The sequence below is a fragment of the Muntiacus reevesi genome, chromosome X (assembly GCF_963930625.1).
Source record: "Muntiacus reevesi chromosome X, mMunRee1.1, whole genome shotgun sequence".
NCBI lineage: Eukaryota > Metazoa > Chordata > Mammalia > Artiodactyla > Cervidae > Muntiacus > Muntiacus reevesi.
This window is the reverse complement of record NC_089271.1, coordinates 146,852,995-146,974,890: the sequence shown is the minus strand read 5'-3', so window position 1 is coordinate 146,974,890 and position 121,896 is coordinate 146,852,995. Positions and strand designations below refer to the sequence as shown.

Here is a 121,896-nt window from a genome sequence, read left to right as displayed (position 1 = left end):
GGCCTTTCTTCATCTAGACGCACCTCGCCTTGTTCCACAGAGGATCTGAAGGGATGTGGCTTCCTGTGACCTGCTGTCAGCCTGGCAGTCACAGATGTCATGGTGAATTAGTGCTCTGGCCTTTGAATTTCCCCATCAGTTTGCTAGGTGTGTGTTTTAATATGACTCTGTCTCCCTGAAGCCAGCTACCTCTGGGGATACTCACTGGTAACCCCAGTGCCTTGCCCAGCACACTGGTCAGAAGCTTGCCCTTTCTCCCAGTCACCCGCCCATGCTTGGAGCCAACATCCCAAAGCAGACAACCATTCTCCAGCCAACTGTGAGTGTGATGGATTTCTTGGGGGTCACTTCCCCCCAACATTTTATTTTGAAAAGTTTCAAACCACAGAAAAATTACAAGACTAGTACAATGACCCCTATATCCCCAGTCCCTAGATATTTGCTCCAAGCCTTTGAAAGTAAGTTGCAGATAGCATAATATTTCATAAAATCGAATGCTCATATTCATAATACTGAAGCCTGTAACTTCAAAGGCAGGGACAGCCTTCTGTGTCATCACCCTGTCATCACACCCAGGACACTTGAGCACTGATGACAGAATGCCATCGGTCAGTGCATGTAGATGTTGGGGAGGGGGTTGGTGGTCACAAGCCCCTTCTTCCCACACTTGAACGCATCTTCTCCATAGGCGGGCATCTTCGGCAGGTGTGTAAGTGGGTTAGGAACAGGGAGGCAAAGTGGAACTGAAGCACGTCACAGACTTTGGACCAGAAGTGGCCTGTGAGCTGCTGGAAGAGATGCCACTGCGCGAGCTCATGGTCATAAAGCTTGAGGACCACAAAGCCGAGGCAGGAGAGCACGCCCAGAGCCAAGTAAGTTCCTGAGGAAGTGTCGCCGTGGCACCCCTGGGTGTGCAGGGTCTGGCCCATGGCAGCTGCAATGTGCAGGCCCAGCGCCAACTCAAACCCACGGGGGTGCAGCAGGGCCAGGCTGTAACTGCACAGGGAGAGGCCCTCGACAGCCAGGAAAAGCCAGGGCTTCCAGTCCCTGTCCAGGCAGAGGCACCAGGCCACTGGCCATGCGAAGATAGGTAAGGTGAGCCACTGGTCCAGCACGGCACTGGGCCGTGTCTGCATCCCGATGCACAGTCACTGGACCGGGCCATAGACCAGGGCCATGCCTGCGAAGACATCCTTCAGGTAGCAAGCCCTCTGCCTCTCTGCGAGGCCTCCCGGGGCACAGGCCTGGCTCCGCAGCCAGTACACCCCCAGGAAATCGTAGGCCATGTTAATGAGGGAGTTGAAGGGCATGGCCAGGAAGGCAGGGAGGCTGGTGACCGGGGCTTCTGCGTAGTGCTCATAGCCCACTTGGACAGAGACACATTCAAAAATACCAGTGTGGACGGTGGCCACGCAGAGGCAGCTTGCCAGGGCCACGTGGAAGAGGGCCTGCCCCGACTCAGGCTTCATCTGGAGCCCTAGGTGTGGCCCCAGGATGGAGAGCTTCACAAAGCAGCCGCCTTGGCTGTTATTTCAGAATTCGAATAAACGGTTTCTTTTTTTTTTTCTTTTTTTGCAAAACACTCCTCAGCCTCCCAGCTGAGCCAGCAGGAAGAAGTCCCCGTGATTTCCGACGCAGATGCTGCGACCTTGCCCCAGTGGAGGTAGCGGCCCCGAAGAAGGCAGCGGTTCTGCTGATTGGTTGGCACCAGTGGAGGCCCGTTCTGCCTTCTTCCTTTGTGGTTACAAAAAAGAGTGTGGGTAGAAAGAAAACCATCCAAAAAAGCGCCTCCATCTTCCCAATTCTCAGCCTCAGGCTCTACCAAAGTTTTCTTTTTTTTTTTAGTTCTACCACTTTATTGCTACCAACCCATCTCCCTCCACCCTCGTGCACACATGTTCAGTCATGTAATCCCATGGTCTTCAGCCCGCCAGACTCCTCTGTCCATGGACTTTTCCAGGCAAGAATACTGGAGCGGGTTGCCATTTCCTTCTCCATCCACCAAAGTTTTCATCATGACCCTCTCTCCTGACACCTATGCTGTTCTTTCATCTGCATATTATGAAAAATCCTGCTCCTCATCTCTGTTCCCCTAGAGCCACTGCATTTAGAGACTTAAATCTTCCCTAGGTCTGTTGTTAAAACTCAGGATATGCTTTCTCACCTCTGTGGTACTACAAATGTGGAGTTTTCCAAGCCAGTCCCAAAACACTTTGAACTAAACTCCCAGTTAAATTAGAGACATTAGCTGTGGTCCAGATTCTGGAATCTAAGGCAAGGGAACGGTGGGGCGGGTTGGGGGTGCAGACAGGAAGGAAGGGCTCGGCTGCTTAGTGGGTGTGAGGCCAGGTAGCAGAGGGAGCCATCCCCCCAGGCCTGCCAACCTGGGTCACCCCCTCCCCCACCCTCCCCTGAAGTGCCACACCTTCCAAAATCACCTTCTGTCCTTGGCTCACACGAAAACCTTCCATTTCCTGAAGTCTCAGAAGCAGACAGATAATTTAAAAACAATGTGGACTTTTCATGGACTGTCAACTGTTCTGGGGCCAGCTGTGGCATGAGTGGGCCTCGTTGCCAAGAAATGTATTAATATTAACAAGAGAAGAGGTTCGGTGCCCTGAAGATGACTCAAAGCCAAGCTGGTAGGCAAGCACACGGGTGTGGGGATGAGAACTGTCTGTGGTCAAACCCTGGCTCCCCCACCTACTAACCCTCTGATCTTGGGCCTTAACCCTTCTGGGCCTCAGTTTGCATACCTGTAGAATGGGGATGTACATCCTAGCAGAGTTGTTGTGTGACCTACATGAGTCCTTAGGTATGCAGACCACTGTTTATTTTTGAGGCCCCTTGTCCCCTCCTGCAGTTTCGGCCCTGAAAGGGCAGGGCCTGGTCTGATCCTGGGCCCTCCCTCCCATGCTTAGCAAAGACCTGCTAATTTCGGTTCAAGCACAAAGTTAACACCTCTCCTCTGTCCTCATCCTGTTTGCCATTTCATTGCTCTGATTGGCCCTGGGGCCCACCTATAAGATCCGGGAAGTGGCTGGCTGGGCCTCATGGTGACCCTCTCTCTCCCCTCCCGCCTCCGGGGGGCCTGTTGTTAAGGGGAACAGCATTTCCATGAAGGAACTGAAGCCCTTGTCCTGACCCTCATCTCAGCCCGTGCCACTGTCGTGCACCTCCCCGTTGCAGCCTCCGGTGAAGGAGGAGTCTTTAAGTTGGGGGTCTGTCCTTCCCCCAGGGTTCCCACTTCCAGGCTCGCCACCACTCACGTGGTCTGCACACAGCAGCCCCCAGCAGCCCCCTAGAGGACCGCCCCTGTTTAACACCCTTCAGTGGCTGGCTCTCAGCTCACACGCGATCATGCCCCAGCCTTTTGGCCAGACACCAAAGTGCCATGCTCATACAGTCCTGTGAGTTCCCAGGCATAAGTCTGTCTTCCTGCCCTCCTCTGCCTGGCCTGCTGAAGCCCTCAACTCAGCTCTCACTTCCTCTCCAGCACCAGCACTTCCTTACTCAGCTCCCGAGTCCAGTGGGGATACCAGCTGAGGCCTCACCTGGTGTCTCTAGGTCCTCCCCTGACCCCACCCAGGGTCTGGATCCCTGGTGTGAAGAGCCAGGCTTCTGGGGCCCCAGGCCACCAGCGCTAGCCTGACCCTCCTGTCTACCAGTCAAGCATGGAGGAGAGCTGCGGACAGGCAGTCCAACACTGTCAGCTTGCTAGAGGAGGAGGTCCAGGAAGGGCGTTGAAAGGGACTCCTCTCCGGCCGCTGGGCAGAGGTTGCTTGAGCCCTTGTGCAAGCTGAAAGCGTCATGTTAGCAAACCAACTTCCCAAGTCCACTAGGAAGGCCAGGGCAGGTCTCTTATGGCCTAAGTCCTAAGCTGCTGTGACCCTTGTGACATGACTCTCAAAGTTCTTCCCAGTTTACCCTGCCTGGCACATGAAGGTCCAAGGGCTCACCAGCATCACCCTTTCCCCTGGTCTGGTTCTGGGCTCGCTGCGGTGGGAAGTCCTGCAAAACCCGACAATCCCCGGGCTGAGGGGTTGAGATACGTTCCTTAAACTCCTTTGCTTTCTCAGTCTGTATGCACTTAAGCAAGAGCCACTGTTGCCTGTCACAGTGGTGGCTTCTTTAACCTGTATCCCTTATGACAACTGCCTGTTGTGCCTGTGACTACCCTGACCACCGTTGTTCCCTTTCTGCAGGTAAGGGGATGCCAGTCTGAAGGCTGTACCACGGGACACCAGCAGGAGAGCTCAATCTGAGCCACCTGGATGCCCAAGGAGCTACCATAGTAATTCTTGAACTCTGAGAACAGAATCCTTGCATGTGGGCAAGGCTGCTGGGAACCTGCAGCTCAGTTTCCTTATTTGAGAGGGGAAGGACTTGGCCAGAGAGGTGACGTGAATGGCCAAGGTCACTTAGGGCAGTTGGTGGCACAAAAACACAGGTGAGGGTTCTTGTCCCTTGACTGTGTCACAGGACTCGTTGGCCTGTCCTCAAACAAATGCTTCCAAATCCATAAACTAAAACAGAGAATTACAGCACAAACTTAATATGTTTAAAGATAGTTATTAAAATATTTTTGATAATGTATGATATAGTAATAAACGTGCTTCTTTACTAACATGTTAAATTACAGGATCTGTGGGCAGGTTGAATAACTACAGTAATTTCAAATGAGTTATTCTGTAGTAACTTGCAGTTTAGCTAACTTTCAGGCTATCTAAAAGAAAAGCTATATGATCTCAAATGTTGTCATTTCCCTTGGTGACACAATCACCAGGTTAACGCTCTGTGCTTTGTTACCTACACTTTAGTTGCGGGAAAAGCCAAATTTTGCCTAGAGGCTGATAAATGTAAAGATCAAATAAAAATGAGAGAAACTGGAAAAACCATCTGTTGTCATTCCAAGACCCCGGAAAGCAGCGCATTACAGCCTGCACCGTCTGGGAGTGAGCTTGGGGCGGCGACCAGACTGGCTCCTGCAAGATTTGGAACATCAGGATGGTGTACCCACCTCTCAAGATTGTTGTGAGAACTTACAGTATTGGCGCGAAAAGGCCAGCGATCACCATCCGGGTATTTTGCCTCTCTTGCTTTGCTGGGGGAAATTCAAATCTCAAAAAAGGGCGGACCCTAAAGGCGGTTGTGCGCCTGCGCGCGGGGCGGGGCCCAGGGATCTGGGAAGCAGGCGGGGCGGGGTGACGTGAGGCGACGCGGGGCGACGCGGACCTCTCCCGCGCCCGCCCGCTCGTCTCAAACACAGCCAGCCTGGCCGCCCGCCCGGCAGGCAAAGGGGCGGGGGCCGGCCCGGCGCGCGGTAGCCCGGTTAGTTTTCTTGGGGCGACGGCGGGGTCTCTGCGGCGCCCCCACGTGGGGGCGGGGCGTGAGGCCTGGGAGCCTGGGAGGGCTCCGCCCCCAGCGTCGCGCGCCAGGCCGCGTTATCGCCCACACTCGCCCCGCCCCCGGCTCCCCCCGTGGCGGGCTTCGGGCTGCTTCCCTGGAGCCAGCTGGGTGTGAGGAGGGAAAATGTCCGCTCCCTGATCCGAAGCCTGATTTTAGTGTCTCCCGTCAGGCACTCTCTGCAACCTGTGTCCTGTCCCCACTGCCAGTTAAAACAATTCCTCTGGCGAGTGTCCCTTCAGCGACCCGGGGGGCAGTTCCCAAGGGGGCGGGGCCAACCGCGTCTGAGGCATTCTCATCCGGGCATTCCCCAGATGCCGCAGCCGCCATCTTTGTTTTGTGCTGAAAGTCGCTATTGACGCCCGCGGACGGCCGGGCGAAGGAAGTGGCAAGATGGCGGCTCCCAGAACGGAGGCGTGGAGGCGCGCTTCGGCAGCAACAGAGCTGGGCACGCCTGTGCCTGACCCGAGCGCAGCCTGACCTCAAGCCTAGCGTGCAGCGGTCCCGGTCCCTTGCCGCGAAACAGCGCGGAGTTCTTTTAACGGGCCTTAGCCGGGAGGAGAAGCCTGCGAGGGCAGGGTGGGGTGGGTGAAAAACAGTGACGTCGTCCGACTCCGCCCCCTCGCCCGACCACCGCTGCCGCCATGTTTAGTTGTTACTTCTTCGCACAAGATGGCGGCTCCCAGGGAGGAGGCATGAGCGCCCTGCCGTTACCGCTCCTCCTGCCGTACAGTTGCCACTTCGGGGCCTAACTCTGCCTTTTTGAAGCGGCTCCTGTGGAAAGGAGTCATAAAGAGGAAAGCGAGGATTGGACGCTGCCTTGCGTTTGGTTTGCAGTGGAAGAACTGACCCGGGAGGAAGAGAATAGGGGGGAAGGGGGAGCTAGTTTCAAGATGGCGGCTCCCAGGGCGGCAGGCGCAGCCTGAGCAGCAGAGGCGGACTAAGGGTAGACGCTCGAGACCTCACGAGCCATACGGGGCTAGTATCTGAGCAGCCCTCAAGAACTCAAGCTCGTTTCACTGGCCTCTGGCGCGCCTCTATTCCTTACGAGTGTCGAGGCTGTGAAGGGAGCGGCCTCTACACTAAGCGCTGGGCGGGGAAGCGGGACGGTCTCAAGATGGCGGCTCCCACAATTGTGGTGTGAGCGCCGGCGGGGCTGAGACAACCGCTGCGCTTGTGGCTCCTTTCCACCCGCCCCGGAAGCCGGCCAGTGCAGGGGACTCGGGGGGGTGTGGGAACCGGGCCGGGGCTCCGCCATTTCCGGCAGGGGAGGGCTACGACTGAGGAAGGGAGGAGAGAGAGGCGGCTCAAGATGGCGGCTCCCAGGGCCTCCCGCTCGAGCCTGTAAGTGGGAGCTCCCAGGCAAGTAGTCAGGGCGGCGGGACTCGACGGCCTCCAGCTTCTCGGGTCCAGTCGCTTGACAGTTTCAAGAGGCTCTTGACGAGACGCGGTAAGCGAGAAGAAGGGGAAGAGGAGAAGGGAAGGAGAAAATAGTTAAGATGGCGGCCTCCATGGAGCCGTCCACCGCTGTGTGAGGAGCAGTTTCTCAGTGAGAGCCACCTTAGACGAAAAGGGGTGTGTGTGAGTGGAATTGGGGGGCTCCCTTCCCACTTGGCGACTTTTCTCCACCGCGCCCTTTCCCGGAACTATGGCTTCAGCCGTGTCAGCCGCCAACTCGCCAGCGGTGCTCTTGCAGCCCCGCTGGAAGCGAGTGGTGGGCTGGTCGGGTCCAGTGCCCCGGCCCCGCCACGGCCACCGCGCCGTGGCCATCAAGGAGCTCATCGTGGTGTTTGGCGGCGGCAACGAGGGGATAGTGGACGAGCTGCACGTGTACAACACGGGTGAGTGCAAAGCCCGCTGGGTCCTCGAATCTTTCCCTCCCTCCATCTCCTCCCTCTCCCTCCTTTCCTCTTCTCCCTCCTCCTTCCCTCCTCCCTTTCTCTCTTTCCTTCCTCTCCTCCCTTCCCTGGCTGCCCTCTTTCCCCTCCTCCCATTCCCTTCTCCAGCCGCACGGGACTCCCCTCCGAGACCCTTTGCTCTGCACGGCTTGTCTGTTCTGCCCTGCTCTTGTCCCTATCCTGACACCCCTGCTTCTCCTGCCTTCGAAGGGGGTGTCTTTCAGTATTGGAGAGGAACCCTCTAGGCCAGCTGGTGAGGGAGCGGGGGCGGCGCCCGTGGTGGTGACTTCAGACAAGACACCGTTACCCCCGCCAACTAGGCGGGCGGATGCGTCCCTTTGGCGCAGAGTCCCACCCCCTTCCCCCCCCCCCCCCCAACGCCTGCTAGGCTCTTCCTCATCTCTGGTGCGGTTTGGGGAGCAGTGACAACTTTTCGATGACAGATGAGGTCGCCGTCTCGAGAAAAGGGGCAGAGTTGAGCGGCCTCAATCCTGACCCGGGGGTGGGGTGGGCAGGCGGTGTGCCACGCTGGGGAACTGTCGTCCTGGGGCCCCACAAATCCGACGACGCTGCTGTTCCCCACTTGCAGTGTCGACTCCTGCAGTGTTTCCTTTCCCATGGCCTGTGGTCTGGATCTGGGGCCTTTGGCTGGAAGAGAGGGATTAGTTGCGGTCATCGTGCAGTGGACCGAGGAGGTTACCCTGCCCATTCCCAGGCCGCCCCTAAACCTGAGGCTGGGTTCATTGGGAGGAGTCAGGTGCAGTCAGAGTCGAAGACCGCGGTGTGTCCCTGCCTCCGGGTGTTGCCACCCGGAGGCTGACTTGCCGTGGTTCTGTTGTCTGGTGCCCCTGCTTGGTCTCTAGAGCTTCGCCGCATTCTCGTGCAACCCCTCCCCCATGGTGACCAGTTGGTACACCTGGTGCCTTGGTGGGCCCCAGTTGCCTGTTGAATGGAGGCTGGTCCGGGGAGAGGGACTGAGCGTTCTCACTGGGGGCAGTGGGCCTGGGCGCGTTGCGTTCCGTTCCAGAGCCTGAGAGGCGGAGGCGGGGCTGCTGCAAACCCCCTCCCGGCTCATAGTGTGCTTTTAGCAAGCTCTCCTCCACAGCTCCAGGTTGCTTTGGGGTCAGCCGCGACCAGAGTCTGGCTTCTAACCCATTTACCCCGCGCCAGCTCATCTGTCAAACTACTTTGGGCACCTAGCCGTCCAGTCCCAGGGTTCTGGTGGGCCGGGGTCCTCGGGTCTGGGCACCCCGTGTTCTTCCCACCACCCCCGCTGCCGCCGTCCCCAGCTCCGAGGTTGCTCTGAGCTAGGCTGTTGGTCAGTGCAATGAGGGTTGGATCCAAGCTTTCTCTCTGTTGAGTGCTCCCCGCCTGCGCCTCCCCTGAGGCACAGAGTTCAGTGTGATTGTGTCTTGTAAGTGGTTGACCCTACAAAGTTGACTTTCCGAGGCTGGTGGGTTGCTGGTGGCTCTTCACATTCTGGGTCGGAGCACCTGTTGCCTCCAGGGAGGCTGGGCTGGCTGCTGGAGCTTGGTGCCAGCTTGGACAGCTGCGGTGGCAGCAATTAGCCCAGTAAGGGAAGGCCGAGGGGCAGGGCTGTTTTTAGAGAGGTCGGTGTGCTCAGCAGAACCTCCTCAACCCCTTGGACCACCTTCCTTCTTGTAAGGCCTGGAGCAGGTTCCTTGGCACGGAACGCCAATTTTAGAAAGTAGGCCAGGGGCCTAATTACCATCAGCTCCAAAGGCCACTGCTTCTTGGGGCCTCTGTGTTGACACGCGTGTATTAAACTGAGTTGACCATTTCGGCATTCACTCGTTCCCCCTCTGGAAGGGTGGTAGTGGTAGTGGTAGTGGGAGCCAGCCTTCCAAAGGGCCGCAGCTCTGGATTCCTCCAGGGTACCAGTTCAGAAAGTGCCCTGAGAACTCCCTTGGCGACTTCTCGCTGCTAGTGAATGCGGCTCTCCGGTCCTCACCGCATGTTAGTGTTTCCTGTTTGACGGAGCCTCGAGCTTCTGCTGTTCTTAGAGAGCCAGGCTTGGTGTGGCCTCTATCCCACCAGCCGGGGCACAGGTGCCCAGCATCCTTCTTAGGGCATCTTCAGTGCTGCCTTGACAGCCAGCTTCCTGCTTACCTTGTGTCTTGTGTCTTAAATGAGGTCATAGCATATTCTCTAGCTTCTCCTTCTGTAAGAGGAATGCACAGAGAGACTCATCATTCAGAGAGAGTTCCCAGTTGCTAAGACAAAAGACCCTAGGGGGGCATGTGCCTGCATTGCCATCTTGGGCAGCTCAGAGATCGGGGGTGATGGGACTGGGGGTGGCAGGTGTGCACTGAACTGGAAGGTGGTGCATGAGGAAGTGTGTGTCTTTCCGCCTCGGTGGCCATGGAACACTTCCCCGGCCTTTGGGAGACCCATCCTCGACCTCAGGGAAGTTTCTGGCAACACCAAAGTGGATCACCCAGGGGCCCTGGCCCTGACACGGTGGGGTGAGCCCTGGTGTGGGGAGGCTGTGGCTGCTGGGCGAAGCAGCAGTTGAGGCGGGTCTGCCTCAGTGGTTCTCCAGCGTCCCCAGCTGATGACGCCAGAAGGAGCTTTGGAAAGCAACTAGTGAAACTTCCTCGTTTTCGCACACGTGAACCCTGAGGTCTCAGGCGGGACGTGCTGGGTCCAGGGTCACCCTGTTGGCTGTCTCGGCCTTCAGTTCGGTTATTAAGTGCAGGCCCCCGCTTTGGGGATACCTCCCGGGCGTGTTCTCCTTGGGGCTATGTGGTTACTAAGTTGAGCTTATCTCCAACCTGTTCACCCTCTGTTCCTGGCCTTTCGCATTCTCACAGGCACTTCCTGCCTGGCCCCGCCGGTTTCACTTGTTGGGAAGTCCTGTTCAGCCTTCAAGGCCCTGGCTCCTGTGTCACCTCTTCTGAGAATCATCTCCCCCACTCCGTGCCTCCTAGCACCTGCCACCGCCTGCACCATGCAGGAAGCAGGGTGGGGGGGGGTGCTGGGCCACTTCCTCCGGGGTACAGGCGTCTCTTCCTAGCCTCCCTCCCAGCCGAGAGTGGCAGCAAGCCAGAACTGAGGGGGGCAGAGGGACCTGCAGGGGTCGTGCACCACCACCACCCCCAGATGAGTGAGGGGTGATAGGATTAGGGGACAGCTGCCATCTCAGGGCAGAACCAGGCTTCAGCCTGGAACCCGCGCTGCCTGACAGCCTGCTCCTGTCTGGAGTGTTCTAGAACGAGGTTAGCCCCTCCTGGGTGCTGCAGAATGAGCTCTTGGGACGTCACCGGTCCCTTTCACCCAGCCCCTGAATTGGGTGGCAGGTGACCCGACACCTGTGGGCCCATCCCTTTCCCGTGTAGCCTCCCCCCGGCCCTCAGGGAGGCACGTGGTGGTCCCTTTTACTCGGGGACAGGATTCTTGTCTCGTGTGTCTGACCCTGTGAGCTCTGGTCAGTTACTTCCCCTTTCGGCCTCTGTTCCTGTGTCCAGTTTTAAAAAGTTTGGTGGCTCAGATGGTCAAGCATCTATCTACCTGCCATGTGGGAGACCCGGGTTCAATCCCTGGGTTGGGAAGATTCCCCTGGAGAAGGAAATGGCGACCTACTCCAGTACCCTTGCCTGGAAAATCCACGGACAGAGGAGCCTGGTAGGCTACAGTCCATGGGGTTGCCAAGAGTTGGGTGTGACTGAGTGACTTTATTTTCTTTCCTGTGTCCACGGAGGGAGGTTCAGAGGTCTGTGTCGGCATTTATCATGGGAACTTGAATGTAACTCCTTTGGACGCTGTGTGAGCCATCTCCCCCCAGTTTGTGTAGGGCTGAGGGCTCAAGCCTGGAAAGCTGCTGCTCTTCTCGGTTTGTTTTTGTGCCTTGAGGAAGGATAAGGCGGATCTCCGGACTCTGGGGCCAGGGTGCACGGAGCAGGCAGGGGAGACGGAGGGGAGTACTGGGCGTCCCCAAGGCCCAGTGACTCGCCTGAACTGAGGGTGGGACCCGCAGCCCGTTCCAAACAGCTATGTCCACCTGGGAAGTGGCCAGCCAGGGTGCCTTTATGCCGGGAGGTGCAATGTGCTTTGGGATGAGGGGGCAGGCCTCTTCCCCCTTGAGGGTGAAGCTGTGGGAGTCCGGTTACCCAGCGTGGAGAGGGTGGTAGGGACTGGCCCCTGTCATGCCCTGGGAGGGGCTCCATTGGCGCTCAGGTCCCTTCCCTGCCCACCGTTTCCTCAGTCCCGATTTGCTTGCCCGTGTTTGACCAAAACTGATGGAGGGGCGTGGAGTCAGATTTGCAGCTGGCTGCTGGTTTGAGGTGTCTGGTGAGAGTGCAGTGTGTGTTTCAGGGGATGGCCCTTCAAATAATACAGGACAGGAGGAATCCCTCCAAAGAGGGCAGTGTTTTCCCTGTGACTTTGCCAGGAAGCCCTGGCATGGCAGGCAAGGGATTGGTTGCCTGGGAGGTACGGGGGTGCCAGGCGGAACAGGGGCAGTTGGGGAGCTCCACCCTGGCTCGAGGCGGCGGACTTGAGGCAGCTTCCAGGGCTGGGAGGCTGCCCACCACCGCCTCTGCCCGTGTTCTGGAGGAGGGAGCTGTGGACCGTCGCCGGGGAAACCGCAGCAGAGCTCGAGCATGCCCCCATGGCTCTCCTGGGCCTGTACTCGGGTTGCTGCCCCTGGCCTGCAGCATTCGCTCTTTCAGCCACTGAGACATGCAGCCTGCCGTGGGCCTCCAGAAGGGTAGCTTGGGTATTAGATGTTTCTTTCTTTCCAAGTCCCCATAGCGTGGCAGGAGGTGGCCCCATCCCCAGAAGCTGACAGATTCTCTTGTCAGTGACTTTCTGCTTATTAAGATGACTATGATGAGAAGCAGGGTGACTTTGGGGTGGTCTCTGAGACCAAAGGGTTTGGAAGATGGCTTAGAGGGTCAGCAGTTAGATGCTCAAAGGAAGAAGTCCCACATCCTTGGGAAAAGAGTCGCTGTCTTAGCCTGTCCTTTCTTGGACTGTATTTTGAAGGCTGGTGAGTTTAGGGAGGCAGAGGGGTGGTGGTTTTGGTTCTGGTGGCTCCCAGGGTGTTCTGACTTCTGCTAATTTTTGTCCCCCAGCGACCAACCAGTGGTTCATCCCGGCTGTGAGAGGGGACATCCCTCCTGGATGTGCAGCCTATGGCTTCGTGTGCGATGGGACACGCCTGCTTGTGTTCGGAGGGATGGTGGAATATGGGAAGTACAGCAACGACCTCTACGAGCTCCAGGTAGTGTCCTGCTTGTCAGAGCGGGGTCAGGCCCTGTGCCACCCAGACCTTCTTACCCTAGTTAGGTGCACTCTCCCACCCCCAGCAGCCCCTCCTTATGTGACAAACAACCCAGCTCACCCTTGAGTTAATCACTGAACCTTGATTTTGCAGGCAAGCCGGTGGGAATGGAAGAGACTGAAAGCAAAGACGCCCAAAAATGGGCCTCCTCCGTGTCCTCGGCTCGGGCACAGTTTCTCCCTTGTGGGCAACAAATGTTACCTGTTTGGGGGTCTGGCCAATGATAGTGAGGACCCCAAGAACAACATTCCGAGGTGAGGCTTTGTCCTGTTCGTGTGGAATCCCATGAAGGCTGGGATGCTTGCCCACACAGCAGTCAATTTTGCTGAACCAGGTCCCTTTCATTTGTGAAACAGGAGGGTTGGTTCCCCCAACCTTGCCTTGGGCTGGTTCCTGCTCCTCAGACCCAGTTTAGAGCAGGTCCTTCTCGATGCCCGCAGGCTTCGTGATGGGTATTTTCCAAGGGCCTTTCTAAAGTCTGTAGGTAGTCCTGAACTGGTGCTCCCTTTTCACCTTGGAGGTTCTCATGTCATGTCCAGCTTCGTGCAGGGCAGCTGAGCACACCCCATCCTGCTGCTCCCTTTCCCCTCGCACCCCTCCTTAGGGGTGAGGACAGAGGTAGAAGGATTTGGAGTTCGTGTAGCATTAGCCCTGCTTTGTCTCCTCAGGAGTCTGCCATTCCCTTGTCAAAGCGGGTGGCCTGCCCTAACCTGACCTTTCTTTTCCAGGTACCTGAATGACTTATACATCCTGGAACTGCGACCGGGCTCTGGAGTGGTAGCCTGGGACATTCCCATCACTTATGGTGTCCTGCCCCCACCCCGAGAGTCTCACACTGCAGTGGTTTACACTGAGAAAGACAACAAGAAGTCCAAGCTGGTGATCTATGGAGGGATGAGTGGCTGCAGGCTGGGGGACCTCTGGACCCTGGATATCGGTACGACGTGGATGTAGCTGCTCCTGTGGTCTAGGAGTGCAGCTGGGCAGCTGGCGTGGGGTGTGGTGGTGGGGCTGTCACAGAGGGGGAGTGTCCTGCCTAGCACCCCACTTGTGACTGGGTCAGGATAGGACCTATCTGGGGCTGTCCTCTTTGCCCTGAGCTTACAGTGTTTAAGAAAGCGCAAGGCTCTGTTGACCGAGCCGATCTGCTAGCTTGCAGTAGAGTGAGGGGAGAGGAAACGGCCTAGAATGACGTTGTGTGGGTGAGGTAGCATGAGTCCTTATCAACTCGTCAGTGGTCACGGTGTTTCAGGAGCAGGGCCCCCTGGTCTATCCCAGTCAGAGGGGCTGCCCAGACACGGTGAGACCCCTAGGAGCTATTTGGGCAGATCGACAGGCAAGGAATCAGGAGTTCAGGCTGAAAGGAGTTCAGGCTTTTGACCTGAAGAAGGTGTAGGGGAGAAGGTGACCGACTGCACAACTATAGAGGGTTAGGTGATCCTGTAGCATTGCATCGGCATTCTAAAGAGATCATTTTGGGCACAGAGTTCCTAGCAGCCCTGGGTCTGTAGAGGGTGGAGCTGATGGTGGGTGAGTGCCTCTTGAGTAGTGGGAGGTGTTATGGTTCGTCTGGAGGGTATGGCGATGGCTCCTACCCCCAGCCCCAGCCCTGGTTCATAACAGGTGCTCGGGAAAGACTGCTTGGGAAGTGCCAGAGCTTGGTGATCAGGGGGGTTCTCAAGGCCTGTTGGGAGGACAGGTGTGCAGTTCTTGTGCTGTGTTAATACCTGCTTTCCAGAGCCTTCCCCATGTCTGGGACCCAGCCTGTGGGCCAAAGGGCACATGTCCAACCCGCTGTGAGTAACCTTCTCTTCCCACTGCTCCGCACAGAGACTTTGACGTGGAATAAGCCCAGCCTCAGCGGGGTGGCACCTCTTCCTCGAAGTCTCCACTCAGCCACGACCATAGGAAACAAGTGAGTAGCCAGCCGTGGCTTTTTTCTCTTTGTAGCCCGCACCTCCCACCCCCATGGGCTCACAGTTTCGTTCTAGCAATCCCTGAGGCCTGAGGAGACCTTTCTTTGGTTGGGCTGGCATTTAGCAGCCGTCTTCCCCTTATGACCCTGGGGGACCCCCCCCAAAAAAAAGGGGGTAGAGGGACACAGATTGTTCTAGATCCTCTGCAGCAGCAGCTGAGTGTCTTTGTCAATGCCAAGGTCCCAGAGTGAACGTAAGGATGATGGGGACAGAGTGGAGCTTTGGGTGAGCTACACCGAAGCTCTGTGAGCTGGAGGTGACACAGTTCTTGTGAGGGCTGAGCCACCAAGGCAGAGAGGGCCACGTTCAGAGCTTTGTGCATCCCGGGGAGAACTAGAGGACCCAGGGTGTTCAGGACATTCTGGATGGAAGTGGTGGCCTTGAGCTTGGCACCTCGTCCACAACCGTCTCCTACTCTTCCCTCCCTCGTCCCAGAATGTACGTGTTTGGTGGCTGGGTGCCCCTCGTCATGGATGACGTCAAAGTGGCCACACACGAGAAGGAGTGGAAGTGTACCAACACCCTGGCTTGTCTCAACCTGGGTATGGCCTCCTCGGGCTCAGCGAGGCCTGCAGAGGGCTGCGGGAGGCTGGCCCACCGGCCTGCGGCTGTGTTGGGGGCGCAGGGGGCCAAGCTGCTTCTAGGCTGTGCCTCGAACTCCGCGAGGCGTAGCCAGTGGTCTAAGCGCCCTGAGGGACACTCCTTGGCGTGTTTTGAATAGGCTCTTCCTCACCGGCATAACCACGTAGTGCCTCTCTCTCACTTCCTGTTGGTGGTTTCTCACCCACCCTGCAGGGACCACGCTATAGATGTGAGCATTGCTTATAGGTTCCTTAAAAACGGAGCACACAGGACGGCGGCCTGCTCTACGCAGCGCAGTGCCTGGCCCTTGTGTTTTCTCTGTCCCAGAGACCATCCCATCCTCGCAGGGCAAGTGGCTCATTCTTTTGAATTGCGCTCGTGGTGTCAAAACTTGCACCGACGCTGCTCCGTGAGTATCCTTGCACCGTTCTCACCACGTTCAGGTGTATCCGAAGAGGGACAACCTAGAGGTAGCCTTGCTGGCAGGGGGATGTTACTGGACATGCAGATGTCCCTAGCGGTGCTCACCAGGCCGGCAAAGCCCACGCTCTTCACCAAGCCCAGTAGGTGCTTGACTTCCCACGGGCCAGCTCCCGGTCCCCTCCCCTGGCTCACCCTCAACCCTGGCTGCAGCAAAAGGAACATCAAGCTGCCAGGCACCTTCTGGGTTAAGTTTGCCTTTCTCTTATCTTGAGTGAGGGTATGTATTTTTCTTTTCTGAGATCTGTCACTTTTTCCGTAACTTGCGTTCCTCTTTGCCCATCTCTTTCTAGAGGCTTTTGTGTTGCTCCATGTGCAAGAAGGGGAACCTTTGACTGTGTCTCTCATGTAGTTTTCCCAGTTTATAGTTTGTGGTTTCTAATTTTGTACGATCTTTTTGCCATACAGAATTGTATTTTTTTTTGTTTTTGTCTTCGTCTTACGTTAGTAATCTTGGATGACTTCCTGGTTTTAATTCCCCATCCCTGACAGCAAAAGGCCAAAGAGCCCCTGAGGGTTGTTGGTTCCTCTGTGCCCTACTGACTTTCTCATCCTGTCCTCCCCAGATACCATGGCTTGGGAGACCATCCTGATGGATACGCTGGAAGACAATATTCCCCGGGCCCGTGCTGGCCACTGCGCAGTAGCCATCAATACCCGCCTTTACATTTGGAGTGGGCGTGACGGCTACCGAAAGGCCTGGAACAACCAGGTCTGCTGCAAGGACCTCTGGTACCTGGAAACAGGTAAGGCTAACTAGAGGAGAGCTTCCACACCCGTCCCCAAAGTGTCTGCCTCTTCCTCCTCACCAATGATGCTCTCTTATAGAAAAGCCACCACCTCCAGCCCGGGTACAGCTGGTGCGTGCCAACACTAACTCCCTGGAGGTGAGCTGGGGGGCCGTGGCGACAGCCGACAGTTACCTTCTGCAGCTCCAGAAATATGACATTCCTGCCACGGCTGCCACTGCCACCTCCCCCACACCCAATCCAGTCCCGTCTGTGCCTGCCAACCCTCCCAAGAGCCCTGCCCCAGCAGCAGCCGCACCTGCCGTGCAGCCGCTGACCCAAGTAGGCATCACGCTCCTGCCCCAGGCTGCTGCCGCGCCCCCGACCACCACCACCATCCAGGTCTTGCCGACGGTGCCTGGCAGTTCAATCTCCGTGCCCGCTGCAGCCAGGACTCAAGGTGAGCCGGGCGCTCGAGGGCAGGAACTGGCTCACCCGGAGGTGGCATGCCTGAGCGGGGGCTGCTAGACCGCATGCCTGGAAGCCGTTAGTGCAGACCGGAGGCTGAGTGCTGTTGCGGAGGCCTGGTCCTGACCCGCAGAGACTGTCCCCGAGTGGTGCTGGAAGGGCAGGAGCTGAAGCCCAAGCAGATCCCGGAAGTTGCTCACTTCGGCCCCTTCTCTGAGCAGGTGTCCCGGCTGTGCTGAAAGTGACTGGTCCTCAGGCTACCACGGGAACCCCGTTAGTCACCATGCGACCTGCCAGCCAGGCTGGGAAAGCCCCCGTGACCGTGACCTCCCTTCCCGCAGGCGTGCGGATGGTTGTGCCTACACAGAGCGCCCAGGGGACGGTAAGGAGCCAGGGCAGGGCGTGGTGGGACATTCTTGGTAGTGGCGCACTGGCAGGGTTTGACTCCCACCCTGTGCTAGCACCTTTCATCCAGGGCCTGGAAAGTGCTGATGAGGCGACCTCAGCACTAACTTCAGGATTAGTAAGCTAACACCTCAGAATGATCTCGCTATCTGATCTCAAGGGCATGTTAAATGTGTATTTTCTGAGGGGAGAAGCTAACCAGCTGGGGTTTGACACAGGCCTGGTCAGTGGTAGGAGTTCAGGTCTGGGGTCAGTAGAGCAGCGCCTGGCTGTCCTCAAAGCCGAGAGGTGCTGCTCCAGGAAGTAGGGATTGGAACCGCCTCGGGTCTGGTGTTCCCTGTGGGCTCACACTCCTTGTGTCCCTTGCAGGTCATTGGCAGCAGCCCACAGATGAGTGGCATGGCTGCGTTGGCAGCCGCGGCTGCTGCCACTCAAAAAATCCCTCCTTCCTCGGCACCCACGGTCCTGAGTGTCCCGGCTGGCACCACCATCGTCAAAACCGTGGCCGTAACGCCGGGCACCACCACACTCCCAGCCACTGTGAAGGTGGCCTCCTCACCAGTCATGGTGAGTGTCCCTTGGAGCTGGTTCTGAGCTCACAGCCTTGGGGCCGGGGGTTTCTGGATATCGTCGTTAGACAGGGGTCACTACTTCTGGCTTTTGGACCAACCATAGAGGATGGCGGCCCATGGTTGGTGCTTGGTGGGGGCTGGGGAATAAGCTGGCAGCCATGGGGGTGTGGCTGCCTTGTGACCAGACCTGTGGCCCAGTGACCTCCCTTGTTGCACTAAAGGAAAGGTAAACGAAAATGAGCTTGATGGACATACACAAATGCGCAGGGGCCAGCTCTTCCTCCCGCCAGTTCTAGGTTGAGTCTGGGGTGCTTTCTGACCTACCCACCACTCTTCTCTGTGATCTCCAGGTGAGCAACCCAGCTACTCGCATGCTGAAGACTGCAGCTGCCCAGGTGGGGACCTCTGTCTCTTCTGCCGCCAACACGTCTACTCGTCCCATCATCACCGTACACAAGTCTGGGACTGTGACAGTGGCCCAGCAAGCCCAGGTGGTGACCACAGTGGTGGGTGGGGTCACCAAGACCATCACCCTGGTGAAGAGCCCCATTTCGGTCCCAGGAGGCAGTGCTCTGGTGAGTGACCACCACCAGGAGTGCCCAGCCGAGGCCGTGCCCTTGACCGGTCTCTGGATCACTATTTTTGGTGCTCTGTCGTTTCGTTTTTAGATTTCCAATCTGGGCAAAGTGATGTCAGTGGTCCAGACCAAACCGGTTCAGACTTCGGCAGTCACAGGCCAGGCGTCTACAGGCCCAGTGACTCAGATCATCCAGGTGAGCTTGTGGACCCTAGACCGGGACCCTGCCTAGATGAGCTTGAGTGGCTCAGAAGGTCCTGTTGCTTGGTTCTGTCACTTGCAGTCTTCAGAATAGTCCAAGCTGCTTGGGCTGGCAGTGAATCCTGGCCAGACCAGACTCACCATTAAACTTGCAGTTCTTCTAAAAAATGACAGATGCATATGTGTATCACCGACCGACTCTGTTAGACACCTGAAGCTAGCATAGCATCGTAGAGCAACCAGACTTCAATTAAAATTCAACAATGACAACAAAGCCACACTTTGCATCCCAGCAGTGATGCCCATTCATCTCAGCCTTCCTCCCCCCATGCGTTTTCCCCTTACAGACTAAAGGACCCCTGCCAGCCGGGACCATCCTGAAGCTGGTGACATCTGCAGATGGCAAGCCCACTACCATCATCACAACCACGCAGGCCAGCGGGGCAGGGACTAAGCCTACCATCCTGGGCATCAGCAGTGTGTCCCCCAGCACCACCAAACCCGGCACCACGACTATCATTAAGACCATCCCCATGTCGGCTATCATCACACAGGCGGGCGCCACGGGTAGGGGCCTTCCCCGGTGTGCTGGGGAGAAAGCAGGTGAGGGAGTAGCCAGTCTGCATCGTCTTTCCGTTGAGGTTTTCTTCTCTGCTCCACCTTCTCTTTGCCTCTTGTGTAAGATTTTCCCGTCTGCTCTGCCCTCTCCTTGCCTCTTGTTTACGATTTGTCAGGAGGTAGCAAGGGTACGGCTGTAGTTCGTACTACTTTGTTTTAATTGAGGGGCAACAGGCGTAACTGTTTGAAAAGAGGGCCCGAGAGAAGCGGGCCTGGGTGGGAGGCTGGCACTGTCGCCCGGCCCTTCCTAAAGCCAGGCTGCCCCCCTCTCCTCTAGGCGTGACTAGCAGTGCTGGCATCAAGTCGCCCATCACCATTATCACCACCAAGGTGATGACTTCTGGAACTGGAGCCCCCGCCAAAATCATCACAGCCGTTCCCAAAATCGCTACGGGCCACGGGCAGCAAGGAGTGACCCAGGTGAGGTGTGCCTGGCCCTGTCCTCCCCGAGGGTCCAGCCCGGGACCGCAGCAGACCACGAGGGGCCTGGGAGGGGCAGCAGAGGATCTGCTCGGGCCAGCCCCCAAGTGACACGGGGGCCCTTTTCTCTGGTTTTCCAGGTGGTGCTGAAGGGCGCACCTGGCCAACCAGGCACCATCCTCCGCACCGTGCCTATGGGGGGCGTCCGCCTGGTCACTCCCGTTACTGTCTCTGCTGTCAAGCCGGCTGTCACCACACTGGTCGTCAAGGGCACCACAGGTATGGAGGCCTCAAGGTGCAGGGCCGTGAGGGCAGGGTCAGGGTGTGCCCCAGCCCCACTCACCTGGGGAGAACAGCCACACCAGCTGTTGACCTCCTCCCACACCCGCCTCCTTCCTCGCCTCCAGGCGTCACGACCCTGGGCACAGTGACAGGCACCGTCTCTACCAGCCTGGCCGGAGCTGGGGGTCATAGCACCAGTGCCTCGCTGGCCACGCCCATCACCACGTTGGGCACCATCGCCACCCTCTCAAGCCAGGTGATCAACCCCACTGCCATCACCGTGTCAGCAGCACAGACAACGCTGACAGCGGCCGCTGGGCTCACCACGCCCACCATCACCATGCAGGTAGGGCAGTCGGAGCTGCAGTGTGCTGGCGGACCCTTGGTTCCCCTCCCACATGTGGCACCCGTTAGGAGGGTTACTCTGGAGGTACATAATCGCGATTCTTAGTCACTGCCTGCTAGTCTGTCAAGTTGAGATGATATATCTCAGCCATGTTTAGCGTTTGAGCACTAGGTTCTTTGTGCATCTTGAGCTGAATTCCTGGTGAAGTGGTGAAGCTGGCCTTGGCACAGCACAGGGTCAGCCAGGTTTTTCCCCCACCCCTGCCCGACCAAGGACTTGCCCCAGCCTAGGCCCTGCTCCTCCACCCATTCCTGGTTCCTTTTCCCTGGTCCCTGAGCCAGTCAGTGTCTTGGAGTGAGGGTGAGCAGGTCCTAGACTTGGCAGGGCTTTTGCTTTAGGTGCCAAGCCACTGGTCACGGCGGGTACTGCAGGTTGGTGACAGGGCAGACGCGGGAGGATGGGCAGCAGCACTAACTCCCTGTGTACCCTCTCTCCAGCCTGTCTCCCAGCCTACACAGGTGACTCTGATCACGGCCCCAAGTGGGGTGGAGGCCCAGCCTGTGCACGACCTCCCAGTGTCCATTCTGGCCTCCCCTACTACAGAACAGCCCACGGCCACGGTCACCATCGCTGATTCGGGCCAGGGTGATGTGCAGCCCGGCACTGTGACCCTGGTGTGCTCCAACCCGCCGTGTGAGACCCACGAGACGGGCACCACCAACACAGCCACCACCACCGTCGTCGCTAATCTGGGGGGGCACCCCCAGCCCACCCAAGTGCAGTTCGTCTGTGACAGACAGGAGGCCACTGCTGCTCTTGTGACCTCCACAGTGGGCCAGCCGAATGGCAGCATCGTTCGTGTTTGCTCCAACCCGCCATGCGAGACCCACGAGACCGGCACCACCAGCACAGCCACCACTGCCATGTCCGGCATTGGAGGCGGGCCACGGCGAGACATTCGGCTCGCCTGCGCAGCCACCACCATTCCCACTGTAGTCCGGGTCAGCGTGGCTGCTGGGATGTCAGAGGGAGCCCAGGTTTCCATCAAGCCCGCGTGCCAAACCCGTCAGACAAGCGCAACCAGCACCACCATGACTGTGATGGCCACCGGGGCCCCGTGCTCAGCCGGCCCGCTCCTCAGACCAAGCGTGGCCCTCGAGGCCGCTGGCTGCGGTGCCACTCTCTTACAGCTGGGGCCCCTGAGTGCCCAGGTCAGGCCCAGTGGCGAGGAAGGGTCCCTCGCTAGCTTGGGCCCACTGGTGTCCGTGGGGCGCCAGCTGGAGGTGCATCACACGCACACGACCAATACGGCCACTGTGGCCTGCTCTGCCATGGGTGCCGGGGAGCCCCACGAGCTGCTGGGGGCCCCCACACTCGTGTATGAAAGCTCAGCCAGCGCCTCTGTGACTGCCGCGGCTCTGGAGGCACTGCTGTGCCCCTCAGCCACTGTGACCCAGGTCTGCTCCAACCCCCCGTGTGAGACCCACGAGACGGGTACCACTCACACGCCCACCACGGCCACGTCCGGAGGGGTTGCAGGCCAGCCAGAGGGTGGGCAGCAGCCTCCCACCAGCCGGCCCTGTGAGACGCACCAGACCGCTTCCACTGGCACAACCATGTCCGTCAGCTTGGGCGCCCTGCTCCCAGATGCCACCCCCTCCCACAGGACCCTGGAGTCCAGCCTGGAGGTGGCAGTGCCGCCCACAGTCACCCCCCAGCCCGGCGCTTCATTGCTCACTCCTTTCCCGACGCAAAGGGTGTGCTCCAACCCGCCCTGTGAGACGCATGAGACAGGCACCACACACACGGCCACCACTGTCACCTCCAACATGAGTTCCAATCAAGGTAGGTGGACACAACCAGCCAGGTCCCCGCAGGTTCCCAGGCCCAGGGCTCACCAAGAAGCCTGCAGTTCAGTTCTGTGCAGCCTGGTTGTACGGTACGGGCAGGTCTTCCAGGCAGCCATGTTTTCTGGTGGCAGAGCTGGGTGGTAGCCCTGCTGGAGGAGGGCCTGTCACCCCGTTCTCTGCTTGCCCCATCAGACCCCCCACCGCCTGCCGGCGACCAGGGAGAGGTGGAGAGTACCCAGGGCGACAGTGTGAATATCGCCAGTTCCAGTCCCATCACGACAACAGTGTCCTCCACGCTGACGCGGGCTGTGACCACCGTGACACAGTCCACGCCAGTCCCAGGCCCTTCAGTGCCGGTAAGAGCCCAGAAGGGTCCCTGCGACCTGGAGCGCCTGGGCCCATGTTGTTCCTGAACTGGACACCAGGTGGCGCTGTTGCTCCAGGCACGCGCCGCTCCTGGCCCCGTTTCCAGACCATAAAAGGGCAGTTTCTCGCCTAACAGGGCAGGGCACAGGAGGCCCCAGTCCTTGGTGGGTGTCCTGTGGGTGATTTTATTGCTGTAGCTGGTTCCTGTGGCTCATCACTTGGCTATGGAGTGGCACAGGAGAAGTTGGTGGGCCCCTTTCGTGAGACCAAGGGGTCTCTCTCGGGTTGGGTTAAAATGGGCCAGTGGGTCAGAAGTCTCGCTTTCTCTTGCCATGCCTCCTGCTGCTCAGTGATGTACTGTCCTTGTCTGTCAGGCAGGGTTGTGGCAATCCATTGAGAATGCAGATCCCGACCCACAGGGAAAGATGAAGGTCTGCCTGGTTTCTATCTTCCTCTCCTCCACTCTGACAGGGCTTCTCTCCCTTTCTAGAAGATCTCATCTGTGACTGAGACTGCCCCAGGGGCTCTGACCACCGAAGTCCCCATCCCGGCCACGATTACAGTGACCATAGCCAACACAGAAACTTCTGACATGCCCTTCTCTGCTGTTGACATCCTGCAGCCCCCAGAGGAGCTCCAGGCCTCGCCAGGGCCGCGTCAGCAGCTTCCGCCACGGCAGCTCCTGCAGCCTGCCTCCGCGCCCCTGGTGGGGGACTCCGCCGAGGTCCTGTCAGCCTCCCAGAGCCCTGAGCTCCAGGCCGCCGTGGATCTGAGCAGTACAGGGGACCCGTCTTCAGGCCAGGAGCCTGCCAGCTCGGCTGTGGTGGCCACTGTGGTGGTCCAGCCACCGCCACCCACCCAGTCTGAAGTAGACCAGTTGTCCCTCCCCCAAGAGCTGATGGCTGAGGCCCAGGCGGGCACCACTACCCTCATGGTGACAGGGCTCACCCCAGAGGAGCTGGCAGTGACTGCTGCTGCTGAAGCGGCCGCACAGGCCGCAGCCACAGAGGAGGCCCAGGCCCTGGCCATCCAGGCCGTGCTCCAGGCCGCACAGCAGGCTGTCATGGGTAAGTGCTGCACGTAGGCCAGCTGGCTCAGCAGGCTATCCTTGCTTGAGGCCAGGGGGTAGCCCTGAGGGAGGGACAGGCTGCTCAGGGGTAACGAACCACGCTTCAGGCACCTCCCTCCAGGTGACCTGAGCAAAGGGAGCTTGTTTGCCACCAGGATGGCACAGTATGACCTAACTGGAACTGAAGCTGACTTTGGTGCGCAGACAGGAGGCGGGTCTCACCAGGGGGAAGGCAGGGGAGAGGTCTGGGGGACAGGCTCTGAGGGTTGGTGTCCAAGGATCCTGCCCGTTGCTCTGAGAGGGCAGTGGTGGTGGGAAGCCGGGGCTGGCGTCCCTCCTAAGTTGTCGTCTTCTGCCCCTGGAGCAGGCACTGGGGAGCCGATGGATACTTCAGAGGCGGCCGCGGCAGTGACGCAGGCAGAACTGAGCCACCTGTCAGCCGAGGGCCAGGAAGGCCAGGCAACCACCATCCCCATCGTGCTGACACAACAGGAGCTGGCCGCCCTGGTGCAGCAGCAACAGCTCCAGGAGGCGCAGGCCCAGCAGCAGCAGCACCACCTGCCCACAGAAGCGCTGGCCCCTGCCGACAGCCTCAATGACCCAACCATCGAGAGCAACTGCCTCAATGAGCTGGCCGGAGCTGTGCCCAGCACCGTGGGCCTGCTGCCCCCCACGGCCACCGAGAGTATGTGGGACCCTGCCTGGCCACGGGCGGGTTGGCCTGCAGCCTCGCTCCCCTAGGGAATTCAGTTGACTGGGGAAGAAAGTCTTGTGAGTGGGGTCCCAGGTTCCTTGGGGTAGAGGGCCCTGTCGTGTAGCCCGAGGGAGGGGCTCCTGTGCAGAAGGCCCAATCTCCGGGGCCTTTCCTGCTGATGCCTTTTTGTCCTTCTCAGGCCTGGCCCCGTCCAACACATTCGTGGCCCCCCAGCCGGTCGTCGTGGCCAGCCCCGCGAAGCTGCAGGCCGCGGCCACCCTGACGGAAGTGGCCAATGGCATTGAATCCCTGGGCGTGGTGAGTCTGGAGTGACAGGGTGTTGGGAGCGGGCTAATGAATCCGGACTCAGAGGGTGTCCTGATCACTTCTCCCTCTCTGCCTTCCAGAAGCCAGACCTGCCACCGCCACCTAGCAAAGCCCCTGTAAAGAAGGAGAACCAGTGGTTTGACGTGGGGGTCATTAAGGGTACCAATGTGATGGTGACACACTATTTCCTGCCACCCGAAGATGCTGTCCCGACTGATGTACGTATCCCTGGGAGCCAACATCCTCAGGTGGGCAGGGACTTGTGAATCTCCCAAGGGATGCTCTCTCCGTCTCAGGGCTGACCCCTCCTCACCCTATCCCCTTTGCAGCCTTTGAAGCAGTGGCAAAGCTCATCCCTGGCCCCCCTCGCCCTGTCCCCCCTGGTCATGACGGGGCTGCCATGGCTGCCCTTTGCCCACCCCACCGTCCCCATGGTGGAATAGTGCTCCACTGATTCCTGCAGCCCTCTCAGTGGTGGGCTTCACGTCACTCTCATCTCTCCTGTTCGCCTGATCTCTCCCTGTAGGATGACTCGGGCACTGTGCCCGACTACAACCAGCTAAAGAAGCAGGAGCTGCAGCCAGGCACCGCATATAAGTTCCGCGTCGCCGGGATCAATGCCTGCGGTCGGGGGCCCTTCAGTGAGATCTCAGCCTTTAAAACGTGTCTGCCTGGCTTCCCGGGGGCCCCATGTGCCATTAAAATCAGCAAAGTGAGTCTTGTGAGATCAGCCTCTGTCCTCAGCTAAGTCCGTGCTCATGGGGCTTTCTTCTTTGCTGGTCTGGGTGGGGGTGACTTGGGAGGGGCCCCTGAGATATAGGCAGAGTCTGGTGGGTCTGGGCTGAAGCTTCTTGGCCTCTCCCTCTCTGACACAGCATGAGCTGTGACTGACGTGCTCATTCACCTAATCCTCTAATGCCTAAACTCCTTGATGAGGTCTGGGCCTGTGACTCCATTTTTCTGATGGGGAGACTGAGGCACCAAGAGGCTAAATGACAAGCCATTTGATAGGTGACAGAACAGGTCTAGGAAAGTGTTTGGAGTCCCGGTTCATTTTGCCATTGTGTCACGCTGCCTTCTAGGTGGGGGCAGACGAAGCCATCTCTTTAGAGCTCCTTGAGCTCTGCTGTGAAATAGGTTTGTTGTGTCAGGAGCGGGGTGAAGAAGGAGCTGTCAGTTCTGGAAGCTTCGACTCAGTCTAGGTTCTCTGTTCTCCGACAGGCAGGGGAGGAATAAGTCACAGAGGCTGAAGACGGCCCCCTTGACCTCTGCTTCCTCTGTTTTAGAGTCCAGACGGTGCTCACCTCACTTGGGAGCCGCCCTCTGTGACCTCCGGCAAGATCATCGAGTACTCAGTGTACCTGGCCATCCAGAGCGCGCAGGCTGGCGGCGAGACCAAGAGCTCGACCCCGGCACAGCTGGCCTTCATGCGGGTGTACTGCGGGCCCAGCCCATCCTGCCTCGTGCAGTCCTCCAGCCTCTCCAACGCCCACATCGACTACACCACCAAGCCCGCCATCATCTTCCGCATTGCCGCCCGCAATGAGAAGGGCTATGGCCCAGCCACCCAAGTCAGGTGGCTGCAAGGTGGGTGTGTGGGGGGCTCACTCTGGGGAGGGAGAACTCTTGCCAGCCGCTGGCCTGGTGAGCTTGACCCTCTGGGGTGGGTGGATCCCTCACCTCGCCTGCTGGAGAAAGCTCCTTGGGGGGCTGTTAGAGGGGGGTGGGCATGGGGAGGGCCTATAAGACCTGCAGCCAGAGGTGGGGGGTGGGCGCCCAGGCTTAGGGTTGCTCTGTCACTTGAGGGGGGGGCAACAGCAGAGGCCTCTAAGCTGTGTCCAGAATGGCCCTGGGGGGTGGCATGCGGGTGGCCAGGACCCTGGGGCACATGCCCACAGGAGGGGCCGGCACACTCGGTGCCCGGCCGCGCTGTGCTGGGTGGCGTCAGGGCTGCCCGCCCACTCCCCCCCTTCTGCTTTCAGAAACCAGTAAAGACAGCTCTGGCGCCAAGCCGGCCAGCAAGCGGCCCATGTCGTCTCCGGAAATGTAAGCAGGGGGTGCTTTTCCAAGAGCCTTCTGGGGCCGGGAGTAGGCAGACCCCGAGAGCAAGGAGCAGTGGGGACAGCTGGGCCCTGCTTCTCCTGAAACGCGGGGGGCCGCCCAGCCTGGGGGGCAGCTGGAGCTCTGGCCAAGTCCTGCTCGCTTCACCACGCAGATCCACGCTGACCCTGTCTTTTTTTACCTTTGCCTCTCATCTTTCAAGGAAATCCGCGCCAAAGAAATCGAAGGCAGACGGTTAGTGAGAGGCAGCTGCCCGGCGCCTGGCTTCTTCTCCAGCCTCCCCTCTGCTTCAGGACCGCCGCCCGCCCCAACTGCCCGGCGCGCACTCCGCCCTCACGAGCCAGCGGCTGCCCTCCTCTCCCCCTCCTCTCTCTGTTTTTACAAGAATCTTGAGAAAGCACATTTTACCATGGCTGCAGGGCCGGGGGGAGCAGAAGGCAGATGCTAAAGAGCAAGTGAGGGAGTGGGTGCCCCCCCCTTCCTCCAGGGAGCCCTCGAGGGAAAGACTGAAACACACTGGAGCAGACGGAAAGCCTGCCTCCAAAGTCTACACACCCCTCGCTGTTGCCCTTGGCTCCAGGGATCAGCTAAGGCCCGAGGAGTTTGGGGGGGCTTGTAGAAGCACCCCTGGCCCTCTTCCCTGCCTCTAGTCTCAGAGGCTTGGGGGGCATCCCCCCCAAACTGGGTATCTGTCTGGTTTTATTTTCTTTTGTGACCTTAGCATTTCTTGCCACGTGACACCTGCCTGTCCTTTTGGCTTAACCAACCCTGCCCTGCCTGGCAGTCCCATGGGAAGCTGATCCATTTTCTCAGAGGCCTTCGTCCTCCCATCCCGTCCTCCCTCCCCTCCTCTTACCCGTTCAGAGAAGAAAAAGCAAACGAAAAAGCAAGGGGTGGAGAAGGAGCCCCGGGGTGGCCTGAGCAGTGTTCTGTGAAAACCTCCTGATGCCCACCTGGGGCCTCGAGGAGCCCTCCCACTGAGCCTGGCTACGGCCTCTCTGGGGTCGGGGTTGGGGGCCACATCACCAACTGCTGCATTTGTTGTATTTTTTTTTTTAAGTTGAAATGGGTGAAGTTAACAGTTTTATTGTAATTTTAGTCTTAGTGTGTGGGGTTTTGTCCATTTTTTGTTGTTGTTAGTTGTGTACAGAATGTGTATCTTTTTCTGTTGTCTTTTTTTTTTTTTTTTTTTTTACCTTTTCTCCTTGGCGAAGCCTTGGCAGGGATCTTTCTGGACGAAAAAGTGAGGGGTGGCCAGGGCAGGAGGAGTATGGCATTTTCCCTGTCGGTCTGGTGTCTGCTGCCCAGTGTGATTTTCTTCTTTCTGGCCCCTGCCCTGTGCCCCTCTGCCTGTCCCCAGGCCTCTGGGATGACGGAGGGTGAGTGGTCAAATCTTGCCCCCCTCATGGGTTGTGGCTCCAACATCTAGAGGCTTGAGCTTTAGAGTCTGCTAGAGCCCAGAGTCAGACTTCCTGAGGATGATGGTGCAAAGGCGTGGGCATGACCCGATACCCAGTCCTGGGTCTGTGGCCCTCTCCACAACTCCCAGGCTCCCTCCCTGGCATGAGCGCTTAGAGCATCCAACACCCACAGCTGCCGCTTTCCGTGGCCACCCTCTCTGGGCAGGGCTGGCATGCAATGGACAGGAACCCGGCCTCTGAAGCTGCCTGGGATGACAAGTCGTGCAGTACCATCAATGCTACAAAGTTGGGCTCTGGGTTCTGCTGGGAGCGGCTAGTCCAGTGTCAGCTTTGCCCCATGTCCAAGGTTTTTTGCAAGGAGTGAGACTTGGAAGCAAGTCGCACTGAAGGATTTGAACCGAACAACCGATGTCTTCAAAGCCCCTTCCTCTGCCCTGGAGATGCAGCTGGGGCTGGGAAGACCCCAGCCTCTGCAGACCCCTGCCCCCAGCCCCCACCCTCTGGGGTCTCTGTTGTATTATAGTATATTTCGCTGTGGAAAACGTCACGTTTAGTCACCTTGGAGCCCACCGCCTGATCCCATTGTCTTCCCCCCAGCCCAATTCCTGAGCGCCCTCTGATCTCTCTGTTTCTGGAAACAGTACGCCCATTCATTATTGTAGAGTAACCCTTGTGACTCAATATTACCATAGTGCGATGTCGTTTTGTGCTATTTTGAACAATTAAAAGACTTTTTTTGAAATAACGACCTGCTGTGTTGCTGTATCCGGGACTCCCACAGGAGGAGGCTGGAGGTGGGAAGCTGGGCCCTGTGGGGCTCACAAATCACCCTCTGTCCAGGAGTTTTTTGCTCCCAGAATTCTGCTTCCCTATCACCTCCCACAGCCCAAAGGTGCTGCGAGCTGTGGCCTTGGCAGCGAGCTGATCTGGGACCTGGTTTCCCCCAGAAGATCCCACAATGGCAGCCGGAATGCAGGGCACAGGCCAAAGGGGCTAAAGGGGCCAAAGTTGCTGCTGCCTCCCTGTGTGGAGGCCATGTTACCTCCCTCTTCTCCCTCACCATAGGACAGGGGGCAACCACCACCCTCCTTGGACCAAGAGCTCACAGCCCCTAGGACAGACCAGCATCACCGGAGGGACGCCCCTGTGGTCAGAGGGCACTGCTGGAGTAACTCCTGGCCTTGCTCTTTGTGCACATGGGTCAGGGTCCCCAAATAGTCCCACTGTTGGGTTGCGGTGCCAGGGCTAAGATGGTGGTGTAGCCAGGGGCAGGCAGGCAGCATCAGTCCTCAGTGCCAACCAGGACAAAGGCCCAGAGGGCCAAGTGGGGTGGCCAGGGCTTGGCACAACCTCGGTGCCAGAGAGGACCAGTGAGGCTATTGCCCCACTGACATGGATGGGGCTCGGACACTCCTCTGGTACCAAAATCCAGCAGGTAGGGATGGAAAGTGGTCAACGCACAGTTTGGGAAAAAAACTAGAGACAATTCAAGTTTTAAAGACAGGACTGGGGGACTCAAGACCTCGAATCAAGTGCCCTGTTCCTTGGAGCCACATCACATTTATTTAGTGTCTTGGCAAACAAAGTATCTGTTGTGCTCTGATGAAGTCAGCCTCCTGTGTCCCTGGTCACATCTCCCATTTTATTACCTTAAACTCTCTCTTATTTTCTTGTACAAGGGGTGTCACCTAGCTGGAAGTCATAGACCTGCATAGGCCTTGGGAAAACATCTTGGTGTGTGCACAAGCAGTGTTCTGAACTTGTGCTGACCCAGCGTTCCAAGGTCCACACTATGTTTTTCCTTAGCTTAGCAGGGCATGACGACCCCAACTCATCAACCCGATGTACTTTTATTTGGGTTATGCTGTATTGCTATATTTTATTCTTTGCCCATGGGGTTTTTCTCATGGCTTAGAACAACAGGCAGCTGACTATTATCCCCTGCACCTCTCTACTCAGGGCACACCATGGCACCTCACCCCAGTGCATGCTCCTCTGTCCCTGGTACCCTCTCTGTTGGAATCATGGGGTCTTGTGAGCATGTGGTCCTGTTGGTCCCTCACCATGCCAACTCTGACCTGACTCAGAGCCCAGGCACCTCATGCCTCCGAGGGGCCCAGATGGGGGTGGTGGGGGCAGGCAGAGGCCCAGGGAGAGTGGTGGGCACATGTAATTCAGGCTACAGCAGGGGGGGGGCAATGTCCAGGGGTGGGAAGATGTGGGCCAACTGTGGGGCAGAGAGTCTACCTGAGGGACTCCAGAGAGAAGTCACGGGGTGAGGAGCACTGCCTGCTTTCACCTCGGGGTTGCCCCATGACCGACGGCCATGTCTGAGGCTGGAACTTCAGAACCCTCCCCGGAGCAAAACGAGTCCTTGGCTAGGCATGTTACAGGAAGGCAGGGGAAAGCTGGGTAGAAGGGATACGCCAGGAATAATGATGGGCATCTGTAGCTGGGTGGCTGATACCAAGCCAGCTGGGACCCCAGCCGGGACTCCCCCCCCAAGCACGTGGTCACATGGGGGGCACACAGCGGCCACAGGGTGTGCTGACCTGCAGGGCGCCCATGGTCTCGTCGGGACAAGTACACGGCGCGCCAGGCTCCTGTCCCTGGGCTGCACGGATGAGGCAGAGGCCCAGTTACATCTCCGGCAAACAGGGTGCCCCCCTCTGAAGCCCAAGCTTCCCCAAGCCCCCATGGGAGTCCAGGGTCCTGGAAACGGCCCCTCCACATAATTCTTCCATTGGCTGAGCAAGAGGAGGAAGTTTGACCCGCCTTTTGCAGAGCACCCGATGTAATCGGACAGTCCGGAGAGGCAGACTGGGTGCTGGAAGGTCTGCCTGGAGAACTCCGGCTCTGAGGACCCTGCTCTCCACTTGCACGTTTCCCGCATGACTGTCGAGTGGCATCTCTGGGGTGAAGAGGTCAGGGGCTGTGGAGCGGATTCCACAGAGAGAGGACTTGCCCGCCCTGTGGGGTCACAGGTCAGAGGGGTCTCAGCGTTCAGGAATTTCCAGCTGTCTCTTCTCTTGGACTTCCCTGGTGGTTCAGACGGTAAAGAGTCTGCCTGTGATGCTGGAGACCTGGGTTTGATCCCTGGGTCAGGAATATCCCCTGGAGAAGGGAATGGCAACCCACTCCAGTGTTCTGGCCTGGAGATTCACATGGACGTAGGAGCCTGGTGGGCTACAGTCCATGGGGTCGCCAAGAGTCAGAAGTGACTTCATTGTCATTTTTTCCTCTCCTGGGCACCTGGACTCATGCCCTGCCCTGCCCTGCCCCGGGGGGACCCCTCAGGCGGGGAGACGTGGCTGGAGGAGGGAAGACAGCCCTGAGTTCCCTCTTTACCCCACCTCCCACCCCAATCCCAGAATGTCCTGCCAACTCACCCAGCACTTTCCACCAGGAGGGCATTAAGCGGAGGGCGCCCAGCAGAGGAGCTCCAGCGACCTCAGCTTCCCTCGCGGGGGGCGGGGGGAACGGGGGTGGGCGGAGGGTCCGCCCGGGGGGCGTGGCCGGAGGGTGGGGGCATGGCCGTGAGCCAACCAAGCCCCGCCCCCGCTGTGGGCTTGGCCCCCGGGCCAGGCGGAACCTGGCGGGGTAGAGGTGGGTGGTGCTAGGCTGGGTCAGCTGAGTGACAGTCACGCGACCGCACTCCGCTCCGTGTGGCTTCCTGGAGGAGAGGGAGTGATGAGCCGGGGTCTCCGAGTGTGGCAGGCCAGTGCTGGGCGGCCCGGGCAAGGGGTGAGGGCTGGGGGTGGTCGGTGTTGTCCTGGAGGAGGCCGTCCAGGGCGGAGGGCGGGGACGGGGGCGGGGTTCAGTCCCAAGGCAGGCCCATCTTGGTCAGGAGGGCAGACCTGCCTCGGGGGGCGCGGGGGGGGGGGGAGATTCCCGAGGCTTTGAGTCAGGCACCCCTAGGGGGCCACTCGAGCCTGGGGTGACCTGCGGCCCCGGGGAGTCCACCGACGGGACGGGCACCCGAGAAGACGGGGCGGCCTGTAGGGGAGCCGTGTCTCCAAGTCTCTGTCCACAGGACATGGAGAAGGAACAAGAGACGCTGCGGGCCTGGAAAGAGCGCGTGGCGCGCGAACTGGATCGCGTGGTGGCTTTCTGGCTGGAGCACTCCCACGACCAGGAACAGGGGTGCGCGCCTTGCCCTTCTTGGGGCCTTGGACTGGGTTCTTCGCTCCTCTGGAGCCCCTGTACCTCACTCTGGACTGACTGCCATCTGTGGGGCGCCGCCCCCAGCCCCCGCCCCCACCCCCATCCCCGCGAACTCGGCTAATGTCAGCGTGTCCCGCAGGGGCTTCTTCACGTGCCTTGGCCGCGACGGGCGGGTGTACGATGACCTCAAGTACGTCTGGCTGCAGGGGAGGCAGGTACGGACGAGGCGTGCCCGGGGGCGCCCGGGACTGGAACCAGCGCGCTGGGTCCTGCCTGAGTTTGCACACCGGTCAGGGATCGCGGGCTCACCGCCCTCCTTCCCACGGCCCTGAGGACGGCGGCTCCACTTGAGCCACGACCCCTCCGCTCCTCCCCCCCCCCCCCCGCCCCAACCCAGGTGTGGATGTACTGTCGCTTGTACCGCCAGTTTGAGCGCTTCCGCCGCCCGGAGCTTTTGAATGCAGCTAAAGCAGGTGCCCTCCCTCCCCGTCCCCGTCTCCCCAGAGGCCACTCTTGGTGATCCCCGCAGCCGCGCGGTACTCCCAGTTGCCTGCTTGCCAGCCGGCTCTAGAAGCCCCCCCAGGGCGCCCAGTGCCCACTGATGGGGAGGAAGGCACCGTCTGGGGCATCCCCAACGCGCCTTCCAGCGCACCACCTTCCTGACCACCAGGTGGCGAGTTTTTGCTGCGTTATGCCCAAGTGGCACCTCCTGCAAAGAAGTGTGCCTTTGTGCTGACCAGGGACGGCCGCCCAGTCAAGGTGCAGCGGACCATCTTCAGCGAGTGTTTCTACACCATGGCCATGAACGAGCTGTGGAGGGTGACGGGGGACGCGCGGTACCAGGTGTGGGGGAGGATGGGCACGCTGTACATCTCCGTCCCCTCACCTTTGCTGGCTCCTGGCACCTGGGTGTGGGCCAGATCTGTCCTTAACATCAGTCCTTTCTCTGAGCCCACAGGGCCCAGGGCTGCCAGTCACGCCCACTGTTACTGCTGTTACTGTCACTGTGTGTCCTCCCTCCCCCAGAGACCCTCCCCCAACAACCCCCACAGGGGCCCTGGGCACTGTTCAGTTCAGTTCAGCGACTCAGTCGTGTCCAACTCTTTGCAACCCCATGAACTGCACCATGCCAGGCCTCCCTGTCCATCACCAACTCCCGGAGTTTACTCAAACTCATGTCCATCGAGTTTGTGATGCCATCCAACCATCCACTCCTGTGTCGTCCCCCTCTCCTCCCGCCTTCAATCTTTCCCAGCATCAGGATATTTTCTAATGAGTTGGTTCTTCGCATCAAGTGGCCAAAAGTACTGGAGTTTCAGCTTCAGGATCAGTCCTTCTAATAAATATTCAGGACTGATTTTCTTCAGGATGGGCACAGAGGTGTTACCAAACCAGACTTGGGCCCATGTGCGGTGAAGGCAATCCACTGACACCAGGTGGTGGGGAAGGAAAGTACAGCATTTATTCCAAAGGGACAGGGTAGGTCCTGCTCAAAACACCTTTCAGAGAAGGGTTTAGGGCAAAATCAAGGAGGAGGTTGAAGGGCACCTGATCGGCTCTTCTGATTGGCTGGTGGTGAGATAACCAGGAGGGAGTTACATGATCCACTTTCTGGTACCAATGTGCTCTATGTGTCACTGGGCATCATGTACTTAAGTTCTTCCCCCTGGTGGGTGTTTTAGTTATGTGCAAAACAGCTCAAGGATACAACTCAGGATTTTATTTATGGCTCTTGAGGAAGACTTTAGTCTAAACTCTTATTGTTTTGTCTTGCTTATCTGTTTTCTTTTGTTTCTGCATTTCCTCACTTCTCTGATTAAATATGCTCCTTGGAACTTGGAAAGGCCTAGGAGGCTAAAACTTTTCAACAAACAAGAAGTGGGGGACCCTGGGGGATCAACTGCCTGCACTCCCCCCCCCCCCCAGGTTCTGCAGGGTCCTGCCCAGAGGGACCAGCCCTGCCCTGGCTAGGAGGGTGCTCCTCCCTAGCCCCATCATCTTTCAAAGCTGACCTCACTGCCTGGGCACGGTCTGCAATCCCCAGCCCAGGAGCCCTAGCACCCAGCCTGGGGCCAGGCCTTGGTAGGGGTGTCCTAGGAGCTCAGCCCAGGGGACCTGGGCAAAACAGACTGAATGGGCTGCAGCCTTAGCCTGGGTCTCCCCTCCCCCCTCCCCCCACAGAGCGAAGCCATGGAGATGATGGATCAGATTGTGAGCTGGGTGCGGGAGGACCCCTCCGGGCTGGGCCGGCCGCAGCTCCCTGGGGCCCCGGCCTCGGAATCCATGGCGGTGCCCATGATGCTGCTCAACCTGGTGGAGCAACTCGGGGAGGCGGACGAGGAGCTGGCAGGCATCTCCGCGGAGCTGGGGGACTGGTGTGCTCAGAGGATTCTGCAACACGTGCAGGTGGGGGCAGGAGATAGACACTGGTTGCCAGACCAGTCCTGGGGGGCTGGGGCACAGGGTGACCACCATTCCCCACCCCCAGGCCCACACCCACCCCCGAGCTCAGTCGTCTCCAATTCTTTCTGACCCTATGGACTGTAGCCCACCAGGCTCCTCGGTCCATGGGAATTCTCCCAGGCCAGAATACTGGAGTGGGTTGCCATGCCCTCCTCCAGGGGATCTTCCCCACCCAGAGATCAAACCCAGGTCTGCTGCACATTGCAGGCAGATTCTTTACCATCTGAGCCACCAGGGAAGCCCACTCATGAGCTAGGGGTCTATTTTACAGATGGGGAGACACAGGGAGGTATGGCCCAGAACCCTTGGAAAGGGTGGGGGAGGACCCCAGGGATCCAGGTGGGGGTGAGGGCAGGAGGGTGGGGTCCAGACCCCCAGGCCCATCAAGGAGCACAAAACCCAGACCCAGCTTCCTCCCAGGCCTCTGGACAGCCAGGTCAGCCCAATCTCAGTCTCCCCGTTCAGTGTCTTCTGGGGCCCAGGCCCAAAGCAAGTTCCAGACCCTTGGGAGGGAATCGGCTCCTCAAAGCCCCTCGCCCACCCCTGCCAGCCCACCCAAGCCTGCAGATGGGGAGGGAGGGGGCAGAGGGGTTGCTGAGCGCTGAACCCCCTTCTGCTCCTCCCTCTGCAGAGGGGTGGGCAGGCTGTGCTGGAGAATGTGTCAGAGGATGGTGAGGAACTCTCAGGCTGCTTGGGGAGACACCAGAACCCAGGTGAGGGGTTGGGTGGGCTTCAGATGTGGGAACTGCCTGCCTCCCTCCACACTGGGCACTGAGGACCTGGCAGAGAAGCAGGGATGGGCCTGCCATGCTGGGGGCATGGCTCAAAGCAGCCCCCACTGCTGGCAAGAGAGGAAGGGAGTCAGTATGCAGCGCAGGGGGCTGGAACCCCCTACCTGGGGGAGACCACATTACCTGCCTTACCCTGAGCTCTCACCAGGCCACGCGCTGGAGGCTGGCTGGTTCCTGCTCCGTTATGCCATCCGAAGAGGTGACGCCAAACTTCAAGCCCACGTGATCGACAAGTTCCTACTGTTGCCTTTCCACTCTGGATGGGACCCTGAGCATGGTGGCCTCTTCTACTTTCAGGATGCTGATGGCCTCTGCCCCACCCAGGTGGGAATGTGCCCAGGGCTGTCCTCAACCCATTTCACAGAGGATGGGGGCCCAGGGAGACCCCTGTGGTCCTCAAACTCACACACGCAAGGAGACACATGTCCCTCCATTTTGGAAAGGCTCAATGGGTGATTCTAAGCCATCAGCAGTGGGAGCAGATTTGGTCCCTTATGTCTGTGTGATTATACCTTGATCCCACTGAGGTCCACAGAAGGTGACTGAGTTGGCCACCGGCAGGAGCTGACTGTCCAAAGGGCTCTAGACAGACCAATGAGACAGCCAGGGTTTGGATTCCAGGGCTCAAGGGGAGCCTGGCCCAGCCCTGCCCTTCTGGCTCAAGAAGCTAGTGCCAATCTGCCGGGCAGTCAAGGCCTCCATAGTCGTCCATGCCACAGTGAAGCTCCAAGTGCCTGGGCCGGATGGAGTCTTAGCCAGGGCCTGAATGATGGGGGTGACCTTCCTGCTGAGAGGGGTGGTGGAGGGTGGTACCCAGGCTTCTAGATGCCTCCTCTCTGCTCCCAGCTGGAGTGGGCCATGAAGCTCTGGTGGCCACACAGTGAAGCCATGATCGCCTTCCTCATGGGCTACAGTGAGACTGGGGACCCCGCCTTGCTGCGCATCTTCTACCAGGTGGCCGAGTACACCTTCCGCTGGGTAAGTGCTGCTGCTTGGTCTCAGCAAAGGTGTGGAGACTGCAGACCTGGCGGGGAGGGCGAATCTTCCTACACATCCCCCGCTTGCCCCTCAGCAGACATGGGTCCCAGCCCCAGTACCTTCTGTTGAGTCAACAGAGCAGCCCCTTCCCCACTGGAGCTCACATTTTGCTGGCAGTGGGACTGACCATAAACAAGTAAACAAGCAAACAGAGATGGGGATGAGAGCTCTGGGAAATACAGCAAGGTCAGGGGGCTGGGGGGGTGCTGATGGGAAGGAAAAAAGCTGGAAGGGGTGCTCAGCAAAGAGGGGTCAACCTGACTCTGGGGTTTAATGGTGCCGGGGCTTTGGGAGGGGAGGCCATAGGGCCCCAGGCCAAGGCAGGGAGATGGTGTGGTGGCTGTCATCCTGGCCAGTAAGCGGGGGCCTGACCTGGGGTGGAAGATGCAACAGGAGCAGGGCTCAGAGTCTGGTTGAGTGGGAGAAGTCTGAACTGGCCACAAGTGTCTGGGTGTCATAAGGATATAGATGATATATACTGCGAGCCACAAGGCAAGGTGAGCTTTGAGGACAGAAAGAAAAGAGAAAAGGGAATAGGAGGGCCCAGCAAAGGAGACAAGAATCAGTTGTGAGGCAGGAAGGAAGCCAGGGACACCCCCCACCACTAGAGGCCTGAATGTACTGAGTGGAGTGATGACCTGTGCCAGCCATGGCTGAGAGGCACCTTGGGGGCTGAGCCTGAATGAAGGAAAATTCCCAATGTGTTTCAAAAGCCACAACTCACTCCATCAGTAAACCCTAGTACAGGAGGGATTACAACAGGGGGTCTTACTTGGTGGTCTGTGGGTTTTGTGACCTGGGAGAAAACTCTATCTTTCTTTACGCTAACCTCTAACTGAAATCCAGTATTTGCTTCCATCATGAATGAAAGCACAGTGGTATTAGCAGTGTCTGACTTCATCACCAGTAGACATCCCAAATGTGTTCATGTTACATTGTAGTTCGAGGGGCATCTCCCAGTATTGCACACACTCATCATTACTTCCAAACACAACAGTCACAAGACCCGGGGTGATGTATGTTAATACTGAATGCATTCAAAAGAACCTGTGTTCGAGGCCATCGGGGTTGGTTAACTGCATAAAGTGAAATTTAAGGAATAAATTGTCAAGAAAGAGAGATGGCCATCGAACAATCAGGAAACTTATAAACAGATCAGTCATTATGCACTGATCATCATAACAGAAGACAGGAAATTCAGACATCCACAGAAATGCTGGACAGGAAAACAGTTCAATCTGTCCCTGTCAGATCAAATAGTTGAATAATAAGTGAGGACATGAGCAGTGTCACTGGAAAGATAGAATGAATAGATATAGAACTAGTGTTACCTGCTATGAAGAGGAGTAGACCTATTCACAGGTCGACATTTAAAAAGACATTTTGATAGTGTACTTCAGTGTCACTGACTTCTTCCACAGTCCTTCTGAGAAGGGATTCCACTCACGTCTCTATCTGGGGAGGAAAGAGAAGGATCTAGGCCAGGGTTCTGGAGTCTACCCTGGAGCATCTGCAAGGAACTGTGGGCAAGAGAGAAGAAAGAAATTTGGAATGGGTCAACACAGTTGCTGGGCAGGGTCAGGCTTCAGGGGGATCCAAGGGAGAGGGAGATGTGTTTGGGACCTGTTACAAGCAAGGCTGGAGTCAGCTCAGTGCTAGATAACTACAATCTCATCAACTGGAAGACAGGCCTGTGAAGCGGAGAACAGGAACTCAAAGGGAATCATCTGTTAGAAAGTTACATGACAGGTCAGCACTTCTATTCTCTTTCTTTAAATTAATTCTGTTGAAGTGCAATGAATATTTTAAGTATCCATTTTAAGTATTCAGTTTACTGAGATATAGCAATGTATATATCTGTGTTTAGTACCTAAGTTGTATCTGACTCTTGTGGCCCAATGGACTGCAGCCTGCCAGGCTCCTCTGTTCATGGGATTTCCCAGGCAAGAATACTGGAATGGGTTGCCATTTCCTTCTCCAGGGGATTTTCCCGATCCAGGGATCCAACCCAGGTCTCCTGCATTGGCAAGCAGGTTCTTTTGCACAGAGCCACCAGGGAAGTCCCATATTTATCTGTATAACTACCAGCATACTCAAGATACAGAACTGTTCCATCATACCCAAGCAGGGTTCTTTATTCCATCTTGCAAGGTTTCATCTCACAGTCAGCAGCCCCTTTCCAAAGTGGGGTATCTAGGTGCCCACTCCGGCTGCAGAAAAAGGAAAAGAGAAAGCCCTTTGTGTTCATATTTGTCCAGGACACGGGATCTAACAGCACTGGTTCTGTAGTTATGGTATCTGGGATCTGCCTGGGCTCTGATCCCGGGTAGCGCTTTAGTGGGACGGGTGAACACTTATTCCCCAGGCGTTTGGCAAATGGGCAGCTCCTGCCGGCGCTGCCTGTCACTGCCTTGTTATTGCAGTTTCGCGATCCAGAGTACGGGGAATGGTTTGGCTACCTGAACCGAGATGGGAAGGTCGCCCTCACTATCAAGGGGGGTCCTTTCAAAGGTGAGTGGGGGACAGGGCGGAGCCGCAGGGGCTCAGGGCACTTGACTGTCCCTAGCCCTCCCAACCCGCTGTCCCGCCTCTCCCCGTAGGCTGCTTCCACGTGCCGCGGTGCCTGGCCATGTGCGAGGAGATGCTGAACGACCTGCTGAGCCGTCTCGCCCCTGCCTCGGCCCTCAGCGCCCGGCCTCCGCCCGCTGGTCCCGCCCGCCCGGGTGCAGAATAAAACGAAGTCTATTACACTGTCTGTGTGTGTGAGCTTCCGTGGGGTTGCGGGAGTGGGGGTAACGCCCGACGCCTTTGGTTGGAGAGCACCTGCTCGCCCGGCCAGTGACCCACCCGGAGCTCTGGAACCTCCCACCTTGACAAGAGGCCCGCCCCGCGCCGGGGCTCGCCCGGCCATTGGCCCGCCCCGCATAGACGCCCCGCCCTGCTCTTGGAGCTCCCTGCGCATTGGCCAAACACCCAGGAGGGTGGGTCCGACAGCGCGCCACTTCCGGCCGGTGGCCGGGCCAGGCGCGCACCGCCTCTTCCGCCGCCGCCCCCGCGATCCGGGACCTAGCTCCAGCCCTAGCCGTGGCCTGGCAGCCCCGGTGTCGCTCCGGAGCGTGGCGGCAGCTGACTGCGCGTTCACGACCCGCTGGGAGCCGCGAGCCTCGCCGCCGTTATGAACATCCGCAATGCGAGGGTGAGGGGCCGGGTCCGGAGACGGTCCGCGCCGCGTGGGAGCGGGGCCTGGTGGCCGCGTGCGCATGCTCCTGAGGGGCCCAGCCGAGCCCCAGGGCCGGCCGCCTGGAGCGCCTGCGGCCGCCTGGCACAAAACAGTAAAGACCACCGTTCCCATGGGGTTGGCCCTCCCCACAGATGAGGCCAGGGGTTCAAGGCCGAGGTTGCGAACCCCTTCTTTCGGGGATGTCAGGGCTCCGTGGGGTGGTGTTGGGGAGCTTCCTGGCGCTCACGTCGTTCCTGGAACCGTCAAGTTTTTGCCCGGCGGCCCTGGGCCAGGCCTATGCAGAGACAGATAGCCCCAGCTCCCGCCCAGATCTGGGGCTGGGGGTGGGGGGCCGGTAAGTAGACAGCGAGCAGGGCTCCAACAGAACCAGGGCTCCAACAGAACCGAGGCCTACTTAGTGCAGCCCCAGGCCTGACCGCATTCCATTGCCCTCCCTTGCAGCCAGAGGACCTGATGAACATGCAACACTGCAACCTCCTGTGCCTGCCTGAGAACTACCAGATGAAATACTATTTCTACCATGGCCTCTCCTGGCCCCAGGTGGGGTGGCTGTTGAATTTGGGGACTGGGTCAAGGAGGCCAGGGAATTCCCACCCTGGGTTGGCTGAGAACATGAAGAGTCCAGTGCGGGGACGCCTGGGTGAAGGAGGCCCTGAGGGTTGGCTTCAGCTGGGGTGGCTGGGGGTGGAAAGGAGGTGCCTGAAGACGGGAGATGAACAGGGCCAACCTAGAAGCAGAATTACCAACTGTCTGCCCACTTCTTCCCGGTTAAGAACAAGGGGCACCGTGTGGTATGGGAAAACAAGGCCACCTTGCCTGGAGGTCAGGAGCTGTCACTGAACTCCACCCTGGGCTGCTGTCCATCATGGCCAGGGCAAGAGACAGGCGGTTTGACCAGGTGTCTGCTAAGGGCTCCTCCAGCTCTGATAGAAACTTGTTTTCTGCCTCCTTTTTCCTCCTGTCTTCTAGCTCTCGTACATCGCCGAGGACGAGAATGGGAAGATCGTGGGGTACGTCCTGGCCAAAATGTGAGTCATCAGGGACAGAGAGACAAGACTGGCGCCTGACCTGCGGGTGGGGGAGGAGGGACACTGACATATGCATATGTCTGATGGAGGCTGCCTGGGTTGGATTTTTTTTTTTCTTTTTGAAATGAATAGACTGTTCTTCAGTTTGAGCTTTAGAGGAAATGTGAGTGCAAGATATACACCCCTCTCACATAACTCCTCCCCTGTCTTCCCTGGTTGCCTCTCTTACTAATATCTCCTTGTACATCTGTTACAATATTGCTACATCGTTATTAAAGTCCATAGTTCACAGTAAGTTTCATCCTTGGAGTCATATGGACAAATGTATAACAACATGTGTTCACTTCTATAGTATCACACAGAGTAGTCTCACTGCCTGTGGAGTTTTCCGTACGCCACCTGTTCATCCCTCCTCTCTCCCCAGGGAACCACTGATCTCTTTACTATCTCCATAGTTTTGCCTTTTCCAGAACATCCCACGACTAGAATCATACAGTGTGTGGGCTTCCCAGGTGGCTCAGTGGTAAAGAATCTGCCTGCCACTGCAGGAGACACAGGTTCGATCCCTTGGTGGGGAAGATCCCCTGGAGGAGGAAATGGCAACCCACTCCAGTACTCTTGCCTGGAGAATCTCCATGGACAAAGGAGCCTGGTGGGCTACTGTCCATGGGGTCACAAAGAGTCAGACACGACTGACTGCGCACGTACCTCAACATACAGTATAGCCATTTCAGACTGCCTCTCAGTCTTTTGTATTGAAGTTTCCTCCATGTCTTTTCCTGGCTTGATAACTCCCTTCTTTTTAGCACTGAATAGTGTTCCATTGATACTGCACTTGTCTTTTGTCTGCTGCCTGGGGTCTGGAGAGCCCTGACTCTCTCCCCTACCCTGGGTCCGGGGGCACTGTGGGGTTTGCTCCTAGCCTCTCTTTCTTCTTGCTCTAGGGAAGAAGACCCAGACGATGTGCCCCATGGACATATCACCTCGCTGGTGCGTAGGACCACCCCCCACCAGGCTCTGGTGGGCGTGGAAGTTAGTTGGAGCCACCTCTGAGGTCCCACTTTTCTGCCCCCAGGCTGTGAAGCGTTCCCACCGGCGTCTTGGTCTGGCTCAAAAGCTGATGGACCAGGCCTCCCGAGCCATGATCGAGAACTTCAATGCCAAATATGTCTCCCTGCATGTCCGGAAGAGGTGGAAGCCGGGGCCAAAGGAAGGGGCGTGGGGGCTACTGTCTTGATACGGGTCCTGGGCAGCCTTGGCTTTTGGAGAAGACTGGGAGATGGAATTCGTGGGGAGGGGGGCTGGGAGGAGGGGCAGGACCTGGATGTGCTGTCCCTGTCTGGCCTGATCTGTAGAGCTCAGCACTGCCTTGTTCCCCTACAGTAACCGGGCAGCTCTGCACCTCTATTCCAACACGCTCAACTTTCAGTAAGTAGATCTAGATGTTTCTAATGGGAATGGGACAGTCCCCAGGTCTGACTTGCCCAGGTGGCTGAGATGGGCTGAGCTACCTTCTAGGCATGAGGGTGGGCGGCAGCTGGAGCTAGGGACAGGCTGTGGCCTCCACTTGGAGACAGTGACACCTACCTGCCACCGTCTGCTCGAGACGTGTTGTGGGTCTAGAGGACATTTAGTGTTTCTTGCTGGGCAGAAGACGACTACCTGCTGTTGGTGGGGGCCAGGTGAAGGGCAGCATGGTGAAGGCGTTCAGAAGTAGAGACAAGGACCCAGGACAGGAACAGGACTGAAAGTGACCAGGCACCTAGAAGCATCTCAGCAGAACCAGAAGAAAGGGTAAACCAAAGCACATTGGTGCAGGAAGGGTGCAGCAGAGGGGTCTAGAGCCCTGGGTGTCCTAGTGGGCGAGAGCAGTCCGCTCAGTGTGCCCAGCACAGGACACAGAGAGCCTGGCCAGGAACTGCCCTGCCCAGGGCGTTGTGGTGAAAGCCGCTGGGATGGGCTGTTTGTGGAGAGCCCACTGAGACAGCCTTAGCTTCAGCTTGCTTAAGGAAGGGAAGGACCTACAGGCTGGGCATCTGAGGATCTTTGACCTGGGTGCAGACGCCCCTGCTGGTTGACAGTTCCCGGGTCTGAAGGCTGGCAGGGCCTTTCTGGGCCATCCAGGAACACCAAGAACAGAGGCCACAGCACCCCCCCCCCCCATTTCCAACTGCTTGGCATGGGAGGCAGCCAGCCATGCATGCCCAGGAAGTGACAGGGAACTGGACAAAGAGGGGGAGGGTATTGCCACATTCAGGGGCGACGGTTCCCAGGAAACCACAGACACAGATCCTTGGGAGCCAGGTTAGGGATGAGGGGTGGTGGCAGGATGCCAGGGGTGGGAGGGAGTCCAGCTTACTGTTGGAGAAAGCAGACGGAAGGCCACGTCAGAAACGTCTCCAAAGGGGCTTTGGGGGGGGGCACTGACACCCTGTCCCACTGGCAGATGGCAACAGAGGGTGGAGGAGAATTGCCCCCAACTTGGTTTCTCCTCCTCTCCACCCCTCGCCCCCGCCCCCAGGATCAGCGAAGTGGAGCCCAAATACTACGCTGACGGGGAAGATGCATACGCCATGAAGCGGGACCTTACCCAGATGGCCGATGAGGTGAGTCCGGTGGGGCCAAGGCCGCCGGCCCCAAGCAGGCTGAGCGGGGTGGCCTGAGGGAGTTGGAGGTGTCCTGGTCCTCTTCACCTCAGCTGACAGGTGGGGAGCCAGACCTTGGCGGGGCTTTAAAGAAGGCTGTCATTGGGCCAAGGCTCCATTTTCTGAGGAGGAGGCCTGTCCTGCCCAGAGGCCGCTGTGACAGGACAGTGGGGAGGCATCTGGACGTGCTGAGGCGCAGGGCTGGGGATGGCTGCGGCCGGCTCCAAGGCTGAGGAGACAGTCAGGGTTCTGCCCAAGGCTCCACAGGGGCCAGGATCATTCAGAGGGCTCCACAGCAGCCGCGTGAGGGCATATGAACACCTCCACTTCACTGAAGAGGAAACAGGCCCAGAGGGGGCAGTTGCCGGGACTAGCCCTGGGTCTCCCAACGCAGTCCTGTGTTTCCTGCCCTGCCTGCCCCCCCCCCAAGCAAGGGACCAGAAACAGGCAGTGGGAGCAGACCCTCGTGGTCTAGAGACTTAGGCCCTGTCTCCTTCCTCCCGCCTCTCCCGGGCTTCCGGTGGCAGCTGAGGCGGCACCTGGAGCTGAAGGAGAAGGGCAGGCATGTGGTGCTGGGCTCCATCGAGAACAAGGTGGAAGGCAAGGGCAACTCGCTTCCGAGCTCAGGGGAGGCCTGTCGTGAGGAAAAGGGCCTGGTTGCGGAGGACAGCGGTGGTGACAGCAAGGACCTCAGCGAGGTCAGCGAGACCACAGAGAGCACCGACGTCAAGGACAGCTCAGAGGCCTCTGACTCGGCTTCCTAGAGCCCGAACCTGCTCCCCTCCCTGTCCTGGCCTGCCCATCCCATCCTCACCGCAAGAGGTTTCACAATAAACTTCACCCAGTGGCCTTGGGGAGTTCACGTGTGCGAGTGTGCACCTTTTGGGTGGTGTGTGGATGCCCCGCTCTGGCTCTTGTGTTCCTCTGGATGTGGACCTCACAGCCTTTTGGCACAGTGTGTCCTGCAAGCCCTCCTAGAAGGGAAGAGCTTTGTCAGGGCTTTGGAGAGGTCTGATGGCTTGGAGCCATCTTTGGGTCTGGGAGGGTGGGGGAAAGAGACCCTGGAGTTCTGGAAGCCTTCTGAGCCTTGCTGTGCTGCTGCCCTGCCAGGCTCCAGATGTGGGAGTTCTGCTGCGCATTGACCTTATCTACCATCTCAGTAGTGACCCAACCAGCTCCCCAGTTCCCCAAGCCCTGGCAAGTGTCCTTGATTCCTCCCTCCCCTGCAAACTAAAAGGTCTGCCAATTTTGTGTGTTTGATCACTGTGATACCCCTTGAATCTCCTTCCTAACGGTTTTATATTCACAGAGGTGAGCAGATAGTACAGGGTTTCTGTGGATGCACGCCCCCCCCCTTTCCAGTTTCCACTATTAATAACATTTTGACCTTTCTTTTATCTTTTTAATTGGAGGCTAATTACTTTATTATTAATAACATTCTGTATTCTTACATTTGACCCAATACTGATACATTATAACTATAGTTCAGGGTTTACATTTCCTTCTGCATTGTACACTCTGGGTTTTGACAAATAACATCATGTCATTTCATGCAGAATGCTGCTGCTGCTGCTGCTGTTAAGTCGCTTCAGTCGTGTCTGACTCTGTGCGACCCCATAGATGGCAGCCCACCAGGCTCCCCAGTCCCTGGGATTCTCCAGGCAAGAACACTGGAGTGGGTTGCCATTTCCTTCTCCAATGCATGAAAGTGAAAAGTGAAAATGAAGTCGCTCAGTCCGACTCTTCGCGACCCCACGGACTGCAGCCCACCAGGCTCCTCCGTCCATGGGATTTTCCAGGCAAGAGTACTGTAGTGGGGTGCCATTGCCTTCTCCATTCATGCAGAATAGAAGCCTAAAATTTGCTCCAGTACCTTTCATCCCTGCTATTCCCTCTGGCTGCAGCACCATTGTTTGCTGCCCCTCCTCCCTGGGCGGGCTGCCTGGGCCGCCCACCTCCCAGCGGAGCTCAACACTCCTTACCTGTCACTACCTTATGCCCCTGCTACCGCAGATGGCACACTGCTCTCCTGCTACGCTGAATAATTCGCTACCAGAGGTTGGAGCTCCTGTCTCTCTCTGGCTGGCGCCTGCCACGTGATCAACAGGCCGCCTGGTAAGCGGAGACCAGTGGGCGGGTCGGGAATTGGAAAACGCGCCTGCGCGGGCCTGTGCGCCGCTGCCGGCTCCTGGGCGGGCGAGAGGGAGGGAGGCCGTGTTCTGATGGACTCAAATTTCTGCCTCGCTCCGCCTTTCGCGCCAGGCATCAATCCCTTTCGATTCGCCTACGGAGCCGGCTTCGTTCCCAGGCTCTGATTGGTCCAGCGGCGGCTGGGCCGGGCTCCGCGCGGAGGGCGGGGCGGGGCGAGCGGCGGAGCATGCGCATTACCTCGGCCGCGCCCCAGCGCAGGCGGGCGGGAGCCGGCAGAGGCTCCCACGGCCCCTTGCGGGCCTCTCCTTCCTCCCTCGTCCGACCCGCGCTCTACCCCCACCCCCCGTCCCCTGCGGCCCAGGTGGGCCGGTTGAGGCTCGGCCGCCCCTAGGCGGTCGGGTTTCCTGAGCGGAGGCGGGAGCTGCGGCGAGGGCAGAGGGCAAAGAGGGGAAGCCGCAGGCCCGGGTGACCCTTGGGGCCCAGCACTTCCTCCGCCTCTGCAGGACTCGCCTCTGGAGCGGTCGCTTCAGGGCCATCGTGCCCACCTGAGGCCGGAAGGCTGGGGGTGGAAAAGCAGGAATGCCTGCCCTCTAGCCGTGGGACTGTGGGTGGGTTCCAGGGAAGTTTTCCCTGGCATGAGCCTATACACCGAGGTGCACAACCTGACGTAGGCACCTGTTAACAGCCTCGCCACCGATCTCATCTCCCTCTGGTCCATTCTCCGCGTAGCAGACCTGACCCCGCCTCCTCCCGGAGCAAGTATTCACTCGCCAACCGGTTTAGCAGATCTGGTCCTGCACGGATGTGGTCCTGCCCTTCTGAGCAGTTTAGATCCTCTGAAGTGGAACAATAGAGCTGAGGATAGAGCGGGCAGTACGGCCTTAAATGCCAGAGAAGCGTTTGGCCAGTACTAGTGACTCAAAATTTTACACCAGTGGCTGAATGGGGCATCACGTGAATATTTCTGGAGTGATAAAGCAAAAGGACAGAAGGAGAGTAGGGGCCGAGGCCAGTTCAGCAGCCGTTTCTTGCGGGCTTGAGCCCTGTGCCTGGCTCTGCTGAATGGGGGAGGAACTTCGGGGGACCAGTCAGGGCTCAGATAGAGGGGAAGGGGCAAGATGTGTTTCATCCAGCTCCCAGGCCCAAAAGCCCCAGTCCCTGGTGCACACACTGCACCTTAGAGAAGGGCCTAGACACTGGGGGTGGGAGGCAGGGAGCTGAGAAGGTATGTTTTCCCATTCTGGGCAAGAGAACTGTGCACGTTGAAAGCCAGGAAGTACCAGTGCAGTCTCCTCCCTTGCAGAGCTGCAGGTCAGGGTCATGTGTGCCCACATCTGCACAGAGCCTGACTTTGAAGTCCATGCAAACACATCCCTGGACCCCTTGCACAAGTGCCCACAGGCTCCCCTTCCCTGGGCACCACCCCAAAACCTAAATACTTCTGCTACCCTTGTCACCATCTGTGTAGCCCAGGGATTTCTCTAACACGGTTGTCTACTCCGCTGTGTCACTTGCTGACTGCATCCTGCCTTAGTATACCAGAGAAACACTGTTGCCCTCTGACTTTGAGTTGCTAGAGAGATGTGAAGCATCCCTAGATAAGAGAAGCTCCAAGCTGCCCCCCAGGCTCAGTAAAGCCCTGTTCTGAAGGTTCAGGAAGAGAGCTACCCTTCCCCAGCCCCCCAGGCCTAAGATAGAGCAGGTGTGAGATGCAGGGGAAAGGAGACAGAAGAGTGTCTTCCGGTAGCAGGAAGTGGTAACCACCTATGGGGAAACAAGGCTGGTTCCTCTCTATGGGGCTAAACAGAAGGGGAACCTTAGCCTAGCCCTACCCTCTGCCCCTGCCCCCACCCCACCATGTGGCCTGGAGGGACCAAGGGCAGGTTCTGGTCTCCCCTGCTGACCTTCCTTCCCCCTTGGCTCTCCTAGTGTTGGGAAGGGTGGGCCCCATTGAATGTCCTGGGGGTCTGGGGAAGGCAGCTAACCCATGGGAGCCCAGTGGTCAGGAGCAGTTTATGGTGTCTCTGCACACTGGCACTGATGACTAATGGCCATGATGTGAGGGGTGCAGTCTGGCAACGGGGACCACAAAGCCCTCTGGAGTCTGGGAGGGAGTGGCAGCCAGAGGATGCCAGCTTGTCAGGCACCTTGGGGCTCTCACAGCCACCCTGGCTGCTTAGCAGCCGAACCTGGGGCACAAGGCTGCCCGAGGGCATGCCCCGTGTGTCCGGGGGGCGGGGGGGCGGGGGAAGCAAGGTCTAGCCGCAGTGAGAACCACACCAGGCCGAGACCCTCGTGGGCAGTGCCAGGCCCAGGGCTCCCCGCCCCAGGAGCCACGTTGGGGACGGGACGGGACGGGACGGGGCGGGGCGGGACGGGGCGGGGCTGGCGCAGGGTGCTGGCTGCCAGGGCCCGCGGGTCCCCGCGCCTGGCCCGCTCACGGCCTCGTGGGAGCAGCTGGGTTTGACAGCGCGGCCGCCAGGCGACCATGGCTACGCACGGGAAGCTACGCCGAGAGCGAGGGCCGCAGGCTGACTATGAGGCACAGGTCAAAGGTGAGAGGGCGTTGGGTGCTCCTGGCCCGTTTCCCCGCGGAGACCCCAAAGGTCATGGGAGAGCCTGCAATGTGCTGGCCGCTGGCCCGGGACTCTCAGCCCACCCCCAACAACCTCCGGAGTGGGCTGAGGGAGGGAACCCAAGCCCCCTGCCTGCCTCCTCACACCCCTTTGGCCTCAACCGCCACTGGTCCCGCTTCCTTCCTCCTTCCCTCCATTCCTGCCCTGGTGGCTCTGCTCTCCTAGGTTCTCCCTGCCCCTCAGGAGCCCGAGGAGGAAAGGGGGACCTCCTGTTGGCCCTCAAAAAGTGGCGTTCTAGCCACCAGAAAGTGGAACACCTTAACTTTGCTGAAGGGGGCTGGGTAGGGGTGTCCGGGGGCTTCAGTGGGTGAATTAGTGATGGCTTTACCCTAAGACCACTCCAGTCCTGTAACCCAGTCCCGATTGCCCTTCTTTGGGCTCTGAGGTGGCTCTGAGTTGAAGGCCACTGTCTCTGGGTCCAGCTGGCACAGCGAAAGTGGACTGCAGAGCAAACCTCTTTGGGTTCTGATAAACACTCTGTGCAAATCGCATGCAAATGAGCCTTGCAAACTTAGTCGACAGCTTGTCTCCGGGTCTTATTCAGGGTGTGGTGGCTCTTGCAAAGGGAAGAAAGCCACATCCAAGCACCAGCAGTTTCCTGGTGTCTCAGTCACTTGATTTTACTGACGAAGGAGACGCAGCTCAGAGCGTGCTCGTGGTCACACAGCACCATAGGTCCTAGGAGGTGTAAGGAAATGAACCTCGAATGTTCTTCCAGTCCAGAGGTGGAAAGTCCAATGTAATTCTGCGATGCAAGCAAATTGCACTAAAGCGTGTGCAAGTCCTTCCCATCTGGTAAAGGTGGGCTGCTGTCCAGACCCAGCTCAATGTGACTGTTCATGGCAAGCCCGCTCTCCAGGCCTTGCTGCATCATCCCTCAGATGGAGAGAGCCATCCCAGCCTGTATCCCCCAAACGTCATGAAGATGAAGGACTTTGGAAACCCTTCAATCAGCAGATATGTGCCAGTTCATTCACACCGAAAAGATTGGGCCTTGAGCAAGGCTATCTTTAGATGTTCCTCGCCTGCTGTGGGCGTCTAATGACTTGAGCTTCTGTTTCCCATCTCCTCCGCCCTCCAGCCCCCACCAAAGAAACTTCCTACTATGCTACAAAAAGAGGATCAGTATCTCGACACTCGAAATTCTGAAAGGTCAGCACAGTCATGGTTTGGGAGGCTGTCTTTTCTGCTTTGCTTGTCAGCAGAAGTGAGACTGAATGCCTCACTCACAGGAAGTGTTGTTGGGGCCCAGTCCCGGCTCAGCAATGCAAGCAGACATGGATTCCATCCTTTTGACAGATGTTTTGTACGCATCAGTTCTCTGCCAGGCCCTGAAGATACAGCAAGGAGCACACGAGAAGCCATCCTTGCTCTCATATGGCTCACAGTGGAGGAGACATATAGTAAACAACTTATCACACAACTTGTTTCAATTATGATGAAAACCACTGTAAAGAAAAAGCTCAGATGTCCAGAAAGTGGATGGGAAGAGGGCTAGACCTAGTTTATGGGGAGATCCGGAAGGGTTCCCTGATGAGTACACCTCAGCTAAGATATGAGAGCTGGATGCTGCTGCGGCCTAGAGCCTGGGGATTTAGGTAGGTGCCAGCTGTGCTCAGACCCTGCCGAATCACGTCTGCTTGACACCAGGTCTGCTGGATCTCAACCAAGTCTTGGTTGCACTGAAGAAGAAATGAACACTTGGCTGTGCTGGCCTGTTGAGCACTACTCACTTGTGATAGGTCCCCAGGGAACTGTTGTTCCAGGAGGGTAAGCAGAAGCCAGTGGACAGCAAAGCAAGCCAGGACATCTTAGCTCTTTCTTGGAATGAAGTGAAATTGACTTTTATCCGAAAAAATGTTACTGTGATTCAGTGAAGAGTCTCATGATCGCAGGTGGCTGAGAGCCCACTCCGGTCGGCCCATGGGACCAGGCCTCAGACAGTGTAAGGAGACGGCATTGGTTTCAGCATCAGGAAGCAGTCCCACCCCCCTAGGCTTCCATTAACCCAGCTTGACTCTTCTGTGGAAAGAGAGTGCTCCCATTCAGTGTTTGCAGTGAAAGCATGGGCTTGGTGGCCCTTGGGCCTTTCACTGAGCTAGTCCCAGCGGTGGAGGGGGGTGAAGGGGCCACATCTGGGGTGCCTGGAGCCAAGGAGATGGACCCAGGGACTGAGAGTAGGAAAGGGACCTTCTCCAATGGGAAATCAGAGGAGATGGGAGTGCTGGGCAGGCAGGACCCATGGAGGCTGCTGCAGGCCCCACAGACCCCCCTGGGATGGCACTGATGGAACAGAAGTCCCAAGTGTACCAGTACCGAGTCCTTATCCACAGCCACCCTGGGTCCTGCTGCTTCCTGCCTCCTCTCATTCTGACTCCTGGTTGAAACCCCCAATTTTCTATTGCTTAGATGGGTGCACTGGTGGCCGCTGGGGCTGGGCACTTTTCCTTTGTCACCTGATCCCTGCCCAGGCTCTTCACGGCAGCCCGTGTGGGCCCTGAGAGCAAAGCAGGACCCTATAGCTCCACTGCTGTGGCTGCTCTCTCCCTTGCTGTCTTCCCCCTGCCGCCCCCCACTGGCGTGGCTCTCTTCAGCCATGCTGCCTGCAACAGCCTTCACACTGCCGTCTGCCTGAACATTCTTCCCCCGGATGTCTCCACTGCCCTCTGTCACTTCCTTCAGCTCTTGTGTTCCAAGCTGCTTGTTCCTGACCACCTTCCTCTAAAAGAACCCCTCCCTGCCACCACCTCCCGCTCTGTGTTGTCACCCCTTGTTCCCCTGCTGTCCCCCCCCACACCCACACTGTTCCCATCCCAGCTCCAGGAGGGCAGGAAGTGTGTCTCCGAGTCTAGACCCACTGAGTGTATAAGCAACATGCTGCTGAATGAAGACATCAGTTAATGCCCCTCCCCCGCCCGGCATCTGGACAGCTGTTAGTACAGGAGTGACCCATTTGCCAGAAGCCAAGATACAGGGCTTCTGTCCCTGGGATGCCCAGGGCTTACCAGTGGCTTACTTAAGCTCGTCATTCTCATTGAGGCGGTTCTTTGCTTTGGGTCTGTGTGGGGAAAGCGGCATTGCCAAATCAAGCCAGCGATAAGGTGTCACAAGCCAGCAGTGTGGGGACCCTGGGTGTGGCTCTCTGCCGAGAGGTGGTATTAGGGTGCCCTGGAGGTTGGTCATCGGGAGTTGGTACTGGGAACAGAAATCAGCCCCGTTGCCTCAGTCCTGTCACTGGTCAGCCCCCACTGGCCAGCCTGGCCCCTGTGGTGGGGCCACCCTTTCTCCTGGGGGCGAGGGCTGGGTTTCCAGCCCCTGAGGCCACAAGTTCACGGCAAGTTTGGCAAGAGTGCCATGGCCGCCCCAGCCCTGTGCAGCCCCATGTGTCCATGTGTTTGTCAAGGAGGCTGCCCTGCCTGGAGTCCTGGGCACCCCAGGGGCCGGAAGTGGCAGGGGAAGCCACTGGAGGCTTTCTGGGAAGCAGGGAATCATGAGAAGGCCACGTGACTGGTGTCTGGCAAGGATGGACCCCACTCCCTCTCAGCCCTGGCCCATGGTCCCGGGAACGGCCTTTCTGTTCCTCGGGTCCTGGCCCACCTGGCTGGTTCCCCTTAGCTTCCGCTTGGAGGTCCGTTTCCTCAGGCCCACCCGGAGCCCAGCCAGACTGCCAAGCCTGGAACTGGCCCCTCTCCCCACGGGGCCAGCATCACCTCCCCAGACTCAGGGGGCCCACAGCCCCGGCCTGAGCTGCCCTCCCGCCCTGCAGAGATGCGCTGGCAGCTGGGTGAGCAACTGCGCTGCTTGGAGCTGCAGGGCGAGCTGCGGCGAGAGCTGTTGCAGGAGCTGGCTGAGTTCATGAGGCGCCGTGCCGAGGTTGAGCTTGAGTACTCGCGGGGCCTCGACAAGCTGGTGGAGCGCTTCTCCGGCCGTGGAGGCCGCCTCGGGGGCGGCAGTCGGGAGCACCAGAGCTTCCGGTGGGTCCTGGGGCCGAGCAGCTGGGATGGCCAAGCCCGAGGCCCACTCCTGGTTGGTCTGAGCCCCCACCTCCACCCCCCCCACCCCCAGGAAGGAGCCGTCCCTGCTTTCGCCCTTGCACTGCTGGGCCGTGTTGTTGCAGCAGACACGGCAACAGAGCCGAGAGAGCACGGCCCTCAGTGAGGTGCTGGGCGGGCCCCTGGCCCAGCGCCTGAGCTACATTGCCGAGGATGTGGGGCGCCTGGTCAAGAAGGCAAGACTTCTGCCCTGGGCCCGGGAGGCGGGTAGACCCCAGGATCCAGCGAGGGCAGCCCGTGGGTGCTCAAAGCCCAAGTGTCAGGGACGGGAAGGCCCTGGAGGCTGGGGGGAGCTGGTGGGAGCCTGGAGTGCTGAGCTGAGGACTGGCGGGATGGACGTGGGTATTGCCCTGGAGCAGGGTGGCACTCAGCTCGCCTTCTCCCCAGAGTAAGGATCTGGAGCAACAGCTGCAAGAGGAGCTCCTGGAGGTGGTGTCAGAGCTTCAGATGGTGAGAGCCCGTGATCACAGGGAGGCTGTCACCTCACCTCTCCCTGGGCCAGGCTCAGGGAGGAGGATCAGGTGCCTGGGAGAGACCTGGGTTTCGGGGATCGAAAGCTGGGCCCTCTCTCCCTGCCCTGGGCGCTGAGTACTTGGACCAAATGCTCAAGGCCTGAGTCCGAGACAGGCTGGGAGGAGGATGGGGTGGGCTGGCTGTGGCCACGGCCTTGAACAGGGCTGCCTGGCCTTGGGCCTCCTTGCAGGCCAAGAAAACCTATCAGGTCTACCACACGGAGAGCCTGAGTGCTGAGGCCAAACTCCGCGAAGCCGAGCGGCAGGAGGAGAAGCGGGCAGGCCGAAGTGCTACCGCCGCCACCACCAGCACCGAGTCCGGGCCACTCCGCAAGGGCTCCATCAAGAAGGGAGGGCGGCTGGTGGAGAAGGTGGACCTGGGGGGCACCTGTCTGTATCCAGAGGCTCTGGCTCCTGGCCTTTGTCTTTTCATGTCCTCAACCCTCACTGGGCCTTGTAGGGAGGTGGTGTGTGGGTCAGGAAAGCAGGGCTGGCTCTGAGGGGGGCTGCGAGGGGGCTCCCTGGGCTCAGTTGGTAGACACAGGGGGCAGGAGAACAGTCTCTAGACCCAGGACAGTCTGCATTCCCCCCTCCCTGCAAACCCAGCTGGCCAAAGAGCAATCCCAAGCCTGGGGGTCCTGCCTCCCACCCATTCTCGCCTCACACAGTGCTGGGAGATAGAGGAGTGAGGAGACACGTTGGATGGGGGGCTGAGTGATCAGTGGGGAGGACGCGTGTTCGAGATGGTCCCCGAAGGAAGGATGGGGAAGTGGAGGCTGTCAGGGTTTAGGAATGAAGAACCTTTCAACTTCTGGGCTATATAGTTTGAGGGGCCCGGTGGGATAGTGGGGGAGCTGTCCGAATGGGGAAGGGAGGGGTGGGGAGAGTGTGTCGAGGGTGGGGGGTACGTAGAAGGCAGGGCTGGGGCATTCGGCCACGTGGATGACCCGGGGGCTCATGTGATCCTGAGCAGCGTCACGCCAAGTTCTTGGAGCACAAACTCAAGTGCACAAAGGCTCGCAATGAGTACCTACTAAGCCTGGCCAGTGTCAATGCCGCCGTCAGCAACTACTACCTGCGGGACGTCATGGACCTGATGGATGTGAGTGCGGGGTATAGGGAGGGTGCCAGGGGAGGCTGGGCATCTGCGCCCCGAGCCCTCCCAAGCCGTGTCCTCGCTCGTCCCCCAGTGTTGTGACACAGGATTCCACCTGGCCCTAGGCCAAGTGCTCCGGAGCTACACGGCTGCAGAGAGCCGCATCCAGGCCTCCCAGATGCAGGGCCTGGGCAGCCTGGAGGAGGCTGTGGATGCCCTGGATCCCATAGGTGACAAGGCCAAGGTGCTGGAGGTGCACGCTGTCGCCTTCTGTCCCCCGCTACGTTTCGACTACCAGCCCCACGAAGGGGATGAGGTGAGGGTCTCTGCCCAGCCTTCAGGAAAATGGCTTTTTGTGTTCTGATCTTCACTGTGGTGGTAGCTGAGTGGAATGGATTTCCTTCCCTTTGCCAAGACCTCAAACCTCCTGAATGCCACTTACTTCTCAGACCCTCGTGCAGTGGCCTCAAGGCAAATGGGGCTCTGGAGTTTCTGCACTTGCATTGTAACTAGCAGACCTCCCTAACCCACTTCTGCGGTACAGCCAGTGAACACAGCGCCTCCCCTCCCACGAGGGCAAACATAGCTAGGATGACAGCAATTTTGAGGCCGGCTGGTTGGTGGTAGACAGCTGCCCGTACACTGTTCTTTTGGTGGTTCTGTGTGCTTTAGATATTTCACAATGCAAACTTGGAAGAGAAAGAAACCATGCAAACACTAGCATATAACTAGGCATCTTCGTTTTTGGCTGCACCGTGTGGCATGGGGGACCCTAGTTCCCCCACCAGGGATAGAACCTGTGCCCCCTGCAGTGGACCTCCAGGGAATTCCTCACTAGGGCATCTTTTTATGCATCTCTGAGCTGTACTCTCCTTTACCAGTTTATCCTCATGAGCATGGACTGGGATTACACTGGATTGTGCATGGACTGGGGTTCCACTGACCTTTTTCTTTTTTTGCTTATTTCATTTGTATTTTGACCAAAGTCATATCTGATAAAGTCAAACGTTACTCAAGGCGTTCAAGGGCAAACTGCCCTTCTCTGACCCACCCTTCCTGTTCCTGATTCCCACTCCCCAGATGCAGCCACTTCCCAGTCTTCTAGCTGCTGCTGCTGCTGCTGCAGACAATGCATCAGGTGCTGCTTGTGCTTTGCAACTTGCCAGAGGCCCTATGATCCCCTTCCATGGACGATTAGGACTCCAGCCCACATCACCATCTGTCTCCACCACACCAGGCAATCTCTTCTCTTCAGAGCCCTGCTATGGAGCCATGCAGTCCCAGCTTGTAGGCCTCAATTGACTTCTAGGCCGGCACAGTCCAGGACCTTTCTTTCCCTGTTGTCCTGAGCATCCCTGCTTTAGACTCTCTGCATCCCAGATTGTGTGTCTTTCTCTGTTTTGGTTTATTACCTTGTTTGCACGGAGATCTTCCCCCGTACTTTCCTGACTTAGACTGTCAGAAAAAAACTGCCTGTATTCTGTTCTTGAAATTGGTTGGTAGTTTACCTGGGGGTAGAAGTCAAGGTTGAAAAGCATTTTCTTTTTGGACTGTTCAAAGTATCCCTTCAAGCTTTCAGTAGTATTGTGGGTGAGAAGTTCAGCCGCCATTCTGATTTCTGCACTGTTGTCTGTCACCTGTAATTTTTCCCGTTGAAGTTTTTAGGATAGTCCCTTCCCCTCATGTACAATTTTATAATGATATGCCTTGGGGATCCTTTTGCCTTCATGGTGCTGGGCCATCCGTGGACTTTGTCAGTACAGAAACTTAAGTCTTAAGGTTTTGAGCTCATATTGTTCCTTTGGTAATTCCTGTCCCTTAATTTTCTTTGTGCTTGCTTTCAAGAATTCTTGTAATTGGATATTGAACCTCATGGGTTGTCTAATTTCGTTATCTTTTATCTTTCCTATTTCTCATCACTGCACCTTTTATGTTTATTAATACTATTTAGGTATATTTAAAAATTTTATTTATTTGGCTGCATTGTGTCTTTAGTTGTGGCATGAAAGATCTTTCTCTACTTGTGGCATGTGGACTCCAGAGCATGAGGACTCAACACTGTGGTGCACAGCATACGTGTGAGATCTTAGTTCCCAGACCAGAGATTGAACCCAAATCCTCTGCATTGGAAGGCAGATTCTTAGCCACTGGGTCACCAGGGAAGTCCCATCACTATACCTTTTAATTCTGTTCTCTTAGAGATCTTTTTGACTTATCTCTGCCCACCCCTTTTTAATTTTTCTTAAAAATTTACTTTGATAAGTTTTTTTTTTAACAGTTTTGGTTTGTTTTACATGTTCTTATTTAAAATAGCCCTTTGTTCTTGTTTCATGGATACAGTATATTCTCAAATTTTTCTGAAATGTTTATCGTGTTTCTTGGTATTCCCATGTCCCTTACATTTTTTTCTGTTTGCTTGCGTTGATCTCTGTCTTCCACTTTATTTAAAAAATTTTTTTTGTGAACCATTTTTAAAGTCTTTATGGAATTTGTTAGAGTATTGCTTCTGTTTTGTATTTTGTTTGTTGACCTTGAGGCATGTGGGATCTTAGCACCCTGACCAGGGATCGAACCTGCATCCTGTGCATTGGAAGGCAAAATCTTAATCACTGGACCACCAGGGAAGTCCCTATGTCTTCTTTTTTTTTTTTATGTCTTCTACTTTAGAGCTTTCTCTCAAATTGCTGCCAGTTCTTGGCTGTCAGTTCCTATTCCCAGGAGGCACTGAGAGATGGATTAGGTATTTGGTGTGTGTGAGAAGAGCTTGTCAACAGTGGCTTTCCCCACAGGATGGCTGGGTAGGGAGTTGGAATGTTCTGTGATGCTCGCCTTCAGCACGGGGAACTGGAGGTGTCTCAGCTGCTGGAAAGAACTTCAAGGACTTGGGGGAGGGGCTCGGCTCTCGCTTGGATGCTGTCAGGAGGCAGGGGTGACTCTGATTCTGTGTCTTAATAAATCTTCTCAAGAAGACGGGGTGGAGGTGGGTAGAAGGAAGCTAGAGTGGTCATTAGCAAGGAGGGAAATGCCTGGCATGCTAGCCAGGCCAGCAGGAGGTTTGGTCATTTTTGTGGCTTGGACAAAGTTCTTGTTCTGGTCCGTGCTCAGACGTGCTGATGAGGTGATATTGTTTTTATCTTCAGCCGCCATGGCCAGAGAGTGGCTTTGTGTGATGCTGATGCTCTGTGACGTCCCTTATGTCTGACAGGTCCACACCGAGACACAGATGGCGGTGGCTGCTGTGCCTGCTCATCAGGGCTAGCCTCTGATTTATCCTTTCCAAAGAGTCAATTTCTCGTGATCTGCCTGTTATGTGGGCTTGAGGGCGGTGGGTCTTCTCATGTCAGCGTTTCCTAGAGCCTGGATAGAAATTTTATAATTGTGGGCAAACATACATGGGATTTACCGTTTGGACCTTCACATGGTTGGGCAGCCACCCCCACCAGCCATTCCCCCAACGTTTTCCATCTTCGCTAATAGAAACTCTGTCCCTGTTAGACATTTTAACTCCCCATTCGCCCTGCCCTAGCCCAGGGCCCCCACCATCTGATTTTCTGTCTCTATGAACTTGACTGCTCTAGGCACCTCATATAAGTAGAATCTTATACTATTTGTCCCGTTTGTTTGTTTGTTTGTTTTGTTTTGTTTTTTTTACAGAAGGCTTATTTCACTGAGTATAATGTCCTCAGGGTTCACCCATGTTGAAACGTGTATGAGAATTTTCTCCCTTTTACTGCTGAATAATATTCCACTCTATAGAGACACCACCCTTTGCTTATTCACCCATCAGCTGCTGGACACTTGGGGTGCTTCCACCTTTGGGCTATTACGAGCAGTGCTGCAAGGACATCCGTGCATAAGTCTCAGTGCTCATGAGTGTACGCCACCTTCCTCTTGGAAGGGGTCCATGCTTCAGATCTGGCTGGACCAGGTGTCAAGGCTGGTGACCCTCTGCAGTGGCCCCCAAGGCAGCAAAAATCAGTCCCAGAAACCTCTGTGCCTGCTACACAGCCCACCCTAGTGTCTCAAGTGCAGCCCTAACCCCCCCTACCTGATGCTGCACCCTGCAGGTTGCTGAGATCCAGGTTGAGATGGAGTTGCGAGATGAGATTCTGCCCAGAGCCCAGAATATCCAGAGCCGCCTGGACCGCCAGACCATCGAGACAGAGGAGGTACGGGGTGGCCTGGCCCCAGGGTGGGGATAGGGACCTGGACACATGGAGCTGGATGGCCGTGACCTCCCCTTCTCCTTCCTTCTGACTCGACCTCCCTGTTCTTCGCCTGTCCCCCATTTCTTCCTGCCCGGGTACCATCCCCTCCCAAGGTGAACAAGACACTGAAGGCCACACTGCAGGCCCTGCTGGAGGTGGTGGCGTCAGAAGACGGAGATATGCTCGACTCCTTCCAGGCCAGTCCATCCACCGAGTCCCTCAAGTCCACCAGCTCGGACCCAGGGGCTCGGCAGGCGGGCCGGCGGCGGGGCCAACAGCAGGAGACCGAGACCTTCTACATCACGGTGGGGAGGTGGTGCTGGACCGGGAGGGCAGGTGGGCAGTGGGGGCCAGGGAGGGCCGGGGCCAGGACTAAAGCCTTGGGCTCTTCCGGGGGCTTGGCAGAAACTCCACGAGTACCTGAGTGGACGGAGTATCCTTGCCAAGCTGCAGGCCAAGCATGAGAAACTGCAGGACGCCATCCAGAGAGGTGGGCCCCCTTGCCTCGCCACCCCCAGGGCCGGGAGCAGCCCAGCCACAGTGTGGCTCTCCTCCTGCGGCTTCTTCCTGGCCAGAGAGTGTGCTGGGCACGCAGGAAGGAAGCCAGCCAGGGTCCCGGCCCCTATTCTGCCCTTTGTCCTGTGGCCGCCCTCACCTGTAGGCTGCCCCGTTCCTCTGCCATGCGCTGAGAAACCTCCTGGCCCAAGAGGCACACCAACCCTTTCTCCTTGCCAGGTGACAAGGAAGACCGGGAGGTGACTTGGTGAGTCCTTCGAGAGGGGCCAGTTTGTCCTGAGGACCCGTGGTATCCCCACCTCCTTTGTTCCTCGGTGTCCTTAGTTTTCTACTTATTTTGCCCAGAGGGTTCTGGAATAACTTGCGAGCCCCAATGTCCAGTTAGGCTGGGCTGGGGGGGTCTGAGCAGCCTAGTGTCCAGGTCCGCTCCCCTCAGAGGCAGCTCCTGTTCACTGCCACAGGACCCAGTACACACAGAGAAAACTCCAGAAGAGCCGCGCCCCCCGCCCCAGCTCCCAGTATAACCAGAAACTCTTCGGGGGAGACATGGAGAAGTTTATCCAGGTACTTGCCTTTCCCTTCAACCGAGTGCAGGCCCCTCCCTGCTTCAGCCGTGCCTCCAGCCCTGGGGCCCCTGTGGGCCTGAACGAGTTACCAAGAGCTGAGGACTTACCAGGAGCATGGGTACCCGCAAGCCCCTCTTCTGGGATGCTCGCTAGGGAGGGAAGTCAGGAAAGCACCAGAGATCAGAAAAGAACACTATTGTTTGCAGTGATGTGATTCAGTCTCTCACTGTTCAGAAGAGTCAGCAGGTTATTGAAGTGAACAAACCCAAGGTTCATGATGTTGCTTGATTCGAGGTCAGCAGAGAGAGGTGGGTGGTATTTCCACTCTGTAGCAGGAAACAGATAAAATGTCAGGCACGGCACCAGGGATCAGAAACCCGCCCCCCCAACCGGGCGTACATCTCCCTGGCCTTGGTGGTGACTGTGGAATGCATTAAAACAAAATAAAAATGAGTGAGTGACAAGGTGGGCTGTGTCATACCCACTGTGGAGGGCACTCTCTTTGTCTTTGTCCGCAGAGTTCAGGCCAGCCCGTGCCCCTGGTGGTGGAGAGCTGTGTCCGCTTCATTAACCTCAATGGTGAGTGAGATCTGGACCCTTCTGCCCCTGGCCTTCCCCCCCACCCCCAACCAAGATTGGAGGGGCGGGGCTGGAAAGGAGGCTTGGTGCACACCAGTTTTCTATCCTCCCACAGGCCTGCAGCATGAGGGCATCTTCCGGGTGTCAGGTGCCCAGCCCCGGATCTCGGAGATCCGTGATGCTTTTGAGAGAGGTGGGGATGGGCAAGGTTGGGCAGGGGGTGGGGGTGCTGGGAGAGCCGATGTCATGAGCCTTGCTCCTCGCTCCCTCCCAGGAGAGGACCCACTGGTGGAGGGCTGCACCGCCCATGACCTGGACTCGGTGGCAGGTGTGCTGAAACTTTACTTCCGGAGCTTGCAGCCCCCCATATTCCCGCCAGACCTGTTTGGAGAGCTGCTGGCTTCTGCGGGTGAGCCAGGGGCCTGGGGGTGGGGTGGGGGTGGGGGGCTCCTTACTCCCTAGTGGCCACCTTGCCCGGGCTCATGGCTTCTCCCTGGGGTGATGGCCTTGTTTGCAGAGCTGGAGGCTGTGGCCGAGCGGGTGGAGCACGTAGCTGGCCTCCTGTCCCGGCTGCCCGGACCCGTGCTGGTGGTCTTGCGGTACCTCTTCACCTTCCTCAACCAGTGAGTGCTTCTGGGGGTCGGGGGGGAGCTCAGGGGCAGCCCAGTTGGAGGAGTGGGGATGCTGAGCCAGGAGCTCCGTGCCTGTGACCTGCCTGTATCCTCAGCCTGGCCCAGTACAGCGACGAGAACATGATGGACCCCTACAACCTGGCCGTGTGCTTCGGGCCGACACTGCTGCCGGTCCCTGCTGGGCAGGACCCCGTGGCTTTGCAGGGCCGTGTCAACCAGCTGGTGCAGACCCTCATCATCCAGCCTGTACGGGTCTTCCCGGCCCCAGCCCAGCTGCCTGGCCCCATCTATGAGAAGTGCATGGCCCCGCCTTCTGCCAGCTGCTTGGGGTAGGCTCTTGGCGCCGCCAGGAGAGAGAGGCTGGCCACAGGGGGCGCCCTGAGGACGCTCAGCCACCTCGCTCTTCTCTGGACTACAGGGATGCCCAGTTGGAGGGCCCGACGGGGGACAACGAGTTGGAGCTGGAGCCAGGGACCTCAGCCCAGGAGGAGGGTGAGGGTGGGGAAGGACAGCCCCACCAGGTCCCTGGCCAGGGCCTCTATGCCACCCCCACCCCACCTCACTTACATCTCCTCTCCTCCCAGACCTGGAGGGTGTTGTGGAGGCCGTGGCTTGCTTTGCCTACACGGGCCGCACGGCCCAGGAGCTGACCTTCCAGCGTGGGGACGTCTTGCGGCTACACGAGCGGGCCTCGGGCGACTGGTGGCGGGGCGAGCACGCGGGGGCACGGGGGCTCATCCCCCACAAGTATATCACTCTACCCACGGGGTGAGTTTGGAGGCTCTCCTTCTAGCCCCCCCTCCACCCCCGGGTTTCCAATCCTTCCCGTACACAGAGTCCCAGGTCCTGCGGTCCCAGGCTGTGCCTTGCTGACTGCTGGCCTGCACCGTGCCTTCTGCCTTGCAGACCCCAAACCCAGAGTGAGCATTCCAAGTGTCTTGTCTTTCCATTCTCAGAGTGGAGAAGTTTGCGGTGGGCCAGGGGCTGCTGCCCAGCGGGGACCTGCTGAGCAGCTCAGAGGGGCTCCCTGTAGTGGAGCTTGTCCAGAGGTGAGCAGGAGTGGGGAAGACCCCTTCTGGGCCTTGCTCGCCCACCCCAGGCTGGAGGCAGAGTGGCCAGGGACCAGCCTTGCTGTTTCTTTCCCTTTCCTGTGCCCCAGGCTGGGAGAAGCCCCTGCCCGGGAGCGTGGGGCCTCCCCAGGGCCCCCTCTAGGCTCCCTGTCTGTGCCCTGCAGGCCAGAGCCATGCACCCCACCCGAGATCCCTCTTGGCATCCCCGGGAGTCACTCCGGGCACCGACGGCCCTGCATGGTCCCAGCATCCCCGGAACGACACATGGAGGTGGATAAGGTGAGCGCTGGGAGTGGTCATGTGGCAAGAGGGGTGCACCTGCCCAGGTGTGGGTTCTCTGCTTCCCCTATGAGCCACTCTTCCTGCCTGAGGTTCAAGTCTGACATTCCTGATCGCAGGCACACTGGCTGAGCCCAGCCTTGAGAGGGGCAGGCCGGTAAGGGGGTGAGCTTGGTGGGGAGGGACCGGCCTGGAGGCAAGGTAGTGGGAGACCTGGGGGAGGGCGGTCACACATTTAGGCCTCATGTTTGGTTCCTGAGTGGGAAACGGTGCACGGGACAGGCTTTAAGGCTGGCATCTAGAGCCAGGCTAGGTGACAGGTGGTAACATGGCAGGCGCTTTGTGAGCCAAAGAAGATGAAAGGGGCAGATGGAAAAGCAGCTGAGTGAGGTGGTGAACTGGGGAGCCTGGCGGGGTCATGGTTCTTACAGGGGGGCAGAGAGCGGGTGCCAGATGGGGCCCTGGCGTATGGTGCAGCCTGGGGAGACACCCAGATGCCTTCTGTGCCCACTGGCCCCAGCGCACCCCTCCATGGGCTCCTGGTGGGCACTGCCAGAAGCCATGGGGGACAATGTGAGCCTGGGGACAGAGAGTAAGAGAGCCCGCCGTGACCCAGGTGTGGCCTGGTGACGGGGTCTGGGCACCGGGGACAGAGGGGTGATTGGGGACACACATGTGAGGTGGCCGGGGGAGTATGGGCCAGGGGTGAGGGGCAGGGCATCCATGAGACCCCAGGGCAGGTGGCCAGTAGGCTGGGCCAGGCGGGCTGTTGGGGAGCCCTGGCCTGGGAGGTCGGGGCCTGCTGGGGGCCCCCCAAGCCAGGGGGTGGTGGCTGTGATCTCTGCCAGGGAGAGAGTGGGGAGAGGATGGGTACCCAGGGCCCAGCCCGAGGGGCTCCCATTTGAAGGCTGAGCTAATCACCGCAGTCCACAGAGGCAGTGACTGAGGACTTTGTTTCAGGGGGCAGAGGAGTTCAGAGCGTCAGAGGGCCTGACTCCTGAGTCAGGTCACTGTTTTGGGGGCAGGGGACCGGCTGGGCAGGTGGGGCCCACTTGTGCCAACATCCTGCCTTTCTCTCCTCTCTGCCAGGCTGTGGCACAGACCATGGACTCTGTGTTTAAGGAGCTCTTGGGGAAGACCACCCTCCGTCAGGGCCTTGGACTGGGCACCAACAACTCCCCGAGCCCCGGGCCTCGCAGCCCAAAGCCTCCAGGCTGTGGACGCCTGGGCAAGAACAAAGGCTTCTCGCGGGGCCCTGGTGCCCCGGCCTCACCCTCAACCTCCCATCCCCAGGGCCTGGACTCACTCTTCAAGTCACACTGAAGGCCCACCTCATCCTCTGCAGGCTCTGCCCCAGCCCAGGGCAAGACCGGCCGGGTGCCCCCAACCCTTTGCTTCTCTCTGGCCCTGTCCAGCATACCTGCTCGTGACCCTCTGCAGAGAGGAGGAAGTGGCCTCTCCAGCTCCTCCCTGCCTTCCCCACTCTGGTTTGGGCCCCTCTGGGAGGTCGCCGTGGAGGGAGGCAGGGGGCAGGTCCCTCCTGGCCCCCTGGGTGTGAGGGCTTGTGTCTGGTTGTCACTCTTGACAGCCAGCAGGTGGCTGGTGCCTTTGCTCAGCTGAGGGCGCCAGCCTGGTGGGGGTTGACAGGCATTGGCAACCATTCATAAAATCCTGTGCATTGACTCCCAGATGCAAGCCAGTTCTCTGTCTGGCTGGGGGGGTGGTGGTTGGAAGGTGGGTACAGGGCCAGCCTCTTGGCACCCCCAGCACTTGAGGCCAGGGTGCCCAGCTTCTGCGGCTACTTGGCACAGGGCTTTGTGTTTGGGGACCTGCACCTTGGAAGTCCCGTCTCCTATGTGGTAGGTTCCAGAACCTTGCATGCGTCTGTGGGTGTGGGAGGGGCCTGAAAATCTCTCTGCACTTCCCCTACATTTAATGCAATTAAACATGCATGAATTTTTTTAAATACCATCCTTGTAGAGAAGGGGAACAAAAAGAAGCAAATATAGAAAAATATGGGAAATCTATTGAAAATGTGTTCATTTCTCCAGTACCCCAGTATTCAAAGAGACTCACCAGGTGGAAAATGAGCCAGAATTTTTATGAGGGCAAAGTCAGAGGGAGGGCCAAGGGGGACAAGACAGGGGGGCAAGGATGGCCCCTGGCTCAGCCTCCTTTTTCCGCCCCCTGGGCCCTCGGGATCTCTACTGGCCAGCCGCATGTCTCGGCCAGGCTCCTGCGGAGCCAGTTTGTAGGTGGTCAGCTGAGTTCCGTGGAGCCTCTAGAAGGAGAGCAGCTCCACGCCCCGCCCCCCGCCCCCACTGCTGCCCCAATTTCTCAGGAGGGGTTGTCTTTGGCCAGGAAAGAGCTGGCTGTGGCACATGACTCCTCTTGGGGCCCCGGGCTGGGCAGGGCACGCCTCCAGGTGCAACAGAGCAGGCTTCGCAGCTCGGAGGAGACGCTGCTGCTGAAGGAGGCGTAGATCCAGGGGTTGGTACAGCTGTTGAGGCTGGCCAGCAGCATGAGCAACACGAAGGGTGGCCCTGTGTGGGGCAGGAATCAGGGCTGGGGCTGAGGGCCCTCGAGGTCAGTGCACCTAGGCTCGGAGGCCGAGCTGGCTGGGTTGGGGGGGTGGAGAGGGGTGAAGGTGCACGTGCACCAAGATTGGGCAGCCCCCTGCAGCCCCAGCCACCGCCACGCACCTTCCCGTGGTGCCTCCGGGTCCCACGCGGCCCACAGCTGCACAAGGAAGAAGGGCGCCCAGCACAGCACGTACACTATGACGATCACCAGAGTCATCCTCACAGTCTTGGCCACGGCTGCCGACACCCGGGTTCCCTCAGCAGGGCCGCCCGGCCGGCACCCTCGGTGGGGCCCGCCGGCCCTTGGCGCCGGCCCGGGCCCCAGGCTGGCATGAATCTCCCGGAAGATGAGCACCTGACAGGCAGCGATACCCAGGGCAGGTGCCACAAACACCATCAGGGCGATCCAGGTGACATAGGCGCGGAGGCCCCAGGGCTCGGCAAAGCGGGCCCAGCAGTCGAGGACCCCGCTGCCATCCACGTCACGCTGGGCAAAGATGAAGAGCTGGGGCAGGCTGAGGAGCAGCGAGAAGGCCCAGGCCAGCAACACTGGCCGGTTCCAGTGAGTGCCACCCCCGTGGCGGTGTGCCAACATGGGGCGGCAGATGGCACGGTGGCGGTCCAGCGTCATGGCCAGGATCATGTAGGAGGAGGCATACATGCCCACCATCTGCAGGTACTTGACTGCCCGGCACAGGGCATCAGGCCCACGGAAGCGGTCGGTGGCATCCCAGGCCAGCTGGGGCAGCACTTGGAACAGAGCTACGGCCAGGTCAGCCAGGCACAGGTGGCCGATGAAGACGTGCATGGGTGCCCAGCGGCCCCGCCGGCCCCGCCGCACCAGAGCCCCCAAAACCAGGCCATTGCTCAGGGCCACGGCCACAAAGACGGTGGAGAGCAGTGCCAGCTCTGCCTGGGCTAGCAGCGGGTCCCGGGCAGTCCACAGCTCCCCTTCGCTGCCATTGCCTGCTGCGGTAGGTTGAGAGAGATGCCGGGGCACAGCTGGGCAGAAATGGGGACAGAGGGCCAAGTCAGTGAGTCTATTCTGCCCGGGCACTGGGCTGCCGTCACCCTGGGCCCTCTGTTTCCCTCCAGCCTCCTCTTTCCTGGCTCCTGGCCTTCCAGCACAACACACATCGTCCAACCCGCCCCCTGCCCCCGTCTCAAACCACATGTGGTGGGGAGGAAAGGGCAGCCTCAGGCCCCAGTGAACCAGACGGCTGGCTTTTTCCAGTGAGGGAGGCGGGCTGAATGGGGGGCGCCCAGGGACAGGAAGCTTACCTGAGGTGGTGGATGCCAAGAACATAGCGGGGCAGGCAGGAGTCCTGAGCGCCTGGGGGAGACAAGGTTGTGAGCTCAGCCTCCCACCCAAGGGGCCAGCCGTGCTGCCCAGAGTCTCTGGATAGGGGTCCTTAGAGCCTTGGCCGGGGTGGTGGGGTGGGGGTCTCGCCTGTGTGTGCGACTCTGTGTGTGTGTCTGTGAGACTGTGTGTGTGTGTGTGAGAGAGACTCGTGTGTGTGTGTGTGTGAGAGAGACTGTGTGTGTGTGTGTGACTGTGTGTGTGTGTGTGTGACTCTGTGTGTGTGTGTGTGTGTTCATTCCCATGGCCGGACCCTGGGGGGTATGTCTTAGCTTAATCGATGTTGGTGAAGTCTGGCCACTGAGGCAGACACGGACCTTGGAGCCCAGGACCGGACAGGGGAAGATGGTGCCAGGGGTCGTCAGACAGATGGACGAACCCAGCCTAAGACCCACCCATGAGAAGTGAGGCAGACATACAGACGCCCCCACCCCCCACCCTGACAGAGGCCCAGAGAGGGAACCGTTAGAGGGCTGGGGTCAGGGTGCGAGGGCTGCTATGTCCCCCATACCTGGCCGGACTCCCGGGCTCCTGGGCAGCTGGGCGGCAGCAGACGTAAAGGTGGCCCCAGAGCTCAGATCGGCTTTCCATGGGCAGCCCCGCCCCAGCCAGTCCTCTGGGAGTGACCAGCTCAGGAGGGGACTTCCTCCCCGCCTCCACGAGCCTCCCTGCCTCTGGTACCGGGAAGTAGACTCCTGGCCTTCTCTGCTTCCCTTCCCGGCCTGCCCGAGCCATCCCAGGTCCGTCCCCGGGGCCCCAGGCTGCCCCTGAGAAGACCCGAGCCCTCCTGAGCTGGGCCTGGCTACCCCCTAACGCTCCCCACACATACCACCTTGTGACAATGTCGGGTTTGCAGAGCTCTGGGCCATCCCTGAGTTCACAGTGTCTTATTTTCAAAGTGGGGCAGCTGTGACCAGAGATGCACTGGCTCAGCACCACACAGCTTTCTCCTGGCAAAGCCTGACTCCCCTTCACCGGGACAGGCTCCTCTGACCCCTCTCCGGGCCTGGGCGAAGCGCCCGAGGTCCCTACTAGGCAGAGGGAGGGCTTGTCCCCAGCCAGTCAAGGCCCCTCCCGTCCTCAATTAGGCCTCCCGGAGATGAGGGCCGGAGATGAGGTCCTGCCAGCTCCCTCCCCTGAGGCTCTGTGGGAGCCAGGACACCCCACCCCCCCTCGCAGTTACCTGTCCGTCTCTGTACCCCACATCTCGTCTCCCCCTCCTTGTGCTTCCTTAGCCTCCAGGACCCCCCTCCCCTCCAGTCCATCGTTTCCCCCCCTCGCCAACCCTCTCTTGCCACTGGCCCAGCCTCCCTCAGTCCAGGCCGGCCCAGCCCAGCCCCAGGCCACTGCACAGAGCCTGGCTCCAGGCTGACGTTGGCCCTGTCTTCCTGTTTGTCCGTCTTCCCTGTTGATCTGCGAGGTTAGAGACCAAAACGGCCTCTCCCAGAACAGGCCTGGGTACAGCCCAGGTCAGGCCTCCTCCTCCTAGCCAGACTCTGGCAGCACCAGTAGGGGGACATTAGGACAGGGGTCTATCCGACCTTATGCACCACACATAGCACACAGCATGCACACGTACACATCACACAGCACACACCATATGCCACACACACCACACATCCACACACCACACACACCCCTACACACCCACACACACCACACACACCCCGACACACCCACACACACCACACACACCCCAACACACCCACACACACCACACACACCACACAGTGTAAACAGTACACAGCACACATACACACAGCACGCACACACACACACACACCACACACACACACACCACACAATCCACACCCACACACATCCACACCACATACCCACACCACGCACCCACACCATACACCCACACACAGCACACAACACACACATCACACAGCAGCACACGCCCACACACAACACACACTCACACACCACACAAACCACACAACCACACCACACACCCACACACAGCATACCATACTCGCATCATGTTCAGTATTCATACAGCACACAGTACACACACACACTGCTTGTACACATGCTCTGCCTCACACCCCTGCAGTACACATGGGTATTTATAATGGTTTTTCCTATTTGGAAGTCAGTTATAGAATACCAGCGCCACACGTCTGAATACATCAGCCACACCTCCTGACAACAAGAGCGTCCTCACTTTCTGCCTGTAACCACACGAGTGTTATTAACCCAGAAGCATAGAAACAACTTTTCAGCTGCCATCTAGATCAAATAAAAAGGTAGAAAGCAGAGTTTCCAGGTAAGTTTATAGAACAGATTTTTCAAAGGAAAACTGTAAGCCGCTGGGAAAAATTCACATCACATCACACTGACTCAATGGACATGAGTTTGAGCAAACCCCAGGAGAGGGTGGAGGATAGAGGAGCCTGGCATGTTGCAGTCCTCAGGGTCACAAAGTTGGACACGACTTAGTGACTGAAACAACACCACCACCCAGTATGTCTTTCTTCTTGCCTTGTGTCCCCATGTGCCTCACAGGACCCCAGTCCCCAGGACTCCCCCATCAGCCTGGGAACCTGAGACACCTGCTTTGCCACTCCCCCACTGTGTGACTCTGGAAGGCTGTGACCAGCTCTCTGTGACTCAGCTTGCCCCTCTGTAAAATGGGAATCCAGTGACTAAAGTTGAGCCCTGGCTCTAGGATGAGCAGAGACCTGAGCTGGCTGGTGATGAAGTGCCAACCCCATCACCTCCTTATGGGGTTCTCTGCCCAGACCCAAACGGGGCCCAGCAGGGCTGGATTCCAGCAACGAGCTGGCACAGGGCCGGGGACCATCTTTGCTCCCGGTGTTCCTTGTTTCCTGTTGTCTAGAGTCCAGGGAAAGTCACAGGGAAGGCCCCTCCCTGCGGCTTTCTCTGGGTTCCAAGAAGCAAAGGGAGGGATTTGTGTCTACACCAAAGGGAAGACAAGTGCTTGGGACCTCTGGAAGGGACAGAGAGACCCCAAGGCCAGTGGCTGTGCCCGGAGAGAGACTCTGGCTTCCCCTGGCCCCTGAGAACCCCCTGCCACAGAACCCCGGTGCACGTGCAGGTGCTGTGCCCCTTGAGAACCTGGGCCGAGTCCTGCTGCCTGCAGCAGAGACCTATGAGAGAGAGACGCCCCAGGAGGCCCCTGCCCCAGCCACCAAGAAAGACTTAGCCATGGAGCTATGCTGATTAGCCTCAGGTGGCCTCAGGCATGGGGCAGAGCTGAGTAGACACCCTCCCCACTCCCTCAAGCCCCTTCCCCAGCACAGCCCCCTCTGCCCTGCCCAGGACTGCATTTGCAGATAGGTTCTATGTGTGGCCAAGGAGTGTGCCCTGAGCTCCCCTGGCCCAGTGTCTGAGCAGAAGGCTAAAGAAGGCCGTCCCCCAGGTACTGGGTGCCAGGGTGGAGGTCGGGGGAGCAGGACCCAGATCCTCCCTGGGGAGTGCAGTCCTGAGCCAAGTGGTGTGCAGGCAGGCAACAGGTGATGGTGGTTGTTTTTCAGTCGTTCACTCGTGTTCGACTCTTTGCGACCCCATGGACTGCAGCACTCCAGGCCTCCCTGTCCATCACCAATTCCCGGAGCCTATTCAAACTCATGTCCATCGAGTCGGTGATGCCATCCAACCATCCAACCATTTCATCTACTGTCCTCCCCGTCTCCTCTTGCCTGCAGTCTTTCCCAGCATCAGGCTCTTTTCTGATGAGTTGATTCTTTGCATCAGGTGGTCAAAGTATTGGAGCTTCAGTATCAGTCCTTCCAATGAATATTCAGAACTGATTTCCTTTAGGATTGACTGATTGGATCGCCTTGCAATCCAGGGGACTAGCAAGAGTCTTCCCCAACACCACAGTTCAGAAGCATCCATTCTTCGGTGCTCAGCTTTTTTCATGGTCCAACTCTCAATTCCATATGTGACAATTGGAAAAACCATAGCTTTGGCTAGATGCACCTTTGCTGGTAAAGTGATGTCTCTGCTTTTTAATATGCTGTCTAGGTTGGTCATAGCTTTTCTTCCAAGGTGCAAGCGTCTTTTCATTTCATCGCTGCAGTCACCATCTGCAGTGATTTTGGAGCCCAGCAGGAATGGAGACAAAAGGCATTTCTCAGGTCTTTGGGAAGACCCTGGAAGGCATGAGCAAGAAAGAGGAGCCAGCCCAGGACACAAGGAAAGAGTGACAAAAAGCCTGGAGAAAAACCAGGGGAGCAGAGTTTCCCAAGTTTGGGAGGGGAGACAGGTACTGTGAGGGAAGGAAAGACAGGAGCCAAGCCGAGGGGAGGCCATACCTCAACTGGAAAAAATGTACACCTGAAAAGTGAAGTATGTTTTATTCAGCAGACTTTCGGAGGACTGCATCCCGGGGGACCAGCCTCTCGGAAAGCTCTGAGGGACGGTCCCCAACAGGTAAGGGAGGAGCCAGGATGTATGGGAGTTTTTGCAACTAAAATCAGATCATGGAAACATTCAAAGATTAGCATTGGCTAAAGAAAGCTAGACAACTCAAGTGACTGCATCAAATACTTTTCTGTGTGTGGCAAGATGCAAGGGTGTAGGTGACATTCTTTGTCCACACCAGACATGGAGAGAGGGCCCATAACTGGGCATCCCTCCAGGGGCAGGCGTTGCAGCCTGCAGCTCCTACCTGCTGTGGGAGGAATGTGTGATGTCCCAGCGAGTGAACTGGTATGACAGGGACAAAGCAGGGCCTGGAGGCAGGCTGCGGACACAGATGCCCTGAATCCAAACATGCACATGTGCTTTTGGGCAAGTGTGTGCTGGGACAGTGGAAAGACAGGGTGACCATTCGCCTGAGGTCTGAATGAAAGTGAACAGGGATTTTGAAAGTGAGACAAGCCCTGTACATTGGGGGAGGCCGGGCAATGGAATTTGATGACTTAGGAGCCCTGTAGGCTCTGAGCTCTCTCCGGGTCCTGGATGAATTTTCAAACATTAAGTCATGAGGGCTTCCCTGGTGGCTCAGGGGTAAAGAATCCACCTGCCCATGAAGGAGACATGTGTTCCATCCCTGATCCAGGAAGATCCCACATGCCTCAGAGCACTTAAGACTGCACCACAACTAGTGATCCCATGTTCTAGAACCCATGCTCTGCAACAAGAGAAGCCACCACGATGAGAAGCCTGTACACCCCAACTAGAGAAAAGCCTGTGCAGCAATGAAGACCCAGCACAGCCATAAATACATAAATAAATGCATAGTTTTTAAAAATTCATTAAATAATCATTTCAGTCTCACCTCTGCTGGTGGGATCTTAGTTCCCTGACTAGGGATTGAACCTTCACCCTCGACACTGAAAGCACCAAGTCCTACCCACTTGATGGCCAGGGAATTCCCCAGGAATGACTCTGTAAAATCAGCTCTATTGAGGGATGATTAGCATACAGTAAAATTCACGACTTGTTTCACAAGATCTGACACAATACAGTCGTGTAAGTGAAAGTGAAAGTTGCTCATTCACGTCCAACTCTTTGCAACCCCATGAACTCGTCCATGGAATTCTCCAGGCCATAATACTGGAGTGGGTAGCCTTTCCCTTCTCCAGGGGATCTTCCCAACCCAGGGATCAAACCCAGGTCTCCCATATTGTGGGCAGATTCTTTACCAGCTGAGCCATAAGAGAAGTCCAATACAGTCGTGTAAGCACCGTTACAATTATGATACAGAACTGTTGCATCACTGCAGAAAGCTTCCTCATGGCTCTTTGTGGTCTCCTTCCCCTACCCAGAGCCTGGCATTTTCCTATCCCTATAACTGTGTCTTCCCTAGAACTGTCTACACAAAGAATCCAAGCATGTGCAATATTTCATGTCTGGCTTTTCTCACTCACCAAGATGCCTTTGAGTCCATCTCTATGGCTGTTTGTATCAGGACTTTGTTCGTCCTTCTTGCTAAGAAGCATTCTGTTGTCCAGATGGACCCCAGGCAGCTTCTTCCATTAGCGGTGGATGGACAGGTAGGTCGCTTCCGGTTCGGGGCTTTCATGAATGAGGTGACTCTGAGCCCCTGAGTGCCAGCATTTCCAGGCTTTAGCTTCTCTAGCGGGCGCATTGGCCCTGGGACCGCCAGCCCCTGTGATAAGTAGGTTTCATTCCATAAGAAACCAGCAGGTTGTTTTCCACACGCCTCGGATAGCTTTGCATTCCCACAAGCACAGTTCCATTTGCTCTGCATCTTCACCAGCCCTTGCTATGATTGGTCTGTCATTTTTCTTGAGCCTCTCAATTTTCACCATTTCAGTAGTATTTTCTTCAGGTTTTATTTTGCATTTCCTTTTGACAGATGATGGTGAGAATCTTTTCATATACTTACTTGCCAGTTGTCTATATTCTTTGGTGAGGAATATACAATATACAATTCTTTGGTCCAATCTCTGGCACTTTTTAAAAGTTTTCTCTCTCATTTTTTTTCCATTTTGTGTGTATTTTGGTTACAAGTCCTCCAGCAGAAAGGTTTTGCAAATAGTTTCTCCCACCCTGTGGCAAATGGTTTTCTAAGTTTGACAAAGTCTAATTTTATATATTTTTTTCTATTATGATTTGTGTTTTTTTGTGTCCTCACCAAAAAGTCTTTGAATAATTCACTGTTACAGAGATATTCTCCTATGATTTTTTCTAGGTGTATATTTCTAGCTCCTACAGTTAGCTCTATGATTCATTTCAAGTTAAATCTTGTGCATAGTATGAGGTAAAAGTCTGGGTTCCTTGTTTTCTGTGTGTTTTCTGTGCTAGAAGCAGTGGTTCAGAAGACTGTTCTTTTCGTCTTGAATTATCTTGCACCTTTCCTGAAAATTGATCATATGTGTGTAGGTCTTATTTTTTCTGGGCTTGCAATTCTGTTCCTTTGATTTCTATGCCTACCCGTATGCCTTATACCAAGGCTGGTTACACTGCCTATTTTTTAGAAAAAAATTATGTATGTCTTTGTTTACTGTGTGGCTGTGCTGGGTTTTGGTTGCTGCTTGGACTTTTTTCTAGTTGCAGAGAACGGGGGCTACTTTCCAGTTGCTGTGCATAGTCTTCTCATTGTGGTCATTTCTCTAGTTGGGTAGCATGGGCTCTATGGTGTGAGGGCTTCAGTAGTTGCAGGTCCCGGTCTCTAGACCACAGGCTCAATAGATATGGCAGAAGTGTTTAGATGCTCCTAGACAAGCATGATCCTCTTGGACCAGGGATCAAACCCGCGTCTCCTGCACTAGCAGATACTCTACCACTGAGCCACTAGGGAAATCCAAGGCTACGCTATCTTGATTACTCTAGAGTGATAGTAATTTATTTTTTTGGATCATGCCAAACAGCTTGTGGGGATCTTACTTCCCTGATAAAGGATCGAACCCATGCCCTCTGTGGTGAAAGCTGAGTCCTAACCCATGGACTGCCAGAAAATTCCCTATTGTAAGTCTTCAAATCAGATAGCATACATCTTGTAAATTTGTTCTTTCTCAAAATCCTTTTGGCTAGTCTAGGTAATTTGCATTTCCATGTAAATTTTAAAATCAGCTTGTCTGTTTCTACCAAAAAATAGAAAAAGCTTGCCAGGATTTTAATTGCTATTACATTGAATCTGTAGATAAATCTGGGGAGAATTGGCATCGTAACAGTAACAAGTCTTTCAACCCAAGAATGTGGTGTTTCTTTCCATTTATTTAAGTTTCTTTAATTTCTCTCAGCAATATTTTGTTGTTTTTGATATACAGGTTTTACACATATGTTAAGTTATCCCTAAGTGTTCACATTTTTGATGCTATTGTAAATGGTAGTTTTAAACTTCAATTTCTGATTGCTGTTAGTTTATAAAAATACTAACAATTTTTGGATATTGACTGTTTATCCTGCAACTTTGCTAAACACTTATTGGTTCTACTGGTTTTTGCAGATTTCTTAGAATTTTTTCTTACATAGGCAATCATATTCTTTCTGAATCAAGACACTCTTACTCTTTTTTTTTTTCCTGATCTGTATGCCTTTTATTCCTTTTTCGTGCCTTACTGCACTTGCTAGGACCTCCAGTGCAGCAAAGGGTGAAAGTGATAAGAGCAGACAGCCTTGCCTTGTTCCTGATCATAAGGGAAAAGCAATCTGTCACTATTAAATATGACAGTAACTGTGGGTTTTTCATAGACACCCTTTATCAGGCCGAGGCAGTTTTCCTCTATTCCTAGTTTACTGAAAGCTTTTATTGTGAGTGGGTGTGAAATTTTATCAAATGTTTTCTTGCAACTATTGAGATGATCACTTGATCTTCTTTTTTTAATTGTTGCCTTGTTAATATGGTCAATTACACTGACTGATTTTCAGCTATTGAAGCAAACTGGAATCTTATTTGGTCACGATGTGTTATCTTTTTACATATTGCTGACACGATTTGTTAAATTGTAAAAAAAAAAAAAAAAAAAAAAAATTGCACTTCACAGCTTGTAAGATCTTAGTTCCCTGACCAGGGATTGAACCTAGGACCTTGGCAATGAGAGCATGAGTCCTAACCACTGGAATGCCAGGGAATTCCCTGAGTTGCTAAAATATTGATTAGTACTTTTACATCATGTGTGTTCATGAGTGATACTGCTCTGTAGTTTGCTGTTCATGTAATGTTTTCAGTTTTGGTATAAAGATAATGCTTACCTTGTAAACTGAGTTAGGAAGTGTTCCCTCCTCTTCTATTTTCTGAAAGAGTTTGTGTTGAGTTGGTGTTATTTCTTCCATAACATTTAGTACAATTTGCCAGGGAACCCATACAAGCTTGGAGTTTTCTTTGTGAGAATGTTTTTTTGCTACAAACTCAACTCCTTTAATGACTATAGGGTTAGTCAGGTTATTTATTTCTTCTTTAATGAAATTTGATAGTTTGTATATTTCACAGAATCCCTCCATTTCATCTAATTATTGCCATATGTTTTTTACAACATTCTGTTAATATCCTTTTAATATTTGTAAGATCTGCATTGATGGCCCCTCCTTCATTTTTGATATTGGTAATTTATATCTTGTTTCCATTTTTCCTGATCAGACTGGCCACAGGTTTATCAATTTCATTAATCTTTTCAAAGATCAGCTTTTGGTTTCATATATTTACTATATTATTTTTCTGTTTTCTAGTTTACTGATTTCTGATCTTTATTATTTTCTCCCTTCTACCTAATTTTTATTTAATTTACTCTCGTTGCTAGAGGGAATGCTGCCCAATTCATCAATTGCCTAATAAAGCCAATTAGATCTTCAAATTCACTTTCTGAACTTTTTTAACAGTATGCACATAGATCAATGAAACAAAATTAAAAACCTAAGACTATATCTATGTGAAATGTTATATATAATTTATATACATACAATTATTATAAAGATAGTATTATAAATCAGTTGGGAAAATATGAATTATTGAATGAAGGATATTGGGGAAACTGGAAAGTGATTTGGAAAAAAAATTTATTTGGGTCACTACCTCACACTTTATAGCAGAAGAAATTCCAGACAGAGGAAAGGTTGGAATGTGACAGCAAGTAGATCAAATGAGTCAATCCTACCGGAAATCAATCCCGAATATTCACTGGAAGGACTGATGCTGAAGCTGAAACTCCAATACTTTGCCCACCTGATGTGAAGAGCCGACTCATTAGAAAAGACCCTGATGCCGGGAAAAATTGAAGGTAGGAGGAGAAGCAGGCTACCGAGGATGAGACGGTTGGATGGCATCACTGACTCAATGAACATGGGTTTGAGCAAACTTCAGGAGATACTGGAGGACAGGGAAGCCTGGCATGCTTTAATCGATGGGATTGCAAAGAGTCAGATGCTGAACAACACTAGAAGAAAACATGGGAGAATTTTTCTCTTTTGCTGTGGACAAGCCATCCTCATTATAGTAAAACAAACACACAGATAGATAAAACAAGAAACTATAAAAGAAAATACAAATAAATTCCAGTTTTTCCCCCAGTTTTATTGTCTTGAAATTGTATATATTTAGGTATACTGAAATTTTTTTTTTTTTTTGGTGGTGGTGAGAACCCTTGAGATCTACTCTCTTAGCAGAGTTCGAGTATACTACCATGCCATACATTAGGTCTCTAGAACTTATTGAGTTCTAGAGAACTTATAACTGAAACTATATACCCTTTTCCAACATCTTCCCATTTCAGCTGCCCCACAGTCTTTAGTACTCACCATTCTCTGTTACTACATGTTCCACTTTTTTGGATTCTATGTATAAGTGAGATCATTTGTCTCTCTGTATTATTTCACTTAAATTCATTAAGTTCAACTATTCAACAATTTTTAAAAATTCCTGTACAGAGAATAAGTCATAAGAGAAAGAACAAAATTGATTTGGGGCTTTTCTCCTTTTCTAATATAAATAGTTAATGTTGCACATTTCCCCCTAATCACTTATTTAATTGAATTCCCAATTTATGATATGTCATATCTTTAGTTTTATTCAATTACAAATATTTTCTACTTTAACTTGTAATTTCTCCTTCAATCCATGGCTTACTTAGAAGCATATATTTTTTTCGTTTCCAAATAGAAATTTCCTTGTATTCAGAAATCCTGCTTTGTGTGATTTCTATTCTGTGTGATTTATTGAGGCTTGCTCTATTGCTCAGCAAGTTGTCTATGTGGGTGAATGTTACATATGTACTTGAGAAGAATGTATATACTCTTGTTGTCGGGTGTAGTCGTCCATAAATATCAGTTAGGTCACTCTGGTTGATGGTGTTGTTCAAATCTTCTTTAGCTTAACAATTTTTTTGCTATTTATTTTGTCAGTTACTGAGAAAGGAATAGGAAAGTCTCCAACTATGTTTTTAGATTTGTCTATTTTCAGATCAGTTTGGTTCTGTCAATTTTTTTTCATGTACTTGGGAACTCTGTTATTGGGTGCTTACATATTTTAAATGATTATTATCTTCTTGATGATTTGTCCTTTTTCCATTATGAAATATTCCTCTTTACCTCAGGTAATATTCCTTGTCGCAAAGTCTACTCTATCTGATGTCAATGTAGCTATACCGACTTTTTTATGTTCAGTATTTTGCATGGTATATCTTTTCCTGTCCTTTTACTTGCAACTTCTCTGTGTCTTTGTGCATGTAAATAGGACAGAGCTATTTTATCTAGCCTGATGCTCCCTGCCTTTTAACTGGTGTGTGTGGCAGACTGTGTTTTTCAAAGGTAGACGCAACAATATTTCCCATCCCACATGCTCTTCTGGAACCTTTCCATTTTCCCATCAAGAGGTGGGATTTAACCCTCTCCCTATAATCTGGACAGACTTGTGACTTACTTCTAATCAAGATGATAAGGTAAAAGTGGTGCTGCTTGATTTCCGAGGCTAGATCAGGAAAGGCAATGCAGCCTTTAGCTACTATGTGATCAGTCCAAGTGCCCTGAGGTTGCCATGCTATGAAGAGGCCCAAGGTAGCCCTTGACAGAGAGACCACATGAAAACGTTCTGAGACGACATGAAGATGGAGAGAAAGGTAACTGACCAGCTCTAAGCTGCCGCAGCTCCAGCCACTGTCTGATGATAACTGCATGAAAGACCTTCAGTCAGAACTGCCCAGTTGAGCCCTTCCCAAATCCTTTAAAAAGAAAAAAACTGTGGTATCACTAGATAATATGGTCCTCCTATGTTTAGCTTTTCGAGGAATGCCTATCCTGTATACTTGACTCACAGAAAGCATGCACAATAAGAAAATGATTTTAACTATTTAAAAACACTAGGGAAAAAAATAAATAAATAAAAACACTAGGAGAGGGAGGTGGGAGGGGGGTTCAGGATGTACACCCATGGCTGATTCATGTCAATGTATGGCAAAAACCACTACAATATTGTAAGGTAATTATCCTCCAATTAAATAAATTAATTAAAAAAATAGAAACACTAGATTTTGGAGAGATTTGTTACACAACAGCAGTAACAAGAATAGTTTTAGTACATTTGGTCCATTGATATTTTACCAAAATTATTGATATCTTTGGGTCGATCATCTCAATGTTTGATTTCTATTTGTTCCATCCTTTTTTCTTCTTTTTCTCCTTTTCTCCCCACCTTCTTCAAGGGGAGAGGACAAACTGGATTTTGTCAGTATTTCATCTTCTTTATTGCCTTGGTAGTTCTAAATCTTTGGTGTTATTTTAAAAATTGTTGCTCTAGAGACTAACGTTTGTTTCGTTGGTTTAGCACACTCTACCCTCAAAAAAAATATTCTACTACTTTATAAATAATGTAAGACTGTTACAACAGTATTCCAATTCCTTCAGTCCCAACTTTTGTGTTCTGGTTGTTATATAATTATTTTCACACACAGCATGCAAAAAGATAACTCTACCTTCCGTTGTTATTATTTTTACTTCAAAGAGTAAATAGTCATATTTTAACTCTTTCTGGTCTTTTTCATTCCTTTCTTCAGTCTGATATCATTTATCTTCCATTTGGGGATGCAACTTTATTTTGTCTTAATTTTTGTAGGATATATTCGCTGGATATAGAATTCCAGATTAAAATTTTTTATTTTCCCCCTAGCATTTGAAGGTGTTGTTTCATTACTCTCTGGCCTCCATTTGTTTTTGGATTAGGAGTCTGCTGTCACTCTTAGTATTCCTCTGGATATAGCATGTCTTTTCTTCTCTGACTGCTTTCAAGGTTTTAAAGAAATTTTGTTTTTTCAGCAGTTTGACTATGAAGTGCCTAGGGGGTATTGGAAATATGATAAATACATTATTATGTTAAAGTCTCTGTCTGGTAATTATAACCTCTGGGTCATCTATGAGTCTGGTTTCATTGATTCTTTTCTTTTGATGATGATCCTGTTTCCTTGCTTTTCCACATGTATCTTTAAAAAAAAAATTGAATGTCAGACATCATATGTAATAGAACAGTAGGGAGTATAATAAATAACATTTATGCCCTATATCCTGAGAAAACCATAATTCAAAAGGACACATGCTCCCCAGTGTTCATTGCAGCACTATTGACAATAGCCGGGAAATAGAAGGGCTTCCCAGGTGGCTCAGATGGTAAAGAACCTGCCTGCAATGCAGGAAACCCAGGTTCGATCTCTGGGTCAGGAAGATGCCCTGGAGAAGGGAATGGCTACCTACTCCAGTATTCTTGCTTGGAGAATTCCATGGACAGAGGACCCTGGCAGGACATAGAAATAATCTAAATGTTTATTGAGAGATGAATAGATAAAGAAGATGTAGTACATATATACAGTGGAATATTAGCCATAAAAAGGAACAACTTTGGGTCATTTGTGGAGATGTGGATGGACCTAGAGTCTGTCATACAGAATGAGGTAAGTCTGAAAGAGAAAAACCAATATCATGTATTAACACATATATGTGGAATCTAGAAAAATGTTACTGATGAACCTATTTGTAGGGCACAGGTAGAGACACAGATGTAGACATGTGAACACAGGGGGAGACAGGGAGGGTGGGATGAATTGGGAGATTGGGATTAACATATATACACTACCATGTAGAAATAGACAGCTAGTGGGAAGCCTCTGTACAACACAGGGAGCTCAGCTCACTGCTCTGTGATGACCTAGAGGGGTGGGATGGGGGTGGGGTAGGAGGGAGATCCTAGAGGGAGGGGATTTATGCCCACATATAGCTGACCAAATGGAAACCACAATTACTGAAAACTAACCTGATCACTTGAATCACAACCTTGTCTAACTCAATGAAACTATGAGCCATGTTTCATAAGGCCACCCAAGATGGACGGGTCATGGTGGAGAGTTCTGACAAAATATGCTACACTGGAGAAGGGAATGGCAAACCACTTCAGTATTCTTGCCTTGAGAATCCCATGAATAGTATGAAAAGGCAAAAAGATAGGACACTAAAAGATGAACTCCCCAGGTCAGTAGGTGCCCAATATGCTACTGGAGATCAGTGGAGAAATAACTCCAGAAAGAATGAAGAGGCTGAGCCAAAGAGAAAACAACACCCAGTTGTGGATGTGACTGGTGATGGAAGTAAAGTTCGATGCTGTAAAGAGCAATATTGCATAGGAACCTGGAATGATAGGTGCATGAATCAGAGTAAATTGGAAGTGATCAAACAGGAGATGGCAAGAGTGAACATTGACATTTTAGGAATCAGTGAACTAAAAAGGACCAGAATGGGTGAATTTAATTCAGATGACCATTGTATCTACTAGTGTGGGCAAGAATCCCTTAGAAGAGATGCAGTAGCCCTCATAGTCAACAAAAGAGTCCAAAATGCAGTACTTGGATGGAATCCCAAAAACGACAGAATGATCTCTGTTCATTTCCAAGGCAAACCCCATTCAATATCACGGTAATCCAAGTCTATGCCCCGACCAGTAACGTTGAAGAAGCTGAAGTTGAATGGTTCTATGAAGACATACAACACTTTCTAGAACTAACACACCAAAAAAGATATCCTTCTCATCATAAGGGACTGGAATGCAAAAGGAAAAAGTCAAGAGATACCTGGAGTAACAGGCAAGTTTGGCCTTGGAGTACAAAATGAAGCAGGGCAAAGGCTAACAGAGTTTTGCAAAGAGAACACACTGGTCATAGCAAACACTCTCTTCCAACAACACAAAAGATAACTCTACACATGGACATCACCAGATGACCAATACCAAAATCTGATTGATTATATTCTTTGCAGCCAAAGATGGAGAAGCTCTATACAGTCAGTAAAACAGGGCTGGGATCTGACTGTGGCTCAGATCATGAACTCCTTATTGCAAAATCCAGACATAAATTGAAGAATGTAGGGAAAACCACTAGACCATTCAGAAAGAAAGTAAAGAAGTAAGTGAAGTCACTCAGTCGAGTCTGACTCTTTGCAACCCCATGGAATGTAGCCTGCCAGGTTCCTCTGTCCTGGAATTTTCCAGGCAAGGATACTGGAGTTGCCATTTCCTCCTCCAAGGGATCTTCCCAACCCAGGGATCGAACTAGTGTCTCCCACACTGCAGGCAGCCTCTTTACTGTCTGAGCCACCAGGGAAGCAGGTATGACCTAAATCAAATCCCTTATGATAATACAGTGGAAGTAACAAAAAGATTCAAGGGATTAAATCTGATAGACAGAGTGCCTGATGAACTATGGACAGTTTGCAACATTGTACAGGAGGCAGTGATCAAGACCATCCCCAAGAAAAAGAAATGCAAAAAGGCAAAATGGTTGTCTGAGGAGGCCTTACAAATAGCTGAGAATAGAAGAAAAACAAAAGGCAAAGGAGAAAAAGAAAGATATAAATGCAGAGTTCCAAAGAATAGCAAGGAGAGATAAGAAAGGTTTCCTAAGTTAGCAATGTAAAGAAATATAGAGGACAATAGAATGGGAAGGACTAGAGATCTCTTCAAGAAAATTAGAGAGAACCAAGGGAACATTTCATGCAAAGATGGGCACAATAAAGGACAGAAACGGTATGGGCCTAACAGAAGCAGAAGATATTAAGAAGAGGTGGCAAGAATACACAGAACTATACAAAAAAAGATCTTAATGACCCAGATAACCACAATGGTGTAATCACTCACCTATAGCCAGATATCCTGGAGTGCGAAGTCAAGTGGGCCTTAGGAAGCATCACTAAGAACACAGCTAGAAGTCATGGAATTCCAGTTGAGCTATTTCAAATCCTAAAAGATGATGCTGTGAATGTGCTCCACTCAATGTGCCAGCAAATTTGGAAACTCGGCAATGGCCGCAGGAGTGCAAAAGTTCAGTTTTCATTCCAATCCCAAAGAAAGGTAATGCCAAAGAATGTTCAAACTACTGCACGATTGTACTCATCTCACATGCTAACAAAGTAATGCTCAAAATTCTCCAAGCCAGGCTTCAACAGTACGTGAACTGAGAACTTCGAGGTGTTCAAGATGGATTTAGAAAAGGCAGAGGAACCAGAGATCAGATTGAAAAACATATACTTCTGCTTTGTTGACTATGCCAAAGCCTTTGACTGTGTGGATCACAATAAACTGTGGAAAATTCTTCAAGAGATGGGAATACCAGACCACCTTACCTGACTCCTGAGAAATCTGTATGCAGGTCAAGAAGCAACAGTTAGAACCAGGCATGGGACAATGGACTGGTTCAAAATTTGGAAAGGAGTATGTCAAGGCTGTATATTGTCACCCTGCTTATTTAACTTATATGCAGAGTTCATCATGAGAAATGCTGGGCTGGATGAAGCACAAGCTGAAATCAAGATTGCAGGGAGAAATATCAATAACCTTAGATATGCAGATGACATCACCCTTATGGCAGAAAGTGAAGAGGAACTAAAAAGCCTCTTGATAAAAGTGAAAGAGGAGAGTGAAAAAGCTGGCTTAAAACTCAATATTCCAAAAAGGAAGATCATGGCATCCGGTCCCATCACTTCATGGCAAATAGATGGGGAAACAATGAAAACAGTGACAGGCTTTATTTTCTTGGGCTCCAAAATCACTGCAGATGGTGACTGCAGCCATGAAATTAAAAGATGCTTTCTCCTTGGAAGAAAAGCTATGACAAATCTAGACAGCATATTAAAAAGCAGAGACTACTTGGCCAACAAAGGTCTGTCTAGGCAAAGCTATGGTTTTTCCAACATTCCTGTGTGGATGTGAGAGTTGGACCATAAAGAATGCTGAGTGCTGAAGAATGGATGCTTTTGAGCAGTGGTGTTGGAGAAGACTCTTGAGATTCCCTTGGACTGCAAGGAGATCCAACCAGTCAATTCTAAAGGAAATCAGTCCAGAATATTCTTTGGAAGCTGAAGCTCCTATACTTTGCCCACCTGATGCGAAGAACTGACTCATTGGAAAAGACCCTGATGCTGGGAAAGACTGAAGGCAGTAGGAGAAGGGGATGACAGAGGATGAGGTGGTTGGATGGCATCACCAACTCAATGGACATGAGTTTGAGCAAGCTCCAGGAGTTGATGAAGGACAGAGAAGCCTGGCATGCTGCAGTCCATGGGGTCGCAAGGGCTCAGACACGACTGAGCGACTGAACTGAACTGAACTGAATAGCTGAGTTACTTTATTGTACAGCAGAAACAAGCACAACATTGTAAAGCAATTATATTCCAATTAAAAAACAAAGCAGAAACATATTTATGCCCTCCAAAAGACATGCCTCTTCTTCTGTTAGACTATTTGTGTGTGTGTGTGTGCGTGTGTGGGTTGGATGTTGGTTCTGAGTCAATTTGCTCTGTAGTTGAGCTACATCTGCAATTTCCTGTTGATTTAGGTAGATTCTATTCTCCAAGAGCTTCAAAGATTTCAAGTAAGGACTTCCCTGGTGGTCCAGTGGTTAAGACTCCGAGCTCCCAGTGCCTCAGGGCATGGCCAAAAAGAAAATAAAAATGATTTCAAGGTAGGATCAGAACCTTCTCTCTAGCAGGACTTGTGATCTTAGACTCCAGTAGGTCCATGAACACGTGCTTCCAGTCTTCTGCCATAGCAGCCTTCTACTTTGGGTTTTTATTCACCCTAAGTCTCAGTGGGAGACTTAGTCGGTGGCCTGGAAGTTGTCTCTCAGTCCTCCTTATCCTGACTTATGACCTCACCATCCTTGTCCCTTCGACCTGGGGAGGCTCTCTCTTAGCTCTTTTGCCCCTTCCCAGCCACCAACTAGCACTGGAAGGTCTGGAGTGTGGTTTCCCTCAGCCCAGCTGCCCTGTCTGCAAATTTTGTTGAAGGTCCATAGCAAAGGGTTGGTGGGTGAATGCAAACTCTATGTCTAAGGTTTCTAGGGATTCAAACTGTCACATCATCCCATACTCAACGTTTAAAAAATTTATCAAAATTTCCTCTGTTTTCTGCTCACACTAGTGTCTGGCAGCTTCCTTCTCCTCCTGCTGCAGCTGCCGTCCAGCATAAAAGCAGCGATGGGTCTTTTTCTTGGGAAGGACTTCTCATTTTTCAGATTTTGACCCACTTTTGTTGTTGCAATTTCAGACCTCTGATAGGCTTCAAAGAAAAAACCTATGACTCTGTTCCCAGACAGCAGCAAAATAGCCATCTATTGACTTTGGAATTTCTGCAACTGCAGAAAGCTCTCTTTGGTTCTCTGAATGCTCCTTTTTATGGCTCCTGTTCTTCTTTCATGGACATTCATTTTATTGTCTCCTTGAGGAAGTTAAGGAGTTTTAAAGAAAATATTTCTTATCCCTCATAATCCTGTTTCCCATCAGTTGTTTTCCTCTTCGTTTTGATCTTTATTTTTCATGCTTTCATGTTGGAGGCATTCTCAGATGTCTAGTGAGTCTTGGTTGTCATCTCATATTTAAGGATGGGATACTAAAGAGCTTATTGCAAGAGGCAGGCTTGTCAATATGAGCCTCATGGTAGGGTGAAGTACCTGGGCTGTTTTTGAGGGGAATCCCAACGTTACCCTCTGGGGTCCCTTCCTTGTGAAATGTTCAAATGGTTCCAAGAAAGACCTTTAGTCTTATGGCTGTGGCTGGTTGCCAGCACTTGAAGAACTGAGTCAGTGAGAAGGCCCAGAAGACCCCATGTTCAGTAAGTAAATAAACAGTCTCCTTGTTTTTAACATGGTAACCACTCAGCTGTTCCTGGTGTTTTCTAATTGAGACACTCATGCTTTCATCATCCCCAAAGAATGAAGTTATTTTTCTTCTGGGATGGACGATGGCATCCAACTGCTTCTTGTACAGTTTCATTCCACTCCCCACTGCCATTTCTACTGAGTTCCAAGCCTTGCGTGAGCTCTGCCTTGTGAATTCAGCTGGTGCTCAGTCGTCCCCACTGCCTTGGCTTTCTTGGACCTGCTACAGCGGTTACTGCTCTGTTGTCATAACCTTGTTGCTGCTATTTCATCTCCTATTATTTTTGTCCTTGAGAATTTTTCCTTTTAAAAAATCATTTACTGTCATTGTCATGGGGCTTCCGGGGGCGGGGGGGCGGGGAGAGATAGTAAATGCATGTGTTTATCTGTCCCCTTTGTTTCCAAGTCAACAGTATGTGGAAAAAGTCTGGAGAAGCCACTGAATGGAAACAGAGGGAGGCTGGCAGGGGGTGTGTGACAGGGCTATGGTGCCCACCAGCCAGCTTGTTTGGAGCCCGTGAGTCCCTAGTGATCTGTCTACACACTGACTTGGTTTTTTCCAGCAGCACTCTCTGCAGCCTGTTGGGGGAAGCAAAGTCAAATAGGCAATTCCATTCAAAACCTGGGGGTTAATAGGGAAAATAAGAGACTAGGTGACTTAGGTATGGTTAGACTGGACAGGCCCAGCAAAATGCCACCAAAGACATAGCTCCCTGCTGCAGGAGCACCTACAGCCAGTGATTTACACGTAGCTGCTGTTTTTGTCAACTCTCTTCCGGCTTGTAGATGGTTGTCTTCTCACTGAGTCCTCACATAGCAGAGAGAGAGAGAGAGGGCACAGGGACAGTTGACTGTGGGGTCTGGTGTGACTTCTTATAAGGACACTAATCCTATCAGCTCAGGGCCCCACCCCTATGACCTCATTCAAATTTAATTATTTTCTCAGAGGCCCGATCCCCAAATATAGTCACATGGGATGCTGGAGTTTCAACATATGAATTGTGGGGGGAGGGGGACACAAAATTCAGTCCATAGCAGATGACCAGACTATATATCAAATAGCCTGCCCCAACTTTAATCTTAGCTGCTTGGATCAGGAGCAAGCACTGGCCAAGAACAACCAGTCTATGTAGACTAGTTAGTTGCCTATCAGGTTACCTGGGATGAAGGCTCTTCCCAAATAAGGATAGTGAGGATTTGGTCCAATAAACTCCTTTCTTGTAGGTACTTGAACTGCAGTGAGATTAGAAGCTAAAAGACATGCAGGGGAAAGGTCACATGTGACTTTCATGAAGAAGTCGAAGCCAATGGGGAGCAGAAACTAAGATTAGGGAGAAGTAAAGGGATGAATAAAAGACAGCCATAGAGCAGAGGTGATATTGTTGGCTGGTGGTGGTGGGAGCTGCAGGTGCTGAGTCACCATAATAGCAGCTCAGGGGTGGGAGGCTGGGCATATAGATCAGAAAACCTGGTCCACAGACCTGCTCAAAAATCTGGTTCAGATTCCCCAAAGCTCAGGTGTCGGGTTTTGCCAGGGGACCTGTCCATATGTCTGAGGTCAACCTTGTCATGGTTAATTTTATGTGTCAACTTGACTGGGCAACAGGATGCCCAGACATGTGGTCAAACATCATTCTGGGCATGTTGGTGAGGGTGTTTGTGCATGAAATCCATATCTGAATAAGTAGATTGAGTGAGGTCGATTGCCCTCCATAAGGTGAGTGGACTTCATCCAATCAATTGAAGATCGGAATAGAACAAAGAGGCTGAGTGAGGGGGACTCTCTGGCCAGACTGCAGGAGCTGGGACATGGGTGTTTTCCTGCACATGGGCTGGAATTTACACGGTCAGGCCTCCAGCTTGTCAACTGTAGATTTTGGAATTTCTCAGGCTCCATACTTACAGGAACCGATTCCTTCTAATAAATCTCTTTCCACATACACACACACACACACACACACACACACACACACACACACACACACACACACACTCAGACACATCCTATTGGTTCTGTTTCTCTAGAAAACCTCTGACTGACACAACGGCCTTCCTCATTCTTACAGGAACCCTCCCTCAAGGCAGAAACTTGAGCGTGAAGAGATCTACTATCGAGCTGAGGTGGGATATGGAAGGGAGAAAAAAGTCAAGTGGGATCTGATAGATTGAATGCAGGGGTCAAGGAACTGAAAAGTTTGGAACTCAGCTCAAATGCAGGGGTGGTAGAAGGGTGAGAGCTAGAGAACGAGAAGGGAAAATTGAAGGTCATGCCCAGAGAGGTGGCATTTGGAACTTAACACCTCAGAGCAATTCTGTGGGTGGTGACGAGGCACAACTGTGAGAGGGAGAGGCTGAGGTGAGGCCAAGAAGGTCTTTAGAGATAAGGTCAAGGAACTGAGAGGTGGGGATGTCATATGGGTGAAGGGCAGGTTGGCACAGTGATAGCACAGGAAGGAGCAGAGGGTGGCCAGGCCTGATGAGGAGAACTTCAAACAACATGGCGTCTGACTTTCAGACAGAGCAACCCTGGAAGAGAACAGGAAGCAAGAAGCAGTGCTTTTATGACCTGCTCCCCAAAGTTGCCTGTTGTCCCTCTGTCTCTCTCTATTCATTAGAAATGAGTCACCAAGTCCAGCCCACACCCGAGAGGATGCACCTCTTGAAGAGAAGAGCATCAAAGAGCTTGTGGCCACAGGTTAAAATCACCAGAATAACTTTAGACTTTGTTAAGGAGGCATGTTGAAATGGGAACTACAGTGCTTCTAAACAAATAAGAGGGGAGAATGAAAAAAGAGAGCACATTCAGTCTGTCTAAAAGATGGCCCAGAGCTGAGGGAACTGCTGGGACAGCCGCTGGCTCTCAGCTTTCAGGCCCACCTCTTTTTCTTTTTCAGCTCAGTGCAGTTCAGTTGCTCAGTCAAGTCCGACTCTTTGCAATCCCATGGACTGCAGCACTCCAGGCCTCCCTGTCCATCGCCAACTCCTGGAGCTTACTCGAACTCATGTCCATCGAATCAGTGATGCCATCCAACCATCTCATTCTCTGGCATCCCCTTCTCCTGCCCTCAATCTTTCCCAGCATCAGGATCTTTTCCAATGAGTCAGTTCTTTGCATCAGGTGGCCAAAATATTGGAGTTTCAACCTCAGCATCAGTCCTTCCAATGAACATTCAGGACTGATTTCCTTTAGGATGGACTGGTTTGATCTCCTTGCAGTCCAAGGGACTCTCAAGAGTCTTCCCCAACTCCAGGGTTCAAAAGCATCCATTCTTCAATGCTCAGCTTTCTTTATAGTCTCACTCTCACATCCATACATGACTACTGGAAAAACCATAGCTTTGACTAGACAGACCTTTGTTGTCAAAATAATGTCTCTGCTTTTAATATGCTGTCTAGGTTGGTCATAACTTTTCTTCCAAGGAGCAAACATCTTTTAATTTCATTTCCCTTGTGACTCAGCTGGTAAAGAATCCACCTGCCATGCGAGAAACCTGGGTTGGGAAGATCCCCTGGAGAATACCCACTCCAGTATTCTGGCCTGGAGAATTCCATGGACTGTGTAGCTCATGGCGTCACAAAGAGTCAGACACGACTGAGCAACTTTCACTTTCTTTTTTAAAAAGTAATTTATATTGGAGCATTGTTGACTTGGGGTTTCCCTGGTGGCTCAGAGGTAAAGAATCTGCCTGCCAATGCTTCCCCTGGGAAGCCTAGAGTCCTCTCTTATTCTTCCATTTCTGCATATGGCAGTCATACAGAAGCAAGTGCAAATCCCAGCTCTACCATTCACCTTCTGGGTGATCTTGAGTCAGTCACTTGACCAGTGTGAAGCTCAGTTTCTTCATCTGGGAAATGGGAGTAATACTGGTGCTGACATAGAGTGATGTGCTGAAGAACAGGTGGGTGAATGCAGGCGAATTGCTCCATACATCACCCCTGGTTGCTCAATTGCCCCCCTGCCCCTTGCGCCCCTCTCTTGGAGAGGGGGGTAACTTGTGGACACAATGAGCTAAAGAGACAAAGACACTCTTCCCAGCTTTGCTTCCTGGACACATTCCTTGAGCTGGTTGATGTGGTTCATGGTTGACCTCACTGGTTGGTGTGAAAAGTAAATGTGCCAAGACTTGTGCTGAGAATAGTGGCAGGTCTGAGGCAATGGTCAGTAAATGGGATGTAGTGGAATAATAGTAATGTATATAGTATGAGAAATGGAGACTGAGCCCATGACTCTGCGCTTAGCAGGAGCACACGAAATGGCTCTATCACCTTCTTACTTCAATGTGGTCATTCTCATCCCAGGGATAAGCATGGAACCCTAGGGTCCTTAAAAGACTTGTGAAATTGGAGCTGGGAAATTGGCGGGGGGGAGGGTGCTGAGTGAAGGCACAGGCCAGGCCTATCGGAGGTCAGATCAGAGCTGGCAGGAAGCCAACCGCAGCTCAATGCCTCATGGAAAATACCCCCTCTTGGGCGCCCATGCCGGCCCTCTGCCCAGCTTCCTCCACGTCCAGCTCCCAGCCTACCGGCCTGGTGCCCCCACTAGCCCCAGCTTCCTCATGGCTCCTGAAGGGGCTGGATGGGTGGCACAAAGGCCCAGGCAGCTCTCCTGCCCTGGGTCTGTTGGAATCGAAGAGTGGGGGGCCACTGGCCGCCCTGGGACACACCCTGCACCCGGCTCCCTTGGTTCTCCCTGCCCCAGCCCCCCCTCCCCCCGCTTCACTCAAGATTCTGAAGAGGCCTGGCAACCTTGCATCCAAACCTTCCCTGGGGGCACGTGGGACCACTCGAAGATTCCTCCTCCAAGGATTGAGGGATGGAATGGCGAATTGAGGCCCCCTCCTACGGGGGCCCCTTGCACAACTCAGAGGGTCTCAGGAGGCCCAGCTGAGGGCCTGAGTATGCTTCACTGGGTCACAGGCATGCCCATAAAAATACCATGGCCACCAGAGCCGCAATCTGCCATCTGAGCCCTAGGCCTTCCTTGCCCTGCGGCTGGGCTCGGCTGGCTCCGGAATAGCTCTGCCCTCCTCCTGGCCTCGGAGGTCACGGCAGCCAGCACTGGTGGGGGGCGCTGGGGAGGGGATGGTCCCCGGGGACTTTCCAGGGACGGGAAGGGCTGGGCCACCGGGAGAAGTCGGGATGAGGCCATTTCCCAGGACAAAGAAATCAGACGCCAGGAAAAGGGACGGGGCGGGGAGGGGGTAGTTCTGGGAATGGGTAATGGCAGCTCGACGGGGGTCCCTCTCAGCCACCTCCATGCGCCCCGCTTCCCAGAGCTCTGTGCTGCTCAGGAGCGCGAGCCCCGTTGTGCCTCCCTGACTAGCTGAGATCCCTGCCCTAGCGAACAGAGCTCCTAGGAGTGGTTCCAGGAAGGGCTGAGAAACTCGGGAATCCTGCTGGAGGTGGGGGGTGGGGGGCCATCCAAACATCCCCCGGCCAGGGCGCGGCCGAGCCCGCTCGGCGCGTGGGTCTCCGCCGCTCGCCAGCGCCCTCGAAGGCCGGGTGGAGTCTGGGGGGCATTTGTTTCTCCCCGACCTCGACCCCCGATTCCTCTGTCTGCCTCCCGGCACCACGATCCGGGGGGCGCCCCAGCCTCGAGACTCCTGCCCGGGGCCTCCACTGCGGCGTGGATGTTTGGCTGCGGGGCGCCGCCAGGCCAGGGACTCCAGGGCTACGGGCGAGGGTCCGGTGGGACCCGGCGGCCGGGATGCCACTGAGCTCCGGAGGGGGGGTCACCGGGGTTCCCCAGCCTGCGCTGGCCTCGGTCGCCGGGTCCCGCCAGGAAGAGGGGCACGACGGGGCGGGGCGGGCGACGGGGAGGTGATCTCACTCCCCCCGCCCTCACGTCCCCCGCCCTCCCCGCCCCCTCCCCGCGCGCGCGCCCGCCCCGCCCCGCCCCCGCCCCGCCGCCTCGGCCGCCGCAGCATCAGCATCGCAGTCTCGCTCGGGCGGCGGGTCCGAGGCCGGCGCGTGCGGAGGCTGGGCGGGCAGCCCGAGCGGCGGCCACAGCGCAGGTAAGGCGGCCAGGCCAGCCCTCGCGCAGGGGTCGCGCGGGCAGCGCCCGAGCTTCCTGTCCCAGCCCTTCCCCGAGGGGTTGGAGTGGTAGGCGGGTGGGCGAGAGCGGGGTGCCCCACCCGGACCAGCCCGCGACCACCGGCGGAGCGGCCAGAGCTCCACCCAGCCCGGGCGCTCGGCTCCGGGCCCCGCAGAGCGCAGCGGGGCAGGGAAGGAGCATCCCCGACAGGTGAAGACTACCTGGGCGGCGCCCCCAATGCCGACTCTCCGGGGGAAGTCGGGCAGGGTCGGTGCGGGCCGATGGGGGGCCGAAGTTGGCCCGTCTCGCCGGGTGTGCACGCGCGGGTGAGAAGGCAAGAGAGGTGGGACCCAGGGACCCCCACCCACGCGTCCCCATCAGTCGCCGTGGGGTGTGGCCCTGGGTGTGGCTGCCCCCCTTCCCCCGCTCAGGATCCTGTTTGGTGGAATATTAAGCTTCCTCGTGTGCTTGGGGGGCAGGTTGGACAAGGCCGCCCAGCAGTGGGGGGGCAGGGGAGGGAACTGGGCTGGGCACTGCCCGGTTCTCTGCCCCAAGGTAGGAGAGGGGGGCTTTGTTCTCCTGGTTTCTAAACCCCAACCTGGCCTCCCCAGGGTTCCCCTCCCACCTTGTGCCAAAGACCAGAGTCTCCCGCCCTGAAGCCCGCAGGTTCTGCAGGCTCTCGGGACCCAAAGAGGACACCCCAAGTGAGGTGGGCCTGGACACCCACTAGGGTGCCACTGGGCACATGCATGTAGACTGTGGCCCATCAGGTAGGGGAGGTGCAGGAAGGGGGGTCCGCGTTGGTCTAGTCGTGACTCGGCCCTGCCCACTGCAGGGCTTGTGCCCATGGCCATCTTCCTTCTGGCTGTCTAGTTATGGGAGGAGATGACATTTCTTCTTGCCCCTTCCTAGGGTAAATTTTGGGAGACTCTTGGTTGGCATGCCCAGGGCCATCCGCCCTCCCTCAAGAAGTGGGGGGCCTGACACCCCCTTCCAAGGAGGTGCCCTACTTCCAGTTAACTCCACCCAGAGAGCAGGGGCTTCTGGGCAACCCGGTGCCATCTCTGCTGACTCACGTGGCCCTGAGGGTGAATAAGCCAGTAACGCTTCCCTCCCATAAAGTGCCCCCGAGTCCCACCTTCCTGGTCCCCTGTGGGGTGGCTGGGGTGGGGTGGGGGGGCCTCTCGCCTCTGACCAACACCTTGCTGCAGGTGATGGGGCTCAGCCCAGCCTGGCCAATCACAGGGCCTCCATGCAACACCCACAGGTGCACCCATGGGCTCCTTAGCTCTCGTGGGGGGCTCTTGGCTAATCTATGGCCACATGGCAAGCCCTTTTCAGTGCTGAGGCTGCGACACCCCTCCACCTGATGTTTGTCTTTGCTACATCCTTTCTTTTCATGTGTGTCTCTTTCTCTTCATATGTGTGTGTGTGATCCCCAAAGTAATACATCTTATTGTGCTAGGCTTGAAATATACAAAAAAAAAAAAAAAAAAGAACAAAAGAAATTAGGGATCTTTGGGGATCTGATCACAGAGAGAGACCCCCGCTCAGCACACCCCAGCCTCAGTCTCCCTGCTTGGCTACAAACCACTCCCAAGAGTCTCCTCCCCCAGTGCCCAACCCCCTGCCACCGGGCAGTCAGGAGCTCCTCCCAGCTCAGGAGCTCCGGGGCCCACAGGGCGCGCAGTCATTCACGGGGCAGCATGCCCTGCTGGGTGCCTGCCTGCGCCAGGCTCAGGACTGCCCATGGAAAAGCCAGGGACACACTGAACCCGCACCTTCTTTGTCTCCAGATGGGTTTTCTGTTTTCCTTTGTGACTCCCCACAGGGTAAGGGGAGACAAGAATTGAGGCAGGGCCTTGTCCTGGGCCTACTCCAGTGGCAGACGTGCCCAGGCTGTGTGCCCCCATCAGCCTCTTCCTGTGCCAGGGTGGGTAGCTTCCATGGCATGCACTTGGGCGAGGCCAGTTGGGGAGGCGCCCCTGTGCCACACCCGCCATTGCATGGCCCAGCGACGCGGGCCCTTCTGCCCTTTCCCCTCTGAATCATGGCATTCTTGGTTGTCACGTGGGGTGTGGACCCCTTCATCTGCAAGGTCCCTTTCAAGGCAGACTGTCCCTGGTGCCCCTCTCGATGGACAGAATGTCTCCTGGGACACTCTTTTTGTCCAGGGGGCAAGCAGCCTTGCTGTGCCTGCCCTGGCGAGTCAGGGCGAAGGTGCGATGGAAACCTTTCTCCAACCCCTTCTTGGGGGTGACACAGGAGTGGGTGGGAGCAGCTTCCCAGGGGGTGCCCTGGGCTGAGCAGGGGCCTGTTCTGGGGGAGAATGGAATAACGGAGCCCACTTCCCTCTTCCACCAGGCCCCCCGCCATGTGGCATCAGTGGCCATCCAGAGTGCTGTCCCCCCCAGAGCTGTGCCCCACCCTGGGATGTGGACCGTGAGGGAGAGAAAGGATCTGAACCCCCGCTCTAGGGTCCCAGGTGGGCTGCTGGCTTGGCCCTGTTCCTCCTCCCCTAATTGGGAAGGCTGGGTTGAGGTCCCTGGGTGGGGCCTTACACCCCCCACCAGTTTTCTCCCTCCTGCTAGCTCTGACCTGGTCATTCCTGGATGCTCCCCCCCACCCTGCTCTCAGCTGCCTCCTTATACCCTCACCCCCCACCTGTCAGCTTCCTCCTCCTTCTGCTCGCTTCCTGCCCCATCGCTGTGGGGGGGCACGCCTCTGTCCCCCTCTCTTTGGTCCCCCCACACCCTTGTCCCTTGTCTCCGCATTTCCCCTTTTGTCTGTCTCCCATCTCAGAGTGACCACCTCCCAGCCTGCATCCACTGGGTTGGGCCCCGGCCTCCCGTGGAGCTTTGTCTGACCTGCAGGGTGGCCAGGGCGGGGGTGGGGGGCGCCTGGTGGCTGCCAGCCAAGGACTGGGGGCAGTCAGCAAAGGCTGGCCCACCTTCTCCCCAGACATCAACAGGATCTTTGTGGCTTCCTAGAGGCTGTGGTCTGCAAGCGGGAGTGGCCGGAGGGTGGTGAGTTCCTCTGCAGGGGGAGGGTCTGGATGGACTGCTGGTCTTTCCAGAAGCTTTTCTTTGTCCAGTGCCCCCCACCTGAGGCCTGGGCCTATGTCCCCACCCCCCGCCGTGTTCTCCCCAGGTCACAGAGCTGGGGGAGGGGGTCGCAGACCCACCCTCTCCCCTGCAACGGGGCAGCCCCTGCCAGCCTCTGGCCCTCAACCTAGTAGGGCCAACCGGGACAACCTCGGATTGAGAGGAGCAGGAGGGCTGCGGTGTCCTAGGCCTGGCCCTTCCTGCCCTTCTGGTGTGTCCCAGGAGCCAGGCTTCCCTCGGAAGTGTTCAGAGCCAGGCAGCTGGTCTGGAGGTTTGCACCAGGGCAGCTTTGTGTGTGTGTGTGTGTGTGCACAGCTTCCCCATATTCCTGTTTGCATGCATGAGCATTAGCCATCTCATTGCAAGTGTGCAACCGTGTGTGTGTCCTTGTGCTTGGGAGAGTGTGTGCACACAGATTGTCCTGTGCCGCGTGGATCCTGTGCTAGGAAGGGGCGGGGCTGATGCTGGTGGCGGCTTCAGAGGCTGTGTGTGTGTGTGTGTGTGTGTGTGTGTGTGTGTGTGTTTCCCTGTGCACTGTGGGGGCTTCCTGCTTGGGATGGGGGGTGCCCTCTGGCCCCTCCCCTGGCCGCCTGTGTTCATGCCTTAGGAATGCTGAGGCCCAGGGGACAACAGAGCCTCCATTGTCCATCTCCAGGCTTCCGGTGCCCCCTCTGCCCTTTAACCCTTTGGAACAGGGAGCCCTGAGGCAACCAGAGAGGCCCAGCTGTGTCTGAGCTGTTTCCAGGAGGCCCCTTCTTGCTTGGGCCAGGTGTCCCGGGGCCAGCAGGGCTGTGCAGCTCGGGGTGGGCCTTGGGCCGGGCCCCTCCTGCCTCTCCCATTGTCCGGGCACCCTTCATCTCCCATAGGGCCTGCCGCCTTCTCTCCTCTGGGGTCCTGGAGCAGATATATGTCGCCCCCTCTTGCCCGGTCCCCAAAGCCCCCAGCCCCCTCTGGTGCCAGGTTCATTTCTCAGGATGGGGGCTTGCGACCTTATCCTGAGCCCACTTTCCAAACCTAGAGGGAGGGCTTAAAGGGGATGAGGGGGCCCCATTTTTAGGCCGTGGGCATCAGTTTTCCCAACTGGCCACACATCCTGGGAACCTCTCTGCTGCCCAGGAAGGGAGTCCATGCCACCCCTAAGCTGAATCTGGAAAGAGGGGCCCTCTAGGTAGCCAGGTCTTTGTGAGAGGGGCCCTGGAGCCTTTGGTTTACAGAAAGGGGTCAGAGCATCCCAAGGTTCTGCATGGCCAGGAAGAGAGGAGCCAGAAACCAAGAGCTGTCTGCCTTCTCTTGTGCAGAGTCCTGGGTGGGGGTGGGGGTTGAGGGGTAAGGTGGTTTCTGCTCTGTGCTGAGACGGGATGTGGGTCGCCTTCTACTTCCGCATGGCCCGCTCCCAAGAGTTCCCTCCCGGTTGCCCACATTTGCCTGCCATCTGCCTAGCAAATAGGCCCTTCCCCAGGGGGCAGGCCGGCTTGGAGCACATCCATGTCCAGGCCCCTGACCCTCTGTAAACGCAGGCAGGTGTACGCACAAGGATGCCTGAGACGCCCAGAGGCAAGCTGATCCCCCTGGAGTCGTCTTTGGCGGCTTTGGGGGCCTCCGTGGCATCTAGAACCCCATACCTGGTGAGCATGGTGCTCCAGTTCTCTGAACCTCAGTTTCCTCAATGTATACAATGGAGATAATGATAGTACTGCTCCCCCAGGGTCATTTTCGGGATTCAATGAGTGATGCATGTAAGGCTATTTAGGAGCGTTCCTGGCATGTGGGACGTGCTGGCCACGAATTCAGTTAATAAAATAGGAAAGGTGGGAATGTCCAACTGCCGTTGGGGAGATTTCCACCCCCCTTCCTTTCTCAGTGGAGACCATCCACTCTCCCCTCTCTCCCACAAAGGGTTAACCTCTGCCCCACCCCTTCCTTACCCTGTAAGGGGAATGGTCCATTACAGGTGAGCTGGCGTTGCCTTGGAGACCGCAGCCTTGTAGGGGCTGAGGGCGTGCTCTCCCTGAGGGTGGGGCAAGGCTGGGACTCAGCAGCTTCCTCTAAGACTTCTGGCCGCCCCCCCCCCACGGTACCTGTGGGGGCTCCCACCCAGGAGCCTCTTTTCTGTAGTATCTAAATTACCCATTAGGCTGCGGCAAGCTTTCCTCCCTTCTTCCCCCATCTTTGCCAGTGGAGGGAGCTGGCTCCCATCTCCATGGAAACCCGCCAGCCACAGCCTGGTGGGGAGGGCGAGGAGGAGCCTTAAAGAAACATAGTGCCTGGGTTGGAGGTGACACCCACCCCACCCCATTTGTATACCCACCGACAGCCTGGAAGGTTCCCCACCAGCCCTGCTGAGCAGACAGCCCAGATGTAGGTGGCCCCAAGCCCCCTTCAGGCCTACCAGATCATGGCCCTGGCACTGCCACTCTGGACTATCTTATATACCCAGGCTGAGCCCCCAGCCCTGCCCCCTGCTCGGAACAGACCGGCGGGGGCACCTTCCTGTGGCAGGGGAATTTCTGTCCATGGGAAGGGGCTGGGAGGAGGCCAGCTAGGAGGTTCCCAGAGTGTGTGCAAGGAGAAAAGCAGCCCTCCCAGATCTCAGCCTGGCTTCACGACCTCCCAAGTGTGCCCCCCCACCACCCCGCCCTGTCCCCATTTAGAGGATGGAGGCCAGAGGAGAGGATTGGCCTGAGGATTCGGGCTGTGGCCGGGGTGGGGCTCCTCCAGGGTCTCACTGAAGTGCTCCCTGCTGGCTCTTGCACCTCGGAGCCTGCCACGCCCTTTCTCCCTCCCTGCCTGCCCCTGTTGAGCTGGCCCGTGGATGCATGGGCACCCCCTCTGCCCTGGGGCAGCTCGCTGAATGCCAGCAGAAATCTTGGAGGGAAGTCCTCTGAGTGCTTGTCCCTCCTCCCTTGTGGGACTCCCCACCTGCTTCCTAAGGGTCTGCCAGCAGCAGCTTGTTTCATCTGTAACCGCCCCCCATCCTACGGCCACAAGTGGCCAGGGCCCTGCCGCTCTATATCTGTTGTTGCAGGCTTTGTTTGTCTCTGCCTTCTGTTGGTCTCTCCACCGTCCAGCCTGACCTCCGTGCCCAAGAAGCCCCATTCCTGTGACTCGGGTCCATCTCCTCTCCCCCCCCCAACCCCGGCCCTTGCCTGGCACACCCCTGTCTACAAGGATGTGGAAAAGGTGCCCCTGGGCTTGCGCCTGGGCACACACTCACACACACACTCGAGCGCACACATACATACACACCCCTCACTCATCTTGCTCTTTCGGCTATTTCTCATCAGTTGCTTTTTGCTTTTTGTCTCGTCCTTTGTGCTCCTCGCCCTTCTCCTCTCCCTTTCCCCGCTGCCCGGGTCTCTGTTTCTGGGTTTCTCCACGTGGGTTACTGTGGTGGTCCAGCATCTGTCTTTGTCTCCCATTCCCTGCCCCCCCCAGCCCTCCTGCTCTGTCTCTCCTGTTCCCTCCTGCCTCTTTCTCGCCCTGTCTGTCACCTTTCATTCTTCCCCAGCCTGCCCCCCCAGCGCCACCGCCCCCCCGCCTTTGCAGACGTGGTCTTGGCTCCATCTGTACACCAGCTTGTGGAATACTCCCCCGCCTCCTTTGCCCCTGGAGGTGCTGGTGGGGGGTGGGGGGCCTGCTGCACTGACAACCTGAGCTGCTTGCTCTGTAATTGCCTGAGGAATGAGGAGAGATCAGAGACCCAGCCACAGCTGTCAGGGGCATCCCCAACTTCTGGCTCCTGCCTGGACTCTGGGGGCCTGGGAAGGTGGTGAGGTGGGTGGCAAAGACCAGGAGACTAAAAGAGGTTGAATGTGAGACTGTGGGGTGTCAGGATGGGGCAGTGAGTGGAGCCCACGGGGATTGGGGCTATCCTGTATCCCCTGCATATACACCAGGGTACACACGCCAAACCCCATTCTGGGGACAAGCAGCCATCCTCTTTCCAGCAAAAGGGAGTGCTCCAGCCTCACAGGCCAGAAGGATGGCGTTGAAGATTCTTGCTTGTCTCCCTCCCCTCCCCCTCTGAAGACCAGAGCACTCAGAGCTCCCAAGGCGGCTGTTTGATTGCCTGCCCTCTGATCTGAGTCTCCTACTGCTTCCTACAGGCCTTGAAGCTGAGGCCAAGGCCGTGTAAGGTCCACCCGGCTTGCGTTGACTTGGTGGACCTCCTCCTTTCTGGGACCCAGTTTGGCTCTTGCCCTCAGGAAGTGACCAAGCCATTGCCACTTCCTTACTCTCCTGGTCACTCTCTCGGCCATCAGCCTGTCCATGTTGACCCACCCAGGTGCTTCCTTCCCCGCCTCCCCCTCCAGCTATGGGTCTGGGACTCTGAGAGCTCTAGGCTGACAGCTATTCGCCACTGCCCATTTTGCCTGCCGGGTCCCGGGGCAGTCTGCTGAATTCACCATGCTTCTTGGGTCACCTTCTACAAAACCAAGCTGTGGCTTCTGGCTGCCTCCTGATTGACTGAGTCTGAATGTCTTGGCATGGCATTCCAGGCCTCGCCACCCACTGCTCTAGCCTTCTGGATGAGACTGGTCCCCATTTTGATCAGGTCCTGGCTGGGAGGGAGTTTGCCTGGGATGGACTTGGTGAGCTCAGGCATGACATCCAGGCTCCAGCCCTCAAGCTCTTGGCCACTTTTACTTTTGTCTTTTTCTCACACCTCTTCCTGTTCGGGGGTCACAACTCTCTGTCTTCTTGGGAGTGTCTCTTTTTCTCATCGTTGGCAGAGAAGTGCCCTCCACTGGGCCCTCGGTCACTGGGGCTTCTTGCATGCAGAGGTGGCCTGTGCATATAGCTGGCAGACTTGGGCTTGGGGTGGACACATCTATCAGTTGAGCCCTGAAGACTCAGAAAAAAAAATCCAGAAGGTGGGCCTGGAAGACACTCTAGATGTAAGAAATGCTGTCCCAGAGCTTTCTCTGAGCCCTGTTCTGAGCCTGGCTTGCAGCATCTGGAAGGGAGGAGGCCACAGTTGCCTCTGTTGACCCCCTAGGAGCCCGAGGGACAGCTGAGAGGTGATTTCCTCGATTCTCTACTGCCACTTCTTGAGGGCAGGCTTCCTTTCCCCTTCTTTCTTCTTTTTTCCTCAGCCTGTTCTATGAAATGCAACCTTCTTGGTTCCCTTCTCTTCTTGTCCTGTTTCCACTTCCCAAGTCTCCCTGTCCCCCACCAGGTTTTTAGGTCTGAACAGTACCCAGGGATCAGTTGGTTCCGAAACCCCCAGCAATGAGACTGGGACAAGTGTTCTTCTCTACATATGTGTGCATGCATGCTGTGTGTGCACACAGAGATAGCAGACAGGAGTCATGCCCCAGAGACACAGATGCGCAGGAGCAAAAGCCCATACTTCTGCGTGCCTGCAGTCATACACACACCCACTCATGAGTGCCTCCTGGTTCCAGAGAAGAGGGACATGTCCTCCTGCATGTATGCACATAGCCACACAGCTACTGCACACCCACATCCACACTCATGCCCACAGGCCCCTGCTTATGGGCCCTTGAGTCACACATCAGGAGAACGGGCACAGAGAAGCCTGTGGCAGGCCCAGGGGAGCAGATGGGGCAACAAGTTGGTGGTGCTGGAGGGGCAGCTGGTGAAGGAGGCACGGCCATTAGGAAGGGAATGAAAGGCGAACTGGAGGCCCAGACTCTGCTGGTCTCTTCCAGGTTTTCTTCTTCAAAATGGGGGGGTAGGGGGAGGGAAGAGTGGAGGGGGCGGGGCCGGGGGCGGGGCCAGGAGCCCAAGCTCGCCCAGATGTTAGTCACTAACATCCGTCCGTTCTCTCTCCTCCCTTACCTTGCCCTTCCCTTCCTCCCCTCTCGCATTCCCCCCACCCCCGGCTCCCTCCCGCACCCACCCACCAGCCACCCTTCCCTCCGGCCTGAGCTTTAGCCGAGCCCGGCCGGCTTTGCCGCGCCGAGCCGCCGGCGCCGCCGGGAAGATGGCCATGGCGCTGCGGTACTTGTGGCCTCTCCTTCTCTGCAGCCCTTGCGTGCTCATCCAGATCCCCGAGGAATGTGAGTAATCGGAGGGCGCCGCGGCGCCTCCCTTCCCCGCCGCGCTGGGCTTTTCTTTATTTTCTGCTTCCTCACTTTCTCTGGGTTCCAGACCCCCCGCCCTTCCCTTCCTGGGGACCCGGAGTGCACAAGAGGTACCCGGACTTTGGATCCCCCCTGTAAAGTACAGGGTAGAAGACTCGGGCTATATCAGTACCACGGACAGGAACCAGAGACGCGGGAGGGAGGGTGCTGTTTCAGCACCACGGACAGCGGGCCTGGCTCCTGACCCTCCCCCTGGGGCCTCAGTGCCGGCCCCACCCCGCCAAGGATGGGGCAAGCGCGAGAATGTCCTCAGCTAGCTAGACCAAGCCTCACTCCGGCTTCTGACTTGAGTAATCCTATCTGGGGCCCTTGGTAGCCCTTTCCGTGAACTGAGACAGGAAAAGACCCCTTGCGAAGATCCAGCAGCCTTCTGGATCCTTAAAATGTGATGTGTAGTTGCTTAGTGGGGGGTTGGAGGTGGGGCTGTTGGAGTAATCCCTTTGAGGGGGGTTCCTGGGGAGGGTGACTACAGGGCTGTGACTGAACTCGAGTATTTATGTATGCTTTCGAGCTGGACAGACTGTGTAATTTGTCTGGATATATTTTTAGATGTGTGTGGTGTGATACATTGACTAAGTGGGGTGATACATTGACTAAATGGGGATATTCCCGAGTGTGATTTTGATGTCCTGTGTAGGTAAGTTTGTGAGTCACTCTAACTGCTTCTTACTGGTCACATTTGTGAAGCTCTGTAGGTATTTGACTGTTGACATTGGATTGTACTAGTGAGTCATACGGTCCTGTGAGTACCTGTGTGTGGACCATATGTTACTGTGGGTGTTTTCTCCTGAGTGTGAGAAGGAGATATAAACACACTGCTATAAGCGGCTTTGGGGCTTGTGTGAGGGACAGTTGACAAGGTAGCATTTGTGTATCTTAAATCTGCTCCTTATTCGCTCCAGTAGCTTTCCCCCTCACCTTTCCACCTTTGTCTCTGAGCCTGCACCTGTTGGAGGCCAGCATCACTGAGAGATGAGCTGTGCGCTGAGGCTGAGGGAGACTGTCCAAGCCAGGAATGGGTCAGGGGCTGAGAGAGGTGACCATGACTGGCCCCTGACACTGAGGGGCCCTGAGGGTTTGCAGGAGGTGGGGAGGGTCTGATGGGAAGAAAGGTTGGGGCTGTCTCCCTAGATATAAACATGGAGCTCCAGGCAGTCACACCCGAAACCCTACCCCAGCTGCAGAAGCACACAGACCAGCCACCTGTATCCAGCCAGGCACAGAGATCTCCCAAGAGGACACACGGGGGCACACAGGCACACACAAGTGAGAGACTGAGGTACAAAGGAACACAGCCACTCGCATGAACACAGGAGCGGGTAGGCTACAGAGTCGTACAGTAAATGCAGGCAGGCACTCACAGCCTCCCGAGGTGCTCTGGTCAGACACGTCCGTATAGAGGCACACGGGCAGATGCTCACAACGTCACTGCAGCACTGCCTGGGGCATGCCCACGTGTGCCCAGACTCATATTTTGGCACATTCCCACACATGTGCTCGTCTTCCTCCCCCTTCATCTCCCCCCAGCAGCCTTCAGGCCTTACCCTGCTATGCCTGTGTGTGGAGAGGCATCGGAGACCCACGGCAGGTCTAAGGAGGCCCTGGGCACTGACTGGCACTTGTTATTGACCCTGATGCAACATGGCAAGCAACCTAGTGCCTCCCGGTTGGAAGCTCTCCTCCAGCTCTCTCCCTCCCCAGCCGCTCCAGGCCCCTTTGTCTCCTTCCCCGCTTGCCCCATCCTGTGGTCCCTCTCACTATCTCTGCCTCTCAGGCTGCCTTCACTGGCCCCTCCCCAGCACAGAACCCTCTCTGCAGTGTCCCCAGGGAGCCCCATCCTCTCTCCTGGGGGCCCCTACCCTGAGGTTTTCCGCAGAAACAAAAGCTTTCAGAGGCAGCCCACTGCTGTCAGCCACCCTGGCCAGTGCTCTGCTGAAGCCTGGTGGCACTGGGGGCAGAAGCCCCGGCCTCAGCTCCAGGGAGCTTGGCGGCAGGCTGGGAGGAAGGAAGGGGAGAAATTGAAGCCTGGTGCCGGACTGGCAGGCCCTGGAAACTCAGATTCAGCAGGGCCTTGGGGAGGATTTGGAGGAGAGGGGGCCACTGGGCTCCGAAGGCTGGGCCCCGGGTAATTGAAAACACTGAGCTGTGCTAATTGGATTAGGAGGGATACGAGCTGGAGCAGGGGAGTGTGCCCTGGCTGCTATAGGCGGGCTGTCTGCCTCTCTGGCTCCCGAGGCATCCTGGGTGGAGGGCGGGGGGTCAGTTCTGCAGGCCCTGCCAGGAGGAGGCAAGGATCTGGCCACAGCGCAGTCTTTGTTAAAAGTCACAGATTTCTTTCTCCCTGCCGCTGGAGCTGAGGCCTACTGGCCCTGGCCATTGCCCCAGCCCAGGACTGGCAATCAGGCTGTGTCCTGGAGGTCTTGACCTTGCCATAGCTGTAGCGTGGCGTGGGTCCCCTTCTTACACCCTCTCCCAGCCTCCCCCTCCCCCAGGGTTTTCTGTACTTCTTTCTGCCCAAGTCATCGGGAGACTTGTCAGCCTTTCTCTCATTCTCTCCCTTGCTGCATGGATCTCTCAGATGAAGGACACCATGGTAAGTTGGGGGGAGGGTGGAAATGTTTCCCAGGAGACCCTGTATGCCTTGTGCCTCATGCAGGCTGCAGTCTTTGCTGGTTCTTGGGTCCTGTGGCACCTGGGGGGGGAGGCCTTGTTCTGTCTCCAGCAGGTGGGTTTTCTCCCTGGCTCTCCACCTGTCTCTGGTTGTCCACCCTTCCCTCTGGTCCTCCTCTCTCCCCATGAGGGGTTTGCCCTGGTTGGTGCCTCTGTCTTTGACTTCCCCTGTCTCTCTTTTCTTTCTTTCACATGCTTTGTCTTTCTGTTTGGCTTCTTCTCTCTCTTCTGGTTTCTTTCTCTGTAACTTTTGGTGCCATCCTCTCTCTGTTCTGGTCCCATCCACCTTTGCCCAGATGCTTTGGGCTCAACTTGCTTCTCCCCGCCCCGAAACCCCATGGCCATGTGGCCTGTCAGGCTCCAGACCCGGCTTCCATCCCCACGGGACAAGGGTGAAGGCTGAAGTGCTCACCACATGTCCCCCCTCCCGCCCCAGTGATGGAACCCCCCATCATCACGGAGCAGTCTCCCCGGCGTGTGGTCGTCTTCCCCACAGATGACGTCAGCCTCAAGTGTGAGGCCAGTGGCAAACCCGAAGTGAAGTGAGTGACCATCACCTTCTAAGCCCTGGGGCTGACCACTGACTTGACCCCCAAGCCCTTGTGGTCCCTGGGGCCTTCCCCCTCCTGGGCATCCCTCGCCAGCCAGGGTCATCACCCTGGCCCAGCCCCTGGCCCAGCTGCCTGGCTTCAGACCTCCTCTGAGCCTTTTTCTGCCCCACAGGTTTCGCTGGACTCGGGATGGCATCCTCTTCAAACCCAGAGAGGAACTGGGCGTGACCGTGAACCAGGCGCCCCATTCTGGCTCCTTCAGCATCACGGGCAACAGCAGCAACTTCGCCCAGAGCTTCCAGGGCACCTATCGCTGCTTTGCCAGCAACAAGCTGGGCACTGCCATGTCCCATGAGATCCAGCTCATGGCTGAGGGTGCGAGGCGCTGTGGGGACCAGGGAGGGTCTGGGGCACGTGAGCAGGTCGCCAAAACCGATCTGCTGAGCACATGTGAGGCTCCAACCTGAAAGCCAAGCTCTCTCAGCTGGTTGTTAAGAGTGCCAAGGGACCGGGCACCCTGCTGGCCCACAGCCACCTCTTCCCTCCTCGCCCTGTTCTTTTGCCACTCTTTCTGGTCAGCTCCACCCCCCCTTCCCTCTCTTCTGTGCTTTGCCCTTCTTGGCCTTGGGGCTTGCTCCCTGGGGGGTGCCCTGGGAGGGCTTGTTGACTGAAGGAGGGCAGGACTGAGCCTTTCTGAGCCTGGGCTTCGGCTTCTACCCCATCCATCCCTGAGTTGCTGTCTGCTGTCCACCACCCTCCGGTCATCTCCTCCCACGTCCCCTCCATCACTGTGTCTCCTCTCCCCTCCGTTGTGCACCTCTCACCTGACCCCTCTGACTTCCCTTCTTACCGCTGTCTGCCTCTGTCTTTATCTGTGTCGCCCTCTCCCTGGGGTTTTCCCCCCCATCATTCCATCCTCCTCTGTGAGCTTTCCGCCTCCCGAGCTTGCACTCGCCTCCCGAGCTTGCACTCGTCTCTTCTCCTCTGCCCCTCCAGTTACCTTGGGAACCGTTGCCATGGTTTCTGTGTCAGGATGATGGAAGGGGCTGTGACTCCAGCATCCTACCACGGCTCCCCTCCCCCCATCGCTGCACCTCAGCCTTCCCCCACCCGCCCTCATCCCTTCCTCCTGGTGGGAGCTGAGAGTTGTAGAGAGTTAACCCTTCATGGCCATGTGGCCTCCAGCCCATCCTCTCATCTGCACGCTGCGCTGGTCTTGGCCTTGAGCCCAGAGAGGATCCAGAGTCCTCTGCCTCCCTCATGTGCTGCCTCACCAACCTGCACCCTCGGGTAGCCCTCCTCCTCTCCCTCTGCCCTGCCTTCACCAGGAAGAGACTGGAGACTCCACGGGGCCAGCCTCTCTGTCCCTTCCAGGTACCCCCAAGTGGCCAAAGGAGACAGTGAAACCTGTTGAGGTCGAGGAAGGGGAGTCGGTGATTCTCCCTTGCCACCCGCCCCCCAGTGCAGAGCCGCTCCGGATCTACTGGATGAACAGCAGTGGGTGCCCATGAGGGGCTGCCGCCAGGGGCAGGGGATGGGTCAGTGGGTGTATGTTCCCGGGGGAGGGTTCCTGACCTCTGACCTCTGCCTCCTTCCTTCCCCCCACCCCCCCTCCCGCCCACAGAGATCTTGCACATCAAACAGGATGAGCGGGTGACCATGGGCCAGAATGGCAACCTCTACTTTGCCAACGTGCTCACCTCAGACAATCACTCAGACTATATCTGCCACGCCCACTTCCCTGGCACTCGAACCATCATTCAAAAGGAACCCATTGACCTCCGGGTCAAAGCCAGTGAGTCCCAAAGGCTCTGATACACTGCCCTACTCTTCTCCTACCCTCATGGTTCATCCCATCAGTCTTCTTCGAAGACAGCATGGCCCACACGCCTTCCCTGGGTGGTGAGGGCAGAGATGGGGCCCTCTCTTTAAGAAGACGAGAAGGAAATGGCAACCCACTCCAGTATTCTTGCCTGGAAAAGTCCATGGACAGAGGAGCCTGGCGGGCTGCAGTCCATGGGGTTACATGACTGAGTATGTGTGCATGAGGGTGGAGGGAGATAGGCTGGTAGCAATAAACTGGTAGAACTAAAAAAAAAAAGAAAACGACGATGATGAAATTGAGGCTTGGAGGGCTCCCTGGGGTGTCCAGAGTCACCCAGCCTGGGAACATCATGGGTGGGGGTGGAAGAGTGCGCCATGCTGCCCGCTCTGTCTCCTCACAGCCAACAGCATGATGGACAGAAAACCACGCCTGCTCTTCCCCACCAACTCCAGCAGCCACCTGGTGGCCCTGCAGGGGCAGCCCTTAGTCTTGGAGTGCATCGCTGAGGGCTTGTGAGTCTGGGTCCCCTGGGAGGTGCGGGGCAGGGGTGGAGCCTCTGTTGTGGGGCGGGGCAGGGGTGGAGCCTCTTGTGGGCGGGGCGTGGGCAGAGCCTCTGCCATGGGGCGGGGCTGAGCGGCCGGGTCCTCTCTCCCCTCTGCTGTCTCCCTTGGCCTCTGTGTGCGGTGGCCCCGGGCAGCCCCACGCCCACCATCAAGTGGCTGCGACCAAGCGGCCCCATGCCAGCCGACCGGGTCACCTACCAGAACCACAACAAGACGCTGCAGTTGCTGAACGTGGTCGAGGAGGACGACGGCGAGTACCGCTGCCTGGCTGAGAACTCGCTGGGCAGTGACCGCCACGCCTACTACGTCACTGTGGAGGGTATGGTGCCACTGCGGGCATTCAGGCAGCCAGAATGCCATGCCCATAGTCACGGGAGGTGGGGGTGGGCAGATTCAGGGCCGGCCCGGGAGCTGGCCGCCTGCTGTGAGCTCAGATCGGTTCTCCCCTTCCTGGCAGCTGCGCCATACTGGCTACACAAGCCCCAGAGCCATCTGTACGGGCCAGGGGAGACTGCCCGCCTGGAATGTCAAGTGCAGGGCAGGCCCCAACCGGAGGTCACCTGGAGAATCAACGGGATCCCTGTGGAGGGTAAGTAGGGCTTTGAGCAGTGATGGGGAGTGAGGCTGGGGGGCCCAGGGGATAGTGACTCACTGCCCTGCCCCGGGCCCACGGCCCATCTGCCGTCCGTGCAGAGCTGGGCAAGGACCAGAAGTACCGGATCCACCATGGAGCCCTGGTCCTGAGCAACCTGCAGCCCAGTGACACTATGGTGACCCAGTGTGAGGCCCGCAACCGCCACGGGCTCCTGCTAGCCAATGCCTACATCTATGTTGTGGGTGAGTGTCAGCCACCTTGCCTTAGAGCCCCCTGGTCCATCCCTGTAGCCCTGCCCTGGGCAAGGCCGCCAGGCCAACTCAGCCACCAGCTGGTCTGTGTGCAGTGGCTGCCCTGCTCCTGTCTGGAGCCTTCCCCACGTCTCCCGCCCATCCTGCCAACAGTGGGGCAGGGTCTTGCTGGTATTTCCAGATGAAAAAGCAGCCCCTGAGCCTGGTCCCTGAGCAGAGGCTCACCCTGGCCAGGATACTTCTGTCCCCAAACCTCGTGGAAGGTGGGCTTGGGGAGACCCAGAGAGCTTTCAGGAAGAGGCAGGCTGTCAGCGAGTGGGGGGGAACCTCACATAATTGATAGGACATGGGAGACTGAGACAAGAGGCCAAGAGAGGCTCAGCCTGGCAGGGGCTGTAGCCGGGCGCAGGGAAGCAAGATGGGCAGGGCTCACGGGGCCTGGTGGAGTCACTGTCAGCTTCCAGAGGCTGCCAGCTCTCCTGGGAGAAGCTGCCCTGGTGATCCCTGCGTCTGCCTGCTGACTGCATGTGGGTGCTCTCCAAGCCCTGAGTTCGGCCCTGTCTCCCATGACTGCTCCTCGCTCAGAGCTGCCGGCCAAGATCCTGACCCCAGACAATGAGACATACATGGCAGTCCAGGGCAGGACCGCCTACCTTCTGTGCAAGGCCTTCGGAGCCCCTGTGCCCAGTGTCCAATGGTGCGTGCCCTGACCCTGGTGGCAGGGGGTGGGGGACACCTGGAAGCCATCTTCCAGACCAGGCAAACAGGGAGGGCCAGGGGTCAGCCCACTGGGGTCTGAGTGAGGCCTTCCTTGCTTGTCCCAGGCTGGACAGGGACGGAAAGACAGTGTTGCAGGATGAGCGCTTCTTCCCCTATGCCAACGGGACCCTGGGCATCCGAGACCTCCAGGCCAATGACACTGGGCACTACTTCTGCCAGGCTGCTAACGACCAAAGCAACATGACCATTGTGGCTAACCTGCAGGTCAAAGGTCCGATGCCCCTCCCTGCTGCTGCTGATTGTAGCTAGCAGCCCCTCCCCGAGGGAGGGTCAGGGTCTCTGGGGGACCCTGGAATGACCTTCCCCTTCTCATCCTCATCCTCAGATGCCACTCGGATCATGCAGGGGCCCCGCAGTGCAATCGAGAAGAGAGGCTCCCGAGTGATGTTCACGTGCCGGGCCTCCTTTGACCCCTCCCTGCAGCACAGCACCACCTGGCGCAGGGATGCTCTCGACCTGCAGGAGCTGGGAGACAGTGACAAGTGCGGGCCCAGCCCTAACCTGGTCTTGGCAGATGCGGGGGGCAAAGGGGGGAAAAAGCAGGATGCCCAGACCTCCTGGCCTCATCCATGGGGGCAGGGGTGTGACCCGGTGTTGAGTGGGAGGACCTGGCAGGAGAGGGAGGAGGGAGGAGTGGCATGTGGGGGGGGGCAGGGAGTCGTGTATCCCCTGGGGGGGCTGGAAGGACAAGTGTGCCCCCACCCCCCACCCCCCACCAGGTACTTCATAGAAGAGGAGCGCCTGGTCATCCACAGCCTGGACTACAGCGACCAGGGCAACTACAGCTGTGTGGCCAGTACCAAGCTGGACATGGCGGAGAGCCGGGCAGAGCTGCTGGTGGTGGGTGAGTCCCCAGAGGGTATCCGCCTCATGGCACAGAGGCGAGGGAGACATGAGAGCCCAGGCATCCGTCACAGGGGAAGTGGGCCAGCTTGGTCGTGAGTGGGCCCGAGATCCAACTCCTGTGGCCCCTAGGGAGCCCCGGACCTGTGCCCCAGCTGGAGCTGTCTGATCGCCACCTGCTGAAGCAGAGCCAGGTGCGCCTGTCTTGGAGCCCGGCTGATGACCACAATGCCCCCATTGAGAGTAAGAAGACAGCAGTATGGTACTCTGTTCGCCCTCCCACCTGGCTCCCTGTCCCTTCCTCCGGGAGAGTCAGACTTTGCACGCCCCCCCGACTCGCCCCCCACCAATGACTCCACCACCGGTTCACTTCTTGGCAGAGTATGACATTGAATTTGAGGACAAGGAGATGGCGCCCGAGAAGTGGTACAGCCTGGGCAAGGTGCCCGGGAACCAGACCTCCACCACCCTCAAGCTGTCGCCTTATGTCCACTATACCTTTCGAGTCACTGCCATCAACAAATATGGCCCTGGGGAGCCCAGCCCGGCCTCTGAGACTGTGGTCACGCCGGAGGCAGGTGAGCACCAGGGAAAGTCAGGAAAAGGGACAGTGCCCAAGCTCCCTTACTGCCAGGGGTTTTCCTAGGGCGGCGGCTGCCTCCTGACGTCCAGGGTCACAACAGGTCATTTCTTTCTTGGTCTTTGGCCTTCATGGCCTTATTGGGCGCCCACAGCATTGATGTGTCCACATTACTTTGCAGCCCCGGAGAAGAACCCCATGGACGTGAAGGGGGAAGGAAACGAGACCAACAACATGGTCATCACTTGGAAGGTGAGAGCCCTGGGCTGAGCTCACCCCTGGACCTCAGATCAGGACTCAGGGGTTTGCTACCCCCTCAAAAAGCTGGCTGTCCTAAGGACCAGGGACCTTAGGAGCTTCTTTTTTGCTCTCCCCCTCTAGCCGCTACGGTGGATGGACTGGAATGCCCCCCAGATTCAGTATCGAGTGCAGTGGCGCCCCCAGAAGATGCAGGGGGCCTGGCAGGAACAGATAGTCAGTGACCCCTTCCTGGTGGTGTCCAATACATCTACTTTTGTGCCGTATGAGATCAAAGTCCAGGCCGTCAACAGCCAGGGCAAGGGCCCCGAGCCCCAGATCACCATCGGCTACTCTGGGGAGGACTGTGAGTATCAGGTTGGCCCTGCCCATACGCGGGGGGTGGGGTGGAGCCCACATGTGCCTCCCTGGCCCACTCTCTGCCCCCCACTCAGGGATCCGGCCCAGTGCCAGCTCCTACCTCTTAATATAGTGCATTCCCTAAGAGTAAAGCTATTTGCTTACATAACCAAAGAGGTGTCTTGGAAATCCAGAAAGACATTGACCATCCATAAGTTGGCATCTATAACTTAACTGTCTGTTTTGATGGCAGCCGATACTCCCAATGTGGGACCCAGGACTGTCTTTCCTGCAGTCCATGGTCCAAGTCAGGATCTCCCGCATGGCGTCCACTTATCCTGCTTCTTCCCTTGCCTCAAATCTAGAACATGACCAAATGTTTAGTTTGATTATGCAGTCGAGATCTTTTCTAGTTCCTCTGTCACAGTTACTATTTTCTCTCTCTTTGAGGAGAGACCCTGAGACCATGCGAATGCCCTTGCTCATTAAACTGCCCACCTGTCACATCACATCCAAATCCATCTTCCCGCTGTGGGTGGGAGGAGTCCTGGGCTGCCCTCATCCATGTCACTGGCCCTTTGCAGACCCCGAGGCAAGCCCTCTGCTGGAACCCGTTGAGGCCCTCAATTCAAGCACTGTGCTGGTCAGGTGGCAGTCTGTGGACCCAGCCCTGGTCAAGGGCCACCTCCGGGGATACAATGTAAGAGTCCATCATGTGGGGGCTGGAGAAATCCCTGGGGTGACGGGTGGGGCGACCAGGAGTGACAGGACTGGGGCTGGGTTTCTGCCAGCTGCTCCCTTGGGAGGGCCATGAGGAACACATGCTTCTCACCCCACTCTACCCTGACCTGGGTCACTGCCAGACCCTTTCTGTCCTTCTGGGGTCTCCTATCCACCTGTAGGTGACATACTGGTGGGAAGGCAGTCAGAGGAAGCACAGCAAGAGGCATGTCCACAAAGGCCACGTGGTGGTGCCAGCCAATGCCACCAGCGCCATCCTGGGAGGCCTGCGGCCCTACAGCTCCTACCAACTGGAGGTTCAGGCCTTTAATGGGAGGGGACTGGGGCCTGCCAGTAGGGTGACCTTCAACACCCCTGAGGGAGGTGAGCTCTGTGCCCTGCACCCCTGCCTCCACGCCCCCCATCCCTTCCCACCTGGGGTGACCGGGGCAAGGACTTGCCACTGGTCTCTGTGCCCTGCAGTGCCTGGACACCCCGAGTCATTGCACCTGGAGTGCCAGTCGGACACCAGCCTACTGCTGCACTGGCAGCCTCCGCTCAGTCATAACGGCGTGCTCACGGGCTACGTGCTCTCCTACCAACCTCGTACGTGTGTTGTGGGCCCAGCCAAGGGGTGGAGGGGGGAGTCGAGGAGTGGGCCGCACTGGGAGCCAAAGCCCACTGCTCACCTGTCCTCACAGTGAACGACGGGAGCAAGGAGCAGTTGTCCTTTGACCTTCCGGACCCCGAGCTGCGGACACACAACCTGACTAATCTCAGCCCCCGCTTGCGGTACCGATTCCAACTGCAGGCCACCACAAAGGAGGGCCCGGGGGAGGCGATCGTGCGGGAAGGAGGCACCATGGCCTTATCTGGTGAGCTGGCGGGGGCTCCAAGCAGGCGGCAAGGGCAGGCCTTGGGGCGGCCTCCAGGTCCCGTGACCCTTCTCTCCATCACCAGGGACACCGGACTTTGGCAACATCTCCGCCATGGCTGGCGAGAATTACAGCGTGGTCTCCTGGGTCCCCAAGGAGGGCCAGTGCAACTTCGGGTTCCAGATCTGGTTCAAAGCCCTGGGGGGTGAGTCTCAAAAGGGGGTTCAGGGCCCAGAGGGGCTGGGGCTGGCATGGACCCAGCGTGCTGCCAGGCCCTCCCTGCTCAGTCAGATTGCTCTCGCCCCCTACAGATGAGAAGCTGGTGGCTCGTCTCCCACCACAATACGTCAGCTATAACCAGAGCTCCTACACACAGTGGGACCTTCAGCCTGACACTGACTATGAGATCCAGCTGCTCAAGGAGCAGGTGCTCCTGCACCAGATGGCGGTGAAGACCAACGGCACTGGTGCGGGGGCCGCGGGCAGGCCTAGTCAGCTTCCCTCCATCCCTGGACTGCCCACTGCCCCGCCAGAACCTCTGTGCCCCTAAGCCCGTGATGGAGAAAAGTCCGGGTCCCTGAAAAGAGCCCTTTTTTTCATATCCTCCACTGGTCCTGTTGCCAGGGAAGCCATTTCTACTGAAGGTCTTCCTCCCTGTTCCCCCAGAGGGCCCCTCGACTTTTCCTTCCCCCATCAGCTCACCCCTCCCCCGGGCTGTCTGAAGTCCTCAGACATCCTCAGCTGCTCCTGTGAAGTCCCTGGCATGGGGGGTCCCTGGCATGGGAGGTTGGCAGGGTTGGGGGTTGGCAGGGGACAGAGCCAGAGGCTTAGAGGGAGGCCCTTGCCCAAGGCCGGGGACTGATGGGGCAGGCTCAGGTCCTGCAACTGCAGTGTCCCTGGGGGCCCCCCGCATTCAACCCTGGCCTTGGCCTCAGTCTCCTGCCTCCTCTCCCCTCCCTAGGCCGAGTGAGACTGCCTCCCACTGGCTTTGCCACCGAGGGCTGGTTCATCGGCTTTGTCAGCGCCATCGTCGTCCTGCTTCTTGTCTTACTCATCCTGTGCTTCATTAAGCGCAGCAAGGGTGGCAAGTACTCGGGTACATCCCGGCCGTGCCCCTCCTCGCTCGGTCCCTGAGCCCGGGCAAGACAGCATGGGCGTGCTGGGGGCAGCGGGCAGGTGGCCCAAGGGGAGTTGTCAGCGTTGAGTGTGCGAAGGACTGGGCCCATGTGCCTGGGGCCGGGCTGGGTGATGGGGCAGGGTGAGCAGCTGGGCCTGTTCTGTGTCTGCAGTGAAGGACAAGGAGGACACCCAGGTGGACTCAGAGGCCCGGCCCATGAAGGACGAAACCTTCGGAGAGTACAGGTGAGCTGGGGGTGGAGCCCATGCCCCCGGGCCGCCCAGCAGCACGCTTTGTGTGCGTGACTGCATCTCTTTGTCTCTCCTTTGTGCTGCGGGGTTGATGGCAGGTCCCTGGAGAGGTAAGGCTGGGCTGTCACACTCGGGGGGCAGGGACCCTCCTGTGGGTGCTTTGTGCCAGGCCAGTGCACTCCCCATGCCGCCCGATCCTACAGGTTCCTGGTTCAGGGACCAGCCAACAATGCTGACACTCAGCTCCCAAGCCTCCCTGTCCCTGTCCCTGTCTCCAGGGATGGGCTGGATGGGCACCCCTGCTCAGCCCGTCTGGAGACGGGTGCCCCCACACCCCCAGGGTGCAGGCATGTAAGCTGCACGTGTCCAGAGTGAGGGCCTTGTCCCCAGTGTGCTCAGAACACACAGAAGGGGGATTGAACCCAGGCCTACCATCTCAGGCCAGAGGCTGCCTGCTCCTGCTGGGTACCATCGGGTCATCTCCCACGGTCCCCGCCTTCCCCTTGCAGTGACAATGAGGAGAAGGCCTTTGGCAGCAGCCAGCCATCACTCAACGGAGACATCAAGCCCCTGGGCAGTGATGACAGCCTGGCTGACTACGGAGGCAGCGTGGACGTCCAGTTCAATGAGGATGGCTCCTTCATCGGCCAGTACAGCGGAAAGAAGGAGAAGGAGGCAGCAGGGGGCAATGACAGCTCTGGGGCTGCATCCCCCGTCAACCCCGCCGGAACCCTGGAGTAGCAGGGTCTGGCCAGGCCAGGCAGAGCACCGCCCAGGTTGCGGGGCTGTCAGAGGTCACCATTATGGCCCAGCTCGAGACCTGTGCTGGGTCCCTGACCCTGGGACTGAGGCCCGTCCTTCTCTCCAGTGAGTTGGGGGGCCAAGGAGGGTATCTCGCTGCCTCAACGCCCCCTTCTGACTCCCCAGTCCCCACTTGATTGCCAAAACCCAGCTGCTCTGCTTCTTGGGCACACACTGCTTTTTCACTCCAGCTCGGGGGCCACTCACATGCCAGGAGCTTTCAGGTGCTGCCTTGCCGGCCTTTGGGCAGGGTGAGGCTGTGGTTGGGGCGAGGAGGCAGGCACAGCTGTGGAGGGGCTCTCCCCAGGACCAGGGTTGGCACCTCCAGCCCCAGCCACTCGTTGGCCAGTTGGACTGGGACAGGGGACCAAAGTCGGTGTCCCCGCCATCTGCCCCATCTTCTCGGCCATCTCTGCTCCAACTGGGATGGGAACTGAACAAGCTGGCCACGGGTACGGAGGGGGCCATCTAAACAGACCAGAGTCCCTCTCCCCGACTGCCTGTGTCAACTTGGCCCACCCCACCCTGCAGCTGGCTTTCAGGAGTTCCAGACACATGCTGCCTTCAGTGCCCACCACACAACATCCAAGTGGGCTCCGCTGTCCCTGCCCAGGCCCACCTCCTCCCCCGGCCCCAGGACCCCTTACCAACCCATGCCCCCAACCCCAGTCTGAACTTGTTCAGCCCCTTGCTCAGCGATCCCCCCCAGCCCTGCTCCCCCCCCACCTTGGAAATGTAAATACACCGCGGTTTTGCAAGTTTGTGCTCTCACCCTTTCCCCATATGCCACTAGTGTGTAGGCAGATGTCTGAGTCTCTAGGTGGTTTCTAGGTTTTCTAGCAATTAGCTTTGATGATCCCATCCCAGGAAAAAAGAAAAACAGACAAAAAAAAAAAAAAAAAGGAAAGATCGGTTCTCCCAGCAGCCACCATCGCCCCGAATGCCTTTGCTTGGTCTGTCGATGAGCCCTTTACAAAAAACAGAAGTATATATATATATGTACATAAATATCAGAATTATAAAAGGCAAATAAAAACCTGGAAACAAAGAGGCGCTCTTGTCATTTTACCCAGCACCGGGTCCCACACTGTGGTTCCACCTGGCCTGTTCCCCTTAACCCGCTGGACTTCCAGGGGCAATCTGGGCTCTCAACCACTGTTGGGCACCTTGTTCCTGCAGCTTCAGGCCCCGGGGGGTAGAGCACCCTGGGCTGCCTGGCCCTCCCAGGCAGTAAAATCCCCCCTCATATGAATGACAGAGACTTCAAGTGGACCCGCTGGTACAGACGGCCAGCCGGTCCTGCTGCTCTGCATCTCTTTGCCCTACTCCCATGCTCAGCAGAGGTCTTGGTGTCTGTCCTCTTTAGCTGAGTCACTACAAAACACCAGTAGAAGGCATCTTTGCCCCCATTCTCACCATCAAATCTGCCCCCTCTACCCCAACCCCAGCCCGGAACCCTCAGTGAGGTGAGCTGAAATCCGAGGTCGCCCTCTCCACCCAGGTACCAGGTCCCACCCCACTGCGACTCATCAAGGATTATTCTCTTGCTGTATCTTCCTTGTCTTTTCTGCATCTCTCATGTTTGGCTCCTGTTGGTTAGTTCCGGGAGCAAACATGCAATAACCACCTTTCATCCCTAAAAACACCAGCTAGTAACACTACATGCGTCTGTGGCTCTTGCCCTGCTATTCTGCTCCTATTAATGGATCACCCCTCCAGACTTGTCTACCCTAATCATCCCCTCTTAAATCTCCACCTAAAACAGCATCTGCTTCTTGGCCCCAAAACATGTCTTCTTGTTCTTACAACAATAGAATGTCTTCACTCAGCTGAAGATGCATTTCCCAGACTCCTTTGCACCTAGGTGGGGCCACTGGGACGGAAGCACAGGGCTGTGCCCTGAAAGAAGCATAGTGTGTCTTTCCCTGCCTGGCTCCATCTCCTGGCCAGCCTGGGAGACTGGAAGTTGGCTGTTGATGATGACAGAGCAGCAACATAGAAAGAGCCCAGGGTCCTGGTGAGATGGAGCTGCCATGTCAACCCTGGGCTGCCTCTCTGGATGGTAAAAAAAAAAAAAAAAAAAAAAAAAAAAATTACAGACTTTGTTTTCTAGAACAATTTTAGGTTTACAGAAACATTGAGTGGCGAGTAGAGAATTTCTGTGTAGATTTCAGTTCCTCACCAGTTTCCCTCTTTATTCCCCTCTTCCATCTCTTGCAACTGATGATCCAAAGTGATTTATTAGCATTAACTGAAGTCCACAACTGATTTATTAGCATTAACTGAAGTCCACAACTGCCATTAGCATTCACTCTCAGTGTTGTATGTTCTGTGGATTTGGACAAATGTATGGTATCATATAGAGTAATTTCACTGCCCTGACATCCCCCCAAAATGTCATCACTGGGACTTAGCATGCATGACATAAAGTGCTCACCTGAAGTTGGCACTTTTGAATCCACCACTCACAACACTGGCAACACAGAAAGCCATATATGCCCCTACCCACTACTTGTTCCAGACACAGCCCCACTTATGGCATCTTCCCTCCCATGCCCTGCTGGGGAATGGTGCAGATGTACCACAGTTTACACATCCATGTGCCTGTTGGTGGACACTTGGGTTGTTTCCAAGCTCTGGCTGTTCTGGGTAAAGCGGATCTACGCAGTCCTTTCTTGAAAGCGCATGCCCCAGGACGAGCATGACTGGGCCAGGTATTAAGCTCTTGTCTCTTGAGTGCCAACCGACTTTGCTCTCCTCTGCCTCTTGATGCTAGAGCGGAGACTCTGCAAATCCCATTCCCGCTTGGCCTGCTGGCCCTATCCTAAGCTCTGCTCTCAGAGGCTGTTAGAGGGAGACTGCAAGGCCTGAGAAGGAAGTAAGGGTGTGCTTTTGTGGAAGCATCATCCTCACAAGTCCTTCACTCCTCCTCTGGCCTTGAAGACAAGAGGGGCTGTGCTTTGTTGCATCCCCAAACTGAGACACCAATGCCAGGTGACAAATGCCCCTCCTCCTGGGGTCCTCCCTGGGGCTCTTTTCTGAGCTTGGAATCCCCAGCACTGGCTAGGCTCTACCCCTACCTTAACACTGAGTGTCACCTCTCAGGGTCCCCATCAGTGTGGCTAAGTTTGAGGAGTTGCAGTCCTGCTTTTCATTCCAGCCTTAGGGGCTGTATGAGTTTGTGAAGGTGGCTGTGACCAAGGACTACAAGCTGAGGGGCTGCAACAGCAGAAACGTGTTGTCTCCCAGATATGGAGGCTGGATGTGTAGGATCGAGGAGTTGGCAAGGCCCTATTCCCTCTGTAGCTCAGCTGGTAAAGAATCTGCTTGCAATGCGGGAGACCTGGTTGGGCAGGTTCGATCCCTAGGTTGGGAAGACCCCCTGGAGAAGGGAAAGGCTACCCACTCCAGTATTCTGGCCTGGAGAATTCCCTGGACTGTATACTTCATGGGGTCACAAAGAGTCAGATGCGACTGAGTGACTTTTTATTTGTTTATTATTATTATTCCCTCTCAAGAAGCTGGGGAAGGACCTGCCTTTGCTTCTCCTTCCTGATTGGTTGGATCCAGACCGATGGATAAACTGGTAACAAGGGTAGCGTCAAGAATCTCATCTTCCAGTTCAAAGCTACCATTTGCTTCTCACCACTCACAGCTCCACCTCTCACGTGAGAAACCAAGAATTAAGTCAACACTGGGATTCTTCAAGCTGCACGATGAAACGCTGTGCTTGACTTGAAGCACATTTCAGCTCCATGGCTACAAAAAGTAAGAGAACTTTTAGGGTTGTCGTGGAAGCTCTCTGATACTTTGCAAAGGGACACCCATTCTCCATGAGGATCCGTTGCCATTAGATCCATGAGGAGGGCCCAGTCTCAGCATTCTCTGGGGGTGTGGGCACAGGAAAGACTTAAGAGGAAACAGCCGTAAACCCAAAAGAATAGTAAGATTTTTGCTAGTTATTACTGACAGACGCCTGGGAGCATTTATGTGAGAGTGGATCCTAAGGATGTTATATCAAGAGGGTGGAATGTAATGTTGGGTTAGACACAATTTATTGAGCTGGGTGCATTTACCAGAGAGTCTATATTCATGTTAACCCATGTAGCTGGCAGGGATTCTAACTGACAACTTTTTTGGATGACTTCAACTTGGACTCCACTGTGGCCTAAGTTCAATGAGATCAAGATGCCAACACAACCTTGGCTGCTGCAGGGGCAGGAATGCAAAGATGTAATTGCTAGTGGGAATTGCAGGTATTTGTGCCTTGACTTGAAAGTTACAGTTGGGATGACATGGCTCATATCCCCATTTATCTATTTGAGTCTGTGCAGAAGGTGGATGGATCTTGGAGAAAGACTACAGACTGATTTCAACTTCATCAGGTGGTGACTACAATGATAGCTGCTGTTCCAGATAGAGTCTCTTTCCCGAAGCAGTCAGCACACAACCCCTGGTTCATGCTATGTAGCTATTGGCCTATTGACTATTTTACTCCATACCAATATGCAAAGGGATTCCCTGGTGGCTCAGACGGTAAAGCATTGGCTTGCAATGCGGGAGACCCAGGTTCGATCCCTGGGTCAGGAAGATCCCCTGGAGAAGGAAATGGAAACTCACTCCAGTACTCTTGCCTAGAAAATTCCATGGATGGAGGAGTCTGGTGGGCTACAGTCCATGGGGTTGCAAAGAGACATGACTGAGTGACTTTACTTTTTCTTTTCTTTTCTAATACACAAAGTCCATCAGAAGCATTTTGTTTATACTTGGCAGGGCCAATAGCACACTTAAGGATCAAGTCACCTCTCCTCCTCTCTGACATAATGTACTGCTCAGAGACTCAGACTATCTCACCATTTCTCACAAAATCTACTGGTCCACTGCACTGATGACATCATCCTGATTGAATCTGATAAGCAAGAAGCAGAGAGTACTAGAGATGCTTTGTAAGACATATACAGACCAGAAGGTGGAAGATTTACTCCATGAAAATCTAGGGACGTAAAACCTCACTGAAATTTCTGGAAGCTCAGTGCTGTACAGAATGTAAAGTTACTGTCTTCAGGGTGAAAGACAGGTGCACCTACATCAACCACCTCTAAAAATAATGTCTGGTTGTACTCTTTGGGATCATGGAATGTATATCACAGGCAAGCGTGCTACATTGACCCATTGATTGTGTAACTCATGAGGCTACCTGTTTTGCGTGGGGATCCAGGCAGGAAATAACTCTGCAGTGAATCTGGGCTGCTCTCTCACTTCCAACTGGGCCTGTGACCCAGCAGATCCAATAATGCTCAAAATGTCTGTGGGAATTGGTGAGGCTGTGTGGATCCTCTGGCCAGCACTGATAGGGGATCACTGTGCAGAGCGCTAGGGTTTTATAGAAAGGCCAGGCCCTCTTCTTTCCAATAACCAATCTCCTCTGGAGAGGCAGCAAAGGAAAATTCTCCAAGTAGGCAGAGCTTGGAGTGGCACAGCTAATTTTTCACAAATTTTTTCCCAACTTTATTGAAAGATCATTGTGTAAGTTGAAGGTGTACAGCATGATTTGGTACACATATGTGTTGCAAAATGTTGACCACAATAAAGTTAGAGAACACATTCTCCACCTCACAGAATTTTCATTTTGTTGTTGTTATGGTGAGAACATTTAAAATCTACTCATAGCAACTTTCAAGTGTACACTACGGTAGTATTAACTCTAGTCACTGTGCTTTACCTTAGATCTGAGAACTTATTCATCTTCTAACCGGAAGTCTGTGCTCTTGATCACCAGGTCTTTTTTTACCTCAGCCCCTGAAAACCACCATCCTTTCTATTCTATCTCTTCAGCTTTTTTTGAGTCTACACAGAAATGAAATTACACAGTATTTGTCTTTCTCAGTTTGATTTATTTCACTGAGCGTAGTGCCCTCAAGGTATATCCACATTGTCCTAAGTGGCAAGATTTCATCCTTTTAATAGCTGAGTAATATTCTTTTATATATATATATATGTGTGTGTGTGTGTGTTTGTGTGTATGTGTGTGTGTGTGTGTATGTGTGTGTATTATATACTATATCTTCTTTATCCATTCATCCACCGAAGGACACTCAGCTTGTTTCCATGTCTTGGTTATTGTGAGTAATGCTGCTGTGACATGGATGTGCAGAAAACTCATCAAGATAGTGATTTGATTTCCTTCCAGTATATACCCAGAAATGGAACTGCTGGATCCTATGGTAATTATATCTTTTTAAAATTCATTTTTAAAAAACTTTTGGCCACATCATGGGGCTTTCCTGATGACTCAGATGGTAGAGAATCTGCCTGCAAAGCAAGACACCCAGGTTTGATCCTGGATTGAAAAGATTCCCTGGAGAAGGGAATGGCAACCCACTCCAGTATTCTTGCCTGGAGAAATCCAAGGACAGAGGAGACTGGAAGGCTACAGTCAGTGGGGTTGCAAAGAGTTGGACATGACTGAGCACCTAATGCTGTCACTGTCATTGGGGCATTCAAGATCATAGTTCCCCAACCAAGCTTAGAGCCTTAACCACTGGACCACAAGGGAAGTCCTGGCAATTCTATTTTTAATTTCAGGAGGAACTTCCATACTGTTTTCCAAAGTAGTTGCACCAATTTACATTCCCACCAGCAGTGCAGAAGTCTTCCCTTTTCTCCACATCTTCGCTAGCACCTGTGATCTCTTGTCTCTTTGGTGATGGCCTTTATGACAGGCATGAGGTGATCTTTTATGGTGGCTTTGATTTGCATTTCTCTGATGATTAGTGGTGTGCATCTTTCCATGAACCTGTTGGCTATCTGGATGTCTTCTTTGGAAAAATGTCTATTTGGGTCCTTTGCCCATACTGAAATCGAATTAAATTTTCTGCTTCCTCTCCCTCCCTCTTATTACTTTTTATAGCAATCCTTTTGATGCATAACTTTATAATTTAGTCTCTGGATCACAGACTATTCAAGTGGGACTATGACATTTAGAGGAGAAATTAACATTATCAGCACCGTGGCTGTCATCAGAGATGATTAAAAAGGCTTTGGGGGGAATTCCCTGGTAGTCCAGTGGTTGGAGTTTGGCACTCTCACTGTTGGAGCCCAGGTTCAATCCCTGGTCAGGGAACTCAGATTAAAAAAAAAAACAAAAAAGGCTCTTGGGGATTGGCCTCTCTCCTCCTTGGGTAGAGGGTGGAGCATATTTTTATGGAGGATGCTGGCATTTGGTCCAGCAGAAACATACAGTCATCACCATCACTGATGGAAGTCCAAATACATGTAGAAGGGTTTGGACTGAGATTGAGAAGCTGAAAGGCATAAAAACCCAGAGCTCAGTCACACTGGACTTTCAACACTTCCTCCTCTTCTGGCTGGCTGTCTGTTGGCTTCCACCAGTAGGCGCCCTAGAGGAAGACTGAAAAGCTGGAGTCCTGTCTGCTTTTGGTTCCTCCGGCTGACCTGACCCTTCCCCCAAGCCTTGGCAACAGCCACTTGGCAACAGCTTGGCAACACCCTCTCCTTGGGCTCTGATTTCCAACTCTGCAGGCTCCTCCTCTGAGCTTTGAGACCCGTATCCAAGCTCTTCCTTGAGTTCTCCCAGCCTTGAAGGTGGCACAGGCTCCCTGTGACCATTGCCTCCTGCTGTCTGGTTAATCAGTTCTCTGTATTACATCCTAAGTTAAACCCCCAATGCTAAGAAGCATCAAAAGAAGATGCTCAAGCCCAGCGATTATCAGAGAAATGTAAATTACATGAAAACAACAGTGAGATACCATTTCTACCCATTAGACTGGCAAACACACACAAGCACAGATAATATGAAATAAATGCTGGCAGAGATATAGGACTACAGGAGCCTTTGTGTACTGCTACTGGAATACGGACTGGCATGGTCGTTGTGGAGAAGAATTTGTCAGTATCTAGTTCAATTAAGTATGTATACAACTGACCTAAGACCCTATAATGCTGTGTCACCTAAGATCCAAGGTATATGCTGTCATGTGAGACAAAACTTGCTGTAACTTTATTTTCGGTGACAGGGAGGAACCGGTAGGACACTAGGGAGCACTGTGGGCCCAGGGGTTGGGACTCTGTGCTTTGCTGGGTTCAGTCCCTGGTGGAAGAACTAAGATCCCACAGGCTATAGGGCACAAGCAAAAACAAACAAACAAAAAACAAAAGATTTACATGTAGACACAGTGCCGTAAAGAGAGCCTCAAAGCATGATGCTGAGTGACTTCTGTGGCCAGCATGGACAGAGTACGCAATCTGAACCCCAGTTTTCACTGAGAACAACTAGGCAAGCTCAACAACACATGAAAACATTTGCTGGAAAACATGAAAGTGATAACAGGTAGTGAAGACTCATGAGGCCAATGTATGGAAGAGGGAGCAAAGTGAGAGAGACATGAACTCAGCATTTAAGGAGGTTTATCCTCTAAGGCCACCTGCTTGGGTCCTGCGGGGTCAGAGAAGCCGAGCAGAGCTGTGAACAGACTTACAAGGCAGAGGGTCCAAACCTGGAGTTCAGGGCCCACCGAAGGTCTAAGAGTGAGTGTAAGGTGGAACTAGAATATCCCTTGAAAAGATTGCAGTCCTGTCCCCTAAGGGACTATACTTAAGATCTGAGCTATTTCAATCCCCAGAAACTAGATTAAGGAAATCTGGGACTTCTCATGTCCCAGCTGTCCACCAGATGCAAGTATAGATTGCTTCTGGAGGAAAGTGTGGAGTCCTAACCGCAGGACCACCAGGGAATTCCCTATTTGTAGATTTGTTGATGAAGGCCATTCTGACCTATGAGAGATGATACCTCGTCCCAGTTTAGATTTGCATCTCTCAAAGATTCTTTAAGACTACAACTTTCCAAGATAATTGGAACTGGCTCCTGATGAAAGATCAAAGAGGAATTTCAAAAATACAGCATCATTTGCTTCTTTTTAGATCAAAGAGCAAAATGAATATCTTGACTTTGTGACAATTCCTTTAAAAACCCTTCCTCCACTCTTAAAAAAAAAGAAAAAAGAAAAAAAAAACCCCTTCCTCCACTCTTGACAATGTACCGTTGCTCTCTACCACGAGCTTTATTAACAAAAAATGTTAAAACAGTCGATATATACATTGTGCCCAGCAAGTAAATTGGCAATCTGACCTAAATTCAACAAGATAAACCAGAAGCAAGATAATTTACCAAATTAAAGCCCTTTAAATATTAGTGCGAAAAAATAAATAAATATTAGTGCGTATGGTATTCATTCCATGATGCAAGGGGCAGCATTTTGTCCTTACTGGAATGGACAGTCAGTGTGGCCTCCTCTGCCCATGGAATTGACTGGTGTTACCCTCCAGCGTGAAGCAGCTGGCTTGGTGGGTAGAAGGGTGGCAGGTCCTCTTTCAGACTCAATTGTCATG

The 121,896-nt window shown here is 55.4% G+C and overlaps 7 protein-coding genes across 20 annotated transcripts; 5 read left to right on the top strand and 2 right to left on the bottom strand.

The window, feature by feature from the left end:
* Positions 1–339: 339 nt before the first annotated feature.
* TMEM187 (transmembrane protein 187) lies at positions 340–5,115 on the bottom strand. The gene is given in 2 exon segments (XM_065915710.1): positions 340–1,730; positions 5,047–5,115. A coding segment is annotated over 1 exon segment (825 nt). The 5' UTR covers positions 1,470–1,730; positions 5,047–5,115; the 3' UTR covers positions 340–644.
* A 650-nt stretch (positions 5,116–5,765) lies between these two features.
* On the top strand, positions 5,766–28,797 carry HCFC1 (host cell factor C1). Of its 7 annotated transcripts, none has more exons than XM_065914866.1 (26): positions 5,766–7,247; positions 12,401–12,549; positions 12,703–12,863; positions 13,338–13,546; positions 14,440–14,524; positions 15,021–15,127; positions 16,214–16,393; positions 16,476–16,835; positions 17,065–17,225; positions 17,618–17,815; positions 18,171–18,395; positions 18,489–18,593; positions 18,946–19,201; positions 19,494–19,636; positions 19,777–19,915; positions 20,044–20,264; positions 20,762–22,109; positions 22,307–22,470; positions 22,974–23,547; positions 23,914–24,234; positions 24,443–24,561; positions 24,651–24,788; positions 25,097–25,282; positions 25,857–26,157; positions 26,553–26,616; positions 26,834–28,797. In XM_065914866.1, exons 1-26 carry the CDS (start codon positions 7,055–7,057, stop codon positions 26,868–26,870), a joined length of 6,144 nt encoding a protein of 2,047 aa, XP_065770938.1. In that variant the 5' UTR covers positions 5,766–7,054; the 3' UTR covers positions 26,871–28,797. The 7 variants fall into 7 exon arrangements, with proteins under 7 accessions (XP_065770938.1, XP_065770935.1, XP_065770942.1 ...); XM_065914863.1 differs by having other exon boundaries at positions 22,971–23,547; XM_065914870.1 differs by having other exon boundaries at positions 5,767–7,247; positions 18,946–19,165; positions 23,103–23,547; positions 23,917–24,234.
* Positions 28,798–31,639: 2,842 nt separating this feature from the next.
* RENBP (renin binding protein) lies at positions 31,640–39,258 on the top strand. Of its 2 annotated transcripts, none has more exons than XM_065916406.1 (11): positions 31,640–31,769; positions 32,086–32,195; positions 32,356–32,431; positions 32,614–32,689; positions 32,887–33,059; positions 34,398–34,622; positions 35,311–35,392; positions 35,619–35,794; positions 36,317–36,448; positions 38,932–39,019; positions 39,109–39,258. In XM_065916406.1, the coding sequence occupies exons 1-11, from the start codon at positions 31,743–31,745 to the stop codon at positions 39,240–39,242; spliced, it is 1,299 nt and encodes a 432-aa protein (XP_065772478.1). In that variant the 5' UTR covers positions 31,640–31,742; the 3' UTR covers positions 39,243–39,258. The 2 variants fall into 2 exon arrangements, with proteins under 2 accessions (XP_065772478.1, XP_065772476.1); XM_065916404.1 differs by having other exon boundaries at positions 31,668–31,796.
* Positions 39,259–39,521: 263 nt separating this feature from the next.
* Positions 39,522–45,514, top strand: NAA10 (N-alpha-acetyltransferase 10, NatA catalytic subunit). Of its 2 annotated transcripts, XR_010660387.1 has the most exons (9): positions 39,522–39,704; positions 40,191–40,289; positions 40,719–40,777; positions 41,722–41,767; positions 41,853–41,968; positions 42,161–42,205; positions 43,299–43,383; positions 44,979–45,221; positions 45,436–45,514. XR_010660387.1 is itself a non-coding variant. In XM_065915059.1 (8 exons), the coding sequence occupies exons 1-8, from the start codon at positions 39,684–39,686 to the stop codon at positions 44,184–44,186; spliced, it is 708 nt and encodes a 235-aa protein (XP_065771131.1). In that variant the 5' UTR covers positions 39,522–39,683; the 3' UTR covers positions 44,187–44,279. The 2 variants fall into 2 exon arrangements, 1 of the variants encoding a protein (XP_065771131.1); XM_065915059.1 differs by lacking the exons at positions 44,979–45,221; positions 45,436–45,514 and adding an exon at positions 43,950–44,279.
* A 2,450-nt stretch (positions 45,515–47,964) lies between these two features.
* ARHGAP4 (Rho GTPase activating protein 4) lies at positions 47,965–63,733 on the top strand. The gene is made up of 22 exons (XM_065916325.1): positions 47,965–48,128; positions 51,976–52,183; positions 52,275–52,437; positions 52,649–52,711; positions 52,965–53,144; positions 53,747–53,875; positions 53,964–54,185; positions 57,937–58,038; positions 58,191–58,382; positions 58,483–58,567; positions 58,813–58,840; positions 59,055–59,157; positions 59,678–59,738; positions 59,854–59,931; positions 60,013–60,147; positions 60,256–60,361; positions 60,466–60,699; positions 60,789–60,862; positions 60,955–61,138; positions 61,327–61,419; positions 61,605–61,719; positions 62,809–63,733. Exons 1-22 carry the CDS (start codon positions 48,062–48,064, stop codon positions 63,040–63,042), a joined length of 2,856 nt encoding a protein of 951 aa, XP_065772397.1. The 5' UTR covers positions 47,965–48,061; the 3' UTR covers positions 63,043–63,733.
* Positions 63,734–63,743: 10 nt separating this feature from the next.
* On the bottom strand, positions 63,744–66,619 carry AVPR2 (arginine vasopressin receptor 2). Its single transcript, XM_065916326.1, has 4 exons — positions 66,173–66,619; positions 65,583–65,634; positions 64,422–65,303; positions 63,744–64,262 (listed from the first exon to the last, which is right to left on the bottom strand). The coding sequence occupies exons 2-4, from the start codon at positions 65,605–65,607 to the stop codon at positions 64,057–64,059; spliced, it is 1,113 nt and encodes a 370-aa protein (XP_065772398.1). The 5' UTR covers positions 65,608–65,634; positions 66,173–66,619; the 3' UTR covers positions 63,744–64,056.
* A 23,506-nt stretch (positions 66,620–90,125) lies between these two features.
* L1CAM (L1 cell adhesion molecule) lies at positions 90,126–113,523 on the top strand. Of its 6 annotated transcripts, none has more exons than XM_065915854.1 (28): positions 90,152–90,235; positions 92,620–92,740; positions 99,233–99,385; positions 102,576–102,681; positions 102,863–103,065; positions 104,065–104,187; positions 104,315–104,485; positions 104,916–105,027; positions 105,213–105,397; positions 105,536–105,667; positions 105,772–105,915; positions 106,510–106,621; positions 106,749–106,915; positions 107,030–107,186; positions 107,424–107,548; positions 107,680–107,790; positions 107,928–108,125; positions 108,309–108,379; positions 108,509–108,731; positions 109,309–109,424; positions 109,627–109,828; positions 109,928–110,050; positions 110,146–110,319; positions 110,405–110,524; positions 110,631–110,786; positions 111,281–111,415; positions 111,609–111,681; positions 112,197–113,523. In XM_065915854.1, exons 2-28 carry the CDS (start codon positions 92,689–92,691, stop codon positions 112,426–112,428), a joined length of 3,876 nt encoding a protein of 1,291 aa, XP_065771926.1. In that variant the 5' UTR covers positions 90,152–90,235; positions 92,620–92,688; the 3' UTR covers positions 112,429–113,523. The 6 variants fall into 6 exon arrangements, with proteins under 6 accessions (XP_065771927.1, XP_065771926.1, XP_065771925.1 ...); XM_065915853.1 differs by having other exon boundaries at positions 106,468–106,621; XM_065915855.1 differs by lacking the exon at positions 92,620–92,740 and having other exon boundaries at positions 90,126–90,235; positions 106,468–106,621.
* Positions 113,524–121,896: the final 8,373 nt, after the last annotated feature.

What these genes read in the sequence shown, in the direction of transcription:
- HCFC1 (XM_065914863.1), top strand. Translation starts at nt 7,055, where the DNA reads ATGGCTTCAGCCGTGTCAGCCGCCAACTCGCCAGCGGTGCTCTTGCAG. An exon ending in CCTCTGGACCCTGGATATCG is followed by an intron (nt 13,547 to 14,439) that starts GTACGACGTGGA and finishes TGCTCCGCACAG; the next exon opens with AGACTTTGACGTGGAATAAG. An exon ending in GTGTGCTGGGGAGAAAGCAG is followed by an intron (nt 19,202 to 19,493) that starts GTGAGGGAGTAG and finishes CCTCTCCTCTAG; the next exon opens with GCGTGACTAGCAGTGCTGGC.
- L1CAM (XM_065915853.1), top strand. Translation starts at nt 92,689, where the DNA reads ATGTGGACCGTGAGGGAGAGAAAGGATCTGAACCCCCGCTCTAGGGTC. An exon ending in GATCCAGCTCATGGCTGAGG is followed by an intron (nt 103,066 to 104,064) that starts GTGCGAGGCGCT and finishes TGTCCCTTCCAG; the next exon opens with GTACCCCCAAGTGGCCAAAG. An exon ending in GAAACCTTCGGAGAGTACAG is followed by an intron (nt 111,682 to 112,196) that starts GTGAGCTGGGGG and finishes TTCCCCTTGCAG; the next exon opens with TGACAATGAGGAGAAGGCCT.
- NAA10 (XM_065915059.1), top strand. Translation starts at nt 39,684, where the DNA reads ATGAACATCCGCAATGCGAGG. An exon ending in TGAACATCCGCAATGCGAGG is followed by an intron (nt 39,705 to 40,190) that starts GTGAGGGGCCGG and finishes CCTCCCTTGCAG; the next exon opens with CCAGAGGACCTGATGAACAT. An exon ending in ATGGCCTCTCCTGGCCCCAG is followed by an intron (nt 40,290 to 40,718) that starts GTGGGGTGGCTG and finishes CCTGTCTTCTAG; the next exon opens with CTCTCGTACATCGCCGAGGA.
- ARHGAP4 (XM_065916325.1), top strand. Translation starts at nt 48,062, where the DNA reads ATGGCTACGCACGGGAAGCTACGCCGAGAGCGAGGGCCGCAGGCTGAC. An exon ending in GAGGGCGGCTGGTGGAGAAG is followed by an intron (nt 53,145 to 53,746) that starts GTGGACCTGGGG and finishes GATCCTGAGCAG; the next exon opens with CGTCACGCCAAGTTCTTGGA. An exon ending in ACGTCATGGACCTGATGGAT is followed by an intron (nt 53,876 to 53,963) that starts GTGAGTGCGGGG and finishes CTCGTCCCCCAG; the next exon opens with TGTTGTGACACAGGATTCCA.
- RENBP (XM_065916404.1), top strand. Translation starts at nt 31,743, where the DNA reads ATGAGCCGGGGTCTCCGAGTGTGGCAGGCCAGTGCTGGGCGGCCCGGG. An exon ending in CTGGGCGGCCCGGGCAAGGG is followed by an intron (nt 31,797 to 32,085) that starts GTGAGGGCTGGG and finishes CTCTGTCCACAG; the next exon opens with GACATGGAGAAGGAACAAGA. An exon ending in GGGGAGACACCAGAACCCAG is followed by an intron (nt 35,393 to 35,618) that starts GTGAGGGGTTGG and finishes AGCTCTCACCAG; the next exon opens with GCCACGCGCTGGAGGCTGGC.
- AVPR2 (XM_065916326.1), bottom strand. Translation starts at nt 65,607, where the DNA reads ATGTTCTTGGCATCCACCACCTCAG. An exon ending in CTTGGCATCCACCACCTCAG is followed by an intron (nt 65,304 to 65,582) that starts GTAAGCTTCCTG and finishes ATTTCTGCCCAG; the next exon opens with CTGTGCCCCGGCATCTCTCT. An exon ending in CCCGGAGGCACCACGGGAAG is followed by an intron (nt 64,263 to 64,421) that starts GTGCGTGGCGGT and finishes TGCCCCACACAG; the next exon opens with GGCCACCCTTCGTGTTGCTC.